General features: G+C 43.9%; 2 protein-coding genes across 2 annotated transcripts in view; one reads left to right on the top strand and one right to left on the bottom strand.

Moving 5' to 3' along the window:
* The window catches only part of LOC139422793 (protein INSYN2B-like), a 57,578-nt gene extending 44,190 nt beyond the window's left edge, over positions 1-13,388 (bottom strand). Inside the window, exon 1 of the mRNA XM_071174148.1 lies at positions 12,721-13,388. Within this exon, the coding sequence (XP_071030249.1) occupies positions 12,721-12,737 (17 nt within the window). The 5' untranslated portion in view covers positions 12,738-13,388. The remainder of the gene's footprint in view (positions 1-12,720) is intronic.
* Positions 13,389-27,671: 14,283 nt separating this feature from the next.
* Positions 27,672-115,622, top strand: LOC139422792 (BCL2/adenovirus E1B 19 kDa protein-interacting protein 3-like). The gene is made up of 6 exons (XM_071174146.1): positions 27,672-28,019; positions 37,113-37,257; positions 110,056-110,143; positions 110,303-110,382; positions 110,910-111,059; positions 114,785-115,622. Exons 1-6 carry the CDS (start codon positions 27,977-27,979, stop codon positions 114,831-114,833), a joined length of 555 nt encoding a protein of 184 aa, XP_071030247.1. The 5' UTR covers positions 27,672-27,976; the 3' UTR covers positions 114,834-115,622.
* The last annotated feature ends 10,777 nt before the right edge of the window (positions 115,623-126,399 follow it).

The raw sequence follows: 126,399 nt of genomic DNA, 5'->3' as shown, positions 1-126,399 counted from the left end.
CTTAGCAGGACTACTACCTCTTATCTGGCGGACTCACTAAACACAAATGCTTCATTTGTAAATTATGTCTGAGTGTTGGAGTGTGCCCCTGGCTATCCGTAAAAAAAATGTAAACTAGAAAATGTTGCAGTCTGGTTTGCTTAATATAAGGAATTTAAAATTATTTATTATTTTCCTTTTGATACTTAATGATATTTTAGCAATTATATTGACTTTTGATACTTAAGTATACTTACAACAAAATACTTTTAGTATTTTACTCAAGTAGTATTTTACTGGGTAACTTTCACTTTTACTTGAGTCATTTTCTATTAAGGTAGCTTTACTTTATTCAAGTATGACAGTTGGATACTTTTCCATCACTGTATTTTTTTCCTGTTTATGGTCAAACCTGTTTATAATCAAAACTATTTCTTAACAGTGATGGTCATCCTCCCTATTTCTCCTTCTCAATCTCCTCAATGTTCCTTCTCTCGGAGAGTTTTCCATTCACCTTTCACCCTGAAAGGTTTCCCAAGTTACATTCATTGTAGGACCATTACCCTCCCCTCATTCTCCTCCACGTCAACCCAATTCCAACCCCTCCTTCTGTCTTTCATCTGCCAATCCTCCCTTTTGTCCTTTTTGTTTTTTTAATCGCATCCTATCTCCACCCTTCTTTTTCTCATCCTCTCTTTCTCTCCCATTATCCTCATCTTTTCTCTCAGTTTCTCTCATCCTCCTCTACCTCCTTCCCTCACTTTCTCTCCTCCCACTCAGTCTGCAAACTGACCTGAGATCAAAACTTACGCTGGCAGACAGTTTAATGAATCCAGTGCTTCTTAATGCTTCGCCCACTCTGGAGGCCAAGCCTTTCCTCATGTGACATTTTCATGGAAAGCTTTATTGGCAGACAACAGATAAAACAGAGGCCAGGAGAAGTCAAGGTGTTCAGCGGAATAATGTCACCCGGGTTATAACTCTCCGTTGTTATTATTTAAGATTTATAGGTTCCTCCCTAGAGAGGTTCCTACCTCTCTCCGTAGCCCGTCGACATGAAAACACTGAGTGAGTGTGCGAAATGTGGTGTGAAGGAGCAACGGTCATGTTTGATCTCTGTGCTTTCTAACCCATGTTGACATTGAGAGACAAAACAAGATATAGTGCACATGTACAGGATGTAACAGATATACACAGGAGATGAGAGAGGCTAAGTGTTACATATTTCATATTTCATTTCTCATGATCTTACAAATCATGTTTAATGAAAATAAAACACCTTGTAGTTTTGTGTGTGTGTGTGTTTTAAGGGGATGCAGGCAGAGTGCTTCAGATTGAATTGTTATGTAAAGGCGTGTCAGATTAGATTGTCTGGGCATGGCTAACTTTATCCGACAGGACTGTGTACACGCACAGCCACCAACAGAGGAAGGGGGAGGGGGGGGGGGGGGGTGTAGATACACATGGGTGGGTGGAGAGAGAGGGTGGGTGGGTGGATATATTTAGAGAGAGAAGAGAGAAAAAGACAATGAGACACATAGCTGGAGAGCTGTGGGGGGTGGGTGTAGGCAAGAGGATGGGGAAAAGGAGAGAGTGAGGCAGGAGGGTGTGAGGAAGGGAACAACCCCCTTGCAGCAGAGGAGAGGAAATGCCATGGTTAGAGTTCAGTGAAGTGGTAAATAAGTAGCATCAGCGTATCAGGGCGTTTAAGGGGGAACTGGAGAGGAAATAAAAAAGGTACATGATCAGTTATTGGTTCTGGGAGCACAGGGAGCCAGAGGAGAGAGAGGAGAGATAACTACACAGCCAAGTGGAGAGAGAGGAGAGATAACTACACAGCCAAGTGGAGAGAGAGGAGAGATACCTACACAGCCAAGGGGAGAGAGAGGAGAGAGATGAGCGATACCTACACAGCCAAGGGGAGAGAGAGGAGAGAGAGGAGAGATCCCTATACAGCCAAGGGGAGAGAGAGGAGAGAGATGAGTGATACCTACACAGCCATTGGGAGAGAGAGAATAGATACCTGCACAGCCAATGTTATTGTATTTATAGATCGATGAGATGACTGAACAAAGGCAAAGTGCAAAGTTATGGTCATAGACAAAACAACCACATCAAATAAAAATCTACATTGATCAAATAACATGGAAAACAACCACTTTTTGTGCAGTATTAATCTATAGGCAGGCACAGCAAGGCACAAGGCAATAGTGATAGGTTCTCCTGTGGTTATATTTCTATGGCCAGGCAGAACAGAGGCAATAGTGGTGTGTTTGTTGTGTGTGAGAGAGCGAGAGAGCGAGTCCAATTCAGTAAACACCTCTGAGGAGCAGGGGCCTAGGTAGGTGCATATTGTATTAAGTGTGTTTATAACTGTAATTTATGAAGTAAATTAAGATTTTCGCTACAGAGGTTTCTCCTGGGAAAATATTTCATTATGTTTGATAATGACCCAATAAACACACACGCGTGAGCACAACCACAAACACCTGTACACACACAGACATGCACACACACACAAGCGTGCACATGCACACACACATCGGCCCATCAGATATTTCCCATAAATCCTACAGTAAATGTAGTGAGGACTGTGTGCAACATATTAGCTGTGGTACAGTGAGCAACGCTAAACAAGCCTCCAGGCTAGAGCTGAGCCCACCCCTCTAACAAGTAGGCTGACCAGATAAGACCTCATATAACAGGGGCGCGAGATAGCCATTCAGAGAACAATATGTTTTCACAGGTGCCAGGCCACATTACAATATAAATCTAGATAGCTGGACAGCCAGTGGCTACAGCTGCGTAAGAGTTGAAGCTTAGAGCCTGCTCCAAGCTCTGTCTGATGTGAAAGCTTGCTGAGAATATCACTGCATTGGATCATAATGGAAGGTTTAAAAAATATATATAGATACAATACCAGTCAAAGTTTGAACACGCCTACTCATTCAAGGGTTTTTCTTATTTTAATTTTAATTTTTCTACATTGTAGAATACTAGTGAAGACATCAAGACTATGAAATAACACATGGAATCATGTAGTAACCAAAAAAAAAGATTATTCAAAGTATCCACCCTTTGCCTTGATGACAGCTTTACACACTCTTGGAATTCTCTCAATGCCAAACATGTGCAAAGCTGATTCCATATGTCTAATTTCATAGTTTTGATGTCTTCACTATTATTCAACAATGTAGGTTTAAGGGAAGGTTACTCGTGACTCCCAAGCTCAACATTTTAACAAACTACCTCCCAGTTTGAAGTTAGCCCCTAGCCAGATTACTCACAACATTTTGCAATGAGTAGCTAGGTTTACATCCAATTGGCAACAGATTTTCATGTGAATATTCAAAAATATGTATAAAGAAAAAATTCCCATTTTCCAACCAGTGGTGTTTCCACCAAACTGACTTGTTGCGGATAAAAATCAGTGCGTGATGACATAGTGCACACAAAATGTACTTTTTTCTTAAGTTTTCATGTACAAAATAAAAATCTAATGTTCAATGTGTTTCCATCTCATTTTCAACTCTAGCGATAGATTTGTCACAAAAACTGTTGCAGGTACAGTGCAGGTAGGCTCTGTTGGTAGGTTAGGCATGATTAGATTATTATGGCAGTCAAGCATTGATCATCATGTTACCAGAATAAGACACTCAATATTTATTGGAAAGGAGCATCAAGCTCATACCATGCACTTTCACCACCCTATGAAGTTCATCATAACATCTGTAGCCTAATAAACTGCATGGTTTCCTGAGTCGTAGTGGGAGGACCAAAACACCCTATCACCGCATGACTCCAAATTTACTTTGATATGATAGTAAACTAGACACTCTAATGTACTTGTCATCTTGCTCAGGCCTATAAAGCCTCTTTCTATTCTGGTTAGAGACCATTTGCGCTGTTCTGTGAAGGAAGTAGTACACAGTGAATAGCCTGGAATAGCCTTAATGTATCAGAACAAGAATAGACTGACGAGTTTCAGAAGAAAGTTATTTGTTTCTGGCCATTTTGAGCCAGTAATCAAACCCACAAATGCTGATGCTCCAGATACTCAACTAGTCTAAAGAAGGCCAGTTTAAATGCTTCTTTAATCAGGACAACAGTTTTCAGCTGTGCTAACATAATTGCAAAAGGGTTTTATAATGATCAATTAGCCTTTTAAAATTATAAACTTGGGTTAGCTAACACAACGTGCCATTGGAACACAGGAGTGATGGCTGCTGAAAGTGGGCCTCTGTATGCCTATATAGATATTCCATTAAAAATCAGCTGTTTACAGCTACAATAGTCATTTACTACATTAACAATGTCTTCTCTGTATTTCTGATCAATTTGATGTTATTTTAATCAACAAAAAATGTGCTTTTCTTTCTAAAACAAGGGCATTTCTAAGTGACCCCAAACTTTTGAACGGTAGTGTATATACAGTGCCTTGCGAAAGTATTCGGCCCCCTTGAACTTTGCGACCTTTTGCCACATTTCAGGCTTCAAACATAAAGATATAAAACTGTATTTTTTTTGTGAAGAATCAACAACAAGTGGGACACAATCATGAAGTGGAACGACATTTATTGGATATTTCAAACTTTTTTAACAAATCAAAAACTGAAAAATTGGGCGTGCAAAATTATTCAGCCCCTTTACTTTCAGTGCAGCAAACTCTCTCCAGAAGTTCAGTGAGGATCTCTGAATGATCCAATGTTGACCTAAATGACTAATGATGATAAATACAATCCACCTGAGTGTAATCAAGTCTCCGTATAAATACACCTGCACTGTGATAGTCTCAGAGGTCCGTTAAAAGCGCAGAGAGCATCATGAAGAACAAGGAACACACCAGGCAAGTCCGAGATACTGTTGTGAAGAAGTTTAAAGCCGGATTTGGATACAAAAATATTTCCCAAGCTTTAAATTACCCAAGGAGCACTGTGCAAGCGATAATATTGAAATGGAAGGAGTATCAGACCACTGCAAATCTACCAAGACCTGGCCGTCCCTCTAAACTTTCAGCTCATACAAGGAGAAGACTGATCAGAGATGCAGCCAAGAGGCCCATGATCACTCTGGATGAACTGCAGAGATCTACAGCTGAGGTGGGAGACTCTGTCCATAGGACAACAATCAGTCGTATATTGCACAAATCTGGCCATTATGGAAGAGTGGCAAGAAGAAAGTCATTTCTTAAAGATATCCATAAAAAGTGTCGGTTAAAGTTTGCCACAAGCCACCTGGGAGACACACCAAACATGTGGAAGAAGGTGCTCTGGTCAGATGAAACCAAAATTGAACTTTTTGGCAACAATGCAAAACGTTATGTTTGGCGTAAAAGCAACACAGCTCATCGCCCTGAACATACCATCCCCACTGTCAAACATGGTGGTGGCAGCATCATGGTTTGGGCCTGCTTTTCTTCAGCAGGGACAGGGAAGATGGTTCAAATTGATGGGAAGATGGATGGAGCCAAATACAGGACCATTCTGGAAGAAAACCTGATGGAGTCTGCAAAAGACCTGAGACTGGGACGGAGATTTGTCTTCCAACAAGACAATGATCCAAAACATAAAGCAAAATCTACAATGGAATGGTTCAAAAATAAACATATCCAGGTGTTAGAATGGCCAAGTCAAAGTCCAGACCTGAATCCAATCGAGAATCTGTGGAAAGAACTGAAAACTGCTGTTCACAAATGCTCTCCATCCAACCTCACTGAGCTCGAGCTGTTTTGCAAGGAGGAATGGGAAAAAATGTCAGTCTCTCGATGTGCAAAACTGATAGAGACATACCCCAAGCGACTTACAGCTGTAATCGCAGCAAAAGGTGGCGCTACAAAGTATTAACTTAAGGGGGCTGAATAATTTTGCACACCCAATTTTTCAGTTTTTGATTTGTTAAAAAAGTTTGAAATATCCAATAAATGTCATTCAACTTCATGATTGTGTCCCACTTGTTGTTGATTCTTCACAAAAAAATACAGTTTTATATCTTCATGTTTGAAGCCTGAAATGTGGCAAAAGGTCGCAAAGTTCAAGGGGGCCGAATACTTTCGCAAGGCACTGTATACATCTGGTTGTAATCTGGGTACCTTGATAGCATCATGAAAAATAGATGCCTTTATCAGGCAGCAACAGAGACAGTTTAGTTGTAGTCTGGTTATTTAACATCTTCTCAACCAAAAAAAAACCAACACATTACAACGAGAATTTAACATCATTATAGCCTCATATAGCCTCAAAGATGCGTCAGAGGGGATGGCTGCAGTCTTATCGGCTTTTAATCAACCATGCTATTCTGTTTTTTTTTTCGTAACTTGTTTTGTACATAACGTTGCTGCTACCGTCTCTTATGACCGAAAATAGCTTCTGGACATCAGAACTGTGTTTTACTCACCTCATATTTGATGGAGAGTTTTTTCTTCAATGAGTCAGACGGGAGGGATATACTATAGACAACCGACCAGGCCCAGATCATTCGCTGGGGAAGGAAACTGAGATTTCACCGAAAAATATCAGGGTGCCTTGTGAGGATCAGGCGACGAGTGGCTAATCTGCCTTTGCCTTCCATCCTGCTAGCTAACGTTAATTTGCTGGAAAATAAATGGGACGAACTGAAAGCACATATATCTTAGCAACAGGACATTAAAAACTGTAAAATGTTATGTTTCACCGAGTCGTGGCTGAACAACGACACTAAGAACATACGGCTGGCGGGTTATACACTCTATCGGCAGGATAGAACAGCAGCCTCTGGTAAGAGACGGGGCTGGGGCCTATGCATATATGTAAACAACAGCTGGTGCACGATATCTAAGGAAGTCTCAAGGTTTTGCACACCTGAGGTAGAGTATATCATGATAAGCTGTAGACCCCACTATCTACTGTTTCTAGAGAGTTCTGTATTTTTTGCAGCTGTCTACATACCACCACAGACTGATGCTAGCACTAAAACCGCACTCAAGGAGTTGTATACCGCCATAAGCCAACAGGAAAACGCTCATCCAGAGGTGGAGCTCCTAGTGGCCGGGGGCTTTAATACAGGGTAACTTAAATCAGTTTTACCTAGACCAGCTTTACTCCACACACAGAGACGTGTACAAAGCTCTCACTCGCCCTCCATTTGGCAAATCTGACCATAATTATATCCTCCTAAAATTTAAGCAGGAAGCACCTGTGTCTATAAAAAAGTTGTCCAATGAAGCAGATGCACAGCTACAGGACTGTTTTGCTAGCACAGACTGGATTATGTTCCGGAATTCTTCTGATGGCATTGATGAGTACACCACATCAGTCACTGGCTTTATCAATAAGTGCATCGAGGATGTCGTCCTCACTGTGACTGTATGTACATACCCCAACCAGAAGCCATGGATTACAGGCAGAGCTGGCGCTTTCAAAGAGCTGGACTCTAATCTGGAAGTTTATAAGAAATCCCGTTATGCCCGTTGACGAACCATCAAATAGGTAAAGTGTCAGGACTAAGATCGAATCGTACTACACCGGCTTTGACGCTTGTCAGATGTGGCAGGGCTTGAAACTATTACAGACTACAAAGGGAGGCACAGCCAAGAGCTGCCCAGTGACACGAGCCTACCAGACAAGCTAAACTTCTATGCTCGCTTCGAGGCAAGTAACACTGAAACATGCATGAGAGCATCAGCTGTTCCGAATGACTGCGTGATCACGCTCTCCGCAGCCAATATTAGTAACACCATGCACAGACCGGACCCGCGCGCGCGCTATAGTGCGCAAACTGATTTTGTCCCCCCACACCAAATGAGATCACGACACGCATGTTCAAATATCAAAACAAACTCAACCAATTATATTAATTTGGGGACAGGTCGATAAACATTAAACATTTATGGAAAATTTAGCTAGCTAGCTTGCAGTTGCTAGCTAATTTGTCCTATTTAGCTAGGTTTCTGTTGCTAGTTAATTTGTCCTGGGATATAAATGTTGAGTTGTTATTTTACCTGAAATGCACAAGGTCCTCTACTTTGACAATTAATCCACACATAAAACTATTTCTAGCCATCTCTCCTCCTTCCAGTCTTTTTCTTCTTTGGACTTTATATGGCGATTGGCATCTAACTTAATACTCATAGTATTACCATGACGACCGACTGACCTCAGTTCATCTTTCAATCACCCACGTGGGTATAACCAATGAGGAGATGGCACGTGGGTATCTGCTTCTATAAACCAATGAGGAAATGGGAGAGGCAGGACTTGCATTGCATTCAGTGTCACAAATAGAACTTCTATTTTAGCGCATGGCAACGCAGACGCTCATTGGAGCGCACGAGCAGTGTGGGTGCAATGATTGAATAACATGTATGTGTACATTTAGTCAGCATGTGAGACCTTTAAACAGGTCAACATTCACAAGGCTGCAGGACCAGATGGATTACCAGGGTATGTACTCCGATCATGCGCTGACCAACTGGAAAGTGTCTTCACTGACATTTTCAAACTCTCGCTGTCTGAGTCTGTAATACCAACATGTTTCAAGCAGACCACCATAGTCCCTCTGCCCAAAAACACTAAGGTAACCTGCCTAAATGACTACCGACCCGTGCACTCACGTCTGTAGCCATGAAATTCTTTGAAAGGCTGGTCATGGCTCACATCAACACCATTATCTCAGAAACCCTAGACCCACTCCAATTTGCACACCACACCAACAGATCCACAGATGATGCAATCTCTATTGCACTCCACACTGCCCTTTCACACCCGGACAAAAGGAACACCTATGTGAGAATGCTATTAATTGACTACAGCTCATCGTTCAACACTATAGTACCCTCAAAGCTCATCACTAAGCTAAGGACCCTGGGACTAAACACCTCCAACTGCAACTGGATCCTGGACTTCCTGACGGGCCTCCCCCAGATGGTAAGGGTAGGTAACAACACATCCGCCACGCTGATCCTCAACACGGGGGTCTCTCAGGGGTGCGTTCCCAGTCCCCTCCTGTACTCCCTGTTCACTCATGACTGCACGGCCAGGCACGAGTCCAACACCATCATTAAGTTTACTGATGACACAACAGTGGTAAAGTCACATTTTGTGACCCATGCCAGGTGGTTGCGGTGGCATAGTCTCAGAGGCCTGAATATCATGGGAACGGGCGATGAATGAATAACTGGGGAGAAATAAAGGTAGAGAATGAAATAGAGGTAGATGAGGAAAGTAAAAAGCTGTGAAGAGGGGACGAGAATTAAAAGATGGCGAGATGGAGGGATGAGAGATGGAGAGAGGGAGAGATGGAGAGATGGAGAGAGTGAGAGATGGTGGGATGGAGAGAGTGAGAGATGGAGGGATGCAGAGATGGAGGGATAGGGAAATGGAGAGATGGAGGGATGCAGGGATGGAGAGATGGAGGTAGAGTGAGGAAAAGGTGAGGTGGCTGAAGCGAGAGATCTAAAGGAAGGTTACATTCCTGTTGAAGAGCCTAAACCGACCTAAAAACTGCACAGTGATTAGATGAGATAAAAGAGGGGAAAGAGAGGGAGACAGACAGGAGAGAAAGGAGAAGCAGGATGACAGACAGGACTAACAGCACAGCGTTTCCACAAAGAGGAAGCAGGGAGGTTAGAGTGTAGTGTAGTGTGGTGTAGTGTAGTTTATATGCGCGCGTGTGTGCGAGGGGTGCATGTATGTGCATATTGATGTTCACATTTAAGTGAGTATGTGAGTGTGGGTATGATATTGTTAAGATTAAAAAAACATCTGCGTGACCTATGTATTCTACATACCTCCTTACACTATGAGTGAGATGACAACACACACACACTGTAAAAAAAAACGGGTGTCAACTAAACAATTCAGGGAAAACCAGGACTCCAATGTACTATCAAGGTGACTGTTTTCTATTGACTTTGTTCTCTGGGTGTGTTAAGTTACGCTTTCTGTGTGTTAGAATAAAGAACACTGTTTGAGAAGGTTGCTTGGGTGAAGGATTTAGATCAAGAAAGCATTATTTACAATATCACAATGGAACAGTTACAGTATACACATTAAATACACGTTCATGCAGTATACACAAAGGCATGCCTCTCATTAAGTGCACAGACAGTGTACACATTAAATACATGTTCATGCAGTATACACAAAGGCATGCCTCTCATTAAGTGCACAGACAGTGTACACATTAAATACACGTTCATGCAGTATACACAAAGGCATGCCTCTCATTAAGTGCACAGACAGTGTACACATGTGCTCTCTTAAATACATAGACCCCCACACACTTTCACTCATGGAAAATATGCACTGACAGCATTCTAAGGTGACAGGTAGCCTAGCGTTAGTAGTGTTGGGCCAGTAACCCGAAAGGTTACAGGTTTGAATACCTGAGCCGACAAGTGGAAAGATCTGTTACGGTGCCCTTGAGCAAGGCACTTCACCCTAATGTGCTCCAGTGGAGTTGTACTACTATGACTGACCCTGAATATCAACACATTTCACTACACCTATCATGCTACTATGACTGACCCTGAATATCAACACATTTCACTACACCTATCATACTACTGACTGACCCTCAACATCAACACATTTCACTACACCTATCATGCTACTATGACTGACCCTGAATATCAACACATTTCACTACACCTATCATACTACTATGACTGACCCTGAATATCAACACATTTCACTACACCTATCACGCTACTATGACTGACCCTGAATATCAACACATTTCACTACACCTATCATGCTACTATGACTGACCCTGAATATCAACACATTTCACTACACCTATCACACTACTATGACTGACCCTGAATATCAACACATTTCACTACACCTATCATGCTACTATGACTGACCCTGAATATCAACACATTTCACTACACCTATCACACTACTATGACTGACCCTGAATATCAACACATTTCACTACACCTATCATGCAACAATGACTGACCCTGAATATCAACACATTTCACTACACCTACCATACTACTATGACTGACCCTGAATATCAACACATTTCACTACACCTATCATGCTACTATGACTGACCCTGAATATCAACACATTTCACTACACCTATCACACTACTATGACTGACCCTGAATATCAACACATTTCACTACACCTATCATGCTACTATGACTGACCCTGAATATCAACACATTTCACTACACCTATCACACTACTATGACTGACCCTGAATATCAACACATTTCACTACACCTATCATGCTACAATGACTGACCCTGAATATCAACACATTTCACTACACCTACCATACTACTATGACTGACCCTGAATATCAACACATTTCACTACACCTATCATGCTACTATGACTGACCCTGAATATCAACACATTTCACTACACCTATCACACTACTATGACTGACCCTGAATATCAACACATTTCACTACACCTATCATGCTACTATGACTGACCCTGAATATCAACACATTTCACTACACCTATCACACTACTATGACTGACCCTGAATATCAACACATTTCACTACACCTATCATGCTACAATGACTGACCCTGAATATCAACACATTTCAATTCACCTATCATGCTACTATGACTGACCCTGAATATCAACACATTTCACTACACCTATCATACTACTATGACTGACCCTGAATATCAACACATTTCACTACACCTATCATGCTACTATGACTGACCCTGAATATCAACACATTTCACTACACCTACCATACTACTATGACTGACCCTGAATATCAACACATTTCAATTCACCTATCATGCTACTATGACTGACCCTGAATATCAACACATTTCACTACACCTATCACACTACTATGACTGACCCTGAATATCAACACATTTCACTACACCTATCATGCTACTATGACTGACCCTGAATATCAACGCATTTCACTACACCTACCATACTACTATGACTGACCCTGAATATCAACACATTTCACTACACCTATCATACTACTATGACTGACCCTGAATATCAACACATTTCACTACACCTACCATACTACTATGACTGACCCTGAATATCAACACATTTCACTACACCTATCACACTACTATGACTGACCCTGAATATCAACACATTTCACTACACCTATCACACTACTATGACTGACCCTGAATATCAACACATTTCACTACACCTATCACACTACTATGACTGACCCTGAATATCAACACATTTCACTACACCTATCACACTACTATGACTGACCCTGAATATCAACACATTTCACTACACCTACCCAGTGTATGTGACAATAAAACCTTTTTTATATATTTTTTTTTCCTGCTTCAATCTGCAAACCGGCATCTCTGACAACCCAATATAAGCCCCTTGGTCTTTAAAGCCGCTCATAAAGATAAGCAATCTCACACACAACTCCCACACCGGCTGTAAAGCACTTCCTAACACACACACACACACGCACACAACTCACACACACAAACAGATTTCTCTCCCATTCATTTCCCCCATGGTTGTGATAAGTTTGCACACCCGAGTAGAAAGGAAGAGAAACACAAATGAGTCTAAACAAGCAGAAACCAGTAACTCACCAGTAACTCATCAATAACTCATCAATAACTTACCAGTAACTCACCAGTAACTCACCAGTAACTCACCAGTAACTCACCAGTTACTCACCAGTAACTCACCAGTAACTCACCAGTAACTCCACTGCATGTATTCCTCACCAGTAACTCACCAGTAACTCACCAGTAACTCACAAGAAACTCACCAGTAACTCCACTGCATGTATTCCTTATATCGCTCCTTTACACCTGTCCTCTGATAATCTGTTGTCCCTTTTCCTACTCTCCTGGGACCATTCCTCCTCTCCCTCTGTCGTGGGCTGTTTGGGTAGAAGTGAAATGATGCTGGGAATATCCTTCAGAATACTGAACAGAGGAGTCACACACCATCTCTATCTTTCTTCTTTTTCACTCTATCTCTCTTCTTTTTCATATGCTTCTTCCTCTTCTTTCCTATGCTCTGTTTGTTCCATTCTTACATCGCTCCATTTTTTCCCCCTTTATTTCTTTCACATCTCTCTTTCACTGCTGCTCGGTGTTCTCAGTTCCTCCTTTCCCTAGCATCATCAGTAAGGACTCCATCTGTCCCTCTCCTCCTCTTCTCTCTCTCCCTCTATCTCTCTCTCTCCCTCCCTGCTGTGCCCTCTGTTTCACTCTCTTCTCCTCAGAGTCATCTCCTCAACTATAAGCCTACTCATTTCCCAGCCTGAGCACAGTGGCTTTGCAGGTGACTGTCAGCATGTATGTGTGTGTGAGTCTGAAAGTGTATGTCAGAGTGTGTGCGCAGGCGCATGTGTAAGAGAGAACAGGAGGGAGAGCAGGAGTCAGAGACACAGTGAATAAACAGGCAGTTATCCTCTTAGATGCGCCATTCAGTTTGCTCCCTCTGTCTCCCGCTCTCTTTCTCTCGCTCCTTCTCTTTCTGTCTCCCCCGCTCTGTCTTTTTTTCGCTCCCTCTCTTTATGTCTCCCTCACTCTGTCTTTCTCTCGCTCCCTCTCTCCCTTTCTGACCTTTCTGTCCCTCTCAGTGTCACCGCGCAAGTCCTGTATCCTTGTCAGCGGAGAGAGACGGAGAGAGAGCGAGAGAAAGAGAATGAGAGGGAGGGATAGAGAGGGAGGGGGGAGGGAGGGAGAGCGAGAGAGGGCAGAGTGAGAGATGGGGGAGAGTAGGAGATAGGAGAAGGTGGGGCTTGTGTCTCTGTCTAATTAAAAAACAGAGTATGTACAGCTGCAGAGAGAGGGAGCGAGGAAGAGGGAGAAAGAGGGAGAAAGAGAGATATAATTGAATTGAAATTGAATTGATTGAGAGAGAGAGAGAGAGAGAGAGAGAGAGAGAGAGAGAGAGAGGAAGAAAGAGTGGGATGGAGAGAGAGGGACCTTAAATTGAATTGAGAGAGAGAGAGAGAGAGAGAGAGAGAGAGAGAGAGAGAGAAACCCTGGCATGTGAGGTGGGAAAAGGAAGGAGGTATGACACGACACCAAGGTTGGCTGTGTAGGGCTGGAAGAAGGGCAGAGAGGGGAAGCAGAGAAGAAAAGAGAGAGGATAAGAGATATGAAGAGAGTTGAATTCTGCAGATGTATTTTACACATAATATGAACAGAAGCAGCACAACCAGAGAATCATGATGAGGGGAACAATGGAATGCATATGAGTAAAGCATACACTGTATTCGATGTCCAATTCTAGAATCCTATTCATAGCCACACACAGTTGAAATAGAAGGTTAAACTGCTGTTCTGTATATCTACAGTATAAAGATATTCCAAATCACCTTGATGTTGATTAAAAAAAAACGTATAAGCAGTTTTATCCATGTGATGATTCGTAGATTCATTTGGCCTTGGCTGCAATTTATGCTGAGGTCTTTGCGCGTCTGTGTGTGTGTGTGTGTGTGTGTGTGTGTGTGTGTGTGTGTGTGTGTGTGTGTGTGTGTGTGTGTGTGTGTGTGTGTGTGTGTGTGTGTGTGTGTGTGTGTGTGTAACTATGTCTGTGCAAGTCTGTGTATTTCTTTGTGTGTGTGTGTGTGTGCCACACATATTTTCACATTCCCTGCATGTGTGTGTGTTTATGTGAAAATTAAGCAGTGTGCTGTGATGTCACGCCACTGTAGATAAATCTAATATGTTGTTTTATTCTGTCACGCTCAGGGTGTTGCTCTTTCTCTCTGTTTTACATGTAATAGAGTATGCTATTTTCTGATCGCAGTCTGTTGACTAGAACCAATTGATTCAAGCAATTTTCTTCTTGTATTGTTACGACTGTATCATTATTCCTACAGTACTTGTCATCCACCTAGTGTTGTAGAGCTTGCTGGGTGAGGGGATGCAGAGATAAGGTAAATGCCTGGGGGGTGGAGGGTAGACAGATCTCATCCCATTTGATTCTCTCTCTCTCTCTATCCAGCAAGGACAATGAATAACATGATAGGATATGATGAATAAGGAAGCTTCAAAGTGTCATTGGTGGAGATGGCGAGAGGATGACATCCACTTAAACTTAATTAACATGAAGCTCCTGGAACTCATACTCGGTGGATTTGGGCCAGTTATTATGTAAAAACAAGCCGTGACTGCAGTCACGTCCCTCAATTCATCAAATACATCTAAAAGTGTGAACAGAGTGCTTATACGTGCAATAGAACCATGGCGTGGTGTCGATCCACGATCCCTCTCTGAGCCAATAGGCGTCCGTCCTCTAGGGGCGAGGCCGGGAACTGTAATTATTATTTATCACACTAATCCAAGCGGGCTCGGCGGGGCAGCCAATCAGATTCTGTTTTCACAGGGTCCACGGGAGCCAACGAAAGAACACAACTAGTTTTATTGGCGTTCATTAATCAAGCCAGCCATGTCTGGCCGGCTACAAGAGCGAATTTTATGCAGAAGCCTTTAGTGCCGACTCAGATCAAGTCATCAATCATCTCCTAATGCAGTCTTGTAGAATTGGGGACATTGTCTAATGGGATGATCTAACCGTAGCCATTACCTGAAAAGGTTTTATTTTTTCGCTATCTGCAAACGTAAAACATGATGGATGAGTACCACGGATGGTCATTTGCTGGTCTCTTAAGAGCGTGTCATCCCAGAATGCACATATTCTTCCACGAGACAGAGACGGAACATTGTCATAGAGATCTTAAGCCCCTTTGATGAATGGCTAACTTCTGGGTTTCTGTGTCAGGTCAGAATGGGAGGTCAGATGAGATGAGAAACAAAGTGAATCAATGGAAGGGAGGAGAAAATGGGTAAAGGAATAGATTGTGAAAGCCAATATCATAGACCTAGTCTTAGCACCAGGGTTTTAGGGGCCTGAGGTTTTGGCCAGAGACTGAGAGAAAAACACCTTTATGGGATATGGACTTATCCCTTATCCCAGATGTTAGCTGTATAGGGCATTCTTTGAATATGAAAACTTCCTCACTTCTCTGTTTGAACCAATTCAAATTGCATTAGGTTGCTCATCAACTTTGGAATACTAATGCAGTAGTAAAAGTGTCTGAATATTAGTGCAGTTTAACATAGGCCCGGTTAGGTGTGAAAGCTGGACAAAGCTCTAGTGTAGTGTAGGCCTTGCAGTGATATGGTACATAGTCATCATTGAGAGCTGTAACAGCCAGGTGGCAGTGTTGTCTGTGAGAAGGACAACCAATAGTATGACCAACACAAAGCAACATCAACAACAACTGAAGTGGTGTATAATAGCCTACATAATCAATATTTAATAATCTTCTTACTGCAGGCCCATTGATTAGAGATGACAACAATTGATTAATAATTGTTGTAATGATAGGCTTCACTGGGCAGTTGTTTTTCAGAATGCCCTAGAGAAAAAAGCGATCACAGTTTCGTTCAATCCAAAGCCTCTATGTGAAGAATACGATCACTAGTTATGTTTCCATTAACTTGTCTTGTGATTTTTTGCAAACAAATAAAGACAATTGCCTACTAAGGTGCATTTCCAGTTAACTATCTTGCGTCGATAAAAACAGCTGGACGTAACAATGTCACGCCCATAAAAAAAAAAAGAGTTGAAAAAAAGAGTTGAATAAAAATGAGGTGGTTGAAGGGTTTCCATTACCCATGTAGGCAAAATACACATTCATAAATTGTTGACAGCCTGTGTGCCCTCCAACCTATTTTAGAGATGGGAAAAGGGCCAATAAACCGTGGGGGAAGCTTGCGGGATTCCACCCGGAGGGGCAGATCCCGGATGGATAGCCATACCTTCTGCACAAGACAATACCGGGGAGCCGGAGTCCGATGGCCATCTGCTTGCCGCTGATACCTGGAGGTGGTCTTGAGAATTGGTAACCGGGTTCTCCTCCAGGTACGAAGACAGCGGCGGACAAACATTTGGGCAGAAGGTACGCCAACGTCTTCCTCTTGCTCGAGGAAGAGAAGGGGCTGATACCCCAGGGAACATTCAAAGGGCGATAGGCCCATGGCAGAGCAGGGAAGGGTGTTGCGGTTGGCGGAGACCAGGCAGCGCAGAGTTGTCTCAAGGTCCTGGTTGGAGGACAGGCTGGCCGACTACCCAATGAGGGTGCAGAAAGCCTTCCAGAACCGAGACGAGAACTGAGGGCCCAGGTCAGAGACCATGTCCATGGGCAGTCCATGGATCCGGAACACGTGCTGCATCATGAGCTAGGCAGTCTTCTTGGCCGAGGGTAGTTTGGGGAGGGGAATAAAGTGGGCGGCCTTGGAAAACCGGTCGACCACCGTCAGAATGGCAGTGTTGCCCTCAGACGGGGCAAAATCTAGGGATATGTGGGACCATGGACGGTGATGGACAGGCAGAGCTTGCAGAAAGCCAGCCGGAGCTTGCAGAGTAGCCTTGTTCTGAGCACACACTGTGGAAGAGGCGACATTGCATCCGGATGCGAGACAGTGCATCCGGCTTGACATTCTTGGATCCCGGTCGATAGGAGAGGGAGAAGTTGAACTGTGTGAACAGTAGGGCTTGCCGGATGTGGCAGGGTTTGCAAATCATTATACACTACAAAGGGAAGCACAGCCGAGAGCTTCCCAGTGACACGAGCCTACCAGACCAGCTAAACTACTTCTATGCTCGCTTCGAGACAAGTAACACTGAAACATGTATGAGAGCACCAGCTGTTCTGGAAGACTGTATGATCACACTTTCCGCAGCCAATGTGGGTAAGGCCTTTAAACAGGTCAACATTCACAAGGCTGCAGGGCAAGACAGATTACCAGGACGTGTACTGCGAGCATGTGCTGACTACTGACACGTAGAACACACGTCTGTAGCCATGAAGTGCTTTGAAAGGCTGGTCATGGCTCACATCAACACCATTATCCAAGAGACCCTAGACCCACTCCAATTTGCATACCACCCTAAACAGATCCAAGATGATGCAATCTCGATTGCACTCAACACAGCCCTTCAACACCTGGACAAAAGGAACACCTATCTGAGAAAACTATTCATTGACTACAGCTCAGCGTTCAACACCATATTACCCTCAAAGCTCATCAATAGGCTAAGGAGCCTGGGACTATACATCTCCAACTGCAACTGGATCCTGGACTTCCTGACGGGCCTCCCCAGATGGTAAGGGTAGGTAACAACACATCCGCCACGCTGATCCTCAACACAGGGGCCCCTCAGGGGTGTGTTCTCTGTCCCCTCCTGTACTCCCTGTTCACTCATGACTGCACGGCCAGGCACGAGTCCAACACCATCATTAAGTTTACAGATGACACAACAGTGGTAGGCCGACAACAACGAGACCTCCTACAGGGAGGAGGTCAGAGACCTGGCTGTGTGGTGCCAGGACAACAACCTCTCCCTCAATGTGATCAAGACAAAGGAGATGATTGTGGACTACAGGAAAAAGGGGACCGAGCACGCTCTCATTCTAGGGGCTCCACGGGGCTGCAGTGGAGCACATTGAGAGCTTCAAGTTCCTTGGTGTCCACATCACCAACAAACTAACATGGTTCAAGCACACCAAGACAGTCATGAAGATGGCACGACAAAACCTATTCCCCCTCAGGAGACTGAAAAGATTTGGCATGGGTCCTCAGATCCTCAAAAGGTTCAACAGTTCTATAGCTGCACCATTGAGAACATCCTGACTGGTTGCATGGCAACTGCTCAGCCTCCAACCACAAGGCACTACAGAGGGTAGTGTGAACGGCCCAGTACATCACTGGGGCCAAGCTTCCTGCCATCCAGGACCTCTATACCAGGCAGTGTCAGAGGAAGGCCCTAAAGATGGTCAAAGACTCCAGCCACACAAGTCATAGACTGTTCTCTCTGCTGCCAAATGGCAAGCGGTACCGGACCGTCAAGTCTAGGTCCAAGGGGCTTCTAAAAAGCTTCTAACCCCAAGCCATAAGACTCCTGATCACCTAATCAAATGGCTACCCAGACTATTTGCATTGCCCCCCCCCTATTTTACACTGCTGCTACTCTCTGTTGTTATCATCTATGCATAGTCACTTTCATAACTCTACCTACATGTACATATTATCTCAAATAACCGATGCCCCCACACATTGACTCTGTACCGGTACCCCCCTGTATATAGTCTCACTATTGTTATTTTACTGCTGCTCTTTAATTACTTATTACTTTTATTCCTTATTCTTATCCATATTTTTTTTTACTGCATTGTTGGTTAGTGGCTCGTAAGTTAGCATTTCATAGTAATGTCTACACCTGTTGTATCTGGCGCCTGTGACTAATGTGGGGTTTGGCGGTGCTGATATACTGCAAGTTTTTGTGGTCGGTCCATACAATTAATGGATGTTTCGCCCCTTCCAGCCAGTACCTCCATTCCTCCAACGCCATCTTCACTGCGAGAAGCTCACGATTTCCCACATCGTAGTTTCTCTCCGTATTGTTGAAGGTGATGGGAGAAGAAGGCGCAGGGATGTAGCTTCAGGTCCAGTGCAGAACGCTGGGACAGAACCACCCCCACTCCTACATCCGACACATCGGCCTCCACCACAAACTGATGGGAAGGGTCAGGATGAACCAGGATGGGAGAAGTGGTGAAGCGGTGATTGAGGTCCCTGAATGCACGGTCAGCAGCAGGGGACCACGTGAATGGAACCTGGGGAGAAGTGAGTGCTGACAGGGGGGAAGCAAGGGTGCTGTAACCCCGGACGAAGTGGCGATAGAAGTTGGCGAACCCCAGGAAACGTTGCAGCTGCACCCTGGAAGAAGGCTGGGGCCAATCCACCACTGCTCTCAACTTCCCGTGATCCATCTGGACACTACCAGTGGAGATGATGTACCCCAGAAAGGGGATGGTGGAGCGATGGAACTCACACTTCTCTGCCTTAACAAACAGCTGGTTCTCTAGGAGGCGTTGAAGAACCTGTCGGACGAGGAGCACATGTGGGGGGAACAGGAGAAGACGAGGATGTCATCAATGTAGACAAAGACGATCCAGTTCAACATGTCGCGGAGAACAGAATTTACCAGAGCCTGGAACACAGCAGGGGCAGTGGTGAGGCCAAACGGCATGACCAAATATTCGTAGTGGCTGCTGGCCGTATTGAAGGCAGTCTTCCACTCATCCCCCTCCCGTATCTGCACCAGGTGGTAGGCTGGATCCAGCTTGGAAAACACGGTAGCCCCCTGGAGTGGCTCGAAGGCAGAGGAGATGAGTGGTAGCGGGTCTTCACCGTTATGTCATTGAGTCCTAGGTAGTCGATGCACGGGCAGAGGGTCTTGTCCTTCTTCTCCACAAAGAAGAACCCTGCGCTAGCGGAAGAGGACGAAAGACGTATAAATCCTGCAGCTAGGATATCCCCATTGGGATACCGTCGGAGCGGTGCTAGGGACAAAGTCAATCCCGCAGTCATAAGGTCGGTGCAACGAAAGCAAAGTGGCTCAATTCCTTGTTGAACTGCCCCCACTCCTGGTACTCTGCTGGAATGGCAGAGAGGTCCGGGGCACCTTCCAAGCCCCCAGGAAGACGTCCCGGGGCAGGTTGTACTGACTTCAGTCACTGGGCATGGCAGAACAGACTCCTGCCCATGATGGCACCAGTAGACTAGTTGATGAGGGGATTGTGTCGCTGGAGCCAGGAGAATCCCCATACCATGGGATTCTAAGGAGACTTGATGAGCAGGAATTGAATAGTCTCGCTGTGATTCCCTGACACTCGTAGGTTGATGGGAGTGGTAATATGAGTGACCCAGTCTGTTCAGCTCGGAAGCCAGGGCAGTGTCCAAAAAACTTGGCCCAAGAATCAATGAGGACCCGGAGAGATTTAGACTGGCCTCCCCACAGCAGAATAGCATGAACAGGGGTGCGAGCAAGGGAGGCAGGAAAGTTCTCCATATAGCCCACCAGAGTGCTTGTTCTTACCAGTAAGCCTGATCTTTTTAAAGGACAAGAGGACACAAAATGACCACAAAATGACCAAAAACCGCTGGTAGAATTGACAAACAAGACCAACTGGTCACAGATAAATTCACAGGGGATAATGGGGAGGGTGGGCAGCACCTGGAGGGGGGTGGAGACAATCACAAAGACAGGTGAAACAGATCAGGGTGTGACAATTTTGTTTGTTTTGAGTCCTGGCCTTCCTCTATTTCTGATGTCCGTCCAGTTTGATTTCTATTTGCCATATATTTTTAACTGTGCTATTTCACAAACGTTCTGAACCTATATACATTACATTATATTTTACTGTTGTTATTAGTCCCACCCTTCATCAGCCCCTCCCATCTATCTCTTACCACCATCCATATTGGATTTCTATTTTCTACCTTTATTTAACTAGGTAAGTCAGTTTTAAGAAAGTTTATACTTTAAAAAAAAAATGTGATCAATTAGTATATTTGAATTTAACCACAACATTTGTTGTATTATTTGTTCTGTCTTTTCTGGTGGATTAAACTGAAATTGCAACCAACTTTCTATGGCTTGTTTAAAAAAATAACGATATTTTGGAGATTATTTTGTTTTCAAATAAATTAAAGTGAGCGGTTGTAATCTGAACAAGGGGAAAAAGGCCATTCTTGAACATGGGGTGAGACATTCTTACTAATTTGCTAGAGAACCCATTCGGATTTAAGTATAACTTTGCATGACTGACGCCTTTAGTGAGAAGTCTGTTTTAATATTGAATAATTTCTGCCCTCCAAATTCATATTCATTATATAAATAAGCCTGTTTAATTTTGTCTGTCTCCTATAATTTTAAAAAACAGGTCGCTAGGTGTAGGCAAAACCATAAGCAAATAGGTAAACTGTGATATGACTAAATAGTTCATCAGTGTGATTTTCCCACAAATAGACAGGTATTTTCCTGTGTGAGATCATTTCTTTCTTTCGGGACATGTATACCGATTATGTCCACATCCCCGTCAGACCATTGTATTGGTGAACTACACGATAATGTAAAAGTTGTATTTTTTTGTGATCCAATACATAATATCATAATTTGGTTTTAATCCAGAGAGGTTAGAGAAAGCATATAGATCCTCGATGAGGCTGTAGAGGAATTCTCATTGTGGATTTAAAAGAAAACATGAATCATCAGCGTACAATGGCACCTTTGTTTTTAAGCCCTGGATTTCTAGTCCCTTGATATTATTGTTGGATCTGATTTTAACAGCTAACATTTCGATGACAATAATAAATAGATATTCCGATAGTGGACAACCTTGTTTTACTCCTCTTGAGAGTTTAAAACTAGCCATTATTTACTATCTTACACCTAGGGTTACTATACATAACTTTAACCCATTTTATAAGAGATTCACCAAAATTGAAATACTCCTGGCATTTATATATAAACTCCTATCGTACTTTATCGTAGGCCTTTTCAAAGTCAGCTATGAATACCAGGCCTGGTTCCCCAGATATTTCATAGTGTTCTATTGTTTCCAGTACTTGCCTTATATTATCTCCAATGTATCGTCAATGTTAAAAACCTGTCTGATTAGGATTAATAATATCCGACAATACCTTTTAAATTCTATGCGCTAAGCATTTAGCTAGAATTTTTGCATCGCAACTCCGAAGTGTAAGAGGCCACCAGTTTTTTAAATGGACAGGATCTTTATATTTACCACTTAGATCCTGTTTCAGTAATAATGAAATCAGACCTTCTTTTTGAGTGTCCAATAATCTACCATTTATATAGGAGTGATTAAAACATGCTAATAATGGTCCTCTGAGTATATTCCAAAAACGTTTGGTATACCTCCACAAGTATGACATCCAGTCCTGGAGTTTTCCCGAACTTAAAGGCTTTAAGTGCATCAATAATTACCTCCTCTGTAATTTGGCCTTCACACAAGTCTTTCTGTACAGATATTCATTTTACATTATTATAGGAAAAAAATCCATACAATTAGCTTCGGTTAGTGGAGATGGAGGAGACTGAAATGAAAACATATGCTTACATGCTGACCAGACCGGACACGTCGCATGTGCGAGCGTTAATAAATTTACACATACATGTTATTCAATCATTGCACCCACACTGCTCGGGCAAGACAGCGAGCGTCTGCGTGGCCAGGTGCTAAAATAGAACTTGGTTATATTTGTGACGCTCAACGTGCTGCATGTCCTGCCTCTCAAAGCTCCTCATTGATTTTTAGGAGCATATACCCACGTGGGTGATTGAAAGATGAACTGAAGTCTACACTCCAGTTGGTTGTAGTAATGCACCATAAAGTTGGTTGCCAACCGCAATATAAAGTCCAAAGCAGAAAAAGAAGCCTGACGGAAGGAGGAGAGATGACGAGAAACTAATTTGGTTTACTGTTTTATCTGTGGATTAATTGTCGGAGTAGAGGACCTTGTGCATTTCAGGTAAAATAACAACCCAGTGTTTATATCCCAGGACAAATTAGCTAGCAACAGCTAGCTACATTGCCATAAATGTTTAATGCTTTTCGACCTGTCCCCAAATTAATATAATTGGTTCAGAGTTTGTTTTGATATTTCAACCTGCTCGTCCTGGTCGTGTCTTGTGTAGGGGTACAAAATCTACATGCGCGCCAGCGGTTTAGTTTGGTCAGCATGTAAAAGTACTTTTCTTCCACAATATCATTTGGTGAATCATGGGTAGTGAGTCACCCATGATTGTAGTTCCAGTAAATATTTTTTGTAGCATTTCTATGTGGAGACTAAAAAAATATTTGGTGCATTTTTCTGCATATTCCATCCAGTTCTCTTTATTTTTACAATATATTACATTGGATCTTTGTTGAATAAGTTCCTCCATTTCTTTTTGTTTTTCCTCTAACTTACTCTGAGCCTCTATGGTACAGTTTCTATTGCTCTCTGTCTAGTCCTTAGTCCTTCCATTTCCTTCGTTAAAATGGACTCGTTTGACCTAAATTGCTTTTGTATTATAGATGAGTGAATTTCATTGTCTCTAAAGGCACATTTAAAAGTGTCTCATATAATAAGGGGATCTGCTGTATCTATGTTATATCGGAAAAAGTTAGTTATAAATTATTCTGTCCTAGTTAGAAACAAGTAGGCTTTGATTACATTTTCAATATCCTCGCCCACGTGGAAATTCTGTAAGCGTAATAGATATGCCAATTATGTGAAAGTATTCTTTCCCCTTACAACAATTTTTTTTAAACTTTTGGTGCCAGAGAGAATGACATAAGAAAGTAATCAAGACGACTAGCTTGATTGAGCCTCCGCCATGTACAGTGGGGAGAACAAGTATTTGATACACTGCCGATTTTGCAGGTTTTCCTACTTACAAAGCATGTAGAGGTCTGTAATTTTTATCATAGGTACACTGCAACTGTGAAAGACGGAATCTAAAATAAAAATCCAGAAAATCACATTGTATGATTTTTAAGTAATTAATTTGCATTTTATTGCATGACATAAGTATTTGATACATCAGAAAAACAGAACTTAATATTTGGTACAGAAACCTTTGTTTGCAATTACAGAGATCATACGTTTCCTGTAGTTCTTGACCAGGTTTGCACACACTGCAGCAGGGATTTTGGCCCACTCCTCCATACAGACCTTCTCCAGATCCTTTAGGTTTCGGGGCTGTCGCTGGGCAATATGGACTTTCAGCTCCCTCCAAAGATTTTCTATTGGGTTCAGGTCTGGAGACTGGCTAGGCCACTCCAGGACCTTGAGATGCTTCTTACGGAGCCACTCCTTAGTTGCCCTGGCTGTGTGTTTCGGGTCATTGTCATGCTGGAAGACCCAGCCACGACCCATCTTCAATGCTCTTACTGAGGGAAGGAGGTTGTTGGCCAAGATCTCGCAATACATGGCCCCATCCATCCTCCCCTCAATACGGTGCAGTCGTCCTGTCCCCTTTGCAGAAAAGCATCCCCAAAGAATGGTGTTTCCACCTCCTTCTTCTTCCTCCAAACACGGTGAGTGGAGTTTAGACCAAAATGCTCTATTTTTGTCTCATCAGACCACTTGACCTTCTCCCATTCCTCCTCTGGATCATACAGATGGTCATTGACAAACTTCAGACGGGCCTGGACATGGGTTGGCTTGAGTGTGGGCGTGTGGGGACTGCCCACACACGGTTCCCCGTTGTGACCATTCCTAAGCATCTCTGTGCAGTCAGACTGGGTGGGGGCATCCCAGAGAAATCCCCACCGGCTAGGTACTGTACAAGGTCACCAAGGTTCTCATTAGCAGCTTTAAGAATTTCCATGTATTATGCTCTCCCATCAAGGGGCTTTGGCCTTGTAGGACCAACCCTGCCAGGCAGGCTCAGAATCTTGGGGCGGTGCTGCTTTAGTAGGTCTCATTCATCTTTATGTTTTGGCTGCATATAGGCTACTTACAGTAGAGTTGGCCAATAAAACAGATTAAGACTTCTCCTTAGTGTATGGGTCACTCAGGTGGGTGTCTGGGGTATAGAGCTCGGGACCATTCCATCATGATAGGTAAATAAATAAATATTATTAATTTATTTTAAAATGTACACTACCGTTCAGAAGTTTGGGGTCACTTAGAAATGTGTATTGAGATCAGGGCTTTGTGATGGCCACTCCAATACCTTGACTTTGTTATCTTTAAGCCATTTTGCCACAACTTTGGAAGTATGCTTGGTGTCATTGTCCATTTGGAAGACCCATTTGCGAACAAGCTTTAACTTCTTGACTGATGTCTTGAGATGTTGAATCAAAATATCCACATAATTTTTCTACCTCATGATGCCATCTATTTTGTGAAGTGCACCAGTCCCTCCTGCAGCAAAGCACCCCCACAACATGATGCTGCCACCCCTGTTCTTCACGGTTGGGATGGTGTTCTTCGGCTTGCAAGCCTCCCCCTTTTTCCTCCAAACATGACGATGGTCATTATGGCCAAACAGTTCTATTTTTGTTTCATCAGACCAGAGGACATTTCTCCAAAAAGTACGATCTTTGTCCCCATGTGCAGTTGCAAACCGTAGTCTGGCTTATTTAAGACGGTTTTGGAGCAGTGGCTTCTTCCTTGCTGAGCGGACTTTCAGGTTATTGTCGATATAGGACTTGTTTTACTGTGGATATAGATACTTTTGTACCTGTTTCCTTCAGCATCTTCACACGGTCCTTTGCTGTTGTTCTAGGATTGATTAGCACTTTCGCACCAAAGTGTGTTCATCTCTAGGAGACAGAACGCATCTCCTTCCTGAGCGGTATGACGGCTGCATGGGTCCATGGTGTTTATACTTGCGTACTATTGTTTGTACAGATGAACGTGGTACCTTCGGGCATTTGGAACTTGAACCAGACTTGTGGAGATTTAAAATTATAAGTTGTCAAAAATATAAATGGTAAAAAATAAACTTATGTAGTACTTTAAAGTATTTTTACTTAAGTATTTTACACCACTGGTGTCACACACACAGTGTCTACCATTGTCCTAGCTAGCTAGAGTAGCGGTGTCGCCTCCCGCTTGTGTCTTCGTTCTTTTTTCGTGTTATTATGATGAATAAATGTATTGGCTGGTAAGAATGTGGTATATTTTTTCATCTAGCTGCCACAGCTGCTGGTGGGCCAAAAATGTCATTTTTAGGCTCTGTTCGTAAACCATGTCGAAGGTAATTCCAAATCCAGTCACAGGCATTTGTTTACACCTTGTTCCTTCATGTTAACTCATTAGCTAGCTAAAAAACTGGTTCATTCACCAGTATATCTAAACATTTGGGGGCACAGAAAGAAAGGAAAATGACTAGCTTCTTTAGAAGGTCAATGATCATAGCAATTAAAAAGCGTTGTGCTCTTAAAGAGACCGTGTAGAATTTTCTATTCAATGCATCTCAATAGGAAGAGTTTTACACCATGTAGAAACCTACTATTCTACAAACGACTTTGAATTAATTTCAATTACAGGTTTTGTATCAACATTTTAGCTTTTTATAATAAACAAATATCTTTACAGGGTTAAATATTGGTTTCTAGAGCACAACATGTGCTTCAAAAGTAGATATAGGCCCAATATAATATATATCGATCAATAAAAAAATATTCTGGTTCTCCTAGATTTCATGTTGTGCTCCTAACTTTTTTATATTAGGAGCACCAGTGCTACCAATGAACAATATTAATTTAGAGCCGTGTGTGTGTGTGTGTGTTTGAAGAGGAAGCATGGAAGCAAAAACCTGGAATCAGAAGAGCTACTGTGCATCATGACGGCCCGTCCTTGTGCGCCATGGTATCTCTATGGACACAACAGCATGCACTTACTTCACAGGCACTGAACGAGCCTGAGTCTACATGCGGAGTGCTGATGTCACTAGTTGCTGGGCTTCTTTTCAAAGGAATTAAATAGATCAGTCACTGTCCACCAACCACCACAAGCTGTGACAACTCACAAGTCCTCTATTTGATTCAGACGGAAAAAAAATCATGTGGGATAGCTCATAGATTGTATACTGAACAGAAATATAAATGCAACAATTTTAAATGTGTTTATATTTTTGTTCACTATATATACACTGTATGTGTATATAGGATACACTGTACATGTTATTATATGGGTGAATTTGTTTGTTTTTTAAACATTCCCTGGATGTGCATTTAAAACTATTATTTAAATCACTTTCAATACACATTGTCTGAATGGAGTTGAAAGGAGTTAATTCAATTATCTCTTAATCGAATCCACCGTACAAGTGTTGTCAGCTACTTAAATTGCTGTATGGCTCTTTACTGTTGAGCTTCCCCACTGGGCACAGACGTCATTTCAACATCTATTCCACGTTGGTTCTTTGAAATTATGTGGAAACAACGTTGATTCAACCAGTGTGTGCCCAGTGGGTAAAGTCTGTTTTGTTTACCTCGATCTTCTCTGCACGTGAGTAGGGAGGGAGTGCTGGCGGATTAGCGTGCTCTGATCATCACAGTCTACGTGCTACCATAACAACAGTGAATGAAGAAAGGCAGTTTAGAATACAGTTTTCTCCTCATTGCTCGTGTTTGTCAGTGTGAGAATCTCTCTCTCTGAATTTAAATCATCCTTCGGCCACTAACCATGTCTCTGTCAGGTTCGCAGACTCCAGAGGACGGCTTGTACGGTAAGGGTTTGGGGGACTGAGCTGGCCGGGGTGGTTACTTTGTGTCAATGTATAAAAAATGATTTATTGTTTTTGGGTCAATGCAAAGTCGGGTCAATGATGATTGATTTGTGTGTTACTATCAAATGTTTCTTAAAGCCTTGTTACTGCCCTAGGATGACTCTTTCTCTGTGTTTACCATAGGGATTAACTATGGCCAAGTGTTTCTAGGTTACATTCTTTATAAATAATTGCAAAAGGGGTCCATCAGGAACAGAACACTATTGATGTATAAATTATTATGTTCATCCTCAGGCCTGTAACGCTTATTTGTTAGTAACAATCAATTAATGATGCATGAACATTGACCTCTTTCATTAGAAGAAGGTTGTTTGCTACATTTGACTTAATTCACGCACAACACTTATATAATCATTAACCATGACAGAATGCATGGATAGCGTGGACTAAAAGGGCAGGTTAGGGGAGAAACGTTAGCACACCCATTTGGAGTTGTTGCAACGGACATGTCATTGTGTAAACGGATTTCATGACTCACCTTTTTCTATCTCCCTAAGCCAATTAAACCCGGGAGATTCCCCTGAGGCTTATAGCTCACGGTACAGTTTGCTTATAGCCTCTACAGTACATGGGAGATGTTGTCCAGCTGTCAATGTATACACAACTCATACACAGATGGGAATAGTACATTGGACATGGTTGAACCGTAAACAGATTTATAAAGCCGTAATATCTAGGACTTTAACGCAAAGCTTTGGAACGAGCACAACAACTCATTTGTGCTGTTTTTCAAGAACTAGGCCTATATTAACAGACATTACATAAACCTGATTGGCACTAATTCTATGGATGGATACTGGACGATTGACAGGCATTGGGTATTGCTGCGGTGCAACATGGTCAAGGCCACAGAGAGAGAAAGAGAGAGAGAAACAGCAGGCTGTCAGCCAATGATTATGTCATAACTCTCTCTCTCTGGGAGGAAAACTAGGGCAACAGCACAGTTTCCCCTCTGTGCTCTCTTCTCCCTCCCCCCCTCTATTCATAATGCCATCTCCACTGTTGCTGTTTACATGGTCTCTCACTTCCTTAAAGAAAATAAAACAGGGGAAGAGAAAAACAGAGGGGATGAGTGTTGATGATGTTTGCATACATGCATTCCTGAGAGAGAGATAATGAGATAGGAGAGAGGAGATGGTGGATCATCTCATACAGAAATAAGATCTTATGTAAGCAGGCGGCACTCTGTCAGGGCACTCTGCCAGGGCACTCTGCCAGGGCACTCTGTCAGTGCTTGGCCCTGTTTGTTTGTGTGTGTTAGTGTGTGTTGTGTTCGTCCGTGTGCATGTGCTGCATGTGCTTATCATGGAACACTCCAACAATGCAACGGACTAGTTTCAGAGGGAGCAGTGATGAGATTATCATGTTAAAGACCAGAGACCAGTAGGTTTAAAGATAAGTGCTAAATGCATTTTAAGGAATATAGTTGTAGTTGTTATCTTAATAAAATATATAGAATTCACAACGTGATTCACACAATAAACAATGTTCACAATAGGCCTAGTTAAATTTCCATATCTCGGGTAAATAGTCTATTAGTATTTCAATATCTTGGGTAAATAGTCTATGGGTATTTCAATACCTCAGGTGCACCCATCTAATATCAATAATCACTGGTATATCATCAGATCAATTCAATATAGAACTTCGCTAGCACAGACTGGAATATGTTCCGGGATTCATCCAATAACATAGAGGAGTTTACCACATCACCGGCTTCTTCAATTAGTGCTACGACGAAGTCTACCCCACAGTGACCATACATACATATCCCAACCAGAAGCCATGGATTACAGGAAACATCCACACTGAGCTAAAGGCTAGAGCTGCCGCTAATCCGGCCTCTTATAATAAATCCAAGCTACAACCTCCGACGAGCCATCAAACTTGCAAACGTCAATACAGGACTAATATTGAATCCTACTACTCCGGCCCTGACACTTGTCGGATGTGGCAGGGCTTGCAAACTATCACAGATTACAAAGGGAAATCCAGCCGTGAACTGCCCAGTGACGCGAGTCTACCAGATTACCTAAATGTACTGAACAAAAACAGAAAGTGTTGGTCCCATGCTGAAATAAAACATCTCAGAAAAGTTCCATGTGCACAAAAAGCTTATTTCTCTCAAATGCTGTGCACACATTGGTTATAACCTTGTTAGTGAGCATTTCTTATTTGCCAAGACAATCCATCCACCTGACAGGTGTGGCATATCAAGAAGCTGATTAAATAGGATGATCATTACACAGGTGCACCTTGTGCTGAGGACAATAAAATGGCACTCTAAAATGTGCAGTTTTGTCACAACACAATGCCACAGATGACTCAAGTTGAGGGAGCATGCAATTGGCATGCTGACTGCAGGAATGTCCACCACAGCTGTTGCCAGAGTTGTTTTAGAGAATTTGGCAGTACGTACAACTGGCTTCATAACCGCAGACCATGTGTAACCACGGCAGCTCAGGACCTCCATATCTGGCTTCTTCAACTGCGGGATCGTCTGAGACCAGCCACCCGGACAGCTGATGAAACTGTGGGGTTTCTACAACTGAACAATTTCTGCACAAACTGTCAGAAATCGTCTCAGGGAAGCTCATCTGCGGGCTTGTGGTCCTCACTAGGGTCTTGAAGTTAGCATTGGCCCAGTAACGCGACGCAAACACAGTAGCAAGATTTGTGAAAAAGCCCCAAATTAACTATAGTATAGATCCATTACACTTTGTGATAAAAAATGGGAAAGGGGAACCAGAATTGTTTTATTTTATATGAATTAATATATACAATAATATATATAGTAATATATACAGTACCAGTCAAAAGTTTGGACACACCTACTCATTCCAGGATTTTTCTTTATTTTTACTATTTTCTACACTGTAGAATAATAGTGAAAACATCAAAACAATGAAATAACACAATGTATTAAATGTATTAACACATACATTTTTTAAACAAATCAAAATATCTTTTATATTTGAGATTCTTCAAAGTAGCTCAAATAAGCATAGAGAAATGACAGTCCATCATTACTTTAAGACATGAAGGTCAGTTAATGCAGAACATTTCAAGAACTTTGAAAGTTTCTTAAAGTGCAGTCACAAAAACCATTAAGCGCTTTGATGAAACTGGCTCTCACGAGGACCTCCAAAGGAAAGGAAGGCCCAGAGTTACCTCTGCTGCAGAAGACAAGTTCATTGGAGTGAACTGCACCTCAGATTGCAGCCCAAATACATGCCTCACCGATTTCAAGTAACAGACACATCTCAACATGGTCGATTTGGTGCGAAGAAACCACTACTAAAGGACACTAATAAGAAAAAGATACTTGCTTGGGCTAAGAAACACTAGCAATGGACATTAAACAGGTGGAAATCTGTCCTTTGGTCTAATGAGTCCAATTTTGAGAATTTTGGTTCCAATCGCCAAGTCTTTGTGAGACGCAGAGTAGGTGAACGGATGATCTCCGTATGTGTGGTTCCCACCATGAAGCAAGGAGGACGAGGTGTGATGACGTGGTGGTGCTTTGCTGGTGACAATGTCTGTGATTTATTTAGAATTCAAGGCACACGTAAATAACATGTCTACCACAGCATTCTGAAGTGATACGCCATCCCATCCGGTTTGCGCTTTGTGGGAATATCATTTGTTTTTCAACAGGACAATGACCCAACACACCTCCAGGCTGTGTAAGAGCTATTTGACCTAAAATGAGAGTGATGGAGTGCTGCATCAGATGGCCTGGCCCCACAATCTCCTGACCTCAACCCAATTGAGATGGTTTGAGATGAGTTGGAATGCAGTGAAGAAAAAGCAGCCAACAACTCCTCAGCATATGTGGGAACTCCTTCAAGACTGTTGGAAAAGCACTCCAGGTGATATATATATATAGATATATATTGTTTTACCCTACCTACTAACCCTATACTAATTAAAACCTGTAACTTATTCGAGTCAATCATTCAAATGTATTTATTAAGCTCTTCTTACATCAGCTGATGTCACAAAGTGTTGTACAGAAACCCAGCCTTAAACCCCAAATAGTAAATAATTCCACTACTTTAACCCTATCTGATCCTACCCCAGGCCAATGACCTGAGAGGATGGGACACTACCACTCAACACACTGTAACTCTTCTGAAGTCAAATCTCGTACCCCCATGTACTTCTCTGCAGCTGGCACCACAACATCTATTTTCTGTGATTCACGTTCCATTTCTGTGGTACAGTTGATAACCATTGCTATGAATGCTAAGAAGCCAACCTTACTGAAGCATATGTCACTCATTGGTCTATCCCTCTGTGCTGGCACAGATCTACTATTCACAGGGATCCTCTCAGAATCCCTGACAATTGACCCATTCTCCTCTACTTTTTTTTCTCGCACTGGACACTTCCGATCCCCAGCAACATGTGCACCCCTACAGCTGACACACACAACTTTATCCACCAAAGCTTCACAGTCCTCTATCCCATGCCTTCCTGCACACTTCCCACATCTTGGAATCTCCCTCCTGCAACCAGCTATGACATGACCATAAACGTTGCACCTGAAACAGCGCAGTGGATTCGCCACAAACACTCTAACAGGATAATTGATATATTCTAACATGACCTTGTCAGGTAAAGACTCTGACTCAAAACTCAAAGGACTGACAGTGACTCCTCTGTTTCACCACGCTCACCACCGCATATGTGTCACACCAAACGGTGGGCGTCACAAACACCAGGAATCTTCAACTTCAAATGCTCCACTTCCACACGTAATGCTACCCCAAAAATCACTCCTTTCAATCATGCCCTGTTCCTAAGAGCAAAGTAAAAAACAGATCTTGACCCAAGTTGCGTCGCATGGAGCGCCTCCTCCCTCTGATCTGAAGAAACCCAAACAAACATCACAAGACCACTTTGGGTTACCTCACCAACTCAATACCACACACCATCTTTTCCACCCAACCTGACACCACCCATGGATCAGCCAATCAGCCTGTTTCCACCCTCTTCAAAAGTCTAATTCCCACGGGACCAAACGTATCTTTATCAACCTCGGGCTCCGAGCTCCTCACAACACCGTCTATCCATTTCACCTCCAGAACTCGAACTGGTTTCCGGCTCACTCTGTTTGAACTTGACAAAAACCTTCCTCAACATACCCTCTCCCTTGTTATTGCAAGCTTCAACAGATTTGAACCAATCCTCAGTATTTTCAACCTCCTCTCTCTTTCCCTCCAATCCTCCTCCAATAACCAATTACCTGACTCTGAAAATATTAAACTTTCCAAGCTGAAATCTCCTTCTAGACACATGCTAAGCCCTGTTCTCCCTCCACTTCAAACATACCAACCTTATCTAGGTTATACTCGCTATTTCGCTGTCTAAAATGGTGCATCCTCTGCAGGGCTTTCTCGAGTTTGAAAATGACTGAGCTGTCAATCAAAGGCAGGACCTAAATCATTTGCGCACTTCTGATTGGTTAAATCGTTTCTCACATACACATAAAGATGTTTAAAAGAAAACTTAGCAATTTTGTGAATTAAGCCTTTTTTCCTACTTACCCAGAGTCAGACAAAGTAATGGACACCATTTTTATGTCTTTGTGTGTAGTTTGAAGGAAGTTGAAGGTAGCATATCGTTAGCTTTGCGCAATTAGCCTCTCAGGAATCTGGAAAGTATTCGGCATGGACTCTCAGATCCTCAGAAAGTTCTACAGCTCCACGACTGAGAGCATCTTGACTGGCTGCATCGCCACTTGACATGGCAACTGCTTAGCATCCGACCGCAAGGTGCCTACAGTAGACCTACAGTATATACCAGGCGGTGTCAGAGGAAGGCCCTAAAAATGGTCAAAGACTCCAGACACCCAAGTCATAGACTGTTCTCTCTGCTACCGCACGGCAAGCAGTACCAATGCACCAAGTCTAGAACCAATAGCACCCAGAACAGCTTCTACCCCAAAGCCATAAACTGCTAAATAGTTAAATCATTCACCAATAGCTACCTGGAATATCTGCATTGACCCTTTTTTGCAACACCTCTTTTGACTGATCACATACTATTTCTCTAGTATTTATCTTTCTCTCTCTGCATTGTTGGGAAGTAAGTAAGCATTTCACTGTTAGTCTACACCTGTTGTTTTAGGAAGCAAATTTGATTTGATTTGAATTGCTGGAAGTCTCCAGGAACTACTAGCTGGCTTCTCTCAAAAGCAGGGAAATAGACCTTCTAACTACTCAAAAAGCTGGGTGGTTGGTCATTTATAGTTTTACAAAGCTATACATAGTAATCAATACAGGTGTATGCCACCTGGCAAAGATTGTAAAAGAGGTGCATGAAAAGCAATTTATTATGTGTGAATTGTTTCGTATTGTTTTCTAGGTATTACTACTGCACTGCCGGAGCTAGAAACACAAGCATTTCACAGCACCTGTGATAACATCAGCAAATCTGTGTATAGTAAACTTTGATTTGACTAGGCCATAACATGCTTAAACTTTACTCCCCAACGGGCTCGGGAGAGGCGAAGGTCAAGAAATGCGTCCTCCGAAACATGATCCGCAACGACACGCTGCTTCTTAACACACTGCTCACTTAACCCGGAAGTCAGCCATGCCAATATGTCAGAGGAAACACTGTTCAACTGACGACTGAAGTCAGTTTGCAAGTGCCGAGCCCGCCACAAGGAGTCTCTAGAGCACGATGAGCCAATGACAGCCCCCCGGCCAAACCCTCCCCTGACTCGTGCGCCTCCCTATGGTGCCAGCTGTGACACAGCCTGGGATCAGCTCTTCGATGTAGTGCCTAAGAACGCTACGCAATTTGGGAGGCCCAAGCTTATCTGTCAAAAATAAATTCAGAATATTCTAATTCTAATAAATTCAGAATGTTTAGGCATGTTAGCTGGCTAACTCATTGATCCTGCTTTGCAGTATAGCCCTCTGCATTACGTGTCATAACCTTAAGACAGCCGTCTACTGTAATGATAAAGCAACAACAGACAATTAAAGACCTAGATCAAATCAAAGGTTATTGGTCGAGTACACATATTTTGCAGCTGTTATCGCAGGTACAGCGAAATGCTTATTTTAGTATACCTAACAATAGAAAACAACACAAGCAAATCCAAAAAATGTAAATACAAAAATGAAGAAATATAGTACCCGCAAAACACCAGTCTCAATGTAAACAGTGAAGAGGTGACTCTAGGATACTGGCCTTCTAGACAGAGTTCCTCTGTCCAGTATCTGTGTTCTTTTGCCCATCTTAATCTTTTATTTTTATTGGCCAGTCTGAGATATGGATTTTTCATTGCAACTCTGCCTAGAAGGTCAGCATCCCAAAGTCGCCGCTTCACTGTTGACGTTGAGACTCATGTTTTGCAGGTACTATTTAATGAAGCTGCAAATTGAGGACTGGTGAGGTGTCTGTTTCTCAAACTCTCAAACTAGACACTCTAATGTACTTGTCCTCTCGCTCAGTTGTGCACTGGGGCCTGCCACTCCTCTTTCTATTCTGGTTAGAGCCAGCTCGCGCCGTTCTGTGAAGGGAGTAGTACACAGACCAGAGGACATTTCTCCAAAAAGTACAATCTTTGTCCCCATGTGCAGTTGCAAACCGTGGCTTTTTTATGGCGGTTTTGGAGCAATGGCTTCTTCCTTGCTGAGCGGCCTTTCAGGTTATGTCGATATAGGACTTGTTTTACTGTGGATATAGATATTTTTGTACCTGTTTCCTCCAGCATCTTTACAGTCCATCTTTGCATCTTTACAGGGTCCCTTGCTGTTGTTCTGGGATTGATTTGCACTTTTCGCACCAAAGTACGTTAATCTCTAGGAGACAGAACGTGTCTCCTTCCTGAGCGGTATGACAACTGCATGGTCCCATGGTGTTTATACTTGCGTACTATTGTTTGTACAGATGAATTTGGTACCTTCAGGCATTTGGAAATTGCTCCCAAGGATGAACCAGATTTGTGGAGGTCTACAATACTTGTTTGGGGGTCTTGGCTGATTTCTTTAGATTTTCCCATGATGTCAAGCAAAGAGGCACTGAGTTTGAAGGTAGGCCTTGAAATACATCAACAGAAACACCTCCAATTGACTCAAATTATGTCAATTAGCCTATCAGAAGATTCTAAAGCTATAACATCATTTTCTGGAATTTTTCAAGCTGTTTAAAGGCACAGTCAGCTTAGTGTATGTAAACTTCTGACCCACTGGAATTATACAGTGAATTATAAGTTAAATAATCTGTATGTAAACAATTGTTATAAAAATTACTTGTGTCATGCACAAAGTAAATGTCCTAACCGACTTGCCAAAACTATAGCTTGTTAACAAGAAATCTGTGGAGTGGTTGAAAAACAAGTTTCTGACTTCAACTGTATATAGGGCAGCAGTCTCTAAGGTGCACGGTAGAGGACATGGATGGTAGCCGGCTAGTAACAGTGACTAAGTTCAGGTCAGGGTATTGGGAGCAGGCTGGCTAGTGGTGACTATTTAACAATCTGATGGCATCTAATTTTTAGGTCTCTTGGCCCAGCTTTGATGCACCTGTACGGTCTCTGCCTTCTAGATAGTAGCGAGGTGAACAAGATATGGCTCAGGTGGCTGAGGTCCTTCATGGTCTTCTGGGCCATTCTGTGACATAGCGTGCTGTAAATGTCCTGGAGGGCAAATAGACTTATTTGTCTATTTTTAGTGTGTTCATGCTGTATCCCTCACTTGCATGACTGCTGGCTGATATGTGGTCTGCCAAACCCTCCTGATTTAGCCTACAGTCTTCCAGAATGGGGCTTTAGTAAAGTTATTCCGGGAGATTGAAAACGATTGAATAAGATTAACTGAAAAGTAAACTATGGAATGTTCCAGAATTAGCCCAGCTCTCAGTTTGCAACATTGCTGACAGGGTGCATGTCTCTGTCTCTCTCTCTCTCTCTCTCTCTCTCTCTCTCTCTCTCTCTCACACACACACACACATACACACACACACACACACACACACACACACACAAACACACACACACACACACACACACAGACTCTTGGGTGGAGCTGGAGGAGCTGCTATCAGCGGTGAGCAGCAGGGCGAGTCTGACAGGACAAGAACAGGACACAGCCTCCTGGGCCCTGCAGGGGGAGCTACAGAGGATCCTCCTAGAGGCACAGCTCGAGAGTAAAGACAGGTTAGTAGCTGAGAGGGGAATAATAACAAGTTAGTAGCTGAGAGAGGAGTAATAACAGGTTAGTAGCTGAGAGGAGTAATGACAGGTTAGTAGCTGAGAGGAGTAATGACAGGTTAATAGCTGAGAGGAGTAATGACAGGTTGGAAGCTGAGAGAGGAATAATAACAGGTTAGTAGCTGAGAGAGGAATAATGACAGGTTAGTAGCTGAGAGAGGAGTAATGACAGGTTAGTAGCTGAGAGAAGAGTAATGACAGGTTAGTAGCTGAGAGGAGTGATGACAGGTTAGTAGCTGAGAGAGGAGTAATGACAGGTTAGTAGCTGAGAGAGGAATAATAACAGGTTAGTAGCTGAGAGAGGAGTAATGACAGGTTAGTAGCTGAGAGAGGAGTGATGACAGGTTAGTAGCTGAGAGAGGAATGACAGGTTAGTAGCTGAGAGAGGAGTAATGACAGGATAGTAGCTGAGAGAGGAGTAATGACAGGTTAGTAGCTGAGAGAGGAGTAATGACAGGTTAGTAGCTGAGAAGAGTAATGACAGGTTAGTAGCTGGGAGGAGTGATGACAGGTTAGTAGCTGAGAAGAGTAATGACAGGTTAGTAGCTGAGAGAGGAGTAATGACAGGTTAGTAGCTGAGAGAGGAATGACAGGTTAGTAGCTGAGAGAGGAGTAATGACAGGATAGTAGCTGAGAGAGGAGTAATGACAGGTTAGTAGCTGAGAGAGGAGTAATGACAGGTTAGTAGCTGAGAAGAGTAATGACAGGTTAGTAGCTGGGAGGAGTGATGACAGGTTAGTAGCTGAGAAGAGTAATGACAGGTTAGTAGCTGAGAGAGGAGTAATGACAGGTTAGTAGCTGAGAGAGGAGTAATGACAGGTTAGTAGCTGAGAGAGGAGTAATGACAGGTTAGTAGCTGAGAGGAGTAATTACAGGTTAGTAGCTGAGAGGAGTAATGACAGGTTAGTAGCTGAGAGAGGAATAATGACAGGTTAGTAGCTGAGAGAGGAGTAATGACAGGTTAGTAGCTGAGAGAGGAATAATAACAGGTTCGTAGCTGAGAGGAGTGATGACAGGTTAGTAGCTGAGAGGAGTGATGACAGGTTAGTAGCTGAGAGAGGAGTAATGACAGGTTAGTAGCTGAGAGAGGAGTAATGACAGGTTAGTAGCTGAGAGAGGAGTAATGACAGGTTAATAGCTGAGAGGAGTGATGACAGGTTAGTGGCTGAGAGGAGTGATGACAGGTTAGTAGCTGAGAGGAGTGATGACAGGTTAGTAGCTGAGAGAGGAATAATAACAGGTTCGTAGCTGAGAGAGGAATAATAACAGGTTCGTAGCTGAGAGAAGAGTAATGACAGGTTAGTGGCTGAGAGGAGTGATGACAGGTTAGTAGCTGAAGCTGAGAGGAGTAATGACAGGTTAGTAGCTGAGAGAGGAGTATTGACAGGTTAGTAGCTGAGAGGAGTAATGACAGGTTAGTAGCTGAGAGAAGAGTAATGACCGGTTAGTAGCTGAGAGGAGTGATGACAGGTTAGTAGCTGAGAGAGGAGTAATGACAGGTTAGTAGCTGAGAGAGGAATAATAACAGGTTAGTAGCTGAGAGAGGAGTAATGACAGGTTAGTAGCTGAGAGAGGAGTGATGACAGGTTAGTAGCTGAAAGAGGATTGACAGGTTAGTAGCTGAGAGAGGAGTAATGACAGGTTAGTAGCTGAGAGAGGAGTAATGACAGGTTAGTAGCTGAGAGAGGAGTAGTGACAGGTTAGTAGCTGAGAGGAGTAATGACAGGTTAGTAGCTGAGAGAGGACTAATGACAGGTTAGTAGCTGAGAGAGGAATAATAACAGGTTAGTAGCTGAGAGAGGAGTAATGACAGGTTAGTTGCTGAGAGAGGAGTAATGACAGGTTAGTAGCTGGGAGGAGTGATGACAGGTTAGTAGCTGAGAAGAGTAATGACAGGTTAGTAGCTGAGAGAGGAGTAATGACAGGTTAGTAGCTGAGAGAGGAGTAATGACAGGTTAGTAGCTGAGAGAGGAGTAATGACAGGTTAGTAGCTGAGAGGAGTAATTACAGGTTAGTAGCTGAGAGGAGTAATGACAGGTTAGTAGCTGAGAGAGGAATAATGACAGGTTAGTAGCTGAGAGAGGAGTAATGACAGGTTAGTAGCTGAGAGAGGAATAATAACAGGTTCGTAGCTGAGAGGAGTGATGACAGGTTAGTAGCTGAGAGGAGTGATGACAGGTTAGTAGCTGAGAGAGGAGTAATGACAAGTTAGTAGCTGAGAGAGGAGTAATGACAGGTTAGTAGCTGAGAGGGGAATAATAACAAGTTAGTAGCTGAGAGAGGAGTAATAACAGGTTAGTAGCTGAGAGGAGTAATGACAGGTTAGTAGCTGAGAGGAGTAATGACAGGTTAGTAGCTGAGAGGAGTAATGACAGGTTGGAAGCTGAGAGAGGAATAATAACAGGTTAGTAGCTGAGAGAGGTGTAATAACAGGTTAGTAGCTGAGAGGAGTAATGACAGGATAGTAGCTGAGAGAGGAGTAATGACAGGTTAGTAGCTGAGAGGAGTAATGACAGGTTAGTAGCTGAGAGAGGAATAATGACAGGTTAGTAGCTGAGAGAGGAGTAATGACAGGTTAGTAGCTGAGAGAAGAGTAATGACCGGTTAGTAGCTGAGAGGAGTGATGACAGGTTAGTAGCTGAGAGAGGAGTAATGACAGGTTAGTAGTTGAGAGAGGAGTAATGACAGGTTAGTAGCTGAGAGAGGAGTGATGACAGGTTAGTAGCTGAGAGAGGAATGACAGGTTAGTAGCTGAGAGAGGAGTAATGACAGGATAGTAGCTGAGAGAGGAGTAATGACAAGTTAGTAGCTGAGAGAGGACTAATGACAGGTTAGTAGCTGAGAGAGGAATAATAACAGGTTAGTAGCTGAGAGAGGAATAATGACAGGTTAGTAGCTGAGAGAGGAGTAATGACAGGTTAGTAGCTGGGAGGAGTGATGACAGGTTAGTAGCTGAGAAGAGTAATGACAGGTTAGTAGCTGAGAGAGGAGTAATGACAGGTTAGTAGCTGAGAGAGGAGTAATGACAGGTTAGTAGCTGAGAGAGGAGTAATGACAGGTTAGTAGCTGAGAGGAGTAATTACAGGTTAGTAGCTGAGAGGAGTAATGACAGGTTAGTAGCTGAGAGAGGAATAATGACAGGTTAGTAGCTGAGAGAGGAGTAATGACAGGTTAGTAGCTGAGAGAGGAATAATAACAGGTTCGTAGCTGAGAGGAGTGATGACAGGTTAGTAGCTGAGAGGAGTGATGACAGGTTAGTAGCTGAGAGAGGAGTAATGACAGGTTAGTAGCTGAGAGAGGAGTAATGACAGGTTAATAGCTGAGAGGAGTGATGACAGGTTAGTGGCTGAGAGGAGTGATGACAGGTTAGTAGCTGAGAGGAGTGATGACAGGTTAGTAGCTGAGAGAGGAATAATAACAGGTTCGTAGCTGAGAGAGGAATAATAACAGGTTCGTAGCTGAGAGAAGAGTAATGACAGGTTAGTAGCTGAGAGGAGTGATGACAGGTTAGTGGCTGAGAGGGGTGATGACAGGTTAGTAGCTGAAGCTGAGAGGAGTAATGACAGGTTAGTAGCTGAGAGAGGAGTATTGACAGGTTAGTAGCTGAGAGGAGTAATGACAGGTTAGTAGCTGAGAGAGGAATAATAACAGGTTAGTAGCTGAGAGAGGAGTAATGACAGGTTAGTAGCTGAGAGAGGAGTGATGACAGGTTAGTAGCTGAGAGAGGATTGACAGGTTAGTAGCTGAGAGAGGAGTAATGACAGGTTAGTAGCTGAGAGAGGAGTAATGACAGGTTAGTAGCTGAGAGAGGATTAATGACAGGTTAGTAGCTGAGAGAGGAGTAATGACAGGTTAGTAGCTGAGAGAGGAATAATAACAGGTTCGTAGCTGAGAGGAGTGATGACAGGTTAGTAGCTGAGAGGAGTGATGACAGGTTAGTAGCTGAGAGAGGAGTAATGACAAGTTAGTAGCTGAGAGAGGAGTAATGACAGGTTAGTAGCTGAGAGAGGAATAATGACAGGTTAATAGCTGAGAGGAGTGATGACAGGTTAGTGGCTGAGAGGAGTGATGACAGGTTAGTAGCTGAAGCTGAGAGGAGTAATGACAGGTTAGTAGCTGAGAGAGGAGTATTGACAGGTTAGTAGCTGAGAGGAGTGATGACAGGTTAGTAGCTGAGAGAGGAGTAATGACAGGTTAGTAGCTGAGAGAGGAATAATAACAGGTTAGTAGCTGAGAAAGGAGTAATGACAGGTTAGTAGCTGAGAGAGGAGTGATGACAGGTTAGTAGCTGAGAGAGGATTGACAGGTTAGTAGCTGAGAGGAGTAATGACAGGTTAGTAGCTGAGAGAGGAGTAATGACAGGTTAGTAGCTGAGAGAGGAGTGATGACAGGTTAGTAGCTGAGAGGAGTGATGACAGGTTAGTGGCTGAGAGGAGTGATGACAGGTTAGTAGCTGAAGCTGAGAGGAGTAATGACAGGTTAGTAGCTGAGAGAGGAGTAATTACAGGTTAGTAGCTGAGAGGAGTAATGACAGGTTAGTAGCTGAGAGAAGAGTAATGACCGGTTAGTAGCTGAGAGGAGTGATGACAGGTTAGTAGCTGAGAGAGGAGTAATGACAGGTCAGTAGCTGAGAGAGGAATAATAACAGGTTAGTAGCTGAGAGAGGATTAATGACAGGTTAGTAGCTGAGAGAGGAGTGATGACAGGTTAGTAGCTGAGAGAGGAGTAATGACAGGTTAGTAGCTGAGAGAGGAGTGATGACAGGTTAGTAGCTGAGAGGAGTGATGACAGGTTAGTAGCTGAGAGAGGAGTAATGACAGGTTAGTAGCTGAGAGAGGAGTAATGACAGGTTAGTAGCTGAGAGAGGAGTAATGACAGGTTAATAGCTGAGAGGAGTGATGACAGGTTAGTGGCTGAGAGGAGTGATGACAGGTTAGTAGCTGAGAGGAGTGATGACAGGTTAGTAGCTGAGAGAGGAATAATAACAGGTTCGTAGCTGAGAGAGGAATAATAACAGGTTCGTAGCTGAGAGAAGAGTAATGACAGGTTAGTAGCTGAGAGGAGTGATGACAGGTTAGTAGCTGAGAGAGGATTGACAGGTTAGTAGCTGAGAGAGGAGTGATGACAGGTTAGTAGCTGAGAGAGGAGTAATGACAGGTTAGTAGCTGAGAGAGGAGTAGTGACAGGTTAGTAGCTGAGAGGAGTAATGACAGGTTAGTAGCTGAGAGAGGACTAATGACAGGTTAGTAGCTGAGAGAGGAATAATAACAGGTTAGTAGCTGAGAGAGGAGTAATGACAGGTTAGTTGCTGAGAGAGGAGTAATGACAGGTTAGTAGCTGGGAGGAGTGATGACAGGTTAGTAGCTGAGAAGAGTAATGACAGGTTAGTAGCTGAGAGAGGAGTAATGACAGGTTAGTAGCTGAGAGAGGAGTAATGACAGGTTAGTAGCTGAGAGAGGAGTAATGACAGGTTAGTAGCTGAGAGGAGTAATTACAGGTTAGTAGCTGAGAGGAGTAATGACAGGTTAGTAGCTGAGAGAGGAATAATGACAGGTTAGTAGCTGAGAGAGGAGTAATGACAGGTTAGTAGCTGAGAGAGGAATAATAACAGGTTCGTAGCTGAGAGGAGTGATGACAGGTTAGTAGCTGAGAGGAGTGATGACAGGTTAGTAGCTGAGAGAGGAGTAATGACAAGTTAGTAACTGAGAGGAGTGATGACAGGTTAGTAGCTGAGAGAGGAGTAATGACAGGTTAGTAGCTGAGAGAGGAATAATAACAGGTTAGTAGCTGAGAGAGGAGTAATGACAGGTTAGTAGCTGAGAGAGGAGTGATGACAGGTTAGTAGCTGAGAGAGGATTGACAGGTTAGTAGCTGAGAGAGGAGTAATGACAGGTTAGTAGCTGAGAGAGGAGTAATGACAGGTTAGTTGCTGAGAGAGGAGTAATGACAGGTTAGTAGCTGGGAGGAGTGATGACAGGTTAGTAGCTGAGAGAGGAATAATAACAGGTTAGTAGCTGAGAGAGGAGTGATGACAGGTTAGTAGCTGAGAGAGGATTGACAGATTAGTAGCTGAGAGAGGAGTAATGACAGGTTAGTTGCTGAGAGAGGAGTAATGACAGGTTAGTAGCTGAGAGAGGAGTGATGACAGGTTAGTAGCTGAGAGGAGTGATGACAGGTTAGTGGCTGAGAGGAGTGATGACAGGTTAGTAGCTGAAGCTGAGAGGAGTAATGACAGGTTAGTAGCTGAGAGAGGAGTAATGACAGGTTAGTAGCTGAGAGGAGTAATGACAGGTTAGTAGCTGAGAGAAGAGTAATGACCGGTTAGTAGCTGAGAGGAGTGATGACAGGTTAGTAGCTGAGAGAGGAGTAATGACAGGTTAGTAGCTGAGAGAGGAATAATAACAGGTTAGTAGCTGAGAGAGGAGTAATGACAGGTTAGTAGCTGAGAGAGGAGTGATGACAGGTTAGTAGTTTAGAGAGGATTGACAGGTTAGTAGCTGAGAGAGGAGTAATGACAGGTTAGTAGCTGAGAGAGGAGTAATGACAGGTTAGTAGCTGAGAGAGGAGTGATGACAGGTTAGTAGCTGAGAGGAGTGATGACAGGTTAGTAGCTGAGAGAGGAGTAATGACAGGTTAGTAGCTGAGAGAGGAATAATAACAGGTTCGTAGCTGAGAGGAGTGATGACAGGTTAGTAGCTGAGAGGAGTGATGACAGGTTAGTAGCTGAGAGAGGAGTAATGACAAGTTAGTAGCTGAGAGAGGAGTGATGACAGGTTAGTAGCTGAGAGAGGAGTAATGACAGGTTAGTAGCTGAGAGAGGAATAATAACAGGTTAGTAGCTGAGAGAGGAGTAATGACAGGTTAGTAGCTGAGAGAGGAGTGATGACAGGTTAGTAGCTGAGAGAGGATTGACAGGTTAGTAGCTGAGAGAGGAGTAATGACAGGTTAGTAGCTGAGAGAGGAGTAATGACAGGTTAGTAGCTGAGAGAGGAGTAGTGACAGGTTAGTAGCTGAGAGGAGTAATGACAGGTTAGTAGCTGAGAGAGGACTAATGACAGGTTAGTAGCTGAGAGAGGAATAATAACAGGTTAGTAGCTGAGAGGAGTGATGACAGGTTAGTAGCTGAGAGGAGTGATGACAGGTTAGTAGCTGAGAGAGGAGTAATGACAAGTTAGTAGCTGAGAGAGGAGTAATGACAGGTTAGTAGCTGAGAGAGGAATAATGACAGGTTAATAGCTGAGAGGAGTGATGACAGGTTAGTGGCTGAGAGGAGTGATGACAGGTTAGTAGCTGAAGCTGAGAGGAGTAATGACAGGTTAGTAGCTGAGAGAGGAGTATTGACAGGTTAGTAGCTGAGAGGAGTGATGACAGGTTAGTAGCTGAGAGAGGAGTAATGACAGGTTAGTAGCTGAGAGAGGAATAATAACAGGTTAGTAGCTGAGAGAGGAGTAATGACAGGTTAGTAGCTGAGAGAGGAGTGATGACAGGTTAGTAGCTGAGAGAGGATTGACAGGTTAGTAGCTGAGAGAGGAGTAATGACAGGTTAGTAGCTGAGAGAGGAGTAATGACAGGTTAGTAGCTGAGAGAGGAGGGATGACAGGTTAGTAGCTGAGAGGAGTGATGACAGGTTAGTGGCTGAGAGGAGTGATGACAGGTTAGTAGCTGAAGCTGAGAGGAGTAATGACAGGTAGCTGAGAGAGGAGTAATGACAGGTTAGTAGCTGAGAGGAGAAATGACAGGTTAGTAGCTGAGAGAAGAGTAATGACCGGTTAGTAGCTGAGAGGAGTGATGACAGGTTAGTGGCTGAGAGGAGTGATGACAGGTTAGTAGCTGAGAGGAGTGATGACAGGTTAGTAGCTGAGAGAGGAATAATAACAGGTTCGTAGCTGAGAGAGGAATAATAACAGGTTCGTAGCTGAGAGAAGAGTAATGACAGGTTAGTAGCTGAGAGGAGTGATGACAGGTTAGTAGCTGAGAGAGGATTGACAGGTTAGTAGCTGAGAGAGGAGTGATGACAGGTTAGTAGCTGAGAGAGGAGTAATGACAGGTTAGTAGCTGAGAGAGGAGTAGTGACAGGTTAGTAGCTGAGAGGAGTAATGACAGGTTAGTAGCTGAGAGAGGAATAATAACAGGTTAGTAGCTGAGAGAGGAGTAATGACAGGTTAGTTGCTGAGAGAGGAGTAATGACAGGTTAGTAGCTGGGAGGAGTGATGACAGGTTAGTAGCTGAGAAGAGTAATGACAGGTTAGTAGCTGAGAGAGGAGTAATGACAGGTTAGTAGCTGAGAGAGGAGTAATGACAGGTTAGTAGCTGAGAGAGGAGTAATGACAGGTTAGTAGCTGAGAGGAGTAATTACAGGTTAGTAGCTGAGAGGAGTAATGACAGGTTAGTAGCTGAGAGAGGAATAATGACAGGTTAGTAGCTGAGAGAGGAGTAATGACAGGTTAGTAGCTGAGAGAGGAGTAGTGACAGGTTAGTAGCTGAGGGGAGTAATGACAGGTTAGTAGCTGAGTGAGGAGTAATGACAGGTTAGTAGCTGAGAGAGGAATAATGACAGGTTAGTAGCTGAGAGAGGAGTAATGACAGGTTAGTAGCTGAGAGAGGAATAATAACAGGTTCGTAGCTGAGAGGAGTGATGACAGGTTAGTAGCTGAGAGGAGTGATGACAGGTTAGTAGCTGAGAGAGGAGTAATGACAAGTTAGTAGCTGAGAAAGGAGTAATGACAGGTTAGTAGCTGAGAGGGGAATAATAACAAGTTAGTAGCTGAGAGAGGAGTAATAACAGGTTAGTAGCTGAGAGGAGTAATGACAGGTTAGTAGCTGAGAGGAGTAATGACAGGTTAGTAGCTGAGAGGAGTAATGACAGGTTGGAAGCTGAGAGAGGAATAATAACAGGTTAGTAGCTGAGAGAGGTGTAATAACAGGTTAGTAGCTGAGAGGAGTAATGACAGGATAGTAGCTGAGAGAGGAGTAATGACAGGTTAGTAGCTGAGAGGAGTAATGACAGGTTAGTAGCTGAGAGAGGAATAATGACAGGTTAGTAGCTGAGAGAGGAGTAATGACAGGTTAGTAGCTGAGAGAAGAGTAATGACCGGTTAGTAGCTGAGAGGAGTGATGACAGGTTAGTAGCTGAGAGAGGAGTAATGACAGGTTAGTAGTTGAGAGAGGAATAATAACAGGTTAGTAGCTGAGAGAGGAGTAATGACAGGTTAGTAGCTGAGAGAGGAGTGATGACAGGTTAGTAGCTGAGAGAGGAATGACAGGTTAGTAGCTGAGAGAGGAGTAATGACAGGATAGTAGCTGAGAGAGGAGTAATGACAAGTTAGTAGCTGAGAGAGGACTAATGACAGGTTAGTAGCTGAGAGAGGAATAATAACAGGTTAGTAGCTGAGAGAGGAATAATGACAGGTTAGTAGCTGAGAGAGGAGTAATGACAGGTTAGTAGCTGGGAGGAGTGATGACAGGTTAGTAGCTGAGAAGAGTAATGACAGGTTAGTAGCTGAGAGAGGAGTAATGACAGGTTAGTAGCTGAGAGAGGAGTAATGACAGGTTAGTAGCTGAGAGAGGAGTAATGACAGGTTAGTAGCTGAGAGGAGTAATTACAGGTTAGTAGCTGAGAGGAGTAATGACAGGTTAGTAGCTGAGAGAGGAATAATGACAGGTTAGTAGCTGAGAGAGGAGTAATGACAGGTTAGTAGCTGAGAGAGGAATAATAACAGGTTCGTAGCTGAGAGGAGTGATGACAGGTTAGTAGCTGAGAGGAGTGATGACAGGTTAGTAGCTGAGAGAGGAGTAATGACAGGTTAGTAGCTGAGAGAGGAGTAATGACAGGTTAATAGCTGAGAGGAGTGATGACAGGTTAGTGGCTGAGAGGAGTGATGACAGGTTAGTAGCTGAGAGGAGTGATGACAGGTTAGTAGCTGAGAGAGGAATAATAACAGGTTCGTAGCTGAGAGAGGAATAATAACAGGTTCGTAGCTGAGAGAAGAGTAATGACAGGTTAGTAGCTGAGAGGAGTGATGACAGGTTAGTGGCTGAGAGGGGTGATGACAGGTTAGTAGCTGAAGCTGAGAGGAGTAATGACAGGTTAGTAGCTGAGAGAGGAGTATTGACAGGTTAGTAGCTGAGAGGAGTAATGACAGGTTAGTAGCTGAGAGAGGAATAATAACAGGTTAGTAGCTGAGAGAGGAGTAATGACAGGTTAGTAGCTGAGAGAGGAGTGATGACAGGTTAGTAGCTGAGAGAGGATTGACAGGTTAGTAGCTGAGAGAGGAGTAATGACAGGTTAGTAGCTGAGAGAGGAGTAATGACAGGTTAGTAGCTGAGAGAGGATTAATGACAGGTTAGTAGCTGAGAGAGGAGTAATGACAGGTTAGTAGCTGAGAGAGGAATAATAACAGGTTCGTAGCTGAGAGGAGTGATGACAGGTTAGTAGCTGAGAGGAGTGATGACAGGTTAGTAGCTGAGAGAGGAGTAATGACAAGTTAGTAGCTGAGAGAGGAGTAATGACAGGTTAGTAGCTGAGAGAGGAATAATGACAGGTTAATAGCTGAGAGGAGTGATGACAGGTTAGTGGCTGAGAGGAGTGATGACAGGTTAGTAGCTGAAGCTGAGAGGAGTAATGACAGGTTAGTAGCTGAGAGAGGAGTATTGACAGGTTAGTAGCTGAGAGGAGTGATGACAGGTTAGTAGCTGAGAGAGGAGTAATGACAGGTTAGTAGCTGAGAGAGGAATAATAACAGGTTAGTAGCTGAGAAAGGAGTAATGACAGGTTAGTAGCTGAGAGAGGAGTGATGACAGGTTAGTAGCTGAGAGAGGATTGACAGGTTAGTAGCTGAGAGGAGTAATGACAGGTTAGTAGCTGAGAGAGGAGTAATGACAGGTTAGTAGCTGAGAGAGGAGTGATGACAGGTTAGTAGCTGAGAGGAGTGATGACAGGTTAGTGGCTGAGAGGAGTGATGACAGGTTAGTAGCTGAAGCTGAGAGGAGTAATGACAGGTTAGTAGCTGAGAGAGGAGTAATTACAGGTTAGTAGCTGAGAGGAGTAATGACAGGTTAGTAGCTGAGAGAAGAGTAATGACCGGTTAGTAGCTGAGAGGAGTGATGACAGGTTAGTAGCTGAGAGAGGAGTAATGACAGGTCAGTAGCTGAGAGAGGAATAATAACAGGTTAGTAGCTGAGAGAGGATTAATGACAGGTTAGTAGCTGAGAGAGGAGTGATGACAGGTTAGTAGCTGAGAGAGGAGTAATGACAGGTTAGTAGCTGAGAGAGGAGTGATGACAGGTTAGTAGCTGAGAGGAGTGATGACAGGTTAGTAGCTGAGAGAGGAGTAATGACAGGTTAGTAGCTGAGAGAGGAGTAATGACAGGTTAGTAGCTGAGAGAGGAGTAATGACAGGTTAATAGCTGAGAGGAGTGATGACAGGTTAGTGGCTGAGAGGAGTGATGACAGGTTAGTAGCTGAGAGGAGTGATGACAGGTTAGTAGCTGAGAGAGGAATAATAACAGGTTCGTAGCTGAGAGAGGAATAATAACAGGTTCGTAGCTGAGAGAAGAGTAATGACAGGTTAGTAGCTGAGAGGAGTGATGACAGGTTAGTAGCTGAGAGAGGATTGACAGGTTAGTAGCTGAGAGAGGAGTGATGACAGGTTAGTAGCTGAGAGAGGAGTAATGACAGGTTAGTAGCTGAGAGAGGAGTAGTGACAGGTTAGTAGCTGAGAGGAGTAATGACAGGTTAGTAGCTGAGAGAGGACTAATGACAGGTTAGTAGCTGAGAGAGGAATAATAACAGGTTAGTAGCTGAGAGAGGAGTAATGACAGGTTAGTTGCTGAGAGAGGAGTAATGACAGGTTAGTAGCTGGGAGGAGTGATGACAGGTTAGTAGCTGAGAAGAGTAATGACAGGTTAGTAGCTGAGAGAGGAGTAATGACAGGTTAGTAGCTGAGAGAGGAGTAATGACAGGTTAGTAGCTGAGAGAGGAGTAATGACAGGTTAGTAGCTGAGAGGAGTAATTACAGGTTAGTAGCTGAGAGGAGTAATGACAGGTTAGTAGCTGAGAGAGGAATAATGACAGGTTAGTAGCTGAGAGAGGAGTAATGACAGGTTAGTAGCTGAGAGAGGAATAATAACAGGTTCGTAGCTGAGAGGAGTGATGACAGGTTAGTAGCTGAGAGGAGTGATGACAGGTTAGTAGCTGAGAGAGGAGTAATGACAAGTTAGTAACTGAGAGGAGTGATGACAGGTTAGTAGCTGAGAGAGGAGTAATGACAGGTTAGTAGCTGAGAGAGGAATAATAACAGGTTAGTAGCTGAGAGAGGAGTAATGACAGGTTAGTAGCTGAGAGAGGAGTGATGACAGGTTAGTAGCTGAGAGAGGATTGACAGGTTAGTAGCTGAGAGAGGAGTAATGACAGGTTAGTAGCTGAGAGAGGAGTAATGACAGGTTAGTTGCTGAGAGAGGAGTAATGACAGGTTAGTAGCTGGGAGGAGTGATGACAGGTTAGTAGCTGAGAGAGGAATAATAACAGGTTAGTAGCTGAGAGAGGAGTGATGACAGGTTAGTAGCTGAGAGAGGATTGACAGATTAGTAGCTGAGAGAGGAGTAATGACAGGTTAGTTGCTGAGAGAGGAGTAATGACAGGTTAGTAGCTGAGAGAGGAGTGATGACAGGTTAGTAGCTGAGAGGAGTGATGACAGGTTAGTGGCTGAGAGGAGTGATGACAGGTTAGTAGCTGAAGCTGAGAGGAGTAATGACAGGTTAGTAGCTGAGAGAGGAGTAATGACAGGTTAGTAGCTGAGAGGAGTAATGACAGGTTAGTAGCTGAGAGAAGAGTAATGACCGGTTAGTAGCTGAGAGGAGTGATGACAGGTTAGTAGCTGAGAGAGGAGTAATGACAGGTTAGTAGCTGAGAGAGGAATAATAACAGGTTAGTAGCTGAGAGAGGAGTAATGACAGGTTAGTAGCTGAGAGAGGAGTGATGACAGGTTAGTAGTTTAGAGAGGATTGACAGGTTAGTAGCTGAGAGAGGAGTAATGACAGGTTAGTAGCTGAGAGAGGAGTAATGACAGGTTAGTAGCTGAGAGAGGAGTGATGACAGGTTAGTAGCTGAGAGGAGTGATGACAGGTTAGTAGCTGAGAGAGGAGTAATGACAGGTTAGTAGCTGAGAGAGGAATAATAACAGGTTCGTAGCTGAGAGGAGTGATGACAGGTTAGTAGCTGAGAGGAGTGATGACAGGTTAGTAGCTGAGAGAGGAGTAATGACAAGTTAGTAGCTGAGAGAGGAGTGATGACAGGTTAGTAGCTGAGAGAGGAGTAATGACAGGTTAGTAGCTGAGAGAGGAATAATAACAGGTTAGTAGCTGAGAGAGGAGTAATGACAGGTTAGTAGCTGAGAGAGGAGTGATGACAGGTTAGTAGCTGAGAGAGGATTGACAGGTTAGTAGCTGAGAGAGGAGTAATGACAGGTTAGTAGCTGAGAGAGGAGTAATGACAGGTTAGTAGCTGAGAGAGGAGTAGTGACAGGTTAGTAGCTGAGAGGAGTAATGACAGGTTAGTAGCTGAGAGAGGACTAATGACAGGTTAGTAGCTGAGAGAGGAATAATAACAGGTTAGTAGCTGAGAGGAGTGATGACAGGTTAGTAGCTGAGAGGAGTGATGACAGGTTAGTAGCTGAGAGAGGAGTAATGACAAGTTAGTAGCTGAGAGAGGAGTAATGACAGGTTAGTAGCTGAGAGAGGAATAATGACAGGTTAATAGCTGAGAGGAGTGATGACAGGTTAGTGGCTGAGAGGAGTGATGACAGGTTAGTAGCTGAAGCTGAGAGGAGTAATGACAGGTTAGTAGCTGAGAGAGGAGTATTGACAGGTTAGTAGCTGAGAGGAGTGATGACAGGTTAGTAGCTGAGAGAGGAGTAATGACAGGTTAGTAGCTGAGAGAGGAATAATAACAGGTTAGTAGCTGAGAGAGGAGTAATGACAGGTTAGTAGCTGAGAGAGGAGTGATGACAGGTTAGTAGCTGAGAGAGGATTGACAGGTTAGTAGCTGAGAGAGGAGTAATGACAGGTTAGTAGCTGAGAGAGGAGTAATGACAGGTTAGTAGCTGAGAGAGGAGGGATGACAGGTTAGTAGCTGAGAGGAGTGATGACAGGTTAGTGGCTGAGAGGAGTGATGACAGGTTAGTAGCTGAAGCTGAGAGGAGTAATGACAGGTAGCTGAGAGAGGAGTAATGACAGGTTAGTAGCTGAGAGGAGAAATGACAGGTTAGTAGCTGAGAGAAGAGTAATGACCGGTTAGTAGCTGAGAGGAGTGATGACAGGTTAGTGGCTGAGAGGAGTGATGACAGGTTAGTAGCTGAGAGGAGTGATGACAGGTTAGTAGCTGAGAGAGGAATAATAACAGGTTCGTAGCTGAGAGAGGAATAATAACAGGTTCGTAGCTGAGAGAAGAGTAATGACAGGTTAGTAGCTGAGAGGAGTGATGACAGGTTAGTAGCTGAGAGAGGATTGACAGGTTAGTAGCTGAGAGAGGAGTGATGACAGGTTAGTAGCTGAGAGAGGAGTAATGACAGGTTAGTAGCTGAGAGAGGAGTAGTGACAGGTTAGTAGCTGAGAGGAGTAATGACAGGTTAGTAGCTGAGAGAGGAATAATAACAGGTTAGTAGCTGAGAGAGGAGTAATGACAGGTTAGTTGCTGAGAGAGGAGTAATGACAGGTTAGTAGCTGGGAGGAGTGATGACAGGTTAGTAGCTGAGAAGAGTAATGACAGGTTAGTAGCTGAGAGAGGAGTAATGACAGGTTAGTAGCTGAGAGAGGAGTAATGACAGGTTAGTAGCTGAGAGAGGAGTAATGACAGGTTAGTAGCTGAGAGGAGTAATTACAGGTTAGTAGCTGAGAGGAGTAATGACAGGTTAGTAGCTGAGAGAGGAATAATGACAGGTTAGTAGCTGAGAGAGGAGTAATGACAGGTTAGTAGCTGAGAGAGGAGTAGTGACAGGTTAGTAGCTGAGGGGAGTAATGACAGGTTAGTAGCTGAGAGAGGACTAATGACAGGTTAGTAGCTGAGAGAGGAATAATAACAGGTTAGTAGCTGAGAGAGGAGTAATGACAGGTTAGTTGCTGAGAGAGGAGTAATGACAGGTTAGTAGCTGGGAGGAGTGATGACAGGTTAGTAGCTGAGAAGAGTAATGACAGGTTAGTAGCTGAGAGAGGAGTAATGACAGGTTAGTAGCTGAGAGAGGAGTAATGACAGGTTAGTAGCTGAGAGAGGAGTAATGACAGGTTAGTAGCTGAGAGAGGATTAATGACAGGTTAGTAGCTGAGAGAGGAGTAATGACAGGTTAGTAGCTGAGAGAGGAATAATAACAGGTTCGTAGCTGAGAGGAGTGATGACAGGTTAGTAGCTGAGAGGAGTGATGACAGGTTAGTAGCTGAGAGAGGAGTAATGACAAGTTAGTAGCTGAGAGAGGAGTAATGACAGGTTAGTAGCTGAGAGAGGAATAATGACAGGTTAATAGCTGAGAGGAGTGATGACAGGTTAGTGGCTGAGAGGAGTGATGACAGGTTAGTAGCTGAAGCTGAGAGGAGTAATGACAGGTTAGTAGCTGAGAGAGGAGTATTGACAGGTTAGTAGCTGAGAGGAGTGATGACAGGTTAGTAGCTGAGAGAGGAGTAATGACAGGTTAGTAGCTGAGAGAGGAATAATAACAGGTTAGTAGCTGAGAAAGGAGTAATGACAGGTTAGTAGCTGAGAGGAGTGATGACAGGTTAGTGGCTGAGAGGAGTGATGACAGGTTAGTAGCTGAAGCTGAGAGGAGTAATGACAGGTTAGTAGCTGAGAGAGGAGTATTGACAGGTTAGTAGCTGAGAGGAGTGATGACAGGTTAGTAGCTGAGAGAGGAGTAATGACAGGTTAGTAGCTGAGAGAGGAATAATAACAGGTTAGTAGCTGAGAGAGGAGTAATGACAGGTTAGTAGCTGAGAGAGGAGTGATGACAGGTTAGTAGCTGAGAGAGGATTGACAGGTTAGTAGCTGAGAGAGGAGTAATGACAGGTTAGTAGCTGAGAGAGGAGTAATGACAGGTTAGTAGCTGAGAGAGGAGGGATGACAGGTTAGTAGCTGAGAGGAGTGATGACAGGTTAGTGGCTGAGAGGAGTGATGACAGGTTAGTAGCTGAAGCTGAGAGGAGTAATGACAGGTAGCTGAGAGAGGAGTAATGACAGGTTAGTAGCTGAGAGGAGAAATGACAGGTTAGTAGCTGAGAGAAGAGTAATGACCGGTTAGTAGCTGAGAGGAGTGATGACAGGTTAGTGGCTGAGAGGAGTGATGACAGGTTAGTAGCTGAGAGGAGTGATGACAGGTTAGTAGCTGAGAGAGGAATAATAACAGGTTCGTAGCTGAGAGAGGAATAATAACAGGTTCGTAGCTGAGAGAAGAGTAATGACAGGTTAGTAGCTGAGAGGAGTGATGACAGGTTAGTAGCTGAGAGAGGATTGACAGGTTAGTAGCTGAGAGAGGAGTGATGACAGGTTAGTAGCTGAGAGAGGAGTAATGACAGGTTAGTAGCTGAGAGAGGAGTAGTGACAGGTTAGTAGCTGAGAGGAGTAATGACAGGTTAGTAGCTGAGAGAGGAATAATAACAGGTTAGTAGCTGAGAGAGGAGTAATGACAGGTTAGTTGCTGAGAGAGGAGTAATGACAGGTTAGTAGCTGGGAGGAGTGATGACAGGTTAGTAGCTGAGAAGAGTAATGACAGGTTAGTAGCTGAGAGAGGAGTAATGACAGGTTAGTAGCTGAGAGAGGAGTAATGACAGGTTAGTAGCTGAGAGAGGAGTAATGACAGGTTAGTAGCTGAGAGGAGTAATTACAGGTTAGTAGCTGAGAGGAGTAATGACAGGTTAGTAGCTGAGAGAGGAATAATGACAGGTTAGTAGCTGAGAGAGGAGTAATGACAGGTTAGTAGCTGAGAGAGGAGTAGTGACAGGTTAGTAGCTGAGAGGAGTAATGACAGGTTAGTAGCTGAGAGAGGACTAATGACAGGTTAGTAGCTGAGAGAGGAATAATAACAGGTTAGTAGCTGAGAGAGGAGTAATGACAGGTTAGTTGCTGAGAGAGGAGTAATGACAGGTTAGTAGCTGGGAGGAGTGATGACAGGTTAGTAGCTGAGAAGAGTAATGACAGGTTAGTAGCTGAGAGAGGAGTAATGACAGGTTAGTAGCTGAGAGAGGAGTAATGACAGGTTAGTAGCTGAGAGAGGAGTAATGACAGGTTAGTAGCTGAGAGAGGATTAATGACAGGTTAGTAGCTGAGAGAGGAGTAATGACAGGTTAGTAGCTGAGAGAGGAATAATAACAGGTTCGTAGCTGAGAGGAGTGATGACAGGTTAGTAGCTGAGAGGAGTGATGACAGGTTAGTAGCTGAGAGAGGAGTAATGACAAGTTAGTAGCTGAGAGAGGAGTAATGACAGGTTAGTAGCTGAGAGAGGAATAATGACAGGTTAATAGCTGAGAGGAGTGATGACAGGTTAGTGGCTGAGAGGAGTGATGACAGGTTAGTAGCTGAAGCTGAGAGGAGTAATGACAGGTTAGTAGCTGAGAGAGGAGTATTGACAGGTTAGTAGCTGAGAGGAGTGATGACAGGTTAGTAGCTGAGAGAGGAGTAATGACAGGTTAGTAGCTGAGAGAGGAATAATAACAGGTTAGTAGCTGAGAAAGGAGTAATGACAGGTTAGTAGCTGAGAGAGGAGTGATGACAGGTTAGTAGCTGAGAGAGGATTGACAGGTTAGTAGCTGAGAGGAGTAATGACAGGTTAGTAGCTGAGAGAGGAGTAATGACAGGTTAGTAGCTGAGAGAGGAGTGATGACAGGTTAGTAGCTGAGAGGAGTGATGACAGGTTAGTGGCTGAGAGGAGTGATGACAGGTTAGTAGCTGAAGCTGAGAGGATTAATGACAGGTTAGTAGCTGAGAGAGGAGTAATTACAGGTTAGTAGCTGAGAGGAGTAATGACAGGTTAGTAGCTGAGAGAAGAGTAATGACCGGTTAGTAGCTGAGAGGAGTGATGACAGGTAAGTAGCTGAGAGAGGAGTAATGACAGGTCAGTAGCTGAGAGAGGAATAATAACAGGTTAGTAGCTGAGAGAGGATTAATGACAGGTTAGTAGCTGAGAGAGGAGTGATGACAGGTTAGTAGCTGAGAGAGGAGTAATGACAGGTTAGTAGCTGAGAGAGGAGTGATGACAGGTTAGTAGCTGAGAGGAGTGATGACAGGTTAGCAGCTGAGAGAGGAGTAATGACAGGTTAGTAGCTGAGAGAGGAGTAATGACAGGTTAGTAGCTGAGAGAGGAGTAATGACAGGTTAATAGCTGAGAGGAGTGATGACAGGTTAGTGGCTGAGAGGAGTGATGACAGGTTAGTAGCTGAGAGGAGTGATGACAGGTTAGTAGCTGAGAGAGGAATAATAACAGGTTCGTAGCTGAGAGAGGAATAATAACAGGTTCGTAGCTGAGAGAAGAGTAATGACAGGTTAGTAGCTGAGAGGAGTGATGACAGGTTAGTAGCTGAGAGAGGATTGACAGGTTAGTAGCTGAGAGAGGAGTGATGACAGGTTAGTAGCTGAGAGAGGAGTAATGACAGGTTAGTAGCTGAGAGAGGAGTAGTGACAGGTTAGTAGCTGAGAGGAGTAATGACAGGTTAGTAGCTGAGAGAGGACTAATGACAGGTTAGTAGCTGAGAGAGGAATAATAACAGGTTAGTAGCTGAGAGAGGAGTAATGACAGGTTAGTTGCTGAGAGAGGAGTAATGACAGGTTAGTAGCTGGGAGGAGTGATGACAGGTTAGTAGCTGAGAAGAGTAATGACAGGTTAGTAGCTGAGAGAGGAGTAATGACAGGTTAGTAGCTGAGAGAGGAGTAATGACAGGTTAGTAGCTGAGAGAGGAGTAATGACAGGTTAGTAGCTGAGAGGAGTAATTACAGGTTAGTAGCTGAGAGGAGTAATGACAGGTTAGTAGCTGAGAGAGGAATAATGACAGGTTAGTAGCTGAGAGAGGAGTAATGACAGGTTAGTAGCTGAGAGAGGAATAATAACAGGTTCGTAGCTGAGAGGAGTGATGACAGGTTAGTAGCTGAGAGGAGTGATGACAGGTTAGTAGCTGAGAGAGGAGTAATGACAAGTTAGTAACTGAGAGGAGTGATGACAGGTTAGTAGCTGAGAGGAGTGATGACAGGTTAGTAGCTGAGAGGAGTGATGACAGGTTAGTAGCTGAGAGAGGAATAATAACAGGTTAGTAGCTGAGAGAGGAGTAATGACAGGTTAGTAGCTGAGAGAGGAGTGATGACAGGTTAGTAGCTGAGAGAGGATTGACAGGTTAGTAGCTGAGAGAGGAGTAATGACAGGTTAGTAGCTGAGAGAGGAGTAATGACAGGTTAGTTGCTGAGAGAGGAGTAATGACAGGTTAGTAGCTGGGAGGAGTGATGACAGGTTAGTAGCTGAGAGAGGAATAATAACAGGTTAGTAGCTGAGAGAGGAGTAATGACAGGTTAGTAGCTGAGAGAGGAGTGATGACAGGTTAGTAGCTGAGAGAGGATTGACAGATTAGTAGCTGAGAGAGGAGTAATGACAGGTTAGTTGCTGAGAGAGGAGTAATGACAGGTTAGTAGCTGAGAGAGGAGTGATGACAGGTTAGTAGCTGAGAGGAGTGATGACAGGTTAGTGGCTGAGAGGAGTGATGACAGGTTAGTAGCTGAAGCTGAGAGGAGTAATGACAGGTTAGTAGCTGAGAGAGGAGTAATGACAGGTTAGTAGCTGAGAGGAGTAATGACAGGTTAGTAGCTGAGAGAAGAGTAATGACCGGTTAGTAGCTGAGAGGAGTGATGACAGGTTAGTAGCTGAGAGAGGAGTAATGACAGGTTAGTAGCTGAGAGAGGAATAATAACAGGTTAGTAGCTGAGAGAGGAGTAATGACAGGTTAGTAGCTGAGAGAGGAGTGATGACAGGTTAGTAGTTTAGAGAGGATTGACAGGTTAGTAGCTGAGAGAGGAGTAATGACAGGTTAGTAGCTGAGAGAGGAGTAATGACAGGTTAGTAGCTGAGAGAGGAGTGATGACAGGTTAGTAGCTGAGAGGAGTGATGACAGGTTAGTAGCTGAGAGAGGAGTAATGACAGGTTAGTAGCTGAGAGAGGAGTAATGACAGGTTAGTAGCTGAGAGAGGAGTAATGACAGGTTAATAGCTGAGAGGAGTGATGACAGGTTAGTGGCTGAGAGGAATGATGACAGGTTAGTAGCTGAGAGGAGTAATGACAGGTTAGTAGCTGAGAGAGGAATAATAACAGGTTCGTAGCTGAGAGAGGAATAATAACAGGTTCGTAGCTGAGAGAAGAGTAATGACAGGTTAGTAGCTGAGAGGAGTGATGACAGGTTAGTGGCTGAGAGGAGTGATGACAGGTTAGTAGCTGAAGCTGAGAGGAGTAATGACAGGTTAGTAGCTGAGAGAAGAGTAATGACCGGTTAGTAGCTGAGAGAGGAATAATGACAGGTTAGTAGCTGAGAGAGGAGTAATGACAGGTTAGTAGCTGAGAGAGGAATAATAACAGGTTCGTAGCTGAGAGGAGTGATGACAGGTTAGTAGCTGAGAGGAGTGATGACAGGTTAGTAGCTGAGAGAGGAGTAATGACAAGTTAGTAGCTGAGAGAGGAGTGATGACAGGTTAGTAGTTGAGAGAGGAGTAATGACAGGTTAGTAGCTGAGAGAGGAATAATAACAGGTTAGTAGCTGAGAGAGGAGTAATGACAGGTTAGTAGCTGAGAGAGGAGTGATGACAGGTTAGTAGCTGAGAGAGGATTGACAGGTTAGTAGCTGAGAGAGGAGTAATGACAGGTTAGTAGCTGAGAGAGGAGTAATGACAGGTTAGTAGCTGAGAGAGGAGTAGTGACAGGTTAGTAGCTGAGAGGAGTAATGACAGGTTAGTAGCTGAGAGAGGACTAATGACAGGTTAGTAGCTGAGAGAGGAATAATAACAGGTTAGTAGCTGAGAGGAGTGATGACAGGTTAGTAGCTGAGAGGAGTGATGACAGGTTAGTAGCTGAGAGAGGAGTAATGACAAGTTAGTAGCTGAGAGAGGAGTAATGACAGGTTAGTAGCTGAGAGAGGAATAATGACAGGTTAATAGCTGAGAGGAGTGATGACAGGTTAGTGGCTGAGAGGAGTGATGACAGGTTAGTAGCTGAAGCTGAGAGGAGTAATGACAGGTTAGTAGCTGAGAGAGGAGTATTGACAGGTTAGTAGCTGAGAGGAGTGATGACAGGTTAGTAGCTGAGAGAGGAGTAATGACAGGTTAGTAGCTGAGAGAGGAATAATAACAGGTTAGTAGCTGAGAGAGGAGTAATGACAGGTTAGTAGCTGAGAGAGGAGTGATGACAGGTTAGTAGCTGAGAGAGGATTGACAGGTTAGTAGCTGAGAGAGGAGTAATGACAGGTTAGTAGCTGAGAGAGGAGTAATGACAGGTTAGTAGCTGAGAGAGGAGGGATGACAGGTTAGTAGCTGAGAGGAGTGATGACAGGTTAGTGGCTGAGAGGAGTGATGACAGGTTAGTAGCTGAAGCTGAGAGGAGTAATGACAGGTAGCTGAGAGAGGAGTAATGACAGGTTAGTAGCTGAGAGGAGAAATGACAGGTTAGTAGCTGAGAGAAGAGTAATGACCGGTTAGTAGCTGAGAGGAGTGATGACAGGTTAGTAGCTGAGAGAGGAGTAATGACAGGTTAGTAGCTGAGAGAGGAATAATAACAGGTTAGTAGCTGAGAGAGGAGTAATGACAGGTTAGTAGCTGAGAGAGGAGTAATGACAGGTTAGTAGCTGAGAGAGGAGTGATGACAGGTTTCATCACATACAGTCGAGAAGAACTACTGAATATAAGATCAGCGTCAACTCACCATCAGTACGACCAAGAATACGCTTTTCGCGACGCGGATCCTGTGCTCTGCCTTACAAACAGGACAACGGAGTGGATCCCATGCAGCGACCCAAAAAAACGACTCCGAAAAAGAGGGAAACGAGGCGGTCTTCTGGTCAGACTCCGGAGACGGGCACATCGTGCACCATTCCCTAGCATTCTTCTTGCCAATGTCCAGTCTCTTGACAACAAGGTTGATGAAATCCGAGCAAGGGTAGCATTCCAGAGGGACATCAGAGACTGTAACGTTCTTTGCTTCACGGAAACGTGGCTTACTGGAGAGACGCTATCCGAAGCAGTGCAGCCAACAGGTTTCTCCACGCATCGCGCAGACAGGAAAAAACATCTTTCTGGTAAAAAGAGGGGCGGGGGCGTATGCCTTATGACTAACGTGACATGGTGTGGTGAAAGAAACATACAGGAACTCAAATCCTTCTGTTCACCTGATTTAGAATTCCTCACAATCAAATGTAGACCGCATTATCTACCAAGAGAATTCTCTTCGATTATAATCACAGCCGTATATATCCCCCCCCAAGCAGACACATCGTTGGCTCTGAATGAACTTTATTTGACTCTTTGCAAACTGGAAACCATTTATCCGGAGGCTGCATTCATTGTAGCTGGGGATTTTAACAAGGCTAATCTGAAAACAAGACTCCCCAAATTTTATCAGCATATCGATTGCGCAACCAGGGGTGGAAAGACCTTGGATCATTGTTACTCTAACTTCCGCGACGCATATAAGGCCCTGCCCCGCCCCCCTTTCGGAAAAGCTGACCACGACTCCATTTTGTTGATCCCTGCCTACAGACAGAAACTAAAACAAGAGGCTCCCACGCTGAGGTCTGTCCAACGCTGGTCCGACCAAGCTGACTCCACACTCCAAGACTGCTTCCATCACGTGGACTGGGACATGTTTCGTATTGCGTCAGACAACAACATTGACGAATACGCTGATTCGGTGTGCGAGTTCATTAGAACGTGCGTTGAAGATGTCGTTCCCATAGCAACGATTAAAACATTCCCTAACCAGAAACCGTGGATTGATGGCAGCATTCGTGTGAAACTGAAAGCGCGAACCACTGCTTTTAATCAGGGCAAGGTGTCTGGTAACATGACCGAATACAAACAGTGCAGCTATTCCCTCCGCAAGGCTATCAAACAAGCTAAGCGTCAGTACAGAGACAAAGTAGAATCTCAATTCAACGGCTCAGACACAAGAGGCATGTGGCAGGGTCTACAGTCAATCACGGACTACAGGAAGAAATCCAGCCCAGTCACGGACCAGGATGTCCTGCTCCCAGGCAGACTAAATAACTTTTTTGCCCGCTTTGAGGACAATACAGTGCCACTGACACGGCCTGCAACGAAAACTTGCGGTCTCTCCTTCACTGCAGCCGAGGTGAGTAAGACATTTAAACGTGTTAACCCTCGCAAGGCTGCAGGCCCAGACGGCATCCCCAGCCGCGCCCTCAGAGCATGCGCAGACCAGCTGGCCGGTGTGTTTACGGACATATTCAATCAATCCCTATACCAGTCTGCTGTTCCCACATGCTTCAAGAGGGCCACCATTGTTCCTGTTCCCAAGAAAGCTAAGGTAACTGAGCTAAACGACTACTAAGTTTGCGGACGACACAACAGTGGTAGGCTTGATTACCAACAACGACGAGACGGCCTACAGGGAGGAGGTGAGGGCCCTCGGAGTGTGGTGTCAGGAAAATAACCTCACACTCAACGTCAACAAAACTAAGGAGATGATTGTGGACTTCAGGAAACAGCAGAGGGAACACCCCCCTATCCACATCGATGGAACAGTAGTGGAGAGGGTAGCAAGTTTTAAGTTCCTCGGCATACACATCACAGACAAACTGAATTGGTCCACTCACACAGACAGCATTGTGAAGAAGGCGCAGCAGCGCCTCTTCAACCTCAGGAGGCTGAAGAAATTCGGCTTGTCACCAAAAGCACTCACAAACTTCTACAGATGCACAATCGAGAGCATCCTGGCGGGCTGTATCACCGCCTGGTACGGCAACTGCTCCGCCCTCAACCGTAAGGCCCTCCAGAGGGTAGTGAGGTCTGCACAACGCATCACCGGGGGCAAACTACCTGCCCTCCAGGACACCTACACCACCCGATGTCACAGGAAGGCCATAAAGATCATCAAGGACATCAACCACCCAAGCCACTGCCTGTTCACCCCGCTATCATCCAGAAGGCGAGGTCAGTACAGGTGCATCAAAGCTGGGACCGAGAGACTGAAAAACAGCTTCTATCTCAAGGCTATCAGACTGTTAAACAGCCACCACTAACATTGAGTGGCTGCTGCCAACACACTGACACTGACTCAACTCCAGCCACTTTAATAATGGGAATTGATGGGAAATGATGTAAATATATCACTAGCCACTTTAAACAATGCTACCTTATATAATGTTACTTACCCTACATTATTCATCTCATATGCATACGTATATACTGTACTCTATATCATCGACTGTATCCTTATGTAATACATGTATCACTAGCCACTTTAACTATGCCACTTTGTTTACATACTCATCTCATATGTATATACTGTACTCGATACAATCTACTGTATCTGCCTATGCTGCTCTGTACCATCACTCATTCATATATCCTTATGTACATATTCTTTATCCCCTCACACTGTGTACAAGACAGTAGTTTTGGAATTGTTAGTTAGATTACTTGTTGGTTATTACTGCATTGTCGGAACTAGAAGCACAAGCATTTCGCTACACTCGCATTAACATCTGCTAACCATGTGTATGTGACAAATACAATTTGATTTTGATTTGATTTGATTTGAAGGTTAGTAGCTGAGAGGAGTGATGACAGGTTAGTAGCTGAGAGAGGAGTAATGACAGGTTAGTAGCTGAGAGGAGTAATGACAGGTTAGTAGCTGAGAGAGGAGTAATGACAGGTTAGTAGCTGAGAGAGGAATAATAACAGGTTCGTAGCTGAGAGAGGAATAATAACAGGTTCGTAGCTGAGAGAAGAGTAATGACAGGTTAGTAGCTGAGAAGAGTGATGACAGGTTAGTGGCTGAGAGGAGTGATGACAGGTTAGTAGCTGAAGCTGAGAGGAGTAATGACAGGTTAGTAGCTGAGAGAGGAGTATTGACAGGTTAGTAGCTGAGAGGAGTAATGACAGGTTAGTAGCTGAGAGAAGAGTAATGACCGGTTAGTAGCTGAGAGGAGTGATGACAGGTTAGTAGCTGAGAGAGGAGTAATGACAGGTTAGTAGCTGAGAGAGGAATAATAACAGGTTAGTAGCTGAGAGAGGAGTAATGACAGGTTAGTAGCTGAGAGAGGAGTGATGACAGGTTAGTAGCTGAGAGAGGATTGACAGGTTAGTAGCTGAGAGAGGAGTAATGACAGGTTAGTAGCTGAGAGAGGAGTAATGACAGGTTAGTAGCTGAGAGAGGAATAATAACAGGTTAGTAGCTGAGAGGAGTGATGACAGGTTAGTAGCTGAGAGGAGTAATGACAGGTTAGTAGCTGAGAGGAGTAATGACAGGTTAGTAGCTGAGAGAGGACTAATGACAGGTTAGTAGCTGAGAGAGGAATAATAACAGGTTAGTAGCTGAGAGAGGAATAATAACAGGTTAGTAGCTGAGAGAGGAGTAATGACAGGTTAGTTGCTGAGAGAGGAGTAATGACAGGTTAGTAGCTGGGAGGAGTGATGACAGGTTAGTAGCTGAGAAGAGTAATGACAGGTTAGTAGCTGAGAGAGGAGTAATGACAGGTTAGTAGCTGAGAGAGGAGTAATGACAGGTTAGCAGCTGAGAGAGGAGTAATGACAGGTTAGTAGCTGAGAGGAGTAATTACAGGTTAGTAGCTGAGAGGAGTAATGACAGGTTAGTAGCTGAGAGAGGAATAATGACAGGTTAGTAGCTGAGAGAGGAGTAATGACAGGTTAGTAGCTGAGAGAGGAATAATAACAGGTTCGTAGCTGAGAGGAGTGATGACAGGTTAATAGCTGAGAGGAGTGATGACAGGTTAGTAGCTGAGAGAGGAGTAATGACAAGTTAGTAGCTGAGAGAGGAGTAATGACAGGTTAGTACCTGAGAGAGGAATAATGACAGGTTAATAGCTGAGAGGAGTGATGACAGGTTAGTGGCTGAGAGGAGTGATGACAGGTTAGTAGCTGAAGCTGAGAGGAGTAATGACAGGTTAGTAGCTGAGAGAGGAGTATTGACAGGTTAGTAGCTGAGAGGAGTGATGACAGGTTAGTAGCTGAGAGAGGAGTAATGACAGGTTAGTAGCTGAGAGAGGAATAATAACAGGTTAGTAGCTGAGAGAGGAGTAATGACAGGTTAGTAGCTGAGAGAGGAGTGATGACAGGTTAGTAGCTGAGAGAGGATTGACAGGTTAGTAGCTGAGAGAGGAGTAATGACAGGTTCGTAGCTGAGAGGAGTGATGACAGGTTAGTAGCTGAGAGGAGTGATGACAGGTTAGTAGCTGAGAGAGGAGTAATGACAAGTTAGTAGCTGAGAGAGGAGTAATGACAAGTTAGTAGCTGAGAGGAGTGATGACAGGTTAGTGGCTGAGAGGAGTGATGACAGGTTAGTAGCTGAAGCTGAGAGGAGTAATGACAGGTTAGTAGCTGAGAGAGGAGTATTGACAGGTTAGTAGTTGAGAGGAGTGATGACAGGTTAGTAGCTGAGAGAGGAGTAATGACAGGTTAGTAGCTGAGAGAGGAATAATAACAGGTTAGTAGCTGAGAGAGGAGTAATGACAGGTTAGTTGCTGAGAGAGGAGTAATGACAGGTTAGTAGCTGGGAGGAGTGATGACAGGTTAGTAGCTGAGAAGAGTAATGACAGGTTAGTAGCTGAGAGAGGAGTAATGACAGGTTAGTAGCTGAGAGAGGAGTAATGACAGGTTAGTAGCTGAGAGAGGAGTAATGACAGGTTAGTAGCTGAGAGGAGTAATTACAGGTTAGTAGCTGAGAGGAGTAATGACAGGTTAGTAGCTGAGAGAGGAATAATGACAGGTTAGTAGCTGAGAGAGGAGTAATGACAGGTTAGTAGCTGAGAGAGGAATAATAACAGGTTCGTAGCTGAGAGGAGTGATGACAGGTTAATAGCTGAGAGGAGTGATGACAGGTTAGTAGCTGAGAGAGGAGTAATGACAAGTTAGTAGCTGAGAGAGGAGTAATGACAGGTTAGTACCTGAGAGAGGAATAATGACAGGTTAATAGCTGAGAGGAGTGATGACAGGTTAGTGGCTGAGAGGAGTGATGACAGGTTAGTAGCTGAAGCTGAGAGGAGTAATGACAGGTTAGTAGCTGAGAGAGGAGTATTGACAGGTTAGTAGCTGAGAGGAGTGATGACAGGTTAGTAGCTGAGAGAGGAGTAATGACAGGTTAGTAGCTGAGAGAGGAATAATAACAGGTTAGTAGCTGAGAGAGGAGTAATGACAGGTTAGTAGCTGAGAGAGGAGTGATGACAGGTTAGTAGCTGAGAGAGGATTGACAGGTTAGTAGCTGAGAGAGGAGTAATGACAGGTTCGTAGCTGAGAGGAGTGATGACAGGTTAGTAGCTGAGAGGAGTGATGACAGGTTAGTAGCTGAGAGAGGAGTAATGACAAGTTAGTAGCTGAGAGAGGAGTAATGACAGGTTAGTAGCTGAGAGAGGAGTAATGACAAGTTAGTAGCTGAGAGGAGTGATGACAGGTTAGTGGCTGAGAGGAGTGATGACAGGTTAGTAGCTGAAGCTGAGAGGAGTAATGACAGGTTAGTAGCTGAGAGAGGAGTATTGACAGGTTAGTAGTTGAGAGGAGTGATGACAGGTTAGTAGCTGAGAGAGGAGTAATGACAGGTTAGTAGCTGAGAGAGGAATAATAACAGGTTAGTAGCTGAGAGAGGAGTAATGACAGGTTAGTAGCTGAGAGAGGAGTGATGACAGGTTAGTAGCTGAGAGAGGATTGACATGTTAGTAGCTGAGAGAGGAGTAATGACAGGTTAGTAGCTGAGAGAGGAGTAATGACAGGTTAGTAGCTGAGAGAGGAGTGATGACAGGTTAGTAGCTGAGAGGAGTGATGACAGGTTAGTGGCTGAGAGGAGTGATGACAGGTTAGTAGCTGAAGCTGAGAGGAGTAATGACAGGTTAGTAGCTGAGAGAGGAGTAATGACAGGTTAGTAGCTGAGAGGAGTAATGACAGGTTAGTAGCTGAGAGAAGAGTAATGACCGGTTAGTAGCTGAGAGGAGTGATGACAGGTTAGTAGCTGAGAGAGGAGTAATGACAGGTTAGTAGCTGAGAGAGGAATAATAACAGGTTAGTAGCTGAGAGAGGAGTAATGGCAGGTTAGTAGCTGAGAGAGAAGTGATGACAGGTTAGTAGCTGAGAGAGGATTGACAGGTTAGTAGGTGAGAGAGGAGTAATGACAGGTTAGTAGCTGAGAGAGGAGTAATGACAGGTTAGTAGCTGAGAGAGGAGTGATGACAGGTTAGTAGCTGAGAGGAGTGATGACAGGTTAGTAGCTGAGAGAGGAGTAATGATAGGTTAGTAGCTGAGAGAGGAGTAATGACAGGTTAGTAGCTGAGAGAGGAGTAATGACAGGTTAATAGCTGAGAGGAGTGATGACAGGTTAGTGGCTGAGAGGAGTGATGACAGGTTAGTAGCTGAGAGGAGTGATGACAGGTTAGTAGCTGAGAGAGGAATAATAACAGGTTCGTAGCTGAGAGAGGAATAATAACAGGTTCGTAGCTGAGAGAAGAGTAATGACAGGTTAGTAGCTGTGAGGAGTGATGACAGGTTAGTGGCTGAGAGGAGTGATGACAGGTTAGTAGCTGAAGCTGAGAGGACTAATGACAGGTTAGTAGCTGAGAGAGGAGTATTGACAGGTTAGTGGCTGAGAGAAGAGTAATAACAGGTTAGTAGCTGAGAGAAGAGTAATGACCGGTTAGTAGCTGAGAGGAGTGATGACAGGTTAGTAGCTGAGAGAGGAGTAATGACAGGTTAGTAGCTGAGAGAGGAATAATAACAGGTTAGTAGCTGAGAGAGGAGTAATGACAGGTTAGTAGCTGAGAGAGGAGTGATGACAGGTTAGTAGAAGAGAGAGGATTGACAGGTTAGTAGCTGAGAGAGGAGTAATGACAGGTTAGTTGCTGAGAGAGGAGTAATGACAGGTTAGTAGCTGGGAGGAGTGATGACAGGTTAGTAGCTGAGAGAGGAGTAATGACAGGTTAGTAGCTGAGAGAGGAGTAATGACAGGTTAGTAGCTGAGAGAGGAGTGATGACAGGTTAGTAGCTGAGAGGAGTGATGACAGGTTAGTGGCTGAGAGGAGTGATGACAGGTTAGTAGCTGAAGCTGAGAGGAGTAATGACAGGTTAGTAGCTGAGAGAGGAGTAATGACAGGTTAGTAGCTGAGAGGAGTAATGACAGGTTAGTAGCTGAGAGAAGAGTAATGACCGGTTAGTAGCTGAGAGGAGTGATGACAGGTTAGTAGCTGAGAGAGGAGTAATGACAGGTTAGTAGCTGAGAGAGGAATAATAACAGGTTAGTAGCTGAGAGAGGAGTAATGACAGGTTAGTAGCTGAGAGAGGAGTGATGACAGGTTAGTAGCTGAGAGAGGATTGACAGGTTAGTAGCTGAGAGAGGAGTAATGACAGGTTAGTAGCTGAGAGAGGAGTAATGACAGGTTAGTAGCTGAGAGAGGAGTGATGACAGGTTAGTAGCTGAGAGGAGTGATGACAGGTTAGTAGCTGAGAGAGGAGTAATGATAGGTTAGTAGCTGAGAGAGGAGTAATGACAGGTTAGTAGCTGAGAGAGGAGTAATGACAGGTTAATAGCTGAGAGGAGTGATGACAGGTTAGTGGCTGAGAGGAGTGATGACAGGTTAGTAGCTGAGAGGAGTGATGACAGGTTAGTAGCTGAGAGAGGAATAATAACAGGTTCGTAGCTGAGAGAGGAATAATAACAGGTTCGTAGCTGAGAGAAGAGTAATGACAGGTTAGTAGCTGTGAGGAGTGATGACAGGTTAGTGGCTGAGAGGAGTGATGACAGGTTAGTAGCTGAAGCTGAGAGGAGTAATGACAGGTTAGTAGCTGAGAGAGGAGTATTGACAGGTTAGTGGCTGAGAGAAGAGTAATAACAGGTTAGTAGCTAAGAGAAGAGTAATGACCGGTTAGTAGCTGAGAGGAGTGATGACAGGTTAGTAGCTGAGAGAGGAGTAATGACAGGTTAGTAGCTGAGAGAGGAATAATAACAGGTTAGTAGCTGAGAGAGGAGTAATGACAGGTTAGTAGCTGAGAGAGGAGTGATGACAGGTTAGTAGAAGAGAGAGGATTGACAGGTTAGTAGCTGAGAGAGGAGTAATGACAGGTTAGTTGCTGAGAGAGGAGTAATGACAGGTTAGTAGCTGGGAGGAGTGATGACAGGTTAGTAGCTGAGAAGAGTAATGACAGGTTAGTAGCTGAGAGAGGAGTAATGACAGGTTAGTAGCTGAGAGAGGAGTAATGACAGGTTAGTAGCTGAGAGGAGTAATTACAGGTTAGTAGCTGAGAGGAGTAATGACAGGTTAGTAGCTGAGAGAGCAATAATGACAGGATAGTAGCTGAGAGAGGAATAATGACAGGTTAGTAGCTGAGAGAGGAATAATAACAGGTTCGTAGCTGAGAGGAGTGATGACAGGTTTGTAGCTGAGAGGAGTGATGACAGGTTAGTAGCTGAGAGAGGAGTAATGACAAGTTAGTAGCTGAGAGAGGAGTAATGACAGGTTAGTAGCTGAGAGAGGAATAATGACAGGTTAATAGCTGAGAGGAGTGATGACAGGTTAGTGGCTGAGAGGAGTGATGACAGGTTAGTGGCTGAGAGGAATGATGACAGGTTAGTAGCTGAGAGGAGTAATGACAGGTTAGTAGCTGAGAGAGGAATAATAACAGGTTCGTAGCTGAGAGAGGAATAATAACAGGTTCGTAGCTGAGAGAAGAGTAATGACAGGTTAGTAGCTGAGAGGAGTGATGACAGGTTAGTGGCTGAGAGGAGTGATGACAGGTTAGTAGCTGAAGCTGAGAGGAGTAATGACAGGTTAGTAGCTGAGAGAAGAGTAATGACCGGTTAGTAGCTGAGAGAGGAATAATGACAGGTTAGTAGCTGAGAGAGGAGTAATGACAGGTTAGTAGCTGAGAGAGGAATAATAACAGGTTCGTAGCTGAGAGGAGTGATGACAGGTTAGTAGCTGAGAGGAGTGATGACAGGTTAGTAGCTGAGAGAGGAGTAATGACAAGTTAGTAGCTGAGAGAGGAGTGATGACAGGTTAGTAGCTGAGAGAGGAGTAATGACAGGTTAGTAGCTGAGAGAGGAATAATAACAGGTTAGTAGCTGAGAGAGGAGTAATGACAGGTTAGTAGCTGAGAGAGGAGTGATGACAGGTTAGTAGCTGAGAGAGGATTGACAGGTTAGTAGCTGAGAGAGGAGTAATGACAGGTTAGTAGCTGAGAGAGGAGTAATGACAGGTTAGTAGCTGAGAGAGGAGTAGTGACAGGTTAGTAGCTGAGAGGAGTAATGACAGGTTAGTAGCTGAGAGAGGACTAATGACAGGTTAGTAGCTGAGAGAGGAATAATAACAGGTTAGTAGCTGAGAGGAGTGATGACAGGTTAGTAGCTGAGAGGAGTGATGACAGGTTAGTAGCTGAGAGAGGAGTAATGACAAGTTAGTAGCTGAGAGAGGAGTAATGACAGGTTAGTAGCTGAGAGAGGAATAATGACAGGTTAATAGCTGAGAGGAGTGATGACAGGTTAGTGGCTGAGAGGAGTGATGACAGGTTAGTAGCTGAAGCTGAGAGGAGTAATGGCAGGTTAGTAGCTGAGAGAGGAGTATTGACAGGTTAGTAGCTGAGAGAGGAATAATAACAGGTTAGTAGCTGAGAGAGGAGTAATGACAGGTTAGTAGCTGAGAGAGGAGTGATGACAGGTTAGTAGCTGAGAGAGGATTGACAGGTTAGTAGCTGAGAGAGGAGTAATGACAGGTTAGTAGCTGAGAGAGGAGTAATGACAGGTTAGTAGCTGAGAGAGGAGGGATGACAGGTTAGTAGCTGAGAGGAGTGATGACAGGTTAGTGGCTGAGAGGAGTGATGACAGGTTAGTAGCTGAAGCTGAGAGGAGTAATGACAGGTAGCTGAGAGAGGAGTAATGACAGGTTAGTAGCTGAGAGGAGAAATGACAGGTTAGTAGCTGAGAGAAGAGTAATGACCGGTTAGTAGCTGAGAGGAGTGATGACAGGTTAGTAGCTGAGAGAGGAGTAATGACAGGTTAGTAGCTGAGAGAGGAATAATAACAGGTTAGTAGCTGAGAGAGGAGTAATGACAGGTTAGTAGCTGAGAGAGGAGTAATGACAGGTTAGTAGCTGAGAGAGGAGTGATGACAGGTTTCATCACATACAGTCGAGAAGAACTACTGAATATAAGATCAGCGTCAACTCACCATCAGTACGACCAAGAATACGCTTTTCGCGACGCGGATCCTGTGCTCTGCCTTACAAACAGGACAACGGAGTGGATCCCATGCAGCGACCCAAAAAAACGACTCCGAAAAAGAGGGAAACGAGGCGGTCTTCTGGTCAGACTCCGGAGACGGGCACATCGTGCACCATTCCCTAGCATTCTTCTTGCCAATGTCCAGTCTCTTGACAACAAGGTTGATGAAATCCGAGCAAGGGTAGCATTCCAGAGGGACATCAGAGACTGTAACGTTCTTTGCTTCACGGAAACGTGGCTTACTGGAGAGACGCTATCCGAAGCAGTGCAGCCAACAGGTTTCTCCACGCATCGCGCAGACAGGAAAAAACATCTTTCTGGTAAAAAGAGGGGCGGGGGCGTATGCCTTATGACTAACGTGACATGGTGTGGTGAAAGAAACATACAGGAACTCAAATCCTTCTGTTCACCTGATTTAGAATTCCTCACAATCAAATGTAGACCGCATTATCTACCAAGAGAATTCTCTTCGATTATAATCACAGCCGTATATATCCCCCCCCAAGCAGACACATCGTTGGCTCTGAATGAACTTTATTTGACTCTTTGCAAACTGGAAACCATTTATCCGGAGGCTGCATTCATTGTAGCTGGGGATTTTAACAAGGCTAATCTGAAAACAAGACTCCCCAAATTTTATCAGCATATCGATTGCGCAACCAGGGGTGGAAAGACCTTGGATCATTGTTACTCTAACTTCCGCGACGCATATAAGGCCCTGCCCCGCCCCCCTTTCGGAAAAGCTGACCACGACTCCATTTTGTTGATCCCTGCCTACAGACAGAAACTAAAACAAGAGGCTCCCACGCTGAGGTCTGTCCAACGCTGGTCCGACCAAGCTGACTCCACACTCCAAGACTGCTTCCATCACGTGGACTGGGACATGTTTCGTATTGCGTCAGACAACAACATTGACGAATACGCTGATTCGGTGTGCGAGTTCATTAGAACGTGCGTTGAAGATGTCGTTCCCATAGCAACGATTAAAACATTCCCTAACCAGAAACCGTGGATTGATGGCAGCATTCGTGTGAAACTGAAAGCGCGAACCACTGCTTTTAATCAGGGCAAGGTGTCTGGTAACATGACCGAATACAAACAGTGCAGCTATTCCCTCCGCAAGGCTATCAAACAAGCTAAGCGTCAGTACAGAGACAAAGTAGAATCTCAATTCAACGGTTCAGACACAAGAGGCATGTGGCAGGGTCTACAGTCAATCACGGACTACAGGAAGAAATCCAGCCCAGTCACGGACCAGGATGTCCTGCTCCCAGGCAGACTAAATAACTTTTTTGCCCGCTTTGAGGACAATACAGTGCCACTGACACGGCCTGCAACGAAAACTTGCGGTCTCTCCTTCACTGCAGCCTAGGTGAGTAAGACATTTAAACGTGTTAACCCTCGCAAGGCTGCAGGCCCAGACGGCATCCCCAGCCGCGCCCTCAGAGCATGCGCAGACCAGCTGGCCGGTGTGTTTACGGACATATTCAATCAATCCCTATACCAGTCTGCTGTTCCCACATGCTTCAAGAGGGCCACCATTGTTCCTGTTCCCAAGAAAGCTAAGGTAACTGAGCTAAACGACTACTAAGTTTGCGGACGACACAACAGTGGTAGGCTTGATTACCAACAACGACGAGACGGCCTACAGGGAGGAGGTGAGGGCCCTCGGAGTGTGGTGTCAGGAAAATAAACTCACACTCAACGTCAACAAAACTAAGGAGATGATTGTGGACTTCAGGAAACAGCAGAGGGAACACCCCCCTATCCACATCGATGGAACAGTAGTGGAGAGGGTAGCAAGTTTTAAGTTCCTCGGCATACACATCACAGACAAACTGAATTGGTCCACTCACACAGACAGCATTGTGAAGAAGGCGCAGCAGCGCCTCTTCAACCTCAGGAGGCTGAAGAAATTCGGCTTGTCACCAAAAGCACTCACAAACTTCTACAGATGCACAATCGAGAGCATCCTGGCGGGCTGTATCACCGCCTGGTACGGCAACTGCTCCGCCCTCAACCGTAAGGCCCTCCAGAGGGTAGTGAGGTCTGCACAACGCATCACCGGGGGCAAACTACCTGCCCTCCAGGACACCTACACCACCCGATGTCACAGGAAGGCCATAAAGATCATCAAGGACATCAACCACCCAAGCCACTGCCTGTTCACCCCGCTATCATCCAGAAGGCGAGGTCAGTACAGGTGCATCAAAGCTGGGACCGAGAGACTGAAAAACAGCTTCTATCTCAAGGCTATCAGACTGTTAAACAGCCACCACTAACATTGAGTGGCTGCTGCCAACACACTGACACTGACTCAACTCCAGCCACTTTAATAATGGGAATTGATGGGAAATGATGTAAATATATCACTAGCCACTTTAAACAATGCTACCTTATATAATGTTACTTACCCTACATTATTCATCTCATATGCATACGTATATACTGTACTCTATATCATCGACTGTATCCTTATGTAATACATGTATCACTAGCCACTTTAACTATGCCACTTTGTTTACATACTCATCTCATATGTATATACTGTACTCGATACAATCTACTGTATCTGCCTATGCTGCTCTGTACCATCACTCATTCATATATCCTTATGTACATATTCTTTATCCCCTCACACTGTGTACAAGACAGTAGTTTTGGAATTGTTAGTTAGATTACTTGTTGGTTATTACTGCATTGTCGGAACTAGAAGCACAAGCATTTCGCTACACTCGCATTAACATCTGCTAACCATGTGTATGTGACAAATACAATTTGATTTTGATTTGATTTGATTTGAAGGTTAGTAGCTGAGAGGAGTGATGACAGGTTAGTAGCTGAGAGAGGAGTAATGACAGGTTAGTAGCTGAGAGGAGTAATGACAGGTTAGTAGCTGAGAGAGGAGTAATGACAGGTTAGTAGCTGAGAGAGGAATAATAACAGGTTCGTAGCTGAGAGAGGAATAATAACAGGTTCGTAGCTGAGAGAAGAGTAATGACAGGTTAGTAGCTGAGAAGAGTGATGACAGGTTAGTGGCTGAGAGGAGTGATGACAGGTTAGTAGCTGAAGCTGAGAGGAGTAATGACAGGTTAGTAGCTGAGAGAGGAGTATTGACAGGTTAGTAGCTGAGAGGAGTAATGACAGGTTAGTAGCTGAGAGAAGAGTAATGACCGGTTAGTAGCTGAGAGGAGTGATGACAGGTTAGTAGCTGAGAGAGGAGGAATGACAGGTTAGTAGCTGAGAGGAGTAATGACAGGTTAGTAGCTGAGAGAGGAGTAATGACAGGTTAATAGCTGAGAGGAGTGATGACAGGTTAGTGGCTGAGAGGAGTGATGACAGGTTAGTAGCAGAGAGGAGTGATGACAGGTTAGTAGCTGAGAGAGGAATAATAACAGGTTCGTAGCTGAGAGAGGAATAATAACAGGTTCGTAGCTGAGAGAAGAGTAATGACAGGTTAGTAGCTGAGAAGAGTGATGACAGGTTAGTGGCTGAGAGGAGTGATGACAGGTTAGTAGCTGAAGCTGAGAGGAGTAATGACAGGTTAGTAGCTGAGAGAGGAGTATTGACAGGTTAGTAGCTGAGAGGAGTAATGACAGGTTAGTAGCTGAGAGAAGAGTAATGACCGGTTAGTAGCTGAGAGGAGTGATGACAGGTTAGTAGCTGAGAGAGGAGTAATGACAGGTTAGTAGCTGAGAGAGGAATAATAACAGGTTAGTAGCTGAGAGAGGAGTAATGACAGGTTAGTAGCTGAGAGAGGAGTGATGACAGGTTAGTAGCTGAGAGAGGATTGACAGGTTAGTAGCTGAGAGAGGAGTAATGACAGGTTAGTAGCTGAGAGAGGAGTAATGACAGGTTAGTAGCTGAGAGAGGAATAATAACAGGTTAGTAGCTGAGAGGAGTGATGACAGGTTAGTAGCTGAGAGGAGTAATGACAGGTTAGTAGCTGAGAGGAGTAATGACAGGTTAGTAGCTGAGAGAGGACTAATGACAGGTTAGTAGCTGAGAGAGGAATAATAACAGGTTAGTAGCTGAGAGAGGAATAATAACAGGTTAGTAGCTGAGAGAGGAGTAATGACAGGTTAGTTGCTGAGAGAGGAGTAATGACAGGTTAGTAGCTGGGAGGAGTGATGACAGGTTAGTAGCTGAGAAGAGTAATGACAGGTTAGTAGCTGAGAGAGGAGTAATGACAGGTTAGTAGCTGAGAGAGGAGTAATGACAGGTTAGTAGCTGAGAGAGGAGTAATGACAGGTTAGTAGCTGAGAGGAGTAATTACCGGTTAGTAGCTGAGAGGAGTAATGACAGGTTAGTAGCTGAGAGAGGAATAATGACAGGTTAGTAGCTGAGGGAGGAGTAATGACAGGTTAGTAGCTGAGAGAGGAATAATAACAGGTTCGTAGCTGAGAGGAGTGATGACAGGTTAATAGCTGAGAGGAGTGATGACAGGTTAGTAGCTGAGAGAGGAGTAATGACAAGTTAGTAGCTGAGAGAGGAGTAATGACAGGTTAGTACCTGAGAGAGGAATAATGACAGGTTAATAGCTGAGAGGAGTGATGACAGGTTAGTGGCTGAGAGGAGTGATGACAGGTTAGTAGCTGAAGCTGAGAGGAGTAATGACAGGTTAGTAGCTGAGAGAGGAGTATTGACAGGTTAGTAGCTGAGAGGAGTGATGACAGGTTGGTAGCTGAGAGAGGAGTAATGACAGGTTAGTAGCTGAGAGAGGAATAATAACAGGTTAGTAGCAGAGAGAGGAGTAATGACAGGTTAGTAGCTGAGAGAGGAGTGATGACAGGTTAGTAGCTGAGAGAGGATTGACAGGTTAGTAGCTGAGAGAGGAGTAATGACAGGTTCGTAGCTGAGAGGAGTGATGACAGGTTAGTAGCTGAGAGGAGTGATGACAGGTTAGTAGCTGAGAGAGGAGTAATGACAAGTTAGTAGCTGAGAGAGGAGTAATGACAGGTTAGTAGCTGAGAGAGGAGTAATGACAAGTTAGTAGCTGAGAGGAGTGATGACAGGTTAGTGGCTGAGAGGAGTGATGACAGGTTAGTAGCTGAAGCTGAGAGGAGTAATGACAGGTTAGTAGCTGAGAGAGGAGTATTGACAGGTTAGTAGTTGAGAGGAGTGATGACAGGTTAGTAGCTGAGAGAGGAGTAATGACAGGTTAGTAGCTGAGAGAGGAATAATAACAGGTTAGTAGCTGAGAGAGGAGTAATGACAGGTTAGTAGCTGAGAGAGGAGTGATGACAGGTTAGTAGCTGAGAGAGGATTGACATGTTAGTAGCTGAGAGAGGAGTAATGACAGGTTAGTAGCTGAGAGAGGAGTAATGACAGGTTAGTAGCTGAGAGAGGAGTGATGACAGGTTAGTAGCTGAGAGGAGTGATGACAGGTTAGTGGCTCAGAGGAGTGATGACAGGTTAGTAGCTGAAGCTGAGAGGAGTAATGACAGGTTAGTAGCTGAGAGAGGAGTAATGACAGGTTAGTAGCTGAGAGGAGTAATGACAGGTTAGTAGCTGAGAGAAGAGTAATGACCGGTTAGTAGCTGAGAGGAGTGATGACAGGTTAGTAGCTGAGAGAGGAGTAATGACAGGTTAGTAGCTGAGAGAGGAATAATAACAGGTTAGTAGCTGAGAGAGGAGTAATGACAGGTTAGTAGCTGAGAGAGAAGTGATGACAGGTTAGTAGCTGAGAGAGGATTGACAGGTTAGTAGCTGAGAGAGGAGTAATGACAGGTTAGTAGCTGAGAGAGGAGTAATGACAGGTTAGTAGCTGAGAGAGGAGTGATGACAGGTTAGTAGCTGAGAGGAGTGATGACAGGTTAGTAGCTGAGAGAGGAGTAATGATAGGTTAGTAGCTGAGAGAGGAGTAATGACAGGTTAGTAGCTGAGAGAGGAGTAATGACAGGTTAATAGCTGAGAGGAGTGATGACAGGTTAGTGGCTGAGAGGAGTGATGACAGGTTAGTAGCTGAGAGGAGTGATGACAGGTTAGTAGCTGAGAGAGGAATAATAACAGGTTCGTAGCTGAGAGAGGAATAATAACAGGTTCGTAGCTGAGAGAAGAGTAATGACAGGTTAGTAGCTGTGAGGAGTGATGACAGGTTAGTGGCTGAGAGGAGTGATGACAGGTTAGTAGCTGAAGCTGAGAGGAGTAATGACAGGTTAGTAGCTGAGAGAGGAGTATTGACAGGTTAGTGGCTGAGAGAAGAGTAATAACAGGTTAGTAGCTGAGAGAAGAGTAATGACCGGTTAGTAGCTGAGAGGAGTGATGACAGGTTAGTAGCTGAGAGAGGAGTAATGACAGGTTAGTAGCTGAGAGAGGAATAATAACAGGTTAGTAGCTGAGAGAGGAGTAATGACAGGTTAGTAGCTGAGAGAGGAGTGATGACAGGTTAGTAGAAGAGAGAGGATTGACAGGTTAGTAGCTGAGAGAGGAGTAATGACAGGTTAGTTGCTGAGAGAGGAGTAATGACAGGTTAGTAGCTGGGAGGAGTGATGACAGGTTAGTAGCTGAGAGAGGAGTAATGACAGGTTAGTAGCTGAGAGAGGAGTAATGACAGGTTAGTAGCTGAGAGAGGAGTGATGACAGGTTAGTAGCTGAGAGGAGTGATGACAGGTTAGTGGCTGAGAGGAGTGATGACAGGTTAGTAGCTGAAGCTGAGAGGAGTAATGACAGGTTAGTAGCTGAGAGAGGAGTAATGACAGGTTAGTAGCTGAGAGGAGTAATGACAGGTTAGTAGCTGAGAGAAGAGTAATGACCGGTTAGTAGCTGAGAGGAGTGATGACAGGTTAGTAGCTGAGAGAGGAGTAATGACAGGTTAGTAGCTGAGAGAGGAATAATAACAGGTTAGTAGCTGAGAGAGGAGTAATGACAGGTTAGTAGCTGAGAGAGGAGTGATGACAGGTTAGTAGCTGAGAGAGGATTGACAGGTTAGTAGCTGAGAGAGGAGTAATGACAGGTTAGTAGCTGAGAGAGGAGTAATGACAGGTTAGTAGCTGAGAGAGGAGTGATGACAGGTTAGTAGCTGAGAGGAGTGATGACAGGTTAGTAGCTGAGAGAGGAGTAATGATAGGTTAGTAGCTGAGAGAGGAGTAATGACAGGTTAGTAGCTGAGAGAGGAGTAATGACAGGTTAATAGCTGAGAGGAGTGATGACAGGTTAGTGGCTGAGAGGAGTGATGACAGGTTAGTAGCTGAGAGGAGTAATGACAGGTTAGTAGCTGAGAGAAGAGTAATGACCGGTTAGTAGCTGAGAGGAGTGATGACAGGTTAGTAGCTGAGAGAGGAGTAATGACAGGTTAGTAGCTGAGAGAGGAATAATAACAGGTTAGTAGCTGAGAGAGGAGTAATGACAGGTTAGTAGCTGAGAGAGGAGTGATGACAGGTTAGTAGCTGAGAGAGGAGTAATGACAGGTTAGTAGCTGAGAAGAGTAATGACAGGTTAGTAGCTGAGAGAGGAGTAATGACAGGTTAGTAGCTGAGAGAGGAGTGATGACAGGTTAGTAGCTGAGAGAGGAGTAATGACAGGTTAGTAGCTGGGAGGAGTGATGACAGGTTAGTAGCTGAGAAGAGTAATGACAGGTTAGTAGCTGAGAGAGGAGTAATGACAGGTTAGTAGCTGAGAGAGGAGTAATGACAGGTTAGTAGCTGAGAGGAGTAATTACAGGTTAGTAGCTGAGAGGAGTAATGACAGGTTAGTAGCTGAGAGAGGAATAATGACAGGATAGTAGCTGAGAGAGGAATAATGACAGGTTAGTAGCTGAGAGAGGAATAATAACAGGTTCGTAGCTGAGAGGAGTGATGACAGGTTTGTAGCTGAGAGGAGTGATGACAGGTTAGTAGCTGAGAGAGGAGTAATGACAAGTTAGTAGCTGAGAGAGGAGTAATGACAGGTTAGTAGCTGAGAGAGGAATAATGACAGGTTAATAGCTGAGAGGAGTGATGACAGGTTAGTGGCTGAGAGGAGTGATGACAGGTTAGTAGCTGAGAGAGGAGTAATGACAAGTTAGTAGCTGAGAGAGGAGTAATGACAGGTTAGAAGCTGTGAGAGGAGTGATGACAGGTTAGTAGCTGAGACAGTAGTGTAATGACAGGTTAGTAGCTGAGAGAGGAATGACAGGTTAGTAGCTGAGAGAGGAGTAATGACAGGTTAGTAGCTGAGAGAGGAGTAATGACAGGTTAGTAGCTGAGAGAGGAGTAATGACAGGTTAGTAGCTGAGAAGAGTAATGACAGGTTAGTAGCTGAGAGAGGAGTAATGACAGGTTAGTAGCTGAGAGAGGAGTGATGACAGGTTAGTAGCTGAGAGAGGAGTAATGACAGGTTAGTAGCTGAGAGAGGAGTAATGACAGGTTAGTAGCTGAGTGAGGAGTAATGACAGGTTAGTAGCTGAGAAGAGTAATGACAGGTTAGTAGTTGAGAGGAGTAGTGACAGGTTAGTAGCTGAGAGGAGTAATGACAGGTTAGTAGCTGAGAGAGGAATAATGACAGGTTAGTAGCTGAGAGAGGAGTGATGACAGGTTAGTTGCTGAGAGAGGAGTAATGACAGGTTAGTAGCTGAGAGAGGAGTAATGAAAGGTTAGTAGCTGAGAAGAGTAATGACAGGTTAGTAGCTGAGAGAGGAGTAATGACAGGTTATTAGCTGAGAGAGGAGTGATGACAGGTTAGTAGCTGAGAGAGGAGTGATGACAGGTTAGTAACTGAGAGAGGAGTGATGACAGGTTAGTAGCTGAGAGAAGAGTAATGACAGGTTAGTAGCTGAGAGAGGAGTGATGACAGGTTAGTAGCTGAGAGAGAAGTAATGACAGGTTAGTAGCTGAGAGAGGAGTGATGACAGGTTAGTAGCTGAGAGAGGAGTAATGACAGGTTAGTAGCTGAGAGAGGAGTAATGACAGGTTAGTAGCTGAGTGAGGAGTAATGACAGGTTAGTAGCTGAGAGAGGAATAATGACAGGTTAGTAGCTGAGAGAGGAGTGATGACAGGTTAGTAGCTGAGAGAGGAGTAATGACAGGTTAGTAGCTGAGAGAGGAGTAATGACAGGTTAGTAGCTGAGAAGAGTAATGACAGGTTAGTAGCTGAGAGAGGAGTAATGACAGGTTATTAGCTGAGAGAGGAGTGATGACAGGTTAGTAGCTGAGAGAGGAGTGATGACAGGTTAGTAACTGAGAGAGGAGTGATGACAGGTTAGTAGCTGAGAGAAGAGTAATGACAGGTTAGTAGCTGAGAGAGGAGTGATGACAGGTTAGTAGCTGAGAGAGAAGTAATGACAGGTTAGTAGCTGAGAGAGGAGTAATGACAGGTTAGTAGCTGAGAGAGGAGTAATGACAGGTTAGTAGCTGAGAGAGGAGTGATGACAGGTTAGTAGCTGAGAGAGGAGTAATGACAGGTTAGTAGCTGAGAGAGGAGTAATGACAGGTTAGTAGCTGAGAAGAGTAATGACAGGTTAGTAGCTGAGAGAGGAGTAATGACAGGTTATTAGCTGAGAGAGGAGTGATGACAGGTTAGTAGCTGAGAGAGGAGTGATGACAGGTTAGTAACTGAGAGAGGAGTGATGACAGGTTAGTAGCTGAGAGAAGAGTAATGACAGGTTAGTAGCTGAGAGAGGAGTGATGACAGGTTAGTAGCTGAGAGAGAAGTAATGACAGGTTAGTAGCTGAGAGAGGAGTAATGACAGGTTAGTAGCTGAGAGAGGAGTAATGACAGGTTAGTAGCTGAGAGAGGAATAATAACAGGTTAGTAGCTGAGAAAGGAGTAATGACAGGTTAGAAGCTGTGAGAGGAGTGATGACAGGTTAGAAGCTGAGACAGTAGTGTAATGACAGGTTAGTAGCTGAGAGAGGAATGACAGGTTAGTAGCTGAGAGAGGAGTAATGACAGGTTAGTAGCTGAGAGAGGAGTAATGACAGGTTAGTAGCTGAGAGAGGAGTAATGACAGGTTAGTAGCTGAGAAGAGTAATGACAGGTTAGTAGCTGAGAGAGGAGTAATGACAGGTTAGTAGCTGAGAGAGGAGTGATGACAGGTTAGTAGCTGAGAGAGGAGTAATGACAGGTTAGTAGCTGAGAGAGGAGTAATGACAGGTTAGTAGCTGAGTGAGGAGTAATGACAGGTTAGTAGCTGAGAAGAGTAATGACAGGTTAGTAGTTGAGAGGAGTAGTGACAGGTTAGTAGCTGAGAGGAGTAATGACAGGTTAGTAGCTGAGAGAGGAATAATGACAGGTTAGTAGCTGAGAGAGGAGTGATGACAGGTTAGTAGCTGAGAGAGGTGTAATGACAGGTTAGTAGCTGAGAGAGGAGTAATGAAAGGTTAGTAGCTGAGAAGAGTAATGACAGGTTAGTAGCTGAGAGAGGAGTAATGACAGGTTATTAGCTGAGAGAGGAGTGATGACAGGTTAGTAGCTGAGAGAGGAGTGATGACAGGTTAGTAACTGAGAGAGGAGTGATGACAGGTTAGTAGCTGAGAGAAGAGTAATGACAGGTTAGTAGCTGAGAGAGGAGTGATGACAGGTTAGTAGCTGAGAGAGAAGTAATGACAGGTTAGGAGCTGAGAGAGGAGTGATGACAGGTTAGTAGCTGAGAGAGGAGTAATGACAGGTTAGTAGCTGAGAGAGGAGTAATGACAGGTTAGTAGCTGAGTGAGGAGTAATGACAGGTTAGTAGCTGAGAAGAGTAATGACAGGTTAGTAGTTGAGAGGAGTAGTGACAGGTTAGTAGCTGAGAGGAGTAATGACAGGTTAGTAGCTGAGAGAGGAATAATGACAGGTTAGTAGCTGAGAGAGGAGTGATGACAGGTTAGTAGCTGAGAGAGGAGTAATGACAGGTTAGTAGCTGAGAGAGGAGTAATGACAGGTTAGTAGCTGAGAAGAGTAATGACAGGTTAGTAGCTGAGAGAGGAGTAATGACAGGTTATTAGCTGAGAGAGGAGTGATGACAGGTTAGTAGCTGAGAGAGGAGTGATGACAGGTTAGTAACTGAGAGAGGAGTGATGACAGGTTAGTAGCTGAGAGAAGAGTAATGACAGGTTAGTAGATGAGAGAGGAGTGATGACAGGTTAGAAGCTGAGAGAGAAGTAATGACAGGTTAGTAGCTGAGGGAGGAGTAATGACAGGTTAGTAGCTGAGAGAGGAGTAATGACAGGTTAGTAGCTGAGAGAGGAGTGATGACAGGTTAGTAGCTGAGAGAGGAGTAATGACAGGTTAGTAGCTGAGAGAGTAGTAATGACAGGTTAGTAGCTGAGAAGAGTAATGACAGGTTAGTAGCTGAGAGAGGAGTAATGACAGGTTATTAGCTGAGAGAGGAGTGATGACAGGTTAGTAGCTGAGAGAGGAGTGATGACAGGTTAGTAACTGAGAGAGGAGTGATGACAGGTTAGTAGCTGAGAGAAGAGTAATGACAGGTTAGTAGCTGAGAGAGGAGTGATGACAGGTTAGTAGCTGAGAGAGAAGTAATGACAGGTTAGTAGCTGAGAGAGGAGTAATGACAGGTTAGTAGCTGAGAGAGGAGTAATGACAGGTTAGTAGCTGAGAGAGGAGTAATGACAGGTTAGTAGCTGAGAGGAGTAGTAACAGGTTAGTAGCTGAGAGAGGAGTAATGACAGGTTAGTAGCTGAGAGAGGAATAATAACAGGTTAGTAGCTGAGAGAGGAGTAATGACAGGTTAGAAGCTGTGAGAGGAGTGATGACAGGTTAGTAGCTGAGACAGTAGTGTAATGACAGGTTAGTAGCTGAGAGAGGAATGACAGGTTAGTAGCTGAGAGAGGAGTAATGACAGGTTAGTAGCTGAGAGAGGAGTAATGACAGGTTAGTAGCTGAGAGAGGAGTAATGACAGGTTAGTAGCTGAGAAGAGTAATGACAGGTTAGTAGCTGAGAGAGGAGTAATGACAGGTTAGTAGATGAGAGAGGAGTGATGACAGGTTAGTAGCTGAGAGGAGTAATGACAGGTTAGTAGCTGAGAGAGGAGTAATGACAGGTTAGTAGCTGAGAAGAGTAATGACAGGTTAGTATTTGAGAGGAGTAGTGACAGGTTAGTAGCTGAGAGGAGTAATGACAGGTTAGTAGCTGAGAGAGGAATAATGACAGGTTAGTAGCTGAGAGAGGAGTGATGACAGGTTAGTAGCTGAGAGAGGAGTAATGACAGGTTAGTAGCTGAGAGAGGAGTAATGAAAGGTTAGTAGCTGAGAAGAGTAATGACAGGTTAGTAGCTGAGAGAGGAGTAATGACAGGTTATTAGCTGAGAGAGGAGTGATGACAGGTTAGTAGCTGAGAGAGGAGTGATGACAGGTTAGTAACTGAGAGAGGAGTGATGACAGGTTAGTAGCTGAGAGAAGAGTAATGACAGGTTAGTAGCTGAGAGAGGAGTGATGACAGGTTAGTAGCTGAGAGAGAAGTAATGACAGGTTAGTAGCTGAGAGAGGAGTGATGAAAGGTTAGTAGCTGAGAGAGGAGTAATGACAGGTTAGTAGCTGAGAGAGGAGTAATGACAGGTTAGTAGCTGAGTGAGGAGTAATGACAGGTTAGTAGCTGAGAAGAGTAATGACAGGTTAGTAGTTGAGAGGAGTAGTGACAGGTTAGTAGCTGAGAGGAGTAATGACAGGTTAGTAGCTGAGAGAGGAATAATGACAGGTTAGTAGCTGAGAGAGGAGTAATGACAGGTTAGTAGCTGAGAAGAGTAATGACAGGTTAGTAGCTGAGAGAGGAGTAATGACAGGTTAGTAGCTGAGAGAGGAGTAATGACAGGTTAGTAGCTGAGAAGAGTAATGACAGGTTAGTAGCTGAGAGAGGAGTAATGACAGGTTAGTAGCTGAGAGAGGAGTGATGACAGGTTAGTAACTGAGAGAGGAGTGATGACAGGTTAGTAGCTGAGAGAAGAGTAATGACAGGTTAGTAGCTGAGAGAGGAGTGATGACAGGTTAGTAGCTGAGAGAGAAGTAATGACAGGTTAGTAGCTGAGAGAGGAGTAATGACAGGTTAGTAGCTGAGAGAGGAGTAATGACAGGTTAGTAGCTGAGAGAGGAGTAATGACAGGTTAGTAGCTGAGAGGAGTAGTAACAGGTTAGTAGCTGAGAGAGGAGTAATGACAGGTTAGTAGCTGAGAGAGGAATAATAACAGGTTAGTAGCTGAGAGAGGAGTAATGACAGGTTAGAAGCTGTGAGAGGAGTGATGACAGGTTAGTAGCTGAGAGAGGAGTAATGACAGGTTAGTAGCTGAGAGAGTAGTAATGACAGGTTAGTAGCTGAGAAGAGTAATGACAGGTTAGTAGCTGAGAGAGGAGTAATGACAGGTTATTAGCTGAGAGAGGAGTGATGACAGGTTAGTAGCTGAGAGAGGAGTGATGACAGGTTAGTAACTGAGAGAGGAGTGATGACAGGTTAGTAGCTGAGAGAAGAGTAATGACAGGTTAGTAGCTGAGAGAGGAGTAATGACAGGTTAGTAGCTGAGTGAGGAGTAATGACAGGTTAGTAGCTGAGAAGAGTAATGACAGGTTAGTATTTGAGAGGAGTAGTGACAGGTTAGTAGCTGAGAGGAGTAATGACAGGTTAGTAGCTGAGAGAGGAATAATGACAGGTTAGTAGCTGAGAGAGGAGTGATGACAGGTTAGTAGCTGAGAGAGGAGTAATGACAGGTTAGTAGCTGAGAGAGGAGTAATGACAGGTTAGTAGCTGAGAAGAGTAATGACAGGTTAGTAGCTGAGAGAGGAGTAATGACAGGTTATTAGCTGAGAGAGGAGTGATGACAGGTTAGTAGCTGAGAGAGGAGTGATGACAGGTTAGTAACTGAGAGAGGAGTGATGACAGGTTAGTAGCTGAGAGAAGAGTAATGACAGGTTAGTAGATGAGAGAGGAGTGATGACAGGTTAGTAGCTGAGAGAGAAGTAATGACAGGTTAGTAGCTGAGAGAGGAGTAATGACAGGTTAGTAGCTGAGAGAGGAGTAATGACAGGTTAGTAGCTGAGAGAGGAGTGATGACAGGTTAGTAGCTGAGAGAGGAGTAATGACAGGTTAGTAGCTGAGAGAGTAGTAATGACAGGTTAGTAGCTGAGAAGAGTAATGACAGGTTAGTAGCTGAGAGAGGAGTAATGACAGGTTATTAGCTGAGAGAGGAGTGATGACAGGTTAGTAGCTGAGAGAGGAGTGATGACAGGTTAGTAACTGAGAGAGGAGTGATGACAGGTTAGTAGCTGAGAGAAGAGTAATGACAGGTTAGTAGCTGAGAGAGGAGTGATGACAGGTTAGTAGCTGAGAGAGAAGTAATGACAGGTTAGTAGCTGAGAGAGGAGTAATGACAGGTTAGTAGCTGAGAGAGGAGTAATGACAGGTTAGTAGCTGAGAGAGGAGTAATGACAGGTTAGTAGCTGAGAGGAGTAGTAACAGGTTAGTAGCTGAGAGAGGAGTAATGACAGGTTAGTAGCTGAGAGAGTAGTAATGACAGGTTAGTAGCTGAGAAGAGTAATGACAGGTTAGTAGCTGAGAGAGGAGTAATGACAGGTTATTAGCTGAGAGAGGAGTGATGACAGGTTAGTAGCTGAGAGAGGAGTGATGACAGGTTAGTAACTGAGAGAGGAGTGATGACAGGTTAGTAGCTGAGAGAAGAGTAATGACAGGTTAGTGGCTGCGAGAGGAGTAATGACAGGTTAGTAGCTGAGTGAGGAGTAATGACAGGTTAGTAGCTGAGAAGAGTAATGACAGGTTAGTAGTTGAGAGGAGTAGTGACAGGTTAGTAGCTGAGAGGAGTAATGACAGGTTAGTAGCTGAGAGAGGAATAATGACAGGTTAGTAGCTGAGAGAGGAGTGATGACAGGTTAGTAGCTGAGAGAGGAGTAATGACAGGTTAGTAGCTGAGAGAGGAGTAATGACAGGTTAGTAGCTGAGAAGAGTAATGACAGGTTAGTAGCTGAGAGAGGAGTAATGACAGGTTATTAGCTGAGAGAGGAGTGATGACAGGTTAGTAGCTGAGAGAGGAGTGATGACAGGTTAGTAACTGAGAGAGGAGTGATGACAGGTTAGTACCTGAGAGAAGAGTAATGACAGGTTAGTAGATGAGAGAGGAGTGATGACAGGTTAGTAGCTGAGAGAGAAGTATTGACAGGTTAGTAGCTGAGAGAGGAGTAATGACAGGTTAGTAGCTGAGAGAGGAGTAATGACAGGTTAGTAGCTGAGAGAGGAGTGATGACAGGTTAGTAGCTGAGAGAGGAGTAATGACAGGTTAGTAGCTGAGAGAGTAGTAATGACAGGTTAGTAGCTGAGAAGAGTAATGACAGGTTATTAGCTGAGAGAGGAGTGATGACAGGTTAGTAGCTGAGAGAGGAGTGATGACAGGTTAGTAACTGAGAGAGGAGTGATGACAGGTTAGTAGCTGAGAGAAGAGTAATGACAGGTTAGTAGCTGAGAGAGGAGTGATGACAGGTTAGTAGCTGAGAGAGAAGTGATGACAGGTTAGTAGCTGAGAGAGGAGTGATGACAGGTTAGTAACTGAGAGAGGAGTGATGACAGGTTAGTAGCTGAGAGAAGAGTAATGACAGGTTAGTAGCTGAGAGAGGAGTGATGACAGGTTAGTAGCTGAGAGAGAAGTAATGACAGGTTAGTAGCTGAGAGAGGAGTAATGACAGGTTAGTAGCTGAGAGAGGAGTAATGACAGGTTAGTAGCTGAGAGAGGAGTGATGACAGGTTAGTAGCTGAGAGAGGAGTAATGACAGGTTAGTAGCTGAGAGAGGAGTAATGACAGGTTAGTAGCTGAGAAGAGTAATGACAGGTTAGTAGCTGAGAGAGGAGTAATGACAGGTTATTAGCTGAGAGAGGAGTGATGACAGGTTAGTAGCTGAGAGAGGAGTGATGACAGGTTAGTAACTGAGAGAGGAGTGATGACAGGTTAGTAGCTGAGAGAAGAGTAATGACAGGTTAGTAGATGAGAGAGGAGTGATGACAGGTTAGTAGCTGAGAGAGAAGTATTGACAGGTTAGTAGCTGAGAGAGGAGTAATGACAGGTTAGTAGCTGAGAGAGGAGTAATGACAGGTTAGTAGCTGAGAGAGGAGTGATGACAGGTTAGTAGCTGAGAGAGGAGTAATGACAGGTTAGTAGCTGAGAGAGTAGTAATGACAGGTTAGTAGCTGAGAAGAGTACTGACAGGTTATTAGCTGAGAGAGGAGTGATGACAGGTTAGTAGCTGAGAGAGGAGTGATGACAGGTTAGTAACTGAGAGAGGAGTGATGACAGGTTAGTAGCTGAGAGAAGAGTAATGACAGGTTAGTAGCTGAGAGAGGAGTGATGACAGGTTAGTAGCTGAGAGAGAAGTAATGACAGGTTAGTAGCTGAGAGAGGAGTAATGACAGGTTAGTAGCTGAGAGAGGAGTAATGACAGGTTAGTAGCTGAGAGAGGAGTAATGACAGGTTAGTAGCTGAGAGGAGTAGTAACAGGTTAGTAGCTGAGAGAGGAGTAATGACAGGTTAGTAGCTGAGAGAGGAATAATAACAGGTTAGTAGCTGAGAGAGGAGTAATGACAGGTTAGAAGCTGTGAGAGGAGTGATGACAGGTTAGTAGCTGAGACAGTAGTGTAATGACAGGTTAGTAGCTGAGAGAGGAATGACAGGTTAGTAGCTGAGAGAGGAGTAATGACAGGTTAGTAGCTGAGAGAGGAGTAATGACAGGTTAGTAGCTGAGAGAGGAGTAATGACAGGTTAGTAGCTGAGAAGAGTAATGACAGGTTAGTAGCTGAGAGAGGAGTAATGACAGGTTAGTAGCTGAGAGAGGAGTGATGACAGGTTAGTAGCTGAGAGGAGTAATGACAGGTTAGTAGCTGAGAGAGGAGTAATGACAGGTTAGTAGCTGAGTGAGGAGTAATGACAGGTTAGTAGCTGAGAAGAGTAATGACAGGTTAGTATTTGAGAGGAGTAGTGACAGGTTAGTAGCTGAGAGGAGTAATGACAGGTTAGTAGCTGAGAGAGGAATAATGACAGGTTAGTAGCTGAGAGAGGAGTGATGACAGGTTAGTAGCTGAGAGAGGAGTAATGACAGGTTAGTAGCTGAGAGAGGAGTAATGAAAGGTTAGTAGCTGAGAAGAGTAATGACAGGTTAGTAGCTGAGAGAGGAGTAATGACAGGTTATTAGCTGAGAGAGGAGTGATGACAGGTTAGTAGCTGAGAGAGGAGTGATGACAGGTTAGTAACTGAGAGAGGAGTGATGACAGGTTAGTAGCTGAGAGAAGAGTAATGACAGGTTAGTAGCTGAGAGAGGAGTGATGACAGGTTAGTAGCTGAGAGAGAAGTAATGACAGGTTAGTAGCTGAGAGAGGAGTGATGACAGGTTAGTAGCTGAGAGAGGAGTAATGACAGGTTAGTAGCTGAGAGAGGAGTAATGACAGGTTAGTAGCTGAGTGAGGAGTAATGACAGGTTAGTAGCTGAGAAGAGTAATGACAGGTTAGTAGTTGAGAGGAGTAGTGACAGGTTAGTAGCTGAGAGGAGTAATGACAGGTTAGTAGCTGAGAGAGGAATAATGACAGGTTAGTAGCTGAGAGAGGAGTGATGACAGGTTAGTAGCTGAGAGAGGAGTAATGACAGGTTAGTAGCTGAGAGAGGAGTAATGACAGGTTAGTAGCTGAGAAGAGTAATGACAGGTTAGTAGCTGAGAGAGGAGTAATGACAGGTTAGTAGCTGAGAGAGGAGTGATGACAGGTTAGTAACTGAGAGAGGAGTGATGACAGGTTAGTAGCTGAGAGAAGAGTAATGACAGGTTAGTAGCTGAGAGAGGAGTGATGACAGGTTAGTAGCTGAGAGAGAAGTAATGACAGGTTAGTAGCTGAGAGAGGAGTAATGACAGGTTAGTAGCTGAGAGGAGTAGTAACAGGTTAGTAGCTGAGAGAGGAGTAATGACAGGTTAGTAGCTGAGAGAGGAATAATAACAGGTTAGTAGCTGAGAGAGGAGTAATGACAGGTTAGTAGCTGAGAGAGTAGTAATGACAGGTTAGTAGCTGAGAAGAGTAATGACAGGTTAGTAGCTGAGAGAGGAGTAATGACAGGTTATTAGCTGAGAGAGGAGTGATGACAGGTTAGTAGCTGAGAGAGGAGTGATGACAGGTTAGTAACTGAGAGAGGAGTGATGACAGGTTAGTAGCTGAGAGAAGAGTAATGACAGGTTAGTAGCTGAGAGAGGAGTGATGACAGGTTAGTAGCTGAGAGAGAAGTAATGACAGGTTAGTAGCTGAGAGAGGAGTAATGACAGGTTAGTAGCTGAGAGAGGAGTAATGACAGGTTAGTAGCTGAGAGAGGAGTAATGACAGGTTAGTAGCTGAGAGGAGTAATGACAGTTTAGTAGCTGAGAGAGGAGTAATGACAGGTTAGTAGCTGAGAGAGGAATAATAACAGGTTAGTAGCTGAGAGAGGAGTAATGACAGGTTAGAAGCTGTGAGAGGAGTGATGACAGGTTAGTAGCTGAGACAGTAGTGTAATGACAGGTTAGTAGCTGAGAGAGGAATGACAGGTTAGTAGCTGAGAGAGGAGTAATGACAGGTTAGTAGCTGAGAGAGGAGTAATGACAGGTTAGTAGCTGAGAGAGGAGTAATGACAGGTTAGTAGCTGAGAAGAGTAATGACAGGTTAGTAGCTGAGAGAGGAGTAATGACAGGTTACTAGCTGAGAGAGGAGTGATGACAGGTTAGTAGCTGAGAGGAGTAATGACAGGTTAGTAGCTGAGAGAGGAGTAATGACAGGTTAGTAGCTGAGTGAGGAGTAATGACACGTTAGTAGCTGAGAAGAGTAATGACAGGTTAGTATTTGAGAGGAGTAGTGACAGGTTAGTAGCTGAGAGGAGTAATGACAGGTTAGTAGCTGAGAGAGGAATAATGACAGGTTAGTAGCTGAGAGAGGAGTGATGACAGGTTAGTAGCTGAGAGAGGAGTAATGACAGGTTAGTAGCTGAGAGAGGAGTAATGAAAGGTTAGTAGCTGAGAAGAGTAATGACAGGTTAGTAGCTGAGAGAGGAGTAATGACAGGTTATTAGCTGAGAGAGGAGTGATGACAGGTTAGTAGCTGAGAGAGGAGTGATGACAGGTTAGTAACTGAGAGAGGAGTGATGACAGGTTAGTAGCTGAGAGAAGAGTAATGACAGGTTAGTAGCTGAGAGAGGAGTGATGACAGGTTAGTAGCTGAGAGAGAAGTAATGACAGGTTAGTAGCTGAGAGAGGAGTGATGACAGGTTAGTAGCTGAGAGAGGAGTAATGACAGGTTAGTAGCTGAGAGAGGAGTAATGACAGGTTAGTAGCTGAGTGAGGAGTAATGACAGGTTAGTAGCTGAGAAGAGTAATGACAGGTTAGTAGTTGAGAGAGGAGTAATGACAGGTTAGTAGCTGAGAGAGGAGTAATGACAGGTTAGTAGCTGAGAGAGGAGTAATGACAGGTTAGTAGCTGAGAGGAGTAGTAACAGGTTAGTAGCTGAGAGAGGAGTAATGACAGGTTAGTAGCTGAGAGAGGAATAATAACAGGTTAGTAGCTGAGAGAGGAGTAATGACAGGTTAGAAGCTGTGAGAGGAGTGATGACAGGTTAGTAGCTGAGACAGTAGTGTAATGACAGGTTAGTAGCTGAGAGAGGAATGACAGGTTAGTAGCTGAGAGAGGAGTAATGACAGGTTAGTAGCTGAGAGAGGAGTAATGACAGGTTAGTAGCTGAGAGAGGAGTAATGACAGGTTAGTAGCTGAGAAGAGTAATGACAGGTTAGTAGCTGAGAGAGGAGTAATGACAGGTTAGTAGCTGAGAGAGGAGTGATGACAGGTTAGTAGCTGAGAGGAGTAATGACAGGTTAGTAGCTGAGAGAGGAGTAATGACAGGTTAGTAGCTGAGTGAGGAGTAATGACAGGTTAGTAGCTGAGAAGAGTAATGACAGGTTAGTATTTGAGAGGAGTAGTGACAGGTTAGTAGCTGAGAGGAGTAATGACAGGTTAGTAGCTGAGAGAGGAATAATGACAGGTTAGTAGCTGAGAGAGGAGTGATGACAGGTTAGTAGCTGAGAGAGGAGTAATGACAGGTTAGTAGCTGAGAGAGGAGTAATGAAAGGTTAGTAGCTGAGAAGAGTAATGACAGGTTAGTAGCTGAGAGAGGAGTAATGACAGGTTATTAGCTGAGAGAGGAGTGATGACAGGTTAGTAGCTGAGAGAGGAGTGATGACAGGTTAGTAACTGAGAGAGGAGTGATGACAGGTTAGTAGCTGAGAGAAGAGTAATGACAGGTTAGTAGCTGAGAGAGGAGTGATGACAGGTTAGTAGCTGAGAGAGAAGTAATGACAGGTTAGTAGCTGAGAGAGGAGTGATGACAGGTTAGTAGCTGAGAGAGGAGTAATGACAGGTTAGTAGCTGAGAGAGGAGTAATGACAGGTTAGTAGCTGAGTGAGGAGTAATGACAGGTTAGTAGCTGAGAAGAGTAATGACAGGTTAGTAGTTGAGAGGAGTAGTGACAGGTTAGTAGCTGAGAGGAGTAATGACAGGTTAGTAGCTGAGAGAGGAATAATGACAGGTTAGTAGCTGAGAGAGGAGTGATGACAGGTTAGTAGCTGAGAGAGGAGTAATGACAGGTTAGTAGCTGAGAGAGGAGTAATGACAGGTTAGTAGCTGAGAGAGTAATGACAGGTTAGTAGCTGAGAGAGGAGTAATGACAGGTTAGTAGCTGAGAGAGGAGTGATGACAGGTTAGTAACTGAGAGAGGAGTGATGACAGGTTAGTAGCTGAGAGAAGAGTAATGACAGGTTAGTAGCTGAGAGAGGAGTGATGACAGGTTAGTAGCTGAGAGAGAAGTAATGACAGGTTAGTAGCTGAGAGAGGAGTAATGACAGGTTAGTAGCTGAGAGGAGTAGTAACAGGTTAGTAGCTGAGAGAGGAGTAATGACAGGTTAGTAGCTGAGAGAGGAATAATAACAGGTTAGTAGCTGAGAGAGGAGTAATGACAGGTTAGTAGCTGAGAGAGTAGTAATGACAGGTTAGTAGCTGAGAAGAGTAATGACAGGTTAGTAGCTGAGAGAGGAGTAATGACAGGTTATTAGCTGAGAGAGGAGTGATGACAGGTTAGTAGCTGAGAGAGGAGTGATGACAGGTTAGTAACTGAGAGAGGAGTGATGACAGGTTAGTAGCTGAGAGAAGAGTAATGACAGGTTAGTAGCTGAGAGAGGAGTGATGACAGGTTAGTAGCTGAGAGAGAAGTAATGACAGGTTAGTAGCTGAGAGAGGAGTAATGACAGGTTAGTAGCTGAGAGAGGAGTAATGACAGGTTAGTAGCTGAGAGAGGAGTAATGACAGGTTAGTAGCTGAGAGGAGTAATGACAGTTTAGTAGCTGAGAGAGGAGTAATGACAGGTTAGTAGCTGAGAGAGGAATAATAACAGGTTAGTAGCTGAGAGAGGAGTAATGACAGGTTAGAAGCTGTGAGAGGAGTGATGACAGGTTAGTAGCTGAGACAGTAGTGTAATGACAGGTTAGTAGCTGAGAGAGGAATGACAGGTTAGTAGCTGAGAGAGGAGTAATGACAGGTTAGTAGCTGAGAGAGGAGTAATGACAGGTTAGTAGCTGAGAGAGGAGTAATGACAGGTTAGTAGCTGAGAAGAGTAATGACAGGTTAGTAGCTGAGAGAGGAGTAATGACAGGTTACTAGCTGAGAGAGGAGTGATGACAGGTTAGTAGCTGAGAGGAGTAATGACAGGTTAGTAGCTGAGAGAGGAGTAATGACAGGTTAGTAGCTGAGTGAGGAGTAATGACACGTTAGTAGCTGAGAAGAGTAATGACAGGTTAGTATTTGAGAGGAGTAGTGACAGGTTAGTAGCTGAGAGGAGTAATGACAGGTTAGTAGCTGAGAGAGGAATAATGACAGGTTAGTAGCTGAGAGAGGAGTGATGACAGGTTAGTAGCTGAGAGAGGAGTAATGACAGGTTAGTAGCTGAGAGAGGAGTAATGAAAGGTTAGTAGCTGAGAAGAGTAATGACAGGTTAGTAGCTGAGAGAGGAGTAATGACAGGTTATTAGCTGAGAGAGGAGTGATGACAGGTTAGTAGCTGAGAGAGGAGTGATGACAGGTTAGTAACTGAGAGAGGAGTGATGACAGGTTAGTAGCTGAGAGAAGAGTAATGACAGGTTAGTAGCTGAGAGAGGAGTGATGACAGGTTAGTAGCTGAGAGAGAAGTAATGACAGGTTAGTAGCTGAGAGAGGAGTGATGACAGGTTAGTAGCTGAGAGAGGAGTAATGACAGGTTAGTAGCTGAGAGAGGAGTAATGACAGGTTAGTAGCTGAGTGAGGAGTAATGACAGGTTAGTAGCTGAGAAGAGTAATGACAGGTTAGTAGTTGAGAGGAGTAGTGACAGGTTAGTAGCTGAGAGGAGTAATGACAGGTTAGTAGCTGAGAGAGGAATAATGACAGGTTAGTAGCTGAGAGAGGAGTGATGACAGGTTAGTAGCTGAGAGAGGAGTAATGACAGGTTAGTAGCTGAGAGAGGAGTAATGACAGGTTAGTAGCTGAGAAGAGTAATGACAGGTTAGTAGCTGAGAGAGGAGTAATGACAGGTTAGTAGCTGAGAGAGGAGTGATGACAGGTTAGTAACTGAGAGAGGAGTGATGACAGGTTAGTAGCTGAGAGAAGAGTAATGACAGGTTAGTAGCTGAGAGAGGAGTGATGACAGGTTAGTAGCTGAGAGAGAAGTAATGACAGGTTAGTAGCTGAGAGAGGAGTAATGACAGGTTAATAGCTGAGAGAGGAGTAATGACAGGTTAGTAGCTGAGAGAGGAGTAATGACAGGTTAGTAGCTGAGAGGAGTAGTAACAGGTTAGTAGCTGAGAGAGGAGTAATGACAGGTTAGTAGCTGAGAGAGGAATAATAACAGGTTAGTAGCTGAGAGAGGAGTAATGACAGGTTAGAAGCTGTGAGAGGAGTGATGACAGGTTAGTAGCTGAGACAGTAGTGTAATGACAGGTTAGTAGCTGAGAGAGGAATGACAGGTTAGTAGCTGAGAGAGGAGTAATGACAGGTTAGTAGCTGAGAGAGGAGTAATGACAGGTTAGTAGCTGAGAGAGGAGTGATGACAGGTTAGTAGCTGAGAAGAGTAATGACAGGTTAGTAGCTGAGAGAGGAGTAATGACAGGTTAGTAGCTGAGAGAGGAGTGATGACAGGTTAGTAGCTGAGAGAGGAGTAATGACAGGTTAGTAGCTGAGAGAGGAGTAATGACAGGTTAGTAGCTGAGTGAGGAGTAATGACAGGTTAGTAGCTGAGAAGAGTAATCACAGTTTAGTAGTTGAGAGGAGTAGTGACAGGTTAGTAGCTGAGAGGAGTAATGACAGGTTAGTAGCTGAGAGAGGAATAATGACAGGTTAGTAGCTGAGAGAGGAGTGATGACAGGTTAGTAGCTGAGAGAGGAGTAATGACAGGTTAGTAGCTGAGAGAGGAGTAATGAAAGGTTAGTAGCTGAGAAGAGTAATGACAGGTTAGTAGCTGAGAGAGGAGTAATGACAGGTTATTAGCTGAGAGAGGAGTGATGACAGGTTAGTAGCTGAGAGAGGAGTGATGACAGGTTAGTAGCTGAGAGAGGAGTGATGACAGGTTAGTAGCTGAGAGAAGAGTAATGACAGGTTAGTAGCTGAGAGTAGAGTAATGACAGGTTAGTAGCTGAGAGAGGAGTAATGACAGGTTAGTAGCTGAGAGAGGAGTAATGACAGGTTAGTAGCTGAGAGGAGTAGTGACAGGTTAGTAGCTGAGAGAGGAGTAATGACAGGTTAGTAGCTGAGAGAGGAATAATAACAGGTTAGTAGCTGAGAGAGGAGTAATGACAGGTTAGAAGCTGTGAGAGGAGTGATGACAGGTTAGTAGCTGAGAGAGGAGTAATGACAGGTTAGTAGCTGAGAAGAGTAATGACAGGTTAGTAGCTGAGAGAGGAGTAATGACAGGTTATTAGCTGAGAGAGGAGTGATGACAGGTTAGTAGCTGAGAGAGGAGTGATGACAGGTTAGTAGCTGAGAGAGGAGTAATGACAGGTTAGTAGCTGAGAGAGGAGTAATGACAGGTTTGTAGCTGAGAAGAGTAATGACAGGTTAGTAGCTGAGAGAGGAGTAATGACAGGTTAGTAGCTGAGAGAGGAGTGATGACAGGTTAGTAACTGAGAGAGGAGTGATGACAGGTTAGTAGCTGAGAGAAGAGTAAAGACAGGTTAGTAGCTGAGAGAGGAGTGATGACAGGTTAGTAGCTGAGAGAGAAGTAATGACAGGTTAGTAGCTGAGAGAGGAGTAATGACAGGTTAGTAGCTGAGAGAGGAGTAATGACAGGTTAGTAGCTGAGAGAGGAGTAATGACAGGTTAGTAGCTGAGAGGAGTAGTAACAGGTTAGTAGCTGAGAGAGGAGTAATGACAGGTTAGTAGCTGAGAGAGGAATAATAACAGGTTAGTAGCTGATAGAGGAGTAATGACAGGTTAGAAGCTGTGAGAGGAGTGATGACAGGTTAGTAGCTGAGACAGTAGTGTAATGACAGGTTAGTAGCTGAGAGAGGAATGACAGGTTAGTAGCTGAGAGAGGAGTAATGACAGGTTAGTAGCTGAGAGAGGAGTAATGACAGGTTAGTAGCTGAGAGAGGAGTAATGACAGGTTAGTAGCTGAGAAGAGTAATGACAGGTTAGTAGCTGAGAGAGGAGTAATGACAGGTTAGTAGCTGAGAGAGGAGTGATGACAGGTTAGTAGCTGAGACAGGAGTAATGACAGGTTAGTAGCTGAGAGAGGAGTAATGACAGGTTAGTAGCTGAGTGAGGAGTAATGACAGGTTAGTAGCTGAGAAGAGTAATCACAGGTTAGTAGTTGAGAGGAGTAGTGACAGGTTAGTAGCTGAGAGGAGTAATGACAGGTTAGTAGCTGAGAGAGGAATAATGACAGGTTAGTAGCTGAGAGAGGAGTGATGACAGGTTAGTAGCTGAGAGAGGAGTAATGACAGGTTAGTAGCTGAGAGAGGAGTAATGAAAGGTTAGTAGCTGAGAAGAGTAATGACAGGTTAGTAGCTGAGAGAGGAGTAATGACAGGTTATTAGCTGAGAGAGGGGTAATGACAGGTTAGTAGCTGAGAGAGGAGTGATGACAGGTTAGTAACTGAGAGAGGAGTGATGACAGGTTAGTAGCTGAGAGAAGAGTAATGACAGGTTAGTAGCTGAGAGAGGAGTGATGACAGGTTAGTAGCTGAGAGAGAAGTAATGACAGGTTAGTAGCTGAGAGTAGAGTAATGACAGGTTAGTAGCTGAGAGAGGAGTAATGACAGGTTAGTAGCTGAGAGAGGAGTAATGACAGGTTAGTAGCTGAGAGGAGTAGTGACAGGTTAGTAGCTGAGAGAGGAGTAATGACAGGTTAGTAGCTGAGAGAGGAATAATAACAGGTTAGTAGCTGAGAGAGGAGTAATGACAGGTTAGAAGCTGTGAGAGGAGTGATGACAGGTTAATAGCTGAGAGAGGAGTAATGACAGGTTAGTAGCTGAGAAGAGTAATGACAGTTTAGTAGCTGAGAGAGGAGTAATGACAGGTTATTAGCTGAGAGAGGAGTGATGACAGGTTAGTAGCTGAGAGAGGAGTGATGACAGGTTAGTAACTGAGAGAGGAGTGATGACAGGTTAGTAGCTGAGAGAAGAGTAATGACAGGTTAGTAGCTGAGAGAGGAGTGATGACAGGTTAGTAGCTGAGAGAGAAGTAATGACAGGTTAGTAGCTGAGAGAGGAGTAATGACAGGTTAGTAGCTGAGAGAGGAGTAATGACAGGTTAGTAGCTGAGAGGAGTAATGACAGGTTAGTAGCTGAGAAGAGTGATTACAGGTTAGTAGCTGAGAGAGGAGTAATGACAGGTTAGTAGCTGAGAGAGAAGTAATGACAGGTTAGTAGCTGAGAATTGTAATGACGGGTTAGTAGCTGAGAGAGGAGTAATGACAGGTTAGTAGCTTTGAGAGGAGTAATGACAGGTTAGAAGCTGAGAGAGGAGTAATGACAGGTTAGTAGCTGAGAGAGTAGTAATGACAGGTTAGTAGCTGAGAGGAGTAATGACAGGTTAGTAGCTGAGAGAGGAGTAATGACAGGTTAGTAGCTGAGCGGAGTAATGACAGGTTAGTAGCTGAGAGAGGAGTAATGACAGGTTACTAGCTGAGAGAAGAATAATGACAGGTTAGTAGCTGAGAGAGGAGTAATGACAGGTTAGTAGCTGAGAGAGGAGTAATGACAGGTTAGTAGCTGAGAGAGGAGTAATGACAGGTTAGTAGCTGAGAGAGGAGTAATGACAGGTTAGTAGCTGAGAGAGGAGTAATGACAGGTTAGTAGCTGAGAGAGGAGTAATGACAGGTTAGTAGCTGAGAGGAGTAGTAACAGGTTAGTAGCTGAGAGAGGAGTAATGACAGGTTAGTAGCTGAGAGAGGAATAATAACAGGTTAGTAGCTGAGAGAGGAGTAATGACAGGTTAGAAGCTGTGAGAGGAGTGATGACAGGTTAGTAGCTGAGAAAGTAGTGTAATGACAGGTTAGTAGCTGAGAGAGGAATGACAGGTTAGTAGCTGAGAGAGGAGTAATGACAGGTTAGTAGCTGAGAGAGGAATAATGACAGGTTAGTAGCTGAGAGAGGAGTGATGACAGGTTAGTAGCTGAGAGAGGAGTAATGACAGGTTAGTAGCTGAGAGAGGAGTAATGAAAGGTTAGTAGCTGAGAAGAGTAATGACAGGTTAGTAGCTGAGAGAGGAGTAATGACAGGTTATTAGCTGAGAGAGGAGTGATGACAGGTTAGTAGCTGAGAGAGGAGTGATGACAGGTTAGTAACTGAGAGAGGAGTGATGACAGGTTAGTAGCTGAGAGAAGAGTAATGACAGGTTAGTAGCTGAGAGAGGAGTGATGACAGGTTAGTAGCTGAGAGAGAAGTAATGACAGGTTAGTAGCTGAGAGTAGAGTAATGACAGGTTAGTAGCTGAGAGAGGAGTAATGACAGGTTAGTAGCTGAGAGAGGAGTAATGACAGGTTAGTAGCTGAGAGGAGTAGTGACAGGTTAGTAGCTGAGAGAGGAGTAATGACAGGTTAGTAGCTGAGAGAGGAATAATAACAGGTTAGTAGCTGAGAGAGGAGTAATGACAGGTTAGAAGCTGTGAGAGGAGTGATGACAGGTTAGTAGCTGAGAGAGGAGTAATGACAGGTTAGTAGCTGAGAAGAGTAATGACAGGTTAGTAGCTGAGAGAGGAGTAATGACAGGTTATTAGCTGAGAGAGGAGTGATGACAGGTTAGTAGCTGAGAGAGGAGTGATGACAGGTTAGTAACTGTGAGAGGAGTGATGACAGGTTAGTAGCTGAGAGAAGAGTAATGACAGGTTAGTAGCTGAGAGAGGAGTGATGACAGGTTAGTAGCTGAGAGAGAAGTAATGACAGGTTAGTAGCTGAGAGAGGAGTAATGACAGGTTAGTAGCTGAGAGAGGAGTAATGACAGGTTAGTAGCTGAGAGGAGTAATGACAGGTTAGTAGCTGAGAAGAGTGATTACAGGTTAGTAGCTGAGAGAGGAGTAATGACAGGTTAGTAGCTGAGAGAGGAGTAATGACAGGTTGGTAGCTGAGAGAGGAGTAATGACAGGTTAGTAGCTGAGAGAGAAGTAATGACAGGTTAGTAGCTGAGAATTGTAATGACGGGTTAGTAGCTGAGAGAGGAGTAATGACAGGTTAGTAGCTTTGAGAGGAGTAATGACAGGTTAGAAGCTGAGAGAGGAGTAATGACAGGTTAGTAGCTGAGAGAGTAGTAATGACAGGTTAGTAGCTGAGAGGAGTAATGACAGGTTAGTAGCTGAGAGAGGAGTAATGACAGGTTAGTAGCTGAGCGGAGTAATGACAGGTTAGTAGCTGAGAGAGGAGTAATGACAGGTTACTAGCTGAGAGAAGAATAATGACAGGTTAGTAGCTGAGAGAGGAGTAATGACAGGTTAGTAGCTGAGAGAGGAGTAATGACAGGTTAGTAGCTGAGAGAGGAGTAATGACAGGTTAGTAGCTGAGAGAGGAGTAATGACAGGTTAGTAGCTGAGAGAGGAGTAATGACAGGTTAGTAGCTGAGAGAGGAGTAATGACAGGTTAGTAGCTGAGAGGAGTAGTAACAGGTTAGTAGCTGAGAGAGGAGTAATGACAGGTTAGTAGCTGAGAGAGGAATAATAACAGGTTAGTAGCTGAGAGAGGAGTAATGACAAGTTAGAAGCTGTGAGAGGAGTGATGACAGGTTAGTAGCTGAGAAAGTAGTGTAATGACAGGTTAGTAGCTGAGAGAGGAATGACAGGTTAGTAGCTGAGAGAGGAGTAATGACAGGTTAGTAGCTGAGAGAGGAGTAATGACAGGTTAGTAGCTGAGAGAGGAGTAATGACAGGTTAGTAGCTGAGAAGAGTAATGACAGGTTAGTAGCTGAGAGAGGAGTAATGACAGGTTAGTAGCTGAGAGAGGAGTGATGACAGGTTAGTAGCTGAGAGAGGAGTAATGACAGGTTAGTAGCTGAGAGAGGAGTAATGACAGGTTAGTAGCTGAGTGAGGAGTAATGACAGGTTAGTAGCTGAGAAGAGTAATCACAGGTTAGTAGTTGAGAGGAGTAGTGACAGGTTAGTAGCTGAGAGGAGTAATGACAGGTTAGTAGCTGAGAGAGGAATAATGACAGGTTAGTAGCTGAGAGAGGAGTGATGACAGGTTAGTAGCCTAGAGAGGAGTAATGACAGGTTAGTAGCTGAGAGAGGAGTAATGAAAGGTTAGTAGCTGAGAAGAGTAATGACAGGTTAGTAGCTGAGAGAGGAGTAATGACAGGTTATTAGCTGAGAGAGGAGTGATGACAGGTTAGTAGCTGAGAGAGGAGTGATGACAGGTTACTAACTGAGAGAGGAGTGATGACAGGTTAGTAGCTGAGAGAAGAGTAATGACAGGTTAGTAGCTGAGAGAGGAGTGATGACAGGTTAGTAGTTGAGAGAGAAGTAATGACAGGTTAGTAGCTGAGAGTAGAGTAATGACAGGTTAGTAGCTGAGAGAGGAGTAATGACAGGTTAGTAGCTGAGAGAGGAGTAATGACAGGTTAGTAGCTGAGTGGAGTAGTGACAGGTTAGTAGCTGAGAGAGGAGTAATGACAGGTTAGTAGCTGAGAGAGGAATAATAACAGGTTAGTAGCTGAGAGAGGAGTAATGACAGGTTAGAAGCTGTGAGAGGAGTGATGACAGGTTAGTAGCTGAGAGAGGAGTAATGACAGGTTAGTAGCTGAGAAGAGTAATGACAGGTTAGTAGCTGAGAGAGGAGTAATGACAGGTTATTAGCTGAGAGAGGAGTGATGACAGGTTAGTAGCTGAGAGAGGAGTGATGACAGGTTAGTAACTGAGAGAGGAGTGATGACAGGTTAGTAGCTGAGAGAAGAGTAATGACAGGTTAGTAGCTGAGAGAGGAGTGATGACAGGTTAGTAGCTGAGAGAGAAGTAATGACAGGTTAGTAGCTGAGAGAGGAGTAATGACAGGTTAGTAGCTGAGAGAGGAGTAATGACAGGTTAGTAGCTGAGAGGAGTAATGACAGGTTAGTAGCTGAGAAGAGTGATTACAGGTTAGTAGCTGAGAGAGGAGTAATGACAGGTTAGTAGCTGAGAGAGGAGTAATGACAGGTTGGTAGCTGAGAGAGGAGTAATGACAGGTTAGTAGCTGAGAGAGAAGTAATGACAGGTTAGTAGCTGAGAAGAGTAATGACGGGTTAGTAGCTGAGAGAGGAGTAATGACAGGTTAGTAGCTTTGAGAGGAGTAATGACAGGTTAGAAGCTGAGAGAGGAGTAATGACAGGTTAGTAGCTGAGAGAGTAGTAATGACAGGTTAGTAGCTGAGAGAGGAGTAATGACAGGTTAGTAGCTGAGAGAGGAGTAATGACAGGTTAGTAGCTGAGCGGAGTAATGACAGGTTAGTAGCTGAGAGAGGAGTAATGACAGGTTACTAGCTGAGAGAAGAATAATGACAGGTTAGTAGCTGAGAGAGGAGTAATGACAGGTTAGTAGCTGAGAGAGGAGTAATGACAGGTTAGTAGCTGAGAGAGGAGTAATGACAGTTTAGTAGCTGAGAGAGGAGTAATGACAGGTTAGTAGCTGAGAGAGTAGTAATGACAGGTTAGTAGCTGAGAGTAGTAATGACAGGTTAGTAGCTGAGAGAGGAGTAATGACAGGTTAGTAGCTGAGAGAGGAGTAATGACAGGTTACTAGCTGAGAGATGAATAATGACAGGTTAGTAGCTGAGAGAGGAGTAATGACAGGTTAGTAGCTGAGAGAGGAGTAATGACAGGTTAGTAGCTGAGAGAGGAGTAATGACAGGTTAGTAGCTGAGAGGAGTAGTGACAGGTTAGTAGCTGAGAGAGGAGTAATGACAGGTTAGTAGCTGAGAGAGGAATAATAACAGGTTAGTAGCTGAGAGAGGAGTAATGACAGGTTAGTAGCTGTGAGAGGAGTGATGACAGGTTAGTAGCTGAGAGAGGAGTAATGACAGGTTAGTAGCTGAGAGAGGAATGACAGGTTAGTAGCTGAGAGAGGAGTAATGACAGGTTAGTAGCTGAGAGAGGAGTAATGACAGGTTAGTAGCTGAGAGAGAAGTAATGACAGTTTAGTAGCTGAGAAGAGTAATGACAGGTTAGTAGCTGAGAGAGGAGTAATGACAGGTTAGTAGCTGAGAGAGGAGTAATGACAGGTTAGTAGCTGAGAGAGGAGTAATGACAGGTTAGTAGCTGAGAGAGTAGTAATGACAGGTTAGTAGCTGAGAGGAGTAATGACAGGTTAGTAGCTGAGAGAGGAGTAATGACAGGTTAGTAGCTGAGCGGAGTAATGACAGGTTAGTAGCTGAGAGAGGAGTAATGACAGGTTAGTAGCTGAGAGGAGTAATGACAGGTTAGTAGCTGAGAGAGGAGTAATGACAGGTTAGTAGCTGAGAGAGGAGTAATGACAGGTTAGTAGCTGAGAGAGGAGTAATGACAGGTTAGTAGCTGAGAGAGGAGTAATGACAGGTTAGTAGCTGTGAGAGGAGTGATGACAGGTTAGTAGCTGAGAGAGGAGTAATGACAGGTTAGTAGATGAGAGAGGAGTAATGACAGGTTAGTAGCTGAGAGAGGAGTAATGACAGGTTAGTAGCTGAGAGAGGAGTAATGACAGGTTAGTAGCTGAGAGAGGAGTAATGACAGGTTAGTAGCTGAGAAGAGTAATGACAGGTTAGTAGCTGAGAAAGGTAATGCCAGGTTAGTAGCTGAGAGGAGTGATGACAGGTTAGTAGCTGAGAGAAGAATAATGACAGGTTAGTAGCTGAGAGAGGAGTAATGACAGGTTAGTAGCTGAGAGAGGAGTAATGACAGGTTAGTAGCTGAGAGAGGAGTAATGACCGGTTAGTAGCTGAGAGAGGAATGACAGGTTAGTAGCTGAGAGAGGAGTAATGACAGGTTAGTAGCTGAGAGAGGAGTAATGACAGGTTAGTAGCTGTGAGAGGAGTGATGACAGGTTAGTAGCTGAGAGAGGAGTAATGACAGGTTAGTAGCTGAGAGAGGAATGACAGGTTAGTAGCTGAGAGAGGAGTAATGACAGGTTAGTAGCTGAGAGAGGAGTAATGACAGGTTAGTAGCTGAGAGAGAAGTAATGACAGTTTAGTAGCTGAGAAGAGTAATGACAGGTTAGTAGCTGAGAGAGGAGTAATGACAGGTTAGTAGCTGAGAGAGGAGTAATGACAGGTTAGTAGCTGAGAGAGGAGTAATGACAGGTTGGTAGCTGAGAGAGTAGTAATGACAGGTTAGTAGCTGAGAGGAGTAATGACAGGTTAGTAGCTGAGAGAGGAGTAATGACAGGTTAGTAGCTGAGCGGAGTAATGACAGGTTAGTAGCTGAGAGAGGACTAATGACAGGTTACTAGCTGAGAGAAGAATAATGACAGGTTAGTAGCTGAGAGAGGAGTAATGACAGGTTAGTAGCTGAGAGAGGAATAATGACAGGTTAGTAGCTGAGAGAGGAGTAATGACAGGTTAGTAGCTGTGAGAGGAGTGATGACAGGTTAGTAGCTGAGAGAGGAGTAATGACAGGTTAGTAGCTGAGAGAGGAGTAATGACAGGTTAGTAGCTGAGAGAGGAGTAATGACAGGTTAGTAGCTGAGAGAGGAGTAATGACAGGTTAGTAGCTGAGAGAGGAGTAATGACAGGTTAGTAGCTGAGAAGAGTAATGACAGGTTAGTAGCTGAGAAAGGTAATGCCAGGTTAGTAGCTGAGAGGAGTAGTGACAGGTTAGTAGCTGAGAGAGGAATAATGACAGGTTAGTAGCTGAGAGAGGGGTAATGACAGGTTAGTAGCTGAGAGAGGAGTAATGACAGGTTAGTAGCTGAGAGAGGAGTAATGACCGGTTAGTAGCTGAGAGGAGTGATGAAAGGTTAGTAGCTGAGAGAGGAGTAATTACAGGTTAGTAGCTGAGAGAGGAATAATAACAGGTTAGTAGCTGAGAGAGGAGTAATGACAGGTTAGTAGCTGAGAGAGGAGTGATGACAGGTTAGTAGCTGAGAGAGGAGTAATAACAGGTTAGTAGCTGAGAGAGGAGTAATGACAGGTTAGTAGCTGAGAGAGGAGTGATGACAGGTTAGTAGCTGAGAGAGGAGTAATGACAGGTTAGTAGCTGAGAGAGGAGTAATGACAGGTTAGTAGCTGAGTGAGGAGTAATGACAGGTTAGTAGCTGAGAGAGGGGTAATGACAGGTTAGTAGCTGAGAGAGGAGTAATGACAGGTTAGTAGCTGAGAGAGGAGTAATGACCGGTTAGTAGCTGAGAGGAGTGATGAAAGGTTAGTAGCTGAGAGAGGAGTAATGACAGGTTAGTAGCTGAGCGGAGTAATGACAGGTTAGTAGCTGAGAGAGGAGTAATGACAGGTTACTAGCTGAGAGAAGAATAATGACAGGTTAGTAGCTGAGAGAGGAGTAATGACAGGTTAGTAGCTGAGAGAGGAGTGATGACAGGTTAGTAGCTGAGTGAGGAGTAATGACAGGTTAGTAGCTGAGAGAGGGGTAATGACAGGTTAGTAGCTGAGAGAGGAGTAATGACAGGTTAGTAGCTGAGAGAGGAGTAATGACCGGTTAGTAGCTGAGAGGAGTGATGAAAGGTTAGTAGCTGAGAGAGGAGTAATGACAGGTTAGTAGCTGAGCGGAGTAATGACAGGTTAGTAGCTGAGAGAGGAGTAATGACAGGTTAGTAGCTGAGAGAGGAGAAATGACAGTTTAGTAGCTGAGAGAGGAGTAATGACAGGTTAGTAGCTGAGAGAGTAGTAATGACAGGTTAGTAGCTGAGAGGAGTAATGACAGGTTAGTAGCTGAGAGAGGAGTAATGACAGGTTAGTAGCTGAGAGAGGAGTAATGACAGGTTACTAGCTGAGAGATGAATAATGACAGGTTAGTAGCTGAGAGAGGAGTAATGACAGGTTAGTAGCTGAGAGAGGAGTAATGACAGGTTAGTAGCTGAGAGAGGAGTAATGACAGGTTAGTAGCTGAGAGGAGTAGTGACAGGTTAGTAGCTGAGAGAGGAGTAATGACAGGTTAGTAGCTGAGAGAGGAATAATAACAGGTTAGTAGCTGAGAGAGGAGTAATGACAGGTTAGTAGCTGTGAGAGGAGTGATGACAGGTTAGTAGCTGAGAGAGGAGTAATGACAGGTTAGTAGCTGAGAGAGGAGTAATGACAGGTTAGTAGCTGAGAGAGGAGAAATGACAGTTTAGTAGCTGAGAGAGGAGTAATGACAGGTTAGTAGCTGAGAGAGTAGTAATGACAGGTTAGTAGCTGAGAGGAGTAATGACAGGTTAGTAGCTGAGAGAGGAGTAATGACAGGTTAGTAGCTGAGAGAGGAGTAATGACAGGTTACTAGCTGAGAGATGAATAATGACAGGTTAGTAGCTGAGAGAGGAGTAATGACAGGTTAGTAGCTGAGAGAGGAGTAATGACAGGTTAGTAGCTGAGAGAGGAGTAATGACAGGTTAGTAGCTGAGAGGAGTAGTGACAGGTTAGTAGCTGAGAGAGGAGTAATGACAGGTTAGTAGCTGAGAGAGGAATAATAACAGGTTAGTAGCTGAGAGAGGAGTAATGACAGGTTAGTAGCTGTGAGAGGAGTGATGACAGGTTAGTAGCTGAGAGAGGAGTAATGACAGGTTAGTAGCTGAGAGAGGAATGACAGGTTAGTAGCTGAGAGAGGAGTAATGACAGGTTAGTAGCTGAGAGAGAAGTAATGACAGTTTAGTAGCTGAGAAGAGTAATGACAGGTTAGTAGCTGAGAGAGGAGTAATGACAGGTTAGTAGCTGAGAGAGGAGTAATGACAGGTTAGTAGCTGTGAGAGGAGTGATGACAGGTTAGTAGCTGAGAGAGGAGTAATGACAGGTTAGTAGCTGAGAGAGGAATGACAGGTTAGTAGCTGAGAGAGGAGTAATGACAGGTTAGTAGCTGAGAGAGAAGTAATGACAGTTTAGTAGCTGAGAAGAGTAATGACAGGTTAGTAGCTGAGAGAGGAGTAATGACAGGTTAGTAGCTGAGAGAGGAGTAATGACAGGTTAGTAGCTGAGAGAGGAGTAATGACAGGTTAGTAGCTGAGAGAGTAGTAATGACAGGTTAGTAGCTGAGAGGAGTAATGACAGGTTAGTAGCTGAAAGAGGAGTAATGACAGGTTAGTAGCTGAGCGGAGTAATGACAGGTTAGTAGCTGAGAGAGGAGTAATGACAGGTTAGTAGCTGAGAGGAGTAATGACAGGTTAGTAGCTGAGAGAGGAGTAATGACAGGTTAGTAGCTGAGAGAGGAGTAATGACAGGTTAGTAGCTGAGAGAGGAGTAATGACAGGTTAGTAGCTGAGAGAGGAGTAATGACAGGTTAGTAGCTGTGAGAGGAGTGATGACAGGTTAGTAGCTGAGAGAGGAGTAATGACAGGTTAGTAGCTGAGAGAGGAGTAATGACAGGTTAGTAGCTGAGAGAGGAGTAATGACAGGTTAGTAGCTGAGAGAGGAGTAATGACAGGTTAGTAGCTGAGAGAGGAGTAATGACAGGTTAGTAGCTGAGAAGAGTAATGACAGGTTAGTAGCTGAGAAAGGTAATGCCAGGTTAGTAGCTGAGAGGAGTGATGACAGGTTAGTAGCTGAGAGAAGAATAATGACAGGTTAGTAGCTGAGAGAGGAGTAATGACAGGTTAGTAGCTGAGAGAGGAGTAATGACAGGTTAGTAGCTGAGAGAGGAGTAATGACCGGTTAGTAGCTGAGAGAGGAATGACAGGTTAGTAGCTGAGAGAGGAGTAATGACAGGTTAGTAGCTGAGAGAGGAGTAATGACAGGTTAGTAGCTGTGAGAGGAGTGATGACAGGTTAGTAGCTGAGAGAGGAGTAATGACAGGTTAGTAGCTGAGAGAGGAATGACAGGTTAGTAGCTGAGAGAGGAGTAATGACAGGTTAGTAGCTGAGAGAGGAGTAATGACAGGTTAGTAGCTGAGAGAGAAGTAATGACAGTTTAGTAGCTGAGAAGAGTAATGACAGGTTAGTAGCTGAGAGAGGAGTAATGACAGGTTAGTAGCTGAGAGAGGAGTAATGACAGGTTAGTAGCTGAGAGAGGAGTAATGACAGGTTGGTAGCTGAGAGAGTAGTAATGACAGGTTAGTAGCTGAGAGGAGTAATGACAGGTTAGTAGCTGAGAGAGGAGTAATGACAGGTTAGTAGCTGAGCGGAGTAATGACAGGTTAGTAGCTGAGAGAGGACTAATGACAGGTTACTAGCTGAGAGAAGAATAATGACAGGTTAGTAGCTGAGAGAGGAGTAATGACAGGTTAGTAGCTGAGAGAGGAATAATGACAGGTTAGTAGCTGAGAGAGGAGTAATGACAGGTTAGTAGCTGTGAGAGGAGTGATGACAGGTTAGTAGCTGAGAGAGGAGTAATGACAGGTTAGTAGCTGAGAGAGGAGTAATGACAGGTTAGTAGCTGAGAGAGGAGTAATGACAGGTTAGTAGCTGAGAGAGGAGTAATGACAGGTTAGTAGCTGAGAGAGGAGTAATGACAGGTTAGTAGCTGAGAAGAGTAATGACAGGTTAGTAGCTGAGAAAGGTAATGCCAGGTTAGTAGCTGAGAGAGGAGTAGTGACAGGTTAGTAGCTGAGAGAGGAATAATGACAGGTTAGTAGCTGAGAGAGGGGTAATGACAGGTTAGTAGCTGAGAGAGGAGTAATGACAGGTTAGTAGCTGAGAGAGGAGTAATTACAGGTTAGTAGCTGAGAGAGGAATAATAACAGGTTAGTAGCTGAGAGAGGAGTAATGACAGGTTAGTAGCTGAGAGAGGAGTGATGACAGGTTAGTAGCTGAGAGAGGAGTAATAACAGGTTAGTAGCTGAGAGAGGAGTAATGACAGGTTAGTAGCTGAGAGAGGAGTGATGACAGGTTAGTAGCTGAGAGAGGAGTAATGACAGGTTAGTAGCTGAGAGAGGAGTAATGACAGGTTAGTAGCTGAGTGAGGAGTAATGACAGGTTAGTAGCTGAGAAGAGTAATGACAGGTTAGTAGTGGAGAGGAGTAGTGACAGGTTAGTAGCTGAGAGGAGTAATGACAGGTTAGTAGCTGAGAGAGGAGTAATGACAGGTTAGTAGCTGAGAGAGGAGTAATGACAGGTTAGTAGCTGAGAGGAGTGATGACAGGTTAGTAGCTGAGAGAGGAGTAATGACAGGTTAGTAGCTGAGAGAGGTGTAATGACAGGTTAGTAGCTGAGAGAGGAATAATAACAGGTTAGTAGCTGAGAGAGGAGTAATGACAGGTTAGTAGCTGAGAGAGGAGTGATGACAGGTTAGTAGCTGAGAGAGGAGTAATAACAGGTTAGTAGCTGAGAGAGGAGTAATGACAGGTTAGTAGCTGAGAGAGGAGTGATGACAGGTTAGTAGCTGAGAGAGGAGTAATGACAGGTTAGTAGCTGAGAGAGGAGTAATGACAGGTTAGTAGCTGAGTGAGGAGTAATGACAGGTTAGTAGCTGAGAGAGGGGTAATGACAGGTTAGTAGCTGAGAGAGGAGTAATGACAGGTTAGTAGCTGAGAGAGGAGTAATTACCGGTTAGTAGCTGAGAGGAGTGATGAAAGGTTAGTAGCTGAGAGAGGAGTAATTACAGGTTAGTAGCTGAGAGAGGAATAATAACAGGTTAGTAGCTGAGAGAGGAGTAATGACAGGTTAGTAGCTGAGAGAGGAGTGATGACAGGTTAGTAGCTGAGAGAGGAGTAATAACAGGTTAGTAGCTGAGAGAGGAGTAATGACAGGTTAGTAGCTGAGAGAGGAGTGATGACAGGTTAGTAGCTGAGAGAGGAGTAATGACAGGTTAGTAGCTGAGAGAGGAGTAATGACAGGTTAGTAGCTGAGTGAGGAGTAATGACAGGTTAGTAGCTGAGAAGAGTAATGACAGGTTAGTAGTGGAGAGGAGTAGTGACAGGTTAGTAGCTGAGAGGAGTAATGACAGGTTAGTAGCTGAGAGAGGAATAATGACAGGTTAGTAGCTGAGAGAGGATTGATGACAGTTTAGTAGCTGAGAGAGGAGTAATGACAGGTTAGTAGCTGAGAGAGGAGTAATGACAGGTTAGTAGCTGAGAAGAGTAATGACAGGTTAGTAGCTGAGAGAGGAGTAATGACAGGTTAGTAGCTGAGAGAGGAGTGATGACAGGTTAGTAGCTGAGAGAGGAGTGATGACAGGTTAGTAACTGAGAGAGGAGTGATGACAGGTTAGTAGCTGAGAGAAGAGTAATGACAGGTTAGTAGCTGAGAGAGGAGTAATGACAGGTTAGTAGCTGAGAGCGGAGTAATGACAGGTTAGTAGCTGAGAGAGGAGTAATGACAGGTTAGTAGCTGAGAGGAGTAATGACAGGTTAGTAGCTGAGAAGAGTAATGACAGGTTAGTAGCTGAGAGAGGAGTAATGACAGTTTAGTAGCTGAGAGAGGAGTAATGACAGGTTAGTAGCTGAGAGAGGAGTAATGACCGGTTAGTAGCTGAGAGGAGTGATGACAGGTTAGTAGCTGAGAGAGGAGTAATTACAGGTTAGTAGCTGAGAGGAATAATAACAGGTTAGTAGCTGAGAGAGGAGTAATGACAGGTTAGTAGCTGAGAGAGGAGTGATAACCATGTTAGTAGCTGAGAGAGGAGTAATGACAGGTTAGTAGCTGAGAGAAGAGTAATGACAGGTTAGTAGCTGAGAGAGGAGTGATGACAGGTTAGTAGCTGAGAGAGGAGTAATGACAGGTTAGTAGCTGAGAGAGGAGTAATGACAGGTTAGTAGCTGAGTGAGGAGTAATGACAGGTTAGTAGCTGAGAAGAGTAATGACAGGTTAGTAGCTGAGAGGAGTAGTGACAGGTTAGTAGCTGAGAGGAGTAATGACAGGTTAGTAGCTGAGAGAGGAATAATGACAGGTTAGTAGCTGAGAGAGGAGTGATGACAGGTTAGTAGCTGAGAGAGGAGGTTTGACAGGTTAGTAGCTGAGAGAGGAGTAATGACAGGTTAGTAGCTGAGAAGAGTAATGACAGGTTAGTAGCTGAGAGAGGAGTAATGACAGGTTAGTAGCTGAGAGAGGAGTGATGACAGGTTAGTAGCTGAGAGAGGAGTGATGACAGGTTAGTAACTGAGAGAGGAGTGATAACCATGTTAGTAGCTGAGAGAGGAGTAATGACAGGTTAGTAGCTGAGAGAGGAGTAATGACAGGTTAGTAGCTGAGAGAGGAGTGATGACAGGTTAGTAGCTGAGAGAGGAGTAATGACAGGTTAGTAGCTGAGAGAGGAGTAATGACAGGTTAGTAGCTGAGTTAGGAGTAATGACAGGTTAGTAGCTGAGAAGAGTAATGACAGGTTAGTAGTTGAGAGGAGTAGTGACAGGTTAGTAGCTGAGAGGAGTAATGACAGGTTAGTAGCTGAGAGAGGAATAATGACAGGTTAGTAGCTGAGAGAGGAGTGATGACAGGTTAGTAGCTGAGAGAGGAGGTTTGACAGGTTAGTAGCTGAGAGAGGAGTAATGACAGGTTAGTAGCTGAGAAGAGTAATGACAGGTTAGTAGCTGAGAGAGGAGTAATGACAGGTTAGTAGCTGAGAGAGGAGTGATGACAGGTTAGTAGCTGAGAGAGGAGTGATGACAGGTTAGTAACTGAGAGAGGAGTGATGACAGGTTAGTAGCTGAGAGAAGAGTAATGACAGGTTAGTAGCTGAGAGAGGAGTGATGACAGGTTAGTAGCTGAGAGAGGAGTAATGACAGGTTAGTAGCTGAGAGAGGAGTAATGACAGGTTAGTAGCTGAGAGAGAAGTAATGACAGGTTAGTAGCTGAGAAGAGTAATGACAGGTTAGTAGTTGAGAGAGGAGTAATGGCAGGTTAGTAGCTGAGAGAGGAGTAACTACAGGTTAGTAGCTGAGAGAGGAGTAATGACAGGTTAGTAGCTGAGAGAGGAGTGATGACAGGTTAGTAGCTGAGAGAGGAGGTTTGACAGGTTAGTAGCTGAGAGAGGAGTAATGACAGGTTAGTAGCTGAGAAGAGTAATGACAGGTTAGTAGCTGAGAGAGGAGTAATGACAGGTTAGTAGCTGAGAGAGGAGTGATGACAGGTTAGTAGCTGAGAGAGGAGTAATGACAGGTTAGTAGCTGAGAGAGGAGTAATGACAGGTTAGTAGCTGAGAGAGAAGTAATGACAGGTTAGTAGCTGAGAAGAGTAATGACAGGTTAGTAGTTGAGAGAGGAGTAATGGCAGGTTAGTAGCTGAGAGAGGAGTAACTACAGGTTAGTAGCTGAGAGAGGAGTAATGACAGGTTAGTAGCTGAGAGAGTAGTAATGACAGGTTAGTAGCTGAGAGGAGTAATGACAGGTTAGTAGCTGAGAGAGGAGTAATGACAGGTTAGTAGCTGAGCGGAGTAATGACAGGTTGGTAGCTGAGAAGAGTAATGACAGGTTAGTAGCTGAGAGAGGAGTAATGACAGGTTAGTAGCTGAGAGAGGAGTAATGACAGGTTAGTAGTTTAGAGGAGTAATGACAGGTTAGTAGCTGAGAGAGGAGTAATGACAGGTTAGTAGCTGAGAGAGGAGTAATGACAGGTTAGTAGCTGAGTGGAGTAATGACAGGTTAGTAGCCTACACCAACAGAAATACGAGAAGCTTTATGCCCCTCTTGCACTCTCTCCCTCTTTCTTTCTCTGTCTCTCTCTTTTCTCTCCCACTCTGTGCTTGTGTATGTGTGTGTGTGTGTGTGTGTGTGTGTGTGTGTGTGTGTGTGTGTGTGTGTGTGTGTGTGTGTGTGTGTGTGTGTGTGTGTGTGTGTGTGTGTGTTGTTATTGAGAAGTCAAGGTTGACTTGCTCTCTGTGTTCAGTCCTCCACAGGTGGTGACTCCTCCACAGACTGTTGCTTCCCCTCCCCACAGTGAAGGCAGCAGCAGTACAGACTGTGTTACCATACAGGTACTAAACAAACACACAACATTCACATCACATATTTTACTGTAGCAGTAGCAAGCCTTTGCTATTAGATAGCTTTAACACCACACAAGTCAGTGTTTTCATGATGGCAAATGTACTTATTAAATTACATTTATATTTCCCTCTCTTCTCCCGTCTCAGTCCGAAGAAGAAGGGGAGAGGGGGCTGATTTCTGAGTGGGTATGGGACTGGTCCAGTCGGCCTGAGAACCTTCCACCAAAGTAAGAACCTACGCATATAATTGGAATGATTCCAAATTGATTTTCACTGTAATTCATTTGAATTCCATTGACCTTATCTGAGTAGTTGTAATGTGAACACATTAACTAACATACACATAGTACTTGGCTGCTAAGAACAACCACTGACTCATGGGGGGCCTGTGGATTTGCTAGAGGGAATGTAGTTATTATTTTAATACATAATGAATAAAACTGTGTACAATAGCATTGAAACCTGACAGGTAATATCTCTCCATTACATCTGAACATGACATATGATATTATTCTACAGTCATGAAGGTATCTTTCTCTTCATGGTATGAGACTACAGAATTTCTCCTGAGAAATCTCCTTTCATCTTGAAAAACAAGACAAAACAAAATGTTTCATTCATGTCTTCCCCCTCTTTCCTTCTCTTCCTCCTTTCCTTCCATCTATCTATGTTCCCATTTCTTCTGATCTCTCTAAATCTCTTTCTATCTTCATCTCCCTTGTTTCCCTTCCCCCCATCTCTCTCGCTGCCCAAGGGAGTTTGTGTTCCAGCACCCGAAGCAGCAGTCAGGCTCCCTGAGTGTAAGGAAGAGTGAGGTGATGAAGAGAGGCCTGTTCTCCTCTGAGGTCCTCATGATCCTCATCCCCTCACTGCTGGTCTCACACCTTCTCACACTGGGAGTGGGGTAAGACACACACACACACATGCCCGTTCAAAGTTTGGGGTCACTTAGAAATGTCTTTGTTTTTGAAAGAAAACCACATCTTTGGTTCATTAAAATAACGTCAAATTGATCAGAAATTCAGTGAAAACATTGTTAATGTTGTAAATGACTATTGTAGCTGGAAACGGCAGATTTTTTTAAATGGAATATCTACATAGGCGTACAGTGTTCCATTATCAGCAACCGTCACTCCTGTGTTCCAATGGCATGTTGTGTTAGCTAATCCAAGTTGATCATTTTAAAAGGCTAATTGATCATTAGAAAACCCTTTTGCAATTATGTTAGCACAGCTGAAAACTGTTGTTCTAATTAAAAAAGCAATAAATATGGCCTTCTTTATTAGACTAGTTGAGTATCTGGAGCATCGGCATTTGTGGGTTCGATTACAGGCTCAAAATGGCCAGAAACAAATAACTTTCTTCTGAAACTCATCAGTCTAATCATGTTCTGAGAAATAAAGACTATTCCATGCGAGAAATTACCAAGAAACTGAAGATCTCGTACAACGCTCTGTTCTACTCCCTTCACAGAACAGCGCAAACTGGCCCAAACCAGAATAGAAAGAGGAGTGGGAGGCCCCGGTGCACAACTGAGCAAGAGGACAAGTACATTAGAGTGTCTAGTTTGAGAAACAGACACCTCACAAGTCCTCAACTGGCAGCTTCATTAAATAGTACCTGCAAAACATCAGTCTCAACGTCAACAGTGAAGAGGTGACTCCGGGATGCTGGCCTTCAGGCAGAGTTCCTCTATCCAGTGTCTGTGTTCTTTTGCCCATCTTAATCTTGTGTTTTTATTGGCCAGTCTGAGATATGGCTTTTTCTTTGCAACTCAGCCTAGAAGGCCAGCATCCCAGAGTCGCCTCTTCCCTGTTGATGTTGAGACTGGTGTTTTGCAGTTACTATTTCATGAAGCTGCCAGTTTCTCAAATTAGACACTCTAATGTACTTGTCCTCTTGTTCAGTTGTGCACCGGGGCCTCACACTCATTCTTCATTTTTCAGAACAACAATAGACTGATGAGTTTCAGAAGAAATTCTTTGTTTCTGGCCATTCTGAGCCTTTAATCGAACCCAAAAATGCTGATGCTCCAGATATTCAACTAGTCCAAAGAAGGCCAGTTGTATTGCTTCTTTAAACAGGACAACAGTTTTCAGCTGTGCTAACTGTCAAGGGAATTTTATAATTCCTATATGTGTTCATTAACCAATACAATTAAAATCCCTCTGTCTGTTTCTAAGAATTTGTAAGATCCTTATTTGCATAAAATAGACAGAGACCAGTCTTATCAAAATTAGCCAATAGCATTTATTCTCGGAGCGCGCTGCTCATAGAACTCTGTACAACAGTTTATATATCAAATATGACGTCATAGGTTTTAAAATGTCCTTCCTCCTCTCGATCAGGACAAAGCAGGTTCAAAAGTTCATTCCAACTCACCAGCGCACATACATGACACACAATATAACTGGATTAACTCCTGAAGTCTCACCATAATTTATTACCACTTTAGCAGACAGTTCCAGATACGGAAAACCTGGAGAGGCTCTCGCTGTCTTATTTGATCGCCACAGAGTTATAGTTGAGTCGGTTCAAAATAGGTTAATGACCCTCTTTGCTTACTTAAGACACACACACACACATTCCTTCCTACACAATGGTTATCATTTCCAATTACCCCTTATCCATGCTACATAACCTCTTTCTTAGGAACTAACATTATTCATCAGATATTGTAAAACAGGGTAGAGTTTAATTAGTTATAGTTCTATTTAAATGTAGATATTGTTTAGTCATTATTCATAAAATTCCTAACACTAACATAATTGCAAAAGGGTTTCTAATGATCAATTAGCCTTTTAAAATTATAAACTTAGATTAGCTAACACAAGGTGGTGAGGGTAGGCAACAACATCTCCTCCCCGCTGATCCTCAACACTGGGGCCCCACAAGGGTGCGTTCTGAGCCCTCTCCTGTACTCCCTGTTCACCTCCAACTCAATCATCAAGTTTGCGGACGAAACAACAGTGGTAGGCTTGATTACCAACAACGACGAGACGGCCTACAGGGAGGAGGTGAGGGCCCTCGGAGTGTGGTGTCAGGAAAATAACCTCACACTCAACGTCAACAAAACTAAGGAGATGATTGTGGACTTCAGGAAACAGCAGAGGGAACACCCCCCTATCCACATCGATGGAACAGTAGTGGAGAGGGTAGCAAGTTTTAAGTTCCTCGGCATACACATCACAGACAAACTGAATTGGTCCACTCACACAGACAGCATTGTGAAGAAGGCGCAGCAGCGCCTCTTCAACCTCAGGAGGCTGAAGAAATTCGGCTTGTCACCAAAAGCACTCACAAACTTCTACAGATGCACAATCGAGAGCATCCTGGCGGGCTGTATCACCGCCTGGTACGGCAACTGCTCCGCCCTCAACCGTAAGGCTCTCCAGAGGGTAGTGAGGTCTGCACAACGCATCACCGGGGGCAAACTACCTGCCCTCCAGGACACCTACACCACCCGATGTCACAGGAAGGCCATAAAGATCATCAAGGACATCAACCACCCGAGCCACTGCCTGTTCATCCCGCTATCATCCAGAAGGCGAGGTCAGTACAGGTGCATCAAAGCTGGGACCGAGAGACTGAAAAACAGCTTCTATCTCAAGGCCATCAGACTGTTAAACAGCCACCACTAACATTGAGTGGCTGCTGCCAACACACTGACACTGACTCAACTCCAGCCACTTTAATAATGGGAATTGATGGGAAATGATGTAAATATATCACTAGCCACTTTAAACAATGCTACCTTATATAATGTTACTTACCCTACATTATTAATCTCATATGCATACGTATATACTGTACTCTATATCATCGACTGTATCCTTATGTAATACATGTATCACTAGCCACTTTAACTATGCCACTTTGTTTACATACTCATCTCATATGTATATACTGTACTCGATACCATCTACTGTATCTTGCCTATGCTGCTCTGTACCATCACTCATTCATATATCCTTATGTACATATTCTTTATCCCCTTACACTGTGTACAAGACAGTAGTTTTGGAATTGTTAGTTAGATTACTTGTTGGTTATTACTGCATTGTTGGAACTAGAAGCACAAGCATTTCGCTACACTCGCATTAACATCTGCTAACCATGTGTATGTGACAAATAAAATTTGATTTGATTTGATTTGATTTGACAAGATGCCATTGGAACACAGGAGTGATAGTTGCTGATAATGGACCTCTGTACGCCTATGTACGTAGATATTCCATTAAAAATCTGCTGTTTCCATGTTACAACATTAACAATGTCTACACATTATTTCTGATCAATTTGATGTTATTTTAATGGCCAAAAAAGGTGTTTTTCTTTCAAAAACAAAGACATTTCTAAGTAACCCCAAACTTTTGAATGGTAGTGTATATATGTTACAGAGAAGTACAGGACATATTAGCTACCAGCAGAGATAACGAGATGCAGTTTGTCTTAGTAATGATAATGAAGTAGCCTACTATTAGGCCACCACCACCTGACTTTCCTAATGGCAGCAATCTGTTTTTATACAACAACCAGGTAAATGTGGTTAGAAATTGCAGATTAAAGATATAAGTATAAGTATTGTGTTATCAATATTAGCAGTATATTTCCCTCTCCCTTTCTCAGGATATACATAGGGAAGCGATTGGCTGCCTCCACAACTAGCACTCTGTGATATATGCTTCAGGGTAGCGCTCCCATTTGTTGACGGCAGACCAATAGGAATGGCAGCCCTTGCCACAACACACCCGTTGCCCCCCTCTCTCGCTGTCATGGGGCAACATAGGACCAGGCCTTTCTTTACCACTGTCTCTATGTCTGTCTCAATATGTCTGTCCACCACCCACCAGCACGTTGCGTGTCTGTCCATCAGTCAGTCACCCAGCATCTCTGAATCTGTGATTGTCCCAGGGCCAGAGAGAGTGTGAGAGTGTGTGTGTGTGTGCGTGTGTCAGGGCCGGAGAGAGACTGCTATACAGACATTGTGTCAATAACTCAGACTGAGATCACTATTACTTTACCAGCAGAGTAACACTGATCTCAGTTAACTAACAGAGAGAAACGAGTGATGAGATGGAGAGAGAAAAGGGAGAGAGAAAAAAGAGAGTAACTCCTCACTAAATCCCCATGGAAGGTATGAGCAGGGCATTGAAGAAATAGGGTATATAGTCCAATGCTTAACCAAATTTAAACCAAAATCGAATTCTGGTGAAAGAAAGTCCCCAACAGTATATCTTTATTTGACTCTGGTCACCAATAATTTGTGTCAGAAATAACAGATCTGTGATAAGCCTGGGTGGTTTGTATAACGTTGAGGAATGGTTTGTATAACGTTCTAAGTGGTTTATGACAACACAAGTGGCGCTGGTTGTTTTTGTTGTCCTATATAACCATCTGACTGTTTAAACTCTGAACTGTTTGAAGGACCATAAGCCCATTAAACTTCATTCCTCATACAGCTCCACATGCCTGTGGTCCGTTTGTCTCTCTTACTAGATCTTTCCTTTTTTTATACACTTTTATTGTGTTTGGCTACGCAATAATTTTATGCTAATAATGATACAAGTGCTAGAGAACTGTGATATAATAACATACAGTACCAGTCAAAAGTTTGGACACACCTACTATTTTTAATTCTATTTAAGGGTTTTTCTTTCTTTTTTACTATTTTCTTGTAGAATAAAAGTGAAGACATCAAAACTATGATAGTACACATGGAATCATGTAGTAACCAAAAAAGTGTTAAACAAATCAAAATATATTTTATATTTGAGATTCTTCAAAGTAGCCACCCTTGGCCTTGATGACAGCTTTGCACACTCTTGGCATTCTCTCAACCAATTTAATGAGGTAGTCACCTGGAATGAATTTCAATTAACAGGTGTACCTTGTTATAAGTTAATATGTGGAATTTCTTTCCTTCTTAATAGGTTTGACTCAATCAGTTGTGTTGTGACAAGGTAGGGGGTGGTATACAGAAGATAGCCTTTCTAGATGAAAGACCAAGTCCATATTACGGCAAGAACAGCTCAAATAAGCAAAGAGAAACGACAGGCCATCATTACTTTAAGACATGAAGGTCAGTCAACACGGAAAATGTAAAGAACTTTGGAAGTTTCTTCAAGTGCAGTCGCAGTAACCATCAAGCCCTATGACGAAACTGGCTCTCATGAGGACCGCCAAAGGAAAGGAAGTCTCAGAGTTACCTCTGCTGCAGAGTTCATTAGAGTTACCAGCCTCAGAAATTGAAGTCCAAATAAATGCTTCACAGAGTTCAAGTAACAGACACATCTCAACTGTTCAGAGGAGACTGCATGAATCAGGCCTTCATGGTTGATTTGCTGCAAATAAACCACTACTAAAGAACACCAATAAGAATAAGAGACTTGCTTGGGTCAATAAACTTGAGCAATGGACATTAGACTGGTGGAAAACTGTCCTTTGGTCCAAATTTGAGATTTTTGGTTCCAACCGCCATGTCTTTGTGAGACGATGAGTAGGTGAACGGATGATCACTGCATGTGTGGTTCCCACTGTCAAGCATGGAGGAGGAGGTGTGATGGTGTGGGGGTGCTTTGCTGGTGACACTGTCTATGATTTATTTAGAATTCAAGGCATACTTAACCAGCATGCCTACCACAGCATTCTGCAGCAATATGCCATCCCATCTGGTTTGTGCTTAGTGGGACTATCAATTGTATTTCCACATTACAATGACCCAAAACACACCTCCAGGCTGTGTAAGGGCTATTTGACCAAGAAGGAGAGTGATGGAGTGCTGCATCAGATTACCTGGCCTCCACAATCACCCGACCTCAACCCAATTGAGATGGTTTGGGATGAGTTGGACCGCAGAGTGAAGGAAAAGCAGTCAACAAGTGCTCAGCATATGTGGGAACTCCTTCAAGAATGTTGGAAAAGCACACCAGGTGAAGCTGGTTGAGAGAATGCCGAGAGTGTGCTAAGCTGTCATCAAGGCAAAGGGTGGCTACTTTGAAGAATCTAAAATATATTATGATTTGTTTAACACTTGAGTTACTACATGATTGCATATGTGTTATTTCTTAGTTTTGATGTCTTCATTATTATTATACAATGTAGAAAATAGTACAAATAAAGAAAAAGTAGTAGGTTTTTTTGACTGGTACTGTATATCAAAAGTTAGCCCTGATCCTAATTCAATTATCTGTCAGACATGTTTGTGTCAAGCCATTGTGTAACCGCAATATATTCTCATTTAGTCATACATCAGTGGAGGAACAGGCTACTTCAGTAATGCGAGTGTTGGGAAGTCATTTTCTGTACCGTAAACTGCAACATCTGTTGGACATTTTACAGCTTTTCCATGGGAGGTGAATCGTTGCGCATCAAAGTGTTTATATGGTAAATAAGTTTACCTTGCTACTTCTGGATTTATTGTGCATGTTGAGACAATATCCAGAACACACTCAGCTACACACACACACACACACCACACCACAGACACATACACACACACACACTCTGAAGGTTTTACAGGAATGCAGTGACATCATCAACACCATAATTTATCCGTGTGTAGTTCCCACCCATGTCTCTTTACCCCCCCCCCCACCCCCACAATTCAGACCTTAACTCTTTTATTGTCTCAGTCCTCCTGACTTCCCTTCAGACCTTAAACCTTTTATTGTCTCAGTCCTCCTGACATCCCTTCAGACCTTAAACCTTTTATTGTCTCAGTCCTCCTGACTTCCCTTCAGACCTTAAACCTTTTATTGTCTCAGTCCTCCTGACTTCCCTTCAGACCTTAAACCTTTTATTGTCTCAGTCCTCCTGACTTCCCTTCAGACCTTAACTTTTTTATTGTCTAAGTCCTCCTGACATCCCTTCAGACCTTAAACCTTTTATTGTCTCAGTCCTCCTGACTTCCCTTCAGACCTTAAACCTTTTATTGTCTCAGTCCTCCTGACATCCCTTCAGACCTTAACTCTTTTATTGTCTCAGTCCTCCTGACATCCCTTCAGACCTTAAACCTTTTATTGTCTCAGTCCTCCTGACTTCCCTTCAGACCTTAAACCTTTTATTGTCTCAGTCCTCCTGACATCCCTTCAGACCTTAAACCTTTTATTGTCTCAGTCCTCCTGACATCCCTTCAGACCTTAAACCTTTTATTGTCTCAGTCCTCCTGACTTCCCTTCAGACCTTAAACCTTTTATTGTCTCAGTCCTCCTGACTTCCCTTCAGACCTTAAACCTTTTATTGTCTCAGTCCTCCTGACTTCCCTTCAGACCTTAAACCTTTTATTGTCTCAGTCATCCTGACTTCCATTCAGACCTTAACTCTTTTATTGTCTCAGTCCTCCTGACTTCCCTTCAGACCTTAAACCTTTTATTGTCTCAGTCCTCCTGACTTCCCTTCAGACCTTAAACCTTTTATTGTCTCAGTCCTCCTGACTTCCCTTCAGACCTTAAACCTTTTATTGTCTCAGTCCTCCTGACATCCCTTCAGACCTTAAACCTTTTATTGTCTCAGTCCTCCTGACTTCCCTTCAGACCTTAAACCTTTTATTGTCTCAGTCCTCCTGACATCCCTTCAGACCTTAAACCTTTTATTGTCTCAGTCCTCCTGACATCCCTTCAGACCTTAAACCTTTTATTGTCTCAGTCCTCCTGACTTCCCTTCAGACCTTAAACCTTTTATTGTCTCCGTCCTCCTGACTTCCCTTCAGACCTTAAACCTTTTATTGTCTCAGTCCTCCTGACTTCCCTTCAGACCTTAAACCTTTTATTGTCTCAGTCCTCCTGACTTCCCTTCAGACCTTAAACCTTTTATTGTCTCAGTCCTCCTGACTTCCCTTCAGACCTTAAACCTTGTATTGTCTCAGTCCTCCTGACTTCCCTTCAGACCTTAAACCTTTTATATATATTTGTATTATTTTTACATGTGCTGACATGAAATCAGTCAAGACTTGTACACTTGCAGCTTTCCCATGAACCGAACACTGACCATGTGTAACGCATGCTCCCTTACCCCATTTAACATCTCATATAAAATAACGGGGCTTGGCTGGGCCGGGCCAGGGGAGTGGAGTGCTATTTTACTGCCTGGGGTAAATTGCTCCCATTTGTTCTGAGCCCTGGCCCAACTAAATAGGTTTCTCATCCATCAGCAGGGTGTTTGATGTGAAGGCTCCTGCTGGGGTCACACTGCTAGCTGACAGTGCAACCGCTATTGTACATGCTGTTGTTGGAAGAGCACAAAAACACCTGGTTTCCATTCTCAAACAGACACATGCAGACACATATGGCCGCATGGTTATACACATATGTTTACACACACAAACACACGGCATGTCTTGTGTTCTGTACTGCACGCTAGGTTGATTGTAATTGGTCAATTTAGGTTAAGTAATGTTATAGAAACAGTTCAGTGGATTTGAAGGGGAGGTCTATGCAGATTCTTATGTTTACATTTGTGTCATTTATCAGATGCTCTTATCCAGAGTGATTTACAGGAGCAATTGGGATAAGTGCCTTGCTCAAGTGTACATCAACATATTTTTCACCTAATCGGCTTGGTGATTCGAACTGTCGTTAAGGAGCCCAACGTTCTTAATAACCCCTAAGCTACCTGTCGTCTTCTACAGTGATCCACCCTGTACCCCTCTGTCTCCCACTCACCCAAAACCAGTTCACACAACAAGGTGGTACAGAGAACCCACTAACCACCCCCCTCCCTAACCACCCCACCACCCTCCCTCCCTGGAAGAAATTCATTCATTTCCTGAACCTCCGCTTCAGAAAGAGTGGGACGTCTGTCTCTCTGTAAAAGGCATTATCTTTCGGCCTCTCTTTCCTGCCAAACAGGAAATAGAGACTCCAGTTTCATACGGGCTGGGCCGAACGAAGGAATGCATTTAAATTGGCATGTCATAACCATGACTTAACATTCAAACAAGGTGACCAGATTACACCAAGCTCCGCTCAAGGAATTGCATTTCCCCAATCGTTACATTCTGTACAGAACCACAATTTTTTTGGTTTCGTTCCACTGCTCCGACCAGAAAAATAAAGTTCTGAAATGGTTAGAACCCCAAAAAGTACAGGTTTAAATTGTTCCTTTTGAACCTGTGAAATTAACAGTTGTTTACATTTAGCTCATTAAATGACTTCACCAATCAGTGCGGATAGAGCAGGAAAGCTAGTTGTTTACATGCGTGATGGACAGAGAAGTGGAGCCTGTGGCGCAAGATGCGACTGAAATTTTGCGGGTGGGGAGAGATCAAGAGAGGGTTCAGGAGGAGGCTTGAAGCGCTGGGCATCTTGTTATGACATGCATTATGTGAATTAGGTCCACATAATTATACAATTTTAATGTCCTTTGAGCTAGCTAGCTAATGTGCTTGTGTGTGCAAAGCAGCACCAGAATTAAAAACACGTCTTAGTTAATAAATCCAATGTCAAACGTGATAATAGCACAGAATTTTTTTTATTCATTAATCTCTATCTAATTCAAAATTTCTCTCCCTATCTTCTGAATTAAGCTTGTAACGTCAGTACAGTAGGCTATGCTTCGGAGGGGGAGGGGCAGGTAGCCTAAACACACACAGGTAAAGATTTTCAGCTTACAGGCAGACACTGGAAAAAGTTTGTGAGTGACAGAGTGAGGGCTTTGCATAGGTGCTTTGTTGTGGAACTAGAAAAAAATGCCTGGAACTTAAAATAACGTTATTAAGTGGTTCCCATGCTTTAAAATAATAGTTATTTTCCAGGAACAGTTTTGTTCCAGGTTCCATTTTTCTTCCCTGAAAAAAGTATTAATCTTCCAGTTTCCGGTTCTGTTCCCTGAACCGGTTCCAACCCCGGGTTCCTTCACTTTTCATCTCCGTGATCCATTTATTGTAATGAACAATTTACCTCATCATTTATCATAAGAAACAATATGCCTCATTATTTATTATAAGGAACAATATACCTCATAATTTATCATAAGGAACAATTTACCTCATAATTTATCATAAGGAACAATGTACCTCATAATTTATCATAAGGAACAATATACCTCATAATTTATCATAAGGAACAATATACCTCATCATTTATCATAAGGAACAATATACCTCATAATCTATCATAAGGAACAATATACCTCATCATTTATCATAAGGAACAATATACCTCATAATTTATCATAAGGAACAATATACCTCATCATTTATCATAAGGAACAATATACCTCATAATTTATTATTAGTAACATTATAAACCGGGAGGTTTGATCCTTGAATTCTGATTAGCTAAAAGCCATGATATATCAAACAGTATACAATGGGTATGACAAAACATTATTTTTACTGTATTAATTACGTTGGTAACCAGTTCATAATAGCAATAGGGCACCTCAGGGATTTGTGGTATATGGCCAATATACCATGGCTAAAGGTTGTATCCAGGCACTCCACGCTACGTCCTGCATAAGAACAGCCCTTAGCGTTGGGATATTGGCCATAACCACACCTCCTCGGGCCTTATAGCTTAAATATACCTCATAATTTATTATAAGGAACAATATACCTCATCATTTATCATAAATATCAATATACATAATAATTTATCATAAGGAACAATATACTTCATAGCACCATCACACACTCATACTACACAAGCGGCCAAAGCACAATAACACACTGTCTGATATGCAACTGTCCTCACTCCCACGCATGGCTTCACACACTATCTATCAACTTCACATTGGGGGAGAAAGTACTTCTGGGAATCCTAGATTCTAGTAAAATCCTTGTATTCAAATAATTTAAGTTTGTGAACTCTATGGGAACAATATCATGTCCCACGCGTCCAACCTAATTCCACCCCAACACACAATAGAACCCCTACTACACACACTATAAAACACTGTCCTGAATCCTGAATCCTGAATGATATGTCAAACTGAATATGGTCTACCCAGAGAGACAACCAACACCTCAGTGATACCAGCCTTCAGCACACTGGTGGATGTCATGACAACACACCATTATGACTCTCTAACTCACATCAACACCAACCTTCCCCCACACGTTTGACTAAGTTTATTTTGATCACAGCAGAGACTGTTCCCAGTCAGCACACCAAGGTGAACATAAGGATGAAAGAGATTCCTTTGTGTTGCTACTGGGCTGTTCTGGTGTGTGGATTTCCCCCCAACATGTAACCAAACACGTGAAGACAGCTTTGCCAGATTGTGGACCAATTAACCAGTGTCAAAATGGTGTGTGTGTGTGTGTGTGTGTGTGTGTGTGTGTGTGTGTGTGTGTGTGTGTGTGTGTGTGTGTGTGTGTGTGTGTGTGTGTGTGTGTGTGTGTGTGTCTCAGAGCCAGATTGTGAAACCAACGTCATAATAGTTTCCATGTGGCGTCTACTCTCTCCTCCTATTTCCACTCTCTTCCCAGCAGTAGTCAGTCATGTGCCCTGTGGACTGACAAGGACTACAGTGTACTACTGTGCCATTTCCCATTTGAATTCATTGGTGGACTAAACCCATCCAGCCCAGACATGCTTGGCTCAATGAGGCATTATTCATCATAGGCTTAGAATGAAAGATGGGATGGAGACGCACACAAATGCATGCACGCACACATACACAAACACACATACACTCTAAGATAATGTACAGTACTGTAAGCAAGTAATGGCAGATAAGCAAAGGTGTGTTTTGTCCTCACATCTTGGGCCAAATACAATTCTTTGACGTAGGCCTTAAAGCTAGAATCCTTCATTGCTACATAACTTTTGGACTTATAAATTAATAATATTTACCCATTAATTCTTGAGGAATATAACTTATAAATGCATTGTGAGCTTAGTTTAACTGTCGTACACCACTAGAACCCGAAAAATAAGCTGTTTTTACACAAATATTTGTAAACAACATAAATGTAAACAAAGACGGTATAAAACATTGGTTAAAACTATCATTTTGATATCATGTATGACCAGTCCTTGCATCCATGGCTCTCGCTATGAATTTGAGAGTGGCTACATTTCTCCAGGCCTATCCCTCAGCCTTTTACCGAAACAGAGGTTTGGTGTGCTCTTTGTTATTGTTTCAGTTAAGGATTCTAGCTTTAATCTATGCAAAGAACAGAATGAAATATTATTTTTTTGGAACAAGAGAGAGAGAGAGAGACATCTATCAGATGCTTAGCAGGCTCTGCTCACACTTACTGTGGAGGCCAAATCACACGACTAACAACATTGGACACTTTATGGAACACAAAGCCTTCACTATCTCATCCTGGAATATTCCAGGACTGAGGTCATCGGCCTTTGGCCTAAAGAGCAGGAACCTGGACTTTACCAAAGAAATTAGAAATACAGACATTGTCATCCTACAATAAACATGGTATAGAGGAGATGGACCCACTGGTTGCCCTCTAGGTTACAGGGAGCTGAAAGTCCCATCCACCAAACTACCAAGTGTGAAAAAGGGAAGGGAATCAGGGGGTATGCTAATTTTGTATAAAGCAGACCTAACTCTATTAAATTAATCAAAACACGAACATTTTACATGTGTCTAGAAATTCAAAAGGAAATTCTCTCAACAGAGAAAAATGTTCTCCTGTGTGCTACCTATATCATCCCACTACTAGAATCTCCATACTTTAATGAAGACAGCTTCTCCATCCTGGAGGGGGAATTAAACATTTCCAGGCCCAGGGACATGGACTAGTCTGTGGCAACCTAAACACCAGAACTGGACAAGAACCTGACAAGAACCTGACACCCTCAGCACATAGGGGGACAAACACCTACCTGGAGGTGACAGCATTCCCTCCCCCATATGCCCCCTTGGAACAGCTACAACAACATAACAAACAAAAACGGGTGACAATACCTGGAGCTCTGTCGCACGCAGGGCATGTACATAGTCAATGGTAGGCTTTGAGGGGACTCCTACAGTAGGTACACCTATAGCTCATCTCTTGGCAGTAGTACTGTAGAATACTTTATCACTGACCTCAACCCAGAGTCTCCCAGAGCATTCACAGTCAGCCCACTGACACCCCTATCAGATCACAGCAAAATCACAGTTTACTTGAACAGAGCACTACTGAATCATGGGGCATTAAAGTCAAAGGAAATTAATAATAGAAATAAACTCAGCAAAAAAAGAAACGTCCTCTCACTGTCAACTGCGTTTATTTTCAGCAAACTTAACATGTAAATATTTGTATGAAAAAAAGAAGATTCAAGAACTGAGACATGAACTGAACAAATTCCACCGGCATGTGACTAAAAGAAATAGATTCATGTGTCCCTGAACAAAGGGGGGGGGGGGGTCAAATCTAAAGTAACAGTCTGGTGTGCATTAAGTACTGCAGTGCATCTCCTCCTCATGGACTGCACCAGATTTGCCAGTTATTGCTGTGAGATGTTACCCCACTCTTCCACCAAGGCACCTGCAAGTTCCCGGACATTTCTGGGGGGAATGGTCTAGTCCTCACCCTACGATCCAACAGGTCCCAGACGTGCTCAATGGGATTGAGATCCGGGCTCTTCGCTGGCCATGGCAGAACACTGACATTCCTGTCTTGCAGGAAATCACATACATAACGAGCAGTATGGCTGGTGGCATTGTTATGCTGGAGGGTCAGGTCAGGATGAGCCTGCAGGAAGGGTACGACAGGAGGGAGGAGGATGTCTTCCCTGTAACTCACAGCGTTGAGATTGCCTGCAATGACAACAAGCTCAGTCTGATGATGCTATGACACACCGCTCCAGACCTCCAGAGTACAGGCCTTGGTGTAACGCTCATTCCTTCGACGATAAACGCGAATCAGACCATCACCCCTGGTGAGACAAAACCGCGACTCGTCAGTGAAGAGTAATTTTTGCCAGTCCTGTCTGGTCCAGCGACGGTGGGTTTGTGCCCATAGGCAACATTGTTACCAGTGATGTCTGGTGAGCACCTGCCTTACAACAGGTCTACAAGCCCTCAGTTCAGCCTCTCTCAGCCTATTGCAGACAGTCTGAACACTGATTGAGGGATTGTGCGTTCCTGGTGTAACTCGGGCAGTTGTTGTTGCCATCCTGTACCTGTCCCACAGGTGTTATGTTTGGATGTACCGATCCTGTTCAGGTGTTGCTACACGTGGTCTGCCACTGCGTGGACGATCAGCTGTCCGTCCTGTCTCCCTGTAGCCCTATCTTAGGCATCTCTCTGTAGAGACATTGCAATTTATTGCCCTGGCCTCATCTGCGTCCTCATGCCTCCTTGCAGCATGCCTAAGGTACTTTCACGCGGCTGGGCAGGGACCCTGTGCATTTTTCTTTTGGTGTTTTTCAGGGTCAGTTTTCATAACTGTGACCTTAATTACCTACAGTCTGTAAGCTGTTAGTGTCTTAATGACCGTTCCACAGGTGCATGTTCATTAATTGTTTATGGATCATTGAACAAGCATGGGAAAAAGTGTTTATTAAACCCTTTACAAGGAAGATCTGTGAAGTTATTTGGATTTTTACGAATTATCTTTGAAAGACTGGGTTCTGAAAAAGGGACATTTATGTTTTTGCTGAGTTTTACAATAGATTTGTCACGGTTTTCTTCCGTCGAAGGAGACGAGGACCAAAATGCATCGTGGTTAAAGTTCATCTTTTTTAACCTAAGAGAAACTAAACATGAACACAATTACAAAAACAACAAACGTGGCAAAACCAAACAGTCCTATCTGGTGCAGAGAACACAAAGACAGGAAACAACCACCCACAAAGTACCCACAGAATATGGCTGCCTAAATATGGTTCTCAATCAGAGACAACGATAGACATCTGCCTCTAATTGAGAACCAATCTAGGCAACCATAGACATACAAACTACCTAGAAAGGGAACAGCCCGATAAACATACAAAAAACCCTAGACCAGAAAAAACACATAAATCCCCCATGTCACACCTTGACCTAACCAAAATAATTAAGAAAACAAAGATAACTAAGGCCAGGGCGTGACAGTACCCCCCGCCCCCCCCGATGGTGCGGACTACCGGCCGCACACCTAAATCCATAGGGGAGGGTCTGGGTGGGCATCTGTCCACGGTGGCGGCTCTAGCGTGGGACGTGGACCCCACTCCACCATAGACTTTGTCCGCTTTAGTCTCTTCCTAGGAACGGCGACCCTCACCGCCGACCTAGGATTGCCAACCCTACTAAATGGCCCCACTGGACTGAGAGGTAGCTCAGGACTGAGGGGTAGCTCAGGACTGAGA

The sequence above is a fragment of the Oncorhynchus clarkii genome, chromosome 12, assembly GCF_045791955.1.
Source record: "Oncorhynchus clarkii lewisi isolate Uvic-CL-2024 chromosome 12, UVic_Ocla_1.0, whole genome shotgun sequence".
NCBI lineage: Eukaryota > Metazoa > Chordata > Actinopteri > Salmoniformes > Salmonidae > Oncorhynchus > Oncorhynchus clarkii.
This window is presented reverse-complemented; position numbering and strand designations above follow the sequence as displayed.

Bases quoted from the DNA above. Each gene is read 5' to 3' on its own strand.
- LOC139422792 (XM_071174146.1), top strand. From the start codon at position 27,977: ATGTCTCTGTCAGGTTCGCAGACTCCAGAGGACGGCTTGTACG. The intron at 28,020-37,112 runs GTAAGGGTTTGG...ACACACACACAG, and splicing joins TCCAGAGGACGGCTTGTACG to ACTCTTGGGTGGAGCTGGAG. The intron at 110,383-110,909 runs GTAAGAACCTAC...TCGCTGCCCAAG, and splicing joins CCTGAGAACCTTCCACCAAA to GGAGTTTGTGTTCCAGCACC.